Raw genomic sequence first — 144,179 nt, 5'->3', positions numbered from 1 at the left:
TCAACCCCAAACACTGAACTTACTCAATACGCAAGTATGCCATAGACGTAAGCATGAGGTCATATGATGTGATCGCTAACTGGCAATGGGATGAATCCAAGCAACCTCGTCGCCGATGAATGGAATCGAAAAAACTCAACGAGGAAGAAGTCTAGCTGACCAGTAAAGAGGAGACGGGTTGGGATTCACCCTTGATCACCAGAGGATGAAACGGAGAAGAAGGAGATGGTGCTAATTGTTCGCCATCAATTGATTTACCCTCTACACTAAGAACCCATCCCCGATCTCTGCGATCAATTGAAAAACCATGCACCAAAATATTGTCAAGTAGATCAAAATATCCTGCAACACCCATCCACTGTCTATGATCCACGCCTACATTATATACACACACATACATATATTTAAAAGACCTAAATTTATATTTTTGTTAGTTCATATAATAATGATGGATCTTAAGTTTTGTATTGTCTCTAATAAATGCAGATGTAGGACCTATTTTTATTACAAATGTGGAGAAAAGATTAAGGGTTAATTCCACCTACACTCCCTAACCTTTGACCATATCCCACTTACACCCCCTCTTGGTTTCAATATTCCACCTACACCCCCTTGTATGTGACACCGTCTATTTTTTTAACGAAGCTGTGTGATTTTACAATTTTACCCTCAATTATATATTAATATTCATAAATAAATTATATATGAAACTAAAAGACTAAACTACCCTTAATTTTTTATTAACTAATTGTTCCATCTGTGAGCAAGCCACCAAGTATACTGAAGCATCTATTAGGGGTTCCTATTATCTGTCCTTGACTTGCCTTAGCCGTGAACTGTGACTAGCAAAAACAGTTGAGCTTAGATCTGAAAAGAATTTGGATCATAAAGGAAGGGAATGGAAGCAACAATTAATGCCAACACTGACAAATGCTCTCAGATGAACCACAATCTAATAGAGAAAAACAGTGAATTTGTTAATGGGGTTGAGTTGTATCCGGTGCGCGGTGTAGAAGCATGCACAGATGACGGCGGACTGATCACGACTAGTGAGCGAACAAGAATTCCCGGGGGGTGGGGGGGTGATGCTTGGTGACTGTTCCAGTAATGGGTTTGTTGTCCGAGGCCAACCACGCGAATGTGACACAAAGTTCTCGGCGAGGAAACTGGTCTGGATTTCTTGGCGATGGGCAAGAAAGAAATAACCTATGACGAGCAACGATCTCCTCCCATCGCCGCTGCCACCTCTTTCTCCACCACCACCTCCTATCGTCGCCACCTCCTATCGTCGCCGTCACCATCCACTGTTTCCTCTTCTCACCATATTTATCTCATCTCTCCTTTCCCTATCAATTTTATTGATACATCCGCATGTGTATATATATTTATATATGGATTAAAGTTTTACATATGGTATATATGTAGATATATATGACATCAACTATCCTTTTGGGGAAATTTCAAAAAAAAAAAAAACCATCCTTTTGGTAATGAAGGAAATTTTGCATATAGGGATTGTTGTGAGGGGCCTTAGATGATTTCAGTGGGTGGAGTTTGTTGGGTTTAGAGTTTGGGAAGGATATCTTTGATTGTTAGAGAGAAAGAAATGTAATATTTTCAGGATTTATTATTTAATTTTTTTAAAAAATTAATTAGCACAAAAATTGAAAATGTATTGGATTGAACAGAATCAACAATTTATTGGATTGAACAAAATCAGAGAGAGAATCATGTTGGAGGATGACGATGAATATAATTAATATATATATATGTTTAAGTGAAATGAAGGAGTTTATAAATTAAGGGTAGTTTTGTAATTCTGTATTGGTCAACGAGGTTAAAGATGTCATTTTAGACATTAGAAGGATAAAATTGACATTTTAACAAATTTCTTATGCTGACATCAGCACACACTGTTAGTTATTTAACTGTAGGGGGTAACTTGTAACATATGATCAAAGGTTAGGGGGTGTGCGTGGAACATTAAAACCTAGAGGGGGTGTTAGTGGGATATGGTCGAAGTTCAGGGGGTGTAGGTGGAATTAACCCAAAGATTAAAGGATACATTTGTTCCAATTGTGGTTACAAGTCGCAAAGGGAGATTTATCACAAGATTAAAGGATGCTTTTTTCACAATTGCTGTCAAAAGCCACGCACAAGGGTTAAGGGTCTTTCAGTGGACCTGTATGTTGCCTTCCCTAGTACAAGTTTTTCCTTTATTTTTTATTTGAATTGGAATTGCGAATGGTGTAATATCATTGGTTTATTAAGCATTTGTTTTACAATTTTACGATAAGATTACTTTCAATTTGTGAAATTAAATTATAATGATTGTTATTAATTGAATTTAGAAACAATAATGAAGGATATATCTATATCTATATCTATACCTACATCTATATCTATCTATCTATATATATAGAGGTTAAAATTTTTCATGGAATCACTATATCGTCTCTCATAATCATATGAAAATATATATAACTATTTTGACATGATTTCTTAAGATCCAACATTTATTGTTCACCAAAACTTTTAGCTACTATATTGTCCACAAGGATCTTTTTGTTTGTAGGAAAATTCTTATTGGCGGAAAAACATATCTTGAAATTAGAAAAAATGAAAATGACAATGAAAACATATTCGATTATCAGAAGAATGGTGTCACCTTGTACAGAAGTATCCTATTACCTCTTTAAGCAAGTTGGTATTTTACAAGTTTAACCAAACTCCAAAACAAAAGGATATAATAAATAATGAAAATAAACCACATAGTCAAGACATTAAATTTACAAAAAAGCCTCATTCAATGAATTCAACATAACCCCGTTCTATTTAATGGTATCACACCTGCTAAGAAATGTAAAAGAACATTGACATGTAACGTTAATTTGTTGAAAATGATGAGAGAGGTCTCATAAGAACTATTAAGAAAAAAATAGAAATTAAACTATGAAGAAAAATGAACATTTCAAGATAATATTAGCACGCGAAGGTTTTTCATGAAATCACTATATTATTTTTCATATTTGTATGAAACAAAATTATCTAATTTGACATGATTTCTTAAGATTCAAACAATTATGGGCATTGCATCATGTTCATGAAATTTCATTGTATTGTTCACAAGGATCTCTTTGTTTGTGGGAAAATTCATATTGGAAATACTTCTTTCGAAATTTGAAATTCTACAATGGTTTAATTAAGGAAGACATTAACTAAATTCTTATGCAAAGCTTTTTCATATTATGACAAATTAGGAAAAATAAAAATGATAATAAAACATGCTGATTATCAGAAGAAGAAACCTTTTACCTCTTTAAGCAAGTTAGTATTTTACACGTTAATTAACCAAACTCCAAAACCCAAAAGATATAACACAATTAGGACATTAAATTTAACCAAACTCCAAAACCCAGAAAATGACAAGGTACAAAGGCAAAAATCCCATTAGTAGACAACAAAATGTTTTCGTTGTGTGCTGGGAAAAATAAATAAATAAAAATGCTTTGGGGGGAGATACTGCATCACCAATCGAGTCACAAGTTTCTAATATATTCGTACTTAATGATTTTATACTGAGTGAGGTGACCAATCGTTTAATTTATGTTATGAAATATGCTTTTTACCCATCTTTCATAATGAAATTCATTTTTGTAAGCCGGGGAAAAAAAAATGAAGTAAAAAATGAGAAAAGAAAGTTTTAAAGTGCAAGGAAAACATAACTTGCAAAACTCGCCAGAATATAAGGATTATACCTGTAAAGCTATTTCCAGAAAGATAAAGCTCTTGCAAAGAAGTGATATTAAAGATGGAAGATGGAATGAGACCAGTGAGACCTGCATCAGACATTGCTAATATCTCCAAATGAAGAAGGTTACTCATCTCTTGCGGAATTTCACCTACAAAAGAATTTAACAATTTACCATCCATATGAAGCTTTTAATTGTTAATCATATAAACATACCTTATTAAAGTTAGTATATAACAATACCTTTGAAGTTGTTACCGCTAAGACTTAAAACCTCAAGCACAGTTGAGTTCCAAGTCCCTCTAGGAATGGGTCCATTGAAATTGTTAAATGACAGTGACAAAATCTGAAGTTTTGAGCACTCATATAAATTGGATGGAATTTGGCCTTGTAGGTCGTTGCTAGATAGATAAAGCCCTTGGAGATTTGAAAGACCATAGCACATATCCGTTGGAAGATTACCAGATATGCCATTCATTGAGAAAGCAATAATTTGCAGTGACGACATGTTGAAGATGGTGAGTGGCAGGGGGCCTATAAGCTGGTTATTTTCCACGTCCAAAATCTTCAAGTTCAGAAGATTTCCAATCTCTTGCGGAATCATTCCCTGTATAAAATTGGAATATAAACGCAAGCTTTCTAGCTTCGACATGTTAGAGAAGGAAGGTGGGATAGTACCTACAAAACTATTGTTACGAAGAAATAACTCTTGCAGTTTAGTTAAGCCACCCAACCATGATGGAAGCTGTCCACTAAATTTGTTAAAACTCAAATTCATGAATTTCAATCGACGCAGATGAACTAATTCATTAGGCAAATGACCACTGAACGAGTTGTTACTGAGGTCGAGGGAAACAAGAAATGAGACGTTACCCAGGTTTGGAGGAACCGTACCTTCAAGAGCCATGTCAGAAAGGTCCAATGATGTCACTCGTCGGTGGCGAACACCACAAGTGACTCCAACCCAGTTACAAACGAATGTTGATGTGGACCAGTTGTTGGCCAAGACACCATGAGGGTCAAAAGTGATATGGGCTTTCAGAGCAAGAAGAGAAGATTGGTCACTGGTAATGTTGGGTACACTCCTAGCTAAACAAGCCACAACACAATGCACTAACAACACTGCATGCAAAAGAGAGAACCAAGTAATTTTCTCCATGAGTGTGTGTGAATAATTTGGAATACCGACTCAGTTTGCAAGATATATAAACAATGAAAATCTATATGTATAACGGAATATATAAATTTCCTAAATATCTTCTTATTGTTGTGATGAGAACAGAAATGAATGTGAAGTCAATGTTAAATTCTATATGATGTATCTAGAATGATCAAGCAGCCGGTGACTTGAAAACATTTTTTTTTTGGTAAACAAGGACTTGGCAGCCTTGAGTAATGGCAGGTTTTTAGGAGAAAATAGGGCACGAAACAAAGACTACCAATTCATAGTCAGTCAATTTCATGAATCATGTGGAGGTCAATTCATAAAAATGGAAATGGAATTTTGCGGGTCCCACGCCTAATGATGCTAATGGGTGTGAATTGGTTTGTTTGATATATATATATATATATATATATGTAGCATCTTGCATCTAGAAAAGGGAAGCAGGTGCCGAAAATTTGAAAGAAGGAAAGAAAGGAATTTTGATTGCTTTAGCGGAACCCACGAAGAATGAATATTTAAGGAGTTGTCGTTTATTATATATATATAGTTTTTTTTGGCGAAAGGAGGTGAGCACATGGCAACCGAATTTAGTGGGAAAAGTAGTGAAATTGTGATGATATATTGGCGGGTTACACTTGAATAATGAGTAATGGGTTGTTTGGTTTAATTTCATTTATTTATCTCTCTCTCTCGTCTGATGGATGACTAAGGGAACTGCCGAAATTAGTGGGAGAAAGGAATAAAAACGGTGGCGGGACCCAGGTTGACTATTTTGTTCTAAGGTGATGATTTTGTCTGATGGAGGCGTGACGGTGAGCATTGAGTTAACATACAATAATAAACATTTCAGCTGTTGTTGACCTCAGACCACACAGGTCTGAGGTCGTAAGCCATGATCTCATGTTCAACACATTGTATATAGAATTGTGTCGGTAGATTTGCCTTTATTTATTCCATCTGTTTGTCTAAATATTGGTGAGGACTTAATGAAGGGAGTGAGACGGAGGGGAAGACTGAGCAGAGAGCGAACTACAGGAGAGAAAGAGATTTGAATTTTCATTCTTAAAACAGTGAGATTTTGGGAGGGTCCGAGAGCAACAATTGCTCTTTTAGGCATTTTCTACGTGCCTGCGGTGTGTAGATTCGAATTTCGTCTACAATTTGTGAGATAGGGGTGTACTAATTCTTTTAACCCATACTTAACGATTTTCCTCTAAAATTATATTTTTGTATATATGAAATTGATGCATTGTATATGTCTTGCTTACAAATGGAATTTGCGAATTTTATTTAAGTTAATGTGAAAGCGTAAAAATGAATTGAGTTTGGTGGTAAAGGAAGCTTTATTAAAAGGTTGATGTAAGTTGTACCCTAAGAGCAAGAAGAGCCTGGAGCCCTTGGGTGAAAATCCCTAAACTTGGCCTAGTGGTGTTGAACCCCATCGGATTAGTAGCCCGTAAATTCGACAGTTGTGATACGGGGCTTGCTAGCAAGCAAGCGAACGGCAGAACGGACAATATCTGAATAACTTGGATAGTGAGCGAAATCTTGTAAATTAAATTATGGTTTATGATTCGGAATGGTTTTTAAATAATTATGTTTTGCATGAGGCATTTTATTAATTATTGGTTACGTTTATTAGTGCACCATCTACTGGGCTTTTGCTCACCCCAATATTTTTCAGATGAAGGTGACGTTATTGGAGACAATTAACTTATTTGGAGAGAACTACCTTGGGTTGCTTGCTTCGGAGAAGTGCATTATGTTGGGTTGTTTGTTTTGAGATTATGTAATAATTTTAATTCTATTTGACTTGTAGAATTAAAATCTATCATGTTTTATATTTTTAATTATTTTTTTATTGTGATTGTAATTGGAGTAGGTAATTTTCTATCAGATTTACAGACTATTTTATTTCAATAACTTGTGATCATTTGTGTAAGTGTGTGTATATATATATATATATATATATATATATATATATATATATATATATAGCAACATTTTGACATTCTAAATGCACAGTAGACAACCTATATGATACTTATTATAATATTAATTCTATAACTGGTTTCAACTATCGGTAGGCTTTACTTAGGGTAATTTACACAAACCTCTCTTATGGTTTGTCATAATTACAGGCGGCACCCTTTCTGTTACGGAAATTACGCAAACCTCCTCTACTTTTTAAAATATCCAACACGGACCTCCCTTCCGTTACAGTCAACGCTAATCAACGACGGAAATTGATGACGTCAGCTACTATTTTATTAAAATTCCTAAAATACCCTTGTCTATATAATTAAATAAATATTATATTTAAAAGATATATATATATATATACACACACACACACACACTTGATATTATATATATAGCCTTCATCTGGTTTAGTCAGTGGTGATGGCGGCGAGGATCTGTGACGGCGACGGGTTGTGGTGGTGGGTTTGAGACGGTGAGGCTGTGAGATGGCAACGGCAAGGCTGTGAGATAACGACGGTGAGGATCTGTGACGGCGAGGCTGTGAGAAGGCGACGGCAAGGCTGTGAGACAATCTGATTTTCCTTCTGGGTTTTTCCTCCTTACACTCGTCTGCTGTGAGACAATCTATTTTATTGTGGAATTATGATTCAATATATTTCACACTTTAGTGGTTTTTAATATACGTGTTCGAGTGATTGCATAAAACTTTCCCAGGTCTCGACTTCTGTTTTTGGGTATCCATTAACTCGATCTCTATGCATCCCCTTCAAAACATTTGCATAAATATATAATTGATCTTGCGCCAATTGAATTCCAGCCTGTAGAATCCTTCATTGAACACCATTGTTACACATACAACCATTCCTCTCCAGTTCTGCCTACTTTTACCCAACATAACTTCAATGCCCAAACTCTCCGTTACCTCAACTTTCTTTGACTCTCAATTTTACAAAATTAAAGTTGATAATCATGATATATATATATATATATATATATATATATACATATATATACATATATACATATATACTGAACATACTGTGAATTTACCATCATTTGCTCCCTTACATCTTTGAAGGGAAGAGTTCCATATGATCCAAGCTAGTCATGGCAGAGTTTGGTGGTAGTTAATGATGCGATGGAGAATTAGGGGTGGATTTTGATTTTGCCCATTACAATGACAGAGGATATGGTCTCTGTCAACTAGTATGATCTATTACACATATTCATCCTAACCTTGATGTCAAAAATTTATGGAATTAGGATTGAAAAGTATGAAGGTGCAAGTTTTTTAAACTTTATTAAAATAAGGGTAGGAAAAAAAAAAAAAAAAATCCTCCACTGATTTATTACTGTATTGCAAACATCAGAGATAAAAAAAAAAAAAAGCAAAAAAAAAAAAAAAAAAACTCCACTGATCTATTGTTGTATTGCAAACATAAAAAATAGCACCATACTGGGTCAAGCTCTACGACTCCGACTCGATGGTTCTCATCGCCATCGCTGGCTCCGGCGTCCTTGTAGTTACTGCCGGTATACTACTGCGTAGACCCAGAACCCTTCCAAATCCACCGGCATAGCTAATAGCTTCATAAAAAAGCACAACCTCACCCCTCTATCATCTCATCGCCTGAAATCATCGAACTAGGATAATTTAGATATGGAACAGTTTGTGGATGCTATAAATTCCGTTCCGGTACAATCGTCAACGCCGCTGTCAATGGTGGCGCCGCCGAACCATATGGACTTCCTGTTTGTGGATGCTCTGAATCAGATCCAGGATTTACAGAGGTTGCAAATTGAAGGGTGGATTTTGTAGAGTGAAAGTCCTGTACGCCATCAACGGTGGTGATTATAATCACAATTGGTCCTATTAGACATAGTCGATCCTCAAACCTTACCCTAATCGTAACTCCAACCCCAGCTCGATGCGTACTCGCAGGCGAATGCGAATTCGTCCTGTGAGGTTTCAAGAGAACGGCCGTGATCAGACGAACAATTTTCTGGCCAAAAATATGGTCATCGAACAGGTGAAGATCTTGAAACGAGAAGAGGATTTTTAACTGGAAAATAATATATATATATATATATATATATATATATATATATATAAAAGCTTATGGGTATTTTAGTAATTTAAGGTAACAATGTGAGGGTATTTTAGTAATTTTGACAGTTCCGTTAGTGGATTTAACTGTCCGTTACAGATAAGGGAGGTCCGTGTAGGATATTTTAAAAAGTAGGGGAGGTTCGCGTAATTTCTGGAACAGGAAGGGTACCGCCTGTAATTATGATAAACCATAGAGGAAGTCTGTGTAAATTACCCCTTTACTTATAGGGATAATTCCATAAAAATAAAATTTTGAGGTCAAAAGGACAAAAGAATGAAGTCAAAATTAAATTTTCTAAATTGATGAAATTTTCTCAAAGTCTGAGGTGGATATAAAAATTTACTATACATCTTAATTTGTTGCCTAAAATAACCTTCAGTCATTGTCTTTTTCTCTCTCTAACCTCTGCAACAGATCAAATGGGTCTCTCTTCTCTGTTTCCTTCTCCCACCACCTCCATCCTCTCCAACCAACCAGCCACCACCATCATCACATCATCAAATAAATTACAACACCCAAATATATGCAAATATAACAATACAAAACGAATTCAACAATCCGCTTCAGAATGCACCAAATTCAAAACCCAAAATTCGGGTGGCTGTTCAAATATATATATATATATTTTAAGATTAAGAGGATTCTTCTAGTTGAAATTGTTTCAAATTAAACGAATTATCTTTTGCAGTTGACAATGTTTAAACAAATTACAACTTTTGGAACTAGAGACACATTGCCACATTGGTTCAATTTTAATCTTTAATAAGTTACATACCCTTTGGAACTTAGATGTATTGTCCTGAAAGTGAATAATGTGACGAATTGTTGAATTTTGGGTTTTGAATTTAGTGCATTCTGAAGCGGATTGTTGAATTCATTTTGTATTGTTATGTTTGCATATATTTGGGTGTTGTAATTTATTTGGTGATGTGATGATGGTGGTGGTGGCTGGCTGGAGAGGATGGAGGTGGTGGGCGAAGGAAACAGAGAAGAGAGAACCATTTGATATGTTGCAGAGGTTGGGGAGAGAAAAAGACAATGAATGAAGGTTATTTTAGGTAACAAGTTAAGATGTATAATAAATTTCCATGTCTACATCAAATTTTGAAAAAATTTCTTTAATTTGGAAAATTTAATTTTGACTCCATTCTTTTATCCTTTTATCCCTAAAGCTCCATTTTTACAAAATTATTCCTACTTATAAATATATTTTTTTTAAACTACTTTTCTCTTAAAATGATGACCACTAAGTGTTGTTTCCAAGGCTACACATTACTTACTAAAATATATGTGCTACCTTACTGTTTTCAAACTTGACCCACGTTTTTTATTAAATGGTCACCAAGAGTTTATACTTAATTGTTTTGTGTTACTTTGATTTCCTTTCTTTGTCATTATAATATATATATCAATTTCAAGATGTCAACTTTGGTGTTATTATACACACACACATATGTAGTGTATTTATTCCTCTAATTGTTGTCAATTGATGTTGTTGGATACAATATATATATTTTTTTGTAAGGTTTGATACAATATGTTGCATGAACATTAGATTCTCGAAGTAAATATGTCACATAAGTGTGTGAAGCGATATTGCATAGGTCTTATAATCTTGATATTGTATTAGGTTCTAAATATATAGGATTAGAATGGATTCAGAATTCATAATGAATCAAAAACACGTTACGCCACAGTGTTAATATAAAATTATATATAACTAAAACCATGTAGATATGGTAATATATATATATATATATATATATATATATATATATATATATATATAAAATTTTATAACTAAAACCATGTAGAAATAGTAATATATATTTATACATGGTTTTACATGGTTTTAGTTATTGAATAAAACCATGTAGAAATAGTAATATATATTTATACATGGTTTTACATGGTTTTAGTTATTGAAGAATTGAGATTACCATATATATATATATATATATATATATATATATTGTTTATAATTTGTCTTTTTTAAAGGCTTATTCTAACTATTTGCAAATATTATCCTGTTTTGGTTGTTTACTAGGTATTTTTCAACAAACCACGTGAATAACAAATTGGTCCCGGTTCAATCTTAAAATTGTTTCAGAATTTTCCTTTTTTTTTTAATAACTTTATAGAGACATGCATTGATTATAAATTATACTACAAGCACCCTTGAACTTTTTAGACTTGACCTACATAGCAAAAATGATGACTTTTACAACCAAATTTGTTCCCATATATATATATATATATATATATATATATATAGTAAAAATGATTACTTTTACAACAAAAGTTTGTTCCCAATATAGCAGAAATGATGACTTTTACAACAAAAGTTTGTTCCCAAAAATGATGACTTTTACAACAAAATTTGTTCCCCTATATGGTAAAACATCGAATGCAAAAAAATGTATTGAGGACACGTGTTTATGAAATTACAAATTCACTTAAAATAGAAAGTGAAATTCATGCAAATTGAGTTGTACAAATGAAAAGTGACCATATCATTGAACACAGCCCAATTAAATTCTTGTATAGAAAAGTTCCAAAATTGAACATGAGACATGGTACCTTTTTTTCTATTTTAATCCACACGGCCTCAGAGATAGTACTCGAACAAGTTCTATGTAAAAGTTAAAAAAAAACGTCAATGAAATGTGGTACTTTCTAACTTAACCCACACATCACGCCAAGAGGACTTGATCAAAGGTTTAATATTCATACCATTTACTTTCTAACTTAACCCACACATCACGCCAAGAGGACTTGATCAAAGGTTTAACATTCATACCATTTCGTTCACTGTTTACGTTCATACTGGTTTAGACTAGACTCAACGGTCAAAAAAACAAAAGCTAACCTTTTGGGCACTTGGACTTGCTTTAGCCAACCAAACTATGTACCCTAAAAATAAAAGTGTAACATAAGCGTTTGCTATATGTGTGGCAAGTAGACTCACAACTTCGGTATGTTGTAGAGGACGGAGAGTAAGGGTGCACACGGTCCAGTTTGGATTGGATTGAGAGTTTTTTAGGACCAAACTATTTATAACGGTTCCATTATTTTTGAAACCAGACCGAACTATAATGTCCATGAAACCAAACCAAATCAAACCAAACCAAACCAAACCGCGAAAAACCGGTTTGGTTCAGTTCAGTTTGTCGGTTTAAGTTGATTTCCTTTTCATTTTATTTTTTAAAAACAAAATTTCATATTTTTCCCTGTATATAATACATCAGAAAATCGACAATGACCAGATGACAATCACATATGCATTGTCAATAATATCGGATACCAGTGGAAGAAATAAACAGACAGTGACCAGATGATCACCACAAGGGAAAAAATACAGCATTCCCTGTGTACCATTTACGAGGTATTGGGGGAAAAAAAAAAAATTAACTCAAAATTTCAAAAAACAAGAGAGATCAAGTACAAAATAGCTAATGTTTGAAGTCCTAAACTATCATAATTATTTCTTGGGGGTAATTACACTTACCTCCCCTGGGGTTAGGGGTAATTACAGGCGGTACCCTTTACGTTTAAAAAATTACACTGCCCTCCCTCAAGGTTTGTTCTGTCGTAACACTTAGCCCCTTCCGGTGAAAGTCAATGCCGGTCAATGATAATTTCTGATGACATCAGTTATTTTTAACTTTGTAATACCACATTTGCCCTAACTATATTTGTAAAGACATTTTAACCCTTACTTTTGAATTAACAATTACTCATATATCCTCAATCAATGGAAAAACAATCACCCTTTATTTTTATGTCAATGGGAAGACAATCTCAATCAACGTGATCGCGCGGAAATCCATGGAGGGCCCATGTCGCCAGAATCCATGGATCCACATAGTCGTCGATGACGATGACAACATTGAATAAGTGAAGGTTATGTTACCGACAAACCCATGTATATATCCAAAACCACCTATTTTCAAAATAACGGGATAAAAAAACAAACACACTGGTGTTTGTTAACTCATTGAATTGGAAGTAAGTACAATTAGAACTTGGTTAACTCATTGAAGGATTTATACCCACCACGAACCATATATATGTGCAAGGATTTTTATTGTCTGTAATTAGGCCTTGTCTGTAATTAGGCCTCACCTGGAGGGTTTTTACTGTAGAGCATCTTCTCTCAATCTACCCTCTCTTTAACCTCTTTACCAGATTTATCAATGTACAATCTCCATCATAATTGATTACATATACATTTAATTATTATTATTATTTTTTAAACCCTGGCAAAGAGATTACATACACATTTAATTGATTACAATTACAATATCGACAACGGTCATTATCCATAAAATGCAATAGCAGACCTCACCACTGAACAACCACTATGCGATTCCATCAACGATATAGTTGTCCATGAAAAGTCAGTACTTAATTCTCACCTCAGTGTCAATTGAACCAAATTGCGAAGTGACTGACATTATGTGACTGCAATATCAAGGTTATAACATGATATCACTTGAATTAGAATCACCAAAACCAGTACAACACACAAACCTCGCAAGCATGGATTCGAATTCAGAACTCAAAGATTGGGGATTCAGAAAAAAAATGTCATCCATCATCGCTGTTGTTTTCTCCGCCGCCGGCTTGCAAACGAGATTCAGAAAATCATCGCATCCCTATCACAATTTATTTTTCTCTTTGAAATTTTGTATAAGGCACCTCTTACAGTTACAGACACGTCTATGTCTCTATATAATATACTCCGTATATATATATATATATACACACACGATTTATATACATATATACTGGTCCATCTCTAGATGATTAGACCTATATGCATCACTGCAAATCGTCGCACCGATCGATTCAATCAGAACAATCTGTCGAGCCAAACCCACACAGAGAGCATCACTTTCCCCGAACTCTCCATCGCTTCAAGAACCGCCTCTCCAGTTGCTCCGACGACTCCACCGAGCTCATCGATCTCCGAAAAGAGAGAGAAATCGAGCAGAAGCGCCACCTTACTTGCTGGGACCTGATCTGGCATGGATTCGTCAACGTCGTCGGCTCTGTCATCTTCCCCTCACCTGAAAAGAAGCTCACAACGCTGCCGGACTCCTTCATCATGCTCTTGTACGCCGCATCTGGCATCTCTGCGCTGTTATCCCTATTCTGTTAGGATAAAAAAGTAATTTACTACCACATTATCATTAGTAATATAATATAGAGGGTATATTAGTATATTCACACAAATTTCTAACACAACTCCCTGGCGATCACATTGGAGGGAGGTCAGTGTAATTTTTGAAACGTAAAGGATACCGCCTGTAATTACGCTTAATCTCAAGGGAGGTAAGTGAAATTATCTCTTATTTTTTGCCATAACTAAAAGTATATAGACTTAGTTAACTAATCATTAGCCCAAATCGCTCAGTTTAGTTCAGTTCAATCCGGTCCGGTCTAATTTTTCGGTTTACTGAATTTTTTGAACACCCCTAACGGAGAGTTCGTTGAAGGAGGTGGTTGGATAAAATAATTGGAAGTGGTGGTCCAAGGGGAAGAAAGAATAATAGATTGGTAAAGTAAGAGAGAGATGAGATGGTAAGGGTAATTGGGTAAGTCTCAAAAGGCGTTTAGGGGTATTTTTATGTATCTATGAATAGTGAAAATTGACATTTTAATAATTATTTTTGCTTAAGTTGGTTTTTATTGAATAATTTTTGAATATTTACATTATGATAATTATAGCTTCCTAAGGTTTTTAAAATTAAATTAACCCTAATAAATTTTTGACTCGTTTAACATAATAACAATGAAATTAGTAGTAATTTTCCATTGATGGTACATACCAAGTAACAACATTGGTGATAAGAACTTGTTTACTATTCTAAAGTCTAAGGTTCTAAAGTCTAAAGATGCCTTTCATAACTGTAAAATAATTATCCATTTCGGATATGGCCCAACGGTTTACTCGTTGGACTTTGAAGCTTAGTAAGCCCAAGATCTGGGGTTCAAGTTTCGTTAGGTGTTCTGTGTGGCTAGCCTCCGCTACCTCTGCAGTGACTTACCCGACTCGGGTGGGGAGGTACTCTTCCGACTTCTCGGGGATTAGTCGGGTTGTTGAGGGGCCCTAAGAGTTCGTGCCATCCTGGACGTCCCGAATTAGCTCAAAAAAAAAAAAAAAAATTTAAAATAATAATATATAATAATATTAATCACAGTCAAAAAAGAAAATTATTTAAATGAAAGACACCTTTTAATCAAATTTCTTGACAATCCACTCTAGTCACGCTATTAGCTTAGCTAGTATAACTTTTTCACCGTCACATTGGTGGTGCTACGTTCGAAAGGAAGTTTTAAATTATCACATCACCATTCATAAATATTTAATAAATTTCATAAATAAAGTAAGGAATGGATTTAATGGTAAAAACAACTTAACAATTTATTTTTCCTTTTATCTTACTGATCAAATTAAATTGTCAGTTTTTTCCATTCTCTTCTATCCAACCGAACAAAAAGAGGGAAACGCTTAATCTCTTCCCTATGGAGATGTCTCAATCATCATTTTTTTCCTCCCTTCCGTTCAATTTTTTTCCTTGTTACCAAACGAAGCATAATCATCAAATAAGTTGTATATAATTTCATACAGCTATACACAGGACTATATATAGGTACCGCCAATAAAATTGAATCATTGATTCAATAGAAGAAGAAATTGAATTTATGTGCCTGGCTCTTTGAGGTACCCAAAAAGATTCACAATTTTTTTTTTTTCTTTTTGGGTAATTAAAAATTGGAAATTGGAATTGCACCAGCCGGAAATAGATTCACATTGACTAACTATACATACATATACTTGTATATAAAGAGAGAACTAAAGGAGCTTTTGAGGTTAAACGCACAGCAATGCCCATCCAGAAAGTAGGATTAGATATTGGAATCCCTGTGCTCTCTCTAGTTCCACGAGGCGTGTTGATAAATAGTGGTTATTTTTTATTTTTTAAAGATGGAATATGATTATATATATATATATATAAGACAAAACAACAAATTAAAGTGAAATTAATCGTATGCATAATAAAATTTCAAATTAGTAAAATTAGTGAGGGTATAATGGTAAAAATAATTTAAAATTCTTTTTCCATTCTCTCCTAACAAACAAAGTAAGTTGTCCAGCTTTTTTTCTTCTCTTCCATTCAATTTTCTTCCTTCCTACCAAACGTTAGGGGTGGCTACGGATCGGATCGGATCGGATCGAATTAGGCATTAATCCTAATCCAATTCGCTTCCAACGGATTATAAATTTTTTAATCCGCCACCGATCCGTTATCTTACGGATCGAATAGGGTCTGATCGGATCTATATAATAACGGATCGGATCGGATCGGATTGAATCCGCGGATTAAATTTTATCTAAATTATTTATTTTTATTTTTATAAGTAATATTAATTATTATTTATTTATCTTTTAACCCTAACCCAATACATAAAATTTTAATTTATTAATATTAATTCATATATTTAAATAATTATTAACTAATACATCCTTAGAATACATTAAATTATCATTAACTAATTAAATTAACTAATATATTTTTTGAATATATATATATATTTCATGGATTGGATCGGATTGGATTTCTAACAGCCCAATCCGTGATCCGATCCATGAGTTCAATTCGGATTTGGTTTTTTTGAATTCGCCACTGATTCGTAGGTGTAGTAATCCAATCTGATCCGCATGGATCGGACCAGATCGGATCAGATTCGCGGATTCATAGATTATTTGTCCACCCCTACCGAACGGAGCATTAACGAAGAATATATATTCAAGGGCGGAGCCAGTATATGCCCCGGACATGTTCCCCTAGCATGGCCCCGCCCACTATAATAAGTAGATTATTATTTTTAATTCTTACCTATATATGAACATTTGTATATATTGTGTTTATAAATTTATTTATTTCTAAAATTATCTCCTAGCTTTTTCTTTTTTACTTTTTAAATTCCGTTAATTTTCTTTAAAAAAAGAAGAAGTTAAATTTCGACCTTTAATCACGCTTTAATTATTTCTTTTCAAAATTGTGTCATTTTTATTTCCTTTTTCATCACCCTCTTTAACTTTTCCTTCTGCTTCTTAAAATAATAATATATATATATTTTTTAATGCTCCGCCTCTGAATATATCATATATATGGGGATGGGTTTTTATCACAAGTTTTATTGGATGATCAAGATGTTTATATATACAGGGGCCGAGCTAGCATTTCCGGCCAGTATTAAGAATATATATATAAAGAAATAGAAGGGAAAAAAAAAAAAGAAAAATGATAGAAAAGGAAAAACAAAATAGAGTTTAATTTAACAATAAAACTTTAACTTTGTTTAGGGCCCGTTTGGCATGCGTTTTGTTTTTGGCTAAAATAGAAACAGTGTTTTTGCTCTAGGAGCGTTTTGGGAATGGAAATGTTAAAAACAGAAACATACAAAACATGTTTGGTAGGTCATGCGTTTCAAGAACTTTGAAAAAAAAACATGTTTGGTTACTCCAACTGTTGCCAAAAAAAAAAAAAAAAACAAAAAAAAAAAACCATGTTTGATTATCATTGTTTTTAATTTGTTTTTATAACCTATTTACAATAACCTATTTACAAGTTGTTTGCAATAATCTGTTTCAATTTTGTTACCTGAATATATTTTTAATGTATTTTTAACCCAACAATAGTGTTTTTAGTACTAGAGCTTTTATGCAATCACGAGAAGTCAAGTTTAATTCAATTCAGGATATGTCATTGTGTGTTTGGCCCAAAGTTTGAAAATTACTATTTAAATGATATAAACTAATCCAAAACACCAAAAAAAAAAAAATTACAATAATCTGAAAAATACATTGTACTAGTTATTTGAACTGCTTTCTGAAAAATAAATTTACAACATTGTCGGCATATTGTGCACTAATCTGAACTTTACATTGCCACTGATCTGAAACACATCCATCAATACACAGTTTACACATTGTACTAGTTATTTGAACTACTTTCTAAAATAACAAGGCACTGATAACAACATGTTGGCAATGGGAAGTACAAGTCACAATTCACAAGTCCAATTCACTCCAAACAAGGATCAATGAACCTAGTTGTAAATTTGAGAAAATGACCCCAAGCTCAAGCTCAAGCTCAATCCCAGTACACAGCAGCAACCAAACACATGCACAGCCAAGCACACGAAGAAGATTAGACAAAGCAATTGTAGTACACAGCAGCAAGGTCAGGCAATTAGACAATGCTAGCTAGAAATACAATCCTCTGCACATGTGATGAAATACGGTTATTTCAAAGCTAAAACAATGGCATTACCTTGTTCCAAAAGTATGTAAATCCCAAGCACTCAATTTTCTAGAACAACTCCATATTAAAAAATTATGCGCCTTCAAATTCCATGGAAACAGAATAAAATAATCCCATCACTATTGGTCATCCAAAGTCCCGGACACACATCAAATGTACCTTTTATTTGTCATTACTACAAACAACATCATCAACTTCCATCCGAATATAGTGAATAATACCTAATCAAACATGGTATTTATTCTCAACCCGTGACTTTAACTCCACAACAAAATCTGTTCCTTTCTATTTCTATAGCATTTTAGGTAATGCTATATAGTTTGAACTAAGCATCATGATGGAGATAAGATGGAGTCATCACCAAAACAAATGAACCAAACAATTATTAGTTTGTGACAATTCAGAAAAGTATGATGACGCATCAGATAATGTAAAATGCAATGAAATATACAACCTAACATAATTCTCAAACAATGATAACTCCTGCTTCAACCTAAATTAGGGTAAAACTCATTAAATCTAAAGTAAAGTTTTGGATTGACAAGTGCAATAATATGGGTTCTAGTGTGAGAGCAGCCACTTTGTGCAAAAGTAATACCAAAATTTATCTGTCTCCAATCTTCTACTCCAAGAACCTGCATACACTTGATCAGAAATGGATAATAGTAAAAAACATTAATTTTTTTAGTCATGTTACCAAAATTTTCCATCCACACCAACTCAAGTTTTCATGACATTTTCTCCTGAATTTTATATATTTCAGATGCCAATTAGATCCTAAAGCCAAATTTACAATGTCGTAGTATTAGATCAACAAAGAAATAACAAGCACAACAATCATTCAACTGAGAAGGAAAGAACTAAAGCTTTTTACCTTTGATATGTAAAAACTAATGCTACAATTCTTCACATATTAGGCGCAATCACCATGTTAGCAATATGTCCTATCATTAAATTTTATACTCAATGTTAGAACATAATAAGTGCATCAAATAAATGCTCAACTTTTACTCAATCACACACTAAACAATCTAAAACCCAGTATTTGAAGCAATTTTTTTTCTAAAAATTATAAGACAAAATGAAACTAGGAGCTAGTACCTGCAAGTAATGCTTATTAAAGTTTTTTAATAGCAACCACAAGAGGTTCACCTTGACCATTTGGAGGCTCACAAGATTTTGCAGCCTGATTCCAAGGTTCTGCAACATTACTTTGATTTTTCAATTCGGTAGCCAATTTCGCCTTCGAGACTTGCACTTGGACTTGTCCTTGAATATGTAAAAACACTTAATTATTAAAGTTAAATGCTCAGGACTCAAAATTTAATTTTGTAGCAATGATATAAATATTTGGGTACAGATTAATACATCCCCAAAATGGTATTTATCAAATCAATGGCTTCCGTAATTGAATTCCTGATTAATTCATGAATTCATGGAGAGAAATAGAAGTTAAAAATAAATGGAGAAATTGAAATCTGGGTTGAACAAATCCAAATTCAACTAAAACCCAGAAATGGAGAAATTGAAAAATAAAAATAAAAAATCAACATCGCCATGAAAGAAAGTGCAAACTGGATAATATTTTAAGAAAGTGAAAGATTGAGCCTACAATCTAACGTTAAAAAACTAGGGCATCGTCTTCATTTTGAGAGGGAGAGAACAGAGTGAAAGATTGGGCCTTCCTTCTAACGCTGAATACAGAGACAGAAAACTAATCGCCTCTCAAATCGCCTCACACAACTGCAAAAGAGAAAACTAATTGCCTCCCCTCGTAATCTATTATAGAATGTTTTAGGGCTTCAAAGGACTTACACTCTTCAATATCGCGAGGTACGTTTGGGTCGCCTCCCAAATCGCCAGACTCTAGGGTTTTAGAGGAGAGAAAATTTCGCGTCGATTGTTGCAAGTCGCTTTTACAGTTGTTTCATCCGCTACAGTGATTGGCCTAACTTACTTCCTCCGCTACAGTGCTTTTATTGGGCCAACAGTATTGAAACAAGAAGAAACATCATTTTGGTGTTTCACTTTTTGGCCCAAATTTTGACAATGTTTTAGTACTGTTTAAAGCAAAACAATAGCTACCAAACATGTTTTTGGGCCTGAAATAAAGCCCTACAACAAAAACACCAAAACAAAACAGCTACCAAACAAGCCCTTAAGGAATTTAAAGAGTAAAAATTAAAAAATTAAGAGATAATATTAGAAATATATATATATATATATATATATATATATATATAAAGAAATAGAAGGGAAAAAAAAAAAAGAAAAATGACAAAAGAAAAGAAAAATGATAGAAAAGGAAAAACAAAATAGAGTTTAATTTAACAATAAAACTTTAACTTTGTTTAAGGAATTTAAAGAGTAAAAATTAAAAAATTAAGAGATAATATTAGAAACTAATAATTTTAGGGGGACATTAAACAATCATATATGTAATATATATAAATACCATATATATGGCTCGGCAGCTGTATATAATAACCTACAATACCAAAGAGAACCATACCTGGCTATGTGAAAGAAACCCTAGAAGCCATGGGAAACATCCAGCAAAAAATGAGAGCAAACAATTAAGGATGAAAAGATAAATAAAAAAATTGTTTAGGGAGCTTGCCAAGGAGATGATGTGGCGCAGATGTCCTCGATGTAAATACTACGTTGAGCCTCGTGGTGAGGGATGCAGTAATATGACATGCAGCTTCTCTCTCTCTGGGTGGTTTAGTGTACCTTGTTTTTTTATATCGAGGGGTGGTTTAGTGTAACTTGTTTTTTTTTTTTATAGAAAATAAAAAATAAAACAAAATAATATGCAAGCTAAGGGAGTACTAGAAAAACTTGACTACTATAACGATCAAAATACGATTTGGAAATATTTTCATTCAATACAATCACAATTGTCTTCCACGGATCTATTTATATATATTGAGTTCATAAAATTACAATACTAAATTTAAATAAGAAAAAAAGAAAGAGTAATATACATCATACATAGGTTATTTATCCACAACAAATAAGTGGATGGTTCTATTTTCTTATTTGCTGTATAACTGGACCAAATAAAAACCGCAATAAATCGGGGCAAAAATTATTTTCATCGTTGATCTTAAGTTTTGTATTGTTTCTAATAAATGTAGATGTAGAACCTATTTTTGGTACAAATGTGGAGAAAAGATTAAAGGATACATTTGTTCCGATTGTGGTTACCAGTCACAAAGGAACAAGCCACACAAGTTTAAAGGATGTGTTTCTCGCAATTGTTGTTAAAAGCCACACACAAGGGTTCACGTAGGTCTTTCACTGGACCTGTATGTTGCCTTCCCTAGTACAAGTTTTTTCTTTATTTTTGTTGGACAATTTATTTGAAATAGAATTGGGAATGGTGTAATATCATTGGTTTATTAAGCATTTGTTTTACAACTTTACAATAAGGTTGCTTTCAATTTTTGAAATTAAATTATAATATTGTTATTAATTGAATTTAGAAACAATAATGAAGGATATATCTATATCTATATCTATATCTATCTATACTATTCTAAAAGTGCAGAGAATTTCTTAACAATTTTGATTTTTTTTTTTCAGTGTATGTACATTTAAACCACTTTAATAACACTTTAAATGCATAAAAAATATTATTCTAAAAGTGATTTAGAACACATAATGATTCATACATAATTTATTATTATCTTCTATATACTATTCTAAAAGTGTAGATAATTTTTTAACAATTTTGATTTATATATATATTTTAACGTATATACATTTAAACTACTTTAATATATAGCACTTTAATGGCATAAAAAATATTATTCTAAAAGTGAATCAGAACACATAATGATTCATACATAATTTATTATTATAAATAAAAAACAAGAAAAAAATAATAAAACAAACGCAAGGCACACATATATCACATATATGTACTATTAATAGTATTGATAAGAATAAATAAATGTATATATGAGATGATATTAATGGCAAAAAAATATTCATAACAAAAAATTCAATATTCTATTATTTTTATTTTGATACTTGAAATCTCCAACCAAGGTATTTCTTAACTCTTTTTTTTTTTTTTTTTTTTTTTTTTTTCACTTTACATTAAATTCAATTTCATTAAAAATGTTTAATACAAAACTTTTGTAACTCTTGAAATTTCCAATCTTTAATAGTATTTGACGTCTCTTAAAATTTTGAAAATAACATAAAGGCCGGTCTATTATATAAATAGAGGTAAAAATTACAAGATCAAGCTCCAATATTGAGGGAGCAGCAAGATTAGAGCTCAAAAAGAGCATTACAAGTATAGATCACAAGAAGAAGTAGTATCAATGAGCATTTTTCATCAATTAACGTTGGTAGTGAGGATGAGAATTCATGTGCAACAAATCAGGAGCATCAATTAGCTTGGTTAAGTTATTTGCTTGTTTTGAATCCTCTACTCAGTTTAACTCATAGTGATAAATTCATATTAAATTGTTTTAATATCAGGCGTAGTGATGATCAAAGGATTGTTCGGTTTCATTCAACAAATTAATAAACTCATGTTGAAGTACCTATTTGAGTTTGAGTATTTTGTTGTCTTCTTCCTTTGGATTACATGTACGTTCTTTTCTTTTCTTTTTCCTAATGAGGACTTGAGTTTGGCTAGCTAATCTTGTTATCCAGATCCTTCAATTGTTTTAGTTTTCATTTGATTTGCATTTGTCAATTCAATTTTTAAAATATTTTTGCTTAATCTTCTTTATTCTCGTTTATTGGAAAATTTATATGGTATTTGTATGTCAACTTATGTATGTGAGTTTTGAAATGCTATTTTTTTCTTGTTTCTTTCTCCAGTCTATTTATTTTTTGAAAGTTCGTTTATCTTGAGAAATATGAGTCCATGAAAGGAAAGTCTTAACAAAAAATGTTATAATGCTATAGAAAAAAAAAAGTGGCTTCTTTCTTACAATGCAAAATGCTGGAAGGTTATTCTTTTGTACTTGATCCACGTGGATTACAAAATGATAATTATATATATATTTGATTAGAATCTATATTTTAGAATATATTTTAATATACATGGGTCATAGGTTTGAGTTTAAAGGCCAAGAAGCAAAATAAGATATCTTTTCGCTTGGTATGATGATCATTTAAAATATTTGAACGTGAAAATATATGAGAATTACACTACTAAGATATCGAGAAATTTCTACATAGAATATATAATTATGGATAGAAGTGTGATAAAACTAAAAAAATATTTAATCCAAGTAACAAAAACGCAAATTAAAAATAGAAGCTCATTTATGATATAGATGACATATGAAGATATATTTTCATATTCCTTGCTTCACATTGAAAAGCATCAAATCAAATAAATTACAGTTTATCAAAGTTTTCTAAACCACTAATCAAATAATTTTTTTATTTATTTATAATTTATTATAATCTCATTAATCACTTGAATTTACACCAAGTGCTAGTTATTTTAAAAGTGTGAGCTCATTTATTTATTTATTAATATTTTTTATTTTTTTCATAAAAAGTCTCATTATAGCACTTGTTGTAGAAATATTTCTTTATTTTTTTAATTTGTTTTCATAAAAAGTTTCATTAAAGCACTTACATTTGATATATACGGAGTAACTCTTGAAATTTCCAACCTTTAATACTATTTGTCGTCTCTTAAAATTTTGAACAATAACATAAAGGTCTATTATATAAATAGAGGTAAAAATTACAAGATTAAGCTCCAATATTGAGGAAGTAACAAGATTAGAGGTCAACAAGAGCATTACAAGTAAGGATCACAAGAAGAAGTAGTATCAAGGAGTATTTTTCATCAATTAGCTTTGGTAATGAGGATGCAGAATTCATGTGCAACAAATCAGGGGCATCAATTAGCTTGATTAAGTTATTTGCTTGTTTTGAATCCTCTACTCAGTTTAACTCATAGTGATGAATTCATATTAAATTGTTTTAATATTAGGCGTTGTGATCATGATCAAAGGATTGTTAGGTTTCATTTAACAAATTAACAAACTCATGTTGAAGTACCTATTTGAATATGAGTATTTTGTTTAATTCTTCCTTTGGATTACATGTACCTTTTTCTTCTTCTTTTTTTTCCTAATGAGGACTTGAGTTTGGCTCTTCCAGTTATTCAGATCCTTCAATTGTTTTGGTTTTCATTTGATTTGCATTTGTCAATTCAAATTTTAAAATATTTTTGCTTAATTTTTCTTGTTCTCGTTTCTTGGAAATTTTATATGGTATTTGTATGTCAACTTGTGTATGTGAGTTTTGGATTGCTATTTTTTTTTTTTTTTTTCTTTTTTTCTTTCTTCAGTGTATTTATTTTTTGAAAGTTAGTTTATCTCGAGAAACTTGAGTCCATGAAAGGAAAGTCTTAACAAAAAATGTTATAATGCTATAGAAAGAAAAAAGTTTCTTCTTTCTTACAATACAAAATGCTGGAAGGTTATTCCTTTTGTGTTTGATCCACATGGATTACCAAATGATAATTATATATATATTCATTTGATTAGAATCTATATTTTAGAATATATCTTAATATAAATGGGTTTGAGTTTAAAGCCCAAGAAGTGAAATAAGATATCTTTTCGCTTGGCTTGCATGATGATCACTTAAAATATTTGAACGTTAAAATATATGAGAATTGCTCTACTAAGATATCCAGAGATTTCTACATAGAATATATGATTATGGATAGATGTGTGATAAAATTAAAAAAATATTTAATTCAAGTAACAAAAACGTAAATTAAAAATAGAAGCTCATTTGTGATATAGATGACATATGAAGATATATTTACATATTCCTTGCCTCATATTGAAAAATATATCAAATAAATTACATTCTATTAAATTTTCTTAACCACTAATCAAATAATTTTTTTTTTTATAATTTATTATAATCTTATTAATCACTTGGATTTACACCAAGTGCATTTGCAGGTGGATTTACACCGCGAGTTGCACGTACTCTTTTGCTAGTTATTTTAAAAGTGTGAACTCATTTATTTATTTATTAATATTTATTATTTTTTTTCATAAAAAGTCTAATTAAAGCACTTAGTTTACTTATCAAAAAAAAAAAAAAAACACTTAAAGTTGTATAATCATTTCTTTATTTTTTAATTTTTTTTTTTTCATAAAATGTTTCATTAAAGCACTTAATATTGCAGAACCAATTTTTTTTTTTTTTGACACCATAACCATTTGATATATACAGAGTATACTTTATTTCATTCATTAATATACACAAATACAATTATTATGTAGCTCATAGCTCCTATTTACACGCCATGTGACCATAGTGACCATATATTTTCAGTAATTTCTTAGAGAGTAAATACAATTTAAAAATAAAATTTCTTTATAAATAATTTTCTGTCTAATCTCAACGCTGGAGGGTTTCACTTCTGTTTCCGCATATCAATTAATCACATGATTGATCTTGTTTTGGTGCATTTTCTGTTGAATTTTTATTTATCATTTGATTGATTTTCTTCTTTTGGAATTTGTGGTTCCCACTTCTCTGTTTAGGTACTGTGATTTGAAATTTATCAATTCTAATATGTTATGTTTTAGTTCTCTAGTGAGGTTCAATTCTTGTTCTCTATGTACTCTCTCCTCTTTATCTCTATGTTTCTAGAAATTGGTTAATCCTATTATTGATATTGTTTTGATGCCTGATCTATTGGATATTGGGTTGGACTTTTGTTTCAGTTATTTGTTTAGGATTGTAATTTGAAAGTAAATGCTCCTTACAAATAATTTTCTTTAATTTTAATTTTAAAAAGGGTTAAGTACGGAAAACACCCTTATAATATTTTTATAATGCGTATCACATCTTTCATGTGCAAAAAATACCCATAAACAATCTAGTGCAAATAAGTTCCTCCTGACACATTTAATTTATATTTAGATTAAATCGCCCTTTTATACACATTTTACATATCATTTTATTAAATGACAAAAATGATCATGTAATACAGTTATGATACGCACTGTAAACATATTATATGAGTGTTTTTTTTGTACTTTATAAACTATTATTGCTTTGAATCTTTTGATCTTAACGGTAGTTTTATCACGATTTGAATAATATGATGATGGTAGGAGATTGAACATCCATTTGTTGGTTTTTTTTTTTTTTTTTTTTTTTTTTTTTTTTTTTTTTTTTTAATAAAAATTGATTACCAACATCCATTTGTGAAAATTTTATTGCAAATTTTAAAGTTTAAAAAATGAAATGTATATTGTTTAATATAATGAATAAGTATCTTTAATTTAATTTTTTAATTATATATTTAATAAAAACTGATAACTATATTAAAATTTAATTGGGAATATATTTTTTTCTTTTTTATAATTATAAAAGGAACATAAGTTTTCATACCATATAATATATTGTACATTATTCTGACAATTGTGACAACAATATATATATATATATAGTAAAAGAGAGAATCATACACCCTTAACGAAATATATAGAGAGAATTTTTTTTTCCAAAAAGGTGAGTGAAAATCTTTAAAAGTGGGTTAAATATAATTAATGTGCACATGACACCATATACCATTATACCATGAGATTATTAGTATACATAACCCCTTGAATATTTTTGAAAGAGTAAAAGGACAAAACGAGTATTATAATATTATTTTATATCAAATTTTTGATTAAAGTGTATTTTCACACAATTTTAAAAGAACAGAAGTATTTTTTGCATAACAAACGCGTCGCAAAGTGTGTTCTATACACTTGACTCATTTGAAAATGGGTTAGAAGAAAATTTTAAATAAAATTAAAGAAAATGGGCCCAAGGGAAATTAGTTTGGGCCACTTTGGGCCGAACTAAAACGTCTCCGATTTCTTACAGCGTTGGAATCCAAAAACAGCTTTGGAAGACTGAAATAGTTTTAATACAGGGTTTACAAAACAAAATAAATAAATAAAAATAAACTAGGGTTTATTAGAACAAAACCAGAGAGAAGTCGATGTCCATTTTTTGAAGCGATTAATTTTTCTGTAAGGAGTAATTCGTGGTTTTTGTTTCGTCTCCCGCACCTTAATTGTTCCTTTTACTTCGTACTCTTCGAGATTTTTTTTTTTTTTTTTTGCACAATATTATTTATATATTCACGGTCGTTCTTAATTATAAATAAATATTATGTGTGCAGTGGAAAGAGAAATGCTCAAGATTGAATGAGCAACGTAAAGCTCTTAGACAAGCTGTGAGCATTTATGAGCAACAACTTGAAAAATCTGAAGCTGAGAATCGCAATCTGAAGAAAGGTAAGAATGAATGTAATTATATTTGTTGTAAACTTGTAGCCATTTTTTAGCAAGAGTTAGAATTAAACCCCTAAGCCTACTCTATTAAAGCTCCCTACTTGAAGTTAACCACGGTTCCTACTCTACCTTAATCTTGTCATTTTTATAGCTTTTTTGTTTAGCTTTCTCATCTGGCAGAAATTTTAACAGATGAGAAAGCAAAAGAGTTGGCTATTCAAGTTTCTATGGAGAATGAGATTCTTTTGTAGCAGCAAAAAGCGTGCAATAATGCTTCTTCAAACGCGTGCTTCAGAAGGGGAAACAGAAATAAATCAACTCAAGGAGGTTCTTGCGAAAGAGAGAACAAGGGCAGATTCTGAGAGGAAGAAAGCTGAGGCAGCGAAGAAGAAAGCTAATGAAGCACAGAAAAAGTGTAAAGGAAGAGAAAAGTAGGGCTGATGAGGAAAAGAGATTTGCCAATATCGAAAGAGAAAAGGCTGAGGAAAACAGACTTCGGTTGGAGACGTTAAATGGTGAAGCCGATGAAATGAGTTCAAAATTGGTTCTGGAGACACGTAAGTCTGAAGAGGCAAGGAAGAAGCTTGTGGTAGAAAGACAAAAGACAATCAAAGAGAAAAAACATGCAGATTTGGAGATGGCCAAGGCAGAAGAGCAAAGGAAGCTTGCAGAAATGAATAGGAAGATGGAAATGGATGAAAAATGTCATGCTGATAAGTTGTGTCAGCAGTTGGAAGAGCATAAACGAGAAACTACAGAAGGAGATATATGAACTTGTATCCTTCAGAAAATTGGTTGAAGCTGCTGCTTGCTTACCTGATAAACAGACGAGTGTTGATACTGAAAAGGCAAGCAAAATGCTTGGGAAAGAAAAGCAGATTGCAGCCTCTCTAATACGCAAAGCTTAAATTTGAAGAAGAAATCTTTTGCTGTAGAACCATGTCAAATGAAACATTGTGTTGAAAATGAGATTGTAAAGTCTAGTTGCAGAAAAGTAGATGCCTCTGTCAAGGAAAACCGTAGAATGTGCTGCACCATTTCTGGAGGGACCTGTAGTCAATCCATCTCAGCTACTGATTCTAAATTGGAGCCACTGCTTGGAGGTTCTAACAAAAAATTCTTACAGAGTTCCGCCATAAATTCCAGCATGGCATCTTTTTCTGATAGGCCGTTGATGGGCTCACAGGAAAGATGGAGTTCTTCTCTCACTACATCAGCTAATTATTCTGAAGAGAAATCAAATTTACAGCCATCTATTTCCAGTATATCTGGTGACGTTATAGATGGAGCTGAGGTACAATGGAAATCTTGCAATGGTGGTTGAAAATAGTGTTGGAAGCCCCAGTAACATAGATTCTGCTGGGAGGAAGGTTGGCCAAGGTAAGAAGAGAAAGATAATCCTTGATGCAGTTGAATCTGTTGAACATATGTATTCTGAGCCTAAGAAGTTGCATCTGCAGAAAGAAGAAGAGAAATGTTCTGTGTTGAATAGTCAAATGGATAGGTTCTTGGTAAGACTTTGTGCCACTTGAGTGATATCCTGTCCCTAGTTGAGCTGGTAGCATGGAAGATGGTACGAGTTTAAACTTTTCTGGGTGTACATTCTGATTAGCAGTTATTATGTTGGGTAAATGCGCATTGGATGATGCCTTTTCTGGCTTGATTTGGCGGCCCTGCAATCAGGGTGTTATTTTCCAATGAAATTTTCCCGGAATTGGATTTTCTTTTAAAATTCTAATTTTCCTGGGAATTTTATAATTTTTTTGGTGTTCCTTGTTTTAAAACATTCAGTTGGGTTTTGAGTCTAACAGGGAAAGCAAGGTGAAAAATGAAATGCTTGGTAGCTGTAACTTGTAAAGTTAATTAAAATGTTTTATTTTCACTTCAAGGAAAAATATATTTAACATATGGCAAAATATCTGATATAAGGGGTCATTAGGTGGAGAATTAATATAGGATCAATCCTCATATTACAATTTGGCCTTTTCACAAGTATTATTTTCAATAGCGACTGCAACTCTTTAATTTGGTTCTTATTTTCATTTCGTGTTCTTGTACAACGTATTCTAGGAGAATTGTTCTGACCTATTACCTACCTTTTTCTATTTCTTGCTATGCAGAGCTGGGATTGGACAAGCAACAACATCGTTTCTTTGCTGTTAAAAAAGTTGGAATCATGCATCCCAAAAAATTGTTCAGCTGCTATTTTAATTCTTCTTGGTCATCTGGGAAGGTATTCTAATAATTGTAGGCTTGCATCAAGAATCTGAGTTGAGTATTTGCGCTTTTGCATTACTTATTGATGGGCTTAGTAGGCATGTTGTTGTTGTGTATGTTGTTAGCTGGTGACATAGTTTTAATTGGTGAACGTAGTGGGTATGGGAACTTCATTTTGGAATCTCAAGGTTTAGCCATGTACAGTATAGTCCAACTTATGCAACAACATAGAAGAGTGATTTGGTCCAAGCAGAAGGTGTCAAGAAAGACATGCTGAAGGCCAAAAAGATCATTGATAAGGTTGTGAGAAATGACATGATTGTTTTGGATTTAATTGAGATTACGTCTTTACAAAAGTCAATTGGAGATGGCGTATCCATGCAACTGACCTAAATAGTTAGGATTAATGCTTGTTGAGCTGAGCGATAGTTGGGCTTATGTATTAGGAAAGTTGGGTGGTTATGAGGTGTCGATATAAAGAATCGTAATTACTTGCTTTTGAGAAAAGAGAATTAAATCCAATCCTCCTTGTCAAAAAAAAAAAAATCCAATTATTAGTAGACTAATTACCCTCATGGCGGTTTGGGTGGATGATTGCTAACCCAAGTAACAAAATATCTATCTTGTTTCAATTTTTTTTAATACTTTTCCTATAACGCCCCTTTCGGGTCGTGGTTCTATTTGGTATCTAAGCATCTTCCTTGTGACTGCAACAATTTGGGCGGGGTGTTGTTCTCAATACTTAGAAACTTTGAGAAGATCAAAGCCGCTACATGGCTAAGTGAGAAGAAAATCACAAATTTAGGAAGATTTTAGCAAGCTTATCAAATTTGTAATATATTAGAAGTCTAGTACTGTGTATGTGTCCCACCTATGTGGGCTTTTAGGAGGTGAAAACTAGAGAGAGACCTGACATTTGGCTTAATTTCTGTGATGTTGTGGCCGGAATTTGGTGTCAGGTCGCATTTCAACCCGCTTTTGACTTGTTGGATGAGCTTTGTGTGGGCCGAAGCCCTTCAAAGCTTTGGTGGTTTGGGGGTTTGCCCCGAGGAAATTTTTTACCCGCTTTTGCTTGTGGGTTGTGGACCGTAATTAGTACTCTCTTATAACCCGATATATGAGGGCGTTTAGGGTTTGGAGTGGGTAGAGCAAGAGACATTGAAAATCGTGTAGAAAGAGAGTGAGGGGCTGAAACTTATAATCTCCGATATTACACGGTGAAGACTTTCGCCGGATCTCCACCATGGATGTAGGTTTTGCTGAATCACATATAAATCTTTGTGTTCTTAGTGTGTGGAGTGTTTACTTTTCTGTCGTGTTTCGTGATTGTTGCTTGGGTTCATTGCGTTTGTCATAACAATTTTGTACAAAGTGGCTGCTTTAAGACTTATTATAGACACATCCTCATGTTTATCACTTATCGGGCAACGCTGGAATTATTTGGTTGTATCCTTCATGATTTTGTTTAAAATGCAATTTTATTTAGAAAAGAAGTGAACTATAGCCTAGTGTAAATTATTGAGATTCATGGCTTTATACCCAATGTTCCATATTTCAAAGTGAGATGCCAATAAATAAATAAATAAAAGGGAAAAAGGAAAATAAAAAATAGGAAAAAGAAAGCAAATTGAATTATGCAGAAGTTTTAGGTCTTCATGCTTCATAAAGAATTGTCTTAACATACTCATCTAAAAAAAAAAAAAAATTATATAACGATGGAAGAAAGCTTATGATGAATGGACTTTGGATGTGATTTTGGAGTATTGGATGGTTGACTTGTATCTTGTCAGATTGATGGGTAAATTTTAGATCAAAGTTGTGGACTGTTGTAGATGGCTAGCAGCCTTGTTTCCCAGCATAGAATTTTGGGAATTTAAGAAAAAGTTTGTTCATAATTTAGTGTTGTTGGAACGATTATTGTGAGTTATATTATTACGTGGGCAAGATTCAGTTGAGATCTATGTCCGTGTTTACTATAAAGACCAATAAATAAATAGGGAGTAATATTGGAAGATGATCCCACTAGCCCATATTGTTGTTAGGTTTAAGAATTACCACAAAGATGCATCTGAGGAAGCCAGGAAGGACATGTTGACTTATATTTGATGAAATCATCGTCTTAGAGATGCTGTGGTCCTTGTTACTCAGTTGATTCTCGTCACTTTCAATGAACAAGGTGGGGGGCCCAACTCTGATAGATGTTGTCCATTGGGTTACTGATTCTCCAAGCTAAAAATAGATTGTGAAAGAGTGGTGGAGCATAAAAAAGGGGCAAGGGGGAATGGCAAGGAGGGAGCTTATTCGTATCTGGAACTGCCCTTCGGGGGAGGGAAGTGTTTTTTAAGAGAAAAGTCAATACATATGCTCAAAGTGTTGATACCTTGTTTCTTTGGTAAAATCTTTGTACTTCTTTCCAATGGATGAGAATGCAATCTCATTCTTGATTCAATGGAGAAACACACCAGCTCATGCAAGAATGCTCTCATCATATCCTCTTTCTTTCAATTTGTGATGTAAGTTGAAGCCTTGCTGAATTAACACTTTGTATGAAGAGTTCTAAAAAGAAATTACATACGATATCAAAGCTTTCGGCTTCCCAGACACTGAGTTACAACATTTGTGTACATTTCTGAAAAAAAATAAATAACAATTACACTGCCATATTCCTAGCCGATTCTCTATCGTGCTTGTCGAGTAATTTACCCATGAACCTGTACACTCTGATCTAAAGCATATGTTACGTGCAACGATGTCATATACCTTATTTTGTTGTTGCTGCGTCATCGTTTTGATATCATGAAGCAGCTGAGCTACCACGCTTGCATTTCCATAATTCCTGCAAAAGTACTCTCTATTAGAACGTAAAATGATAGAATAAAACTTTTTCACTCCTATGGATATAGCAATGTCAAAGAACTAGAAATTAGTCACTAGTTGCACCTTGTAAGATAGAAGCATCAATTATCATACAAATTCAATCCTCATTCAGTGCGTCTAGTTACTACTGTCTCAACTTGCTCACCTGCATGGAATTCAATATTCTAAGTTATTCTGTAACTTGGAATAGCAAAAACTAGAATTAGAATAGATACATACTTTCATGTTTCAACTCACTCACAGTTTTTGATAAATTGAAGTTTGATCTTCTTGAGTGCTACTAGAGCATCTTTCATGTTGATCCTCTCCTGGGGTGATTCGGCAGAGCAATTCAAAGCCAATTCCATGATGGATGATACACACTTCACCTTTGCAGTGTAGTGTTCTTCCTCTGGCCTGAGCAAGTTGGAATCTACAACCTGAATAATTGCATCGGGTAGTGACTGATTTACCCAACCCTTGAGGCTTAGATCCTCAACAAATAAATCATCAATGGGTTTTCGTCTTGTAAATGTTTCCATCAACATAATACCATAACTGTAAACGTCACACCTTGTTGATACTAATCCTTCCAATCCGTACTCTACATCAAACATTATAATTAATCAAACCAGTTGGATGTGTTTTGATGAAAGTGAAATTTTGAGAAACTAATAAATTGAAATTTTGTTATGAGGAAAAAAAAAAAAAAACCCAAAACTAACATTGAACAAAAATTGAAAGCTAAAAGCTTCACCTGGTGCAATATACCCAATTGTGGCTAGAGTCTTGGTTAGTGCAATGCTATCCCCTTGTTCTAAGAACTTTGCGATGCCAAAGTCACTCACGTGTGCAACCATCTCTTCATCTAGTAGGACATTGCAGGGTTTGAGGTCACAGTGAACCACACGTGTAGAGTAACCATGGTGGAGATAGTCTAATGCACACGCCACGTCTATCAGTATGTCTAATCTTTGCAAGATATCCAACAAGTAATTGTGTGAATACAACCACTTTTCAAGGTTCCCATTAGGCATGTACTCCAGTATCAAGGCCCTGAAATCAAGGTTAGAGCAACTGCTAATTACTTTGGTGAGATTCCGGTGGCGAATGTTGCGTAATATTTCGCATTCTGTGTCAAAACTCTTGAAAGCAGTTTCTTGTTGCAGATTGAAGACCTTTGCAGCCAAAACCGTCCCATCTGTTAGTGTACCTTGGTAAACTGAACCATAACTCCCCGTTCCAAGTAAATTGCTTTCGCTAAACCCATTTGTTGCTCGTACAAGTTCATGGTGTGCAATTCTTTCAAGCGTAACTGCGGCTATCGATTCAGGTTGAATTGGATTTTTATTTCTCCTCCATCGACTTTTTAGGCACATTAATAATAGAATTGCTGAGGCAAGAACTATTAATGCGATTGGCAACAAAATATATAACATTTTGTTTACCTTCGATTTGTGAAGAGACTTATTATCACATAGCCGGACTTGGAACCGAGGAGCACCACACAATGCTTCATTCGACATAAAAGATTGACTCGTGAAATTCACAAAAGGTCCACCAGTCGGAATTTCTCCTCTTAGTCTATTGAAAGACGCATTGAAATGTTTAAGATACAAGAGTGACTCCAACGATTCAGGAATCGGACCGGATAGGTTGTTTTGGGATATATCCAAGGATTCCAAGCTTACCAAGTTTCCAAATGCCTCAGGAATTGATCCTTGCAGCCTATTATGTGCAAGGGAAAGACTAATCAAGTCTTTCAAACCACCAATGGTTGTAGGAATATCACCAGTGAATTTATTCATTGACAGATCAATTTCTGTTGCTACTTTTAAACCTCCAATCTCTTGGGGTAGATTCCCACTCAAAGAATTAGAGGACAGATTGAACTGCAAAAGATCTTTGAGTTTCCAAATGGTTGTAGGTATGCCGGAATTAAATCCGTTGGAGTCCAAATATAGGTATCTCAAGGAAGTAATATTTACTAAGCATTCCGGTATCGTTCCAAACAATCTATTTTCACTCAAACGTAGCTCACCCAAGTTCAGTAAATGGCAGAGCTCCTCAGGAATGGTTCCATCTATTCTGTTGTCATAAAAATGCAGTTGTTGTAGCTTGCTCAACCCTTTGATGGTCGTTGGAATACGCCCGGTTAAGTTGTTGCCACTTAGAAACAACGACAACAGGCTGCTTAAATTACCAATCTCACTCGGAATATTGCCCTTTATTCCACAATCATCTAAACGAAATATTTCCAGAGAATCAGAGAGAGAACCAATGGAGACCGGAAGAATTCTGTTTAGAGGATTTTCACTTAGTCGCAATGCTTTTAAATGTTTGCAGTTGGTTAAAGAAGTGAGGAAACTCAATTCTAGAGATGATGATTCAGCAATGAAGTTGTTTCCCCTGAGATTCAAAAATATGAGTCGTCCTAAATTACCAAGGGAGCTGGGAATAGGACTGGTGAACCTATTGTTGGCAACATCTATAGTAGTGAGTTTCGAAGCATTTGAGATAGAATCAAGGATAGTTCCAGTGAAGGTATTACTTGCAAGAAAAAGTCCTTCAAGATTGGGTAGAGTCTGGCCTATGCTTGATGGTACATTGCCTGAAAAGTGATTGCCAGCAAGTGAGATCCCACGTAGTGTTGAGATGTTGAACATCATTGCTGGGACTCGTCCTCTTAAGCTATTAAAATTCAATGATATTATCTCCAACTTATGAAGGTTGCCAATCTCTTTCGGTATCACACCTGCTTAGCCATGTAAAAAGATTAATTTCATTGGAAATGATGAGAGAGTGGTCGTTAGAACTATTAACAGAAAATAGAAACTAAAAGTTGAAGGAAAATGACAATTTCAAGATGATATATATAGATGTTGAAGTTTTTCATGGAATCACTGTATCGTCTCTCATAATCATATGAAAATATATATAACTAATTTGACATTTATTGTTCACCAAAACTTTTAGCTACTATATTGTTCACAAGGATCTTTTTGTTTGTAGGAAAATTCTTATTGGCGGAAAAATATATCTTGAAATTAGAAAAAATAAAAATGACAATGAAAACATATTCGATTATCACAAGAATGGTGTCACCTTGTACGGAAGTATCCTATGACCTCTTTAAGCAAGTTGGTATTTTACAAGTTTAACCAAACTCCAAAACCAAAAGAGATAATAAATAATAAAAATAAACCACATAGTCAAGACATTAAATTTATAAAAAAACCTCATTCAATGAATTCAACATAAACCCGTTCTATTTATTGGCATCAGACCTGCTAAGAAATGTAAAAGAACATTGAAATATAATGTTAATTCATGGAAAATGATTAGAGAGGGCTCATAAGAACTATTAAGAAAAAAATTGAAAATAAACGATGAAGAAAAATGAACATTTCAAGATAATATTAGCATGCGAAAGTTTTTCATGAAATCACTATATTATTTCTCATATTTATATGAAAAAAATTTAACTAATTTGACATGATTTCTTAAGATCCAAACAATTATGGGCATCTCTGTTTGTGGGAATATCCATATTGAAAATACTTCTTTCGAAATTTGAAATTCTAGGATGGTTTAGTTAAGGAAGACATTAACTAAATTCTTATGAAAAGCTTTTTCATATTATGACAAATTAGGAAAAAAAAAAATGATAATAAAACATGCTGATTATCAGAAGAAGAAACCTCTTACCTCTTTAAAGAAGTTGGTATTTTACAAGTTAATTAACCAAACTCCAAAACCCAAAAGATATAACACAATTAGGACATTAAATTTAAACAAACTCCAAAACCCATAAAATCACAAGGTGCAAAGGTGAAAATCTCATTAGTAGACAACAAAATGTTTTTGTTGTGTGTCGGGGAAAAAAAAAAAAATGCTTTTAGGGGGAGATACTGTTTCACCAATCGAGTCACATATTTCTAATATATTCATACCTAATGATTTTATACTGAGTGAGGTGACCAACCACTTAATTTATGTTATGAAATATGCTTTTTACCCTTGTATTTAAACACTTCATAATGAATTTCATTTTTGTAAGCCGGGGGAAAATAAATGAAGTAGAAAATGAGAGAAGAAAGTTTTAAAGTGCAAGGAAAACATAACTTGCAAAACTTGCCAGAATATAAGGATTATACCTGAAAATCTATTTCCAGAAAGATAAAGCCCTTGCAAAGAAGTGATATTAAAGATGGAAGATGGAATGAGACCAGTGAAACCTACATCCTCCGTTACTAATATCTCCAAATGAAGAAGGTTACTCATCTCTTGTGGAATTTCACCTACAAATTAAAGAATTTACCATCTGCATAAAAAGGGGCATAAATAAATGACTCATGATAGTCCTATTAATCAAGTGTTCTCAAATCCAACTTTAACATTATATTAAAACCTACTTCCTCACACTTAACAATTTACCATCCATATGAAGCTTTTAATTGTTAATCATATAAACATACCATATTGCGCAAACACTGGAATCTAGCTTCCTTCCATTTTTTTCCTTATACGTGATCAAAGTTCATATAAATTTGAGTAGAAAGCTATTAACCACTACAATGTGATAGTTTTTAAATACAGGAAAAGTCTTTTAATTTTATAATAAGTTAGTTAATCCAATGGTCAACAAAGAAGGCTCATTCATGAATCTTGTCATATAATGGCTCTCATATAGAAACCTTCACTTTGGATTTTTATAGAATTATATTTTAGTAAATGCTTAAAAAAAAAAAAAAAAAAAAAAAAAAAAAAAAAAAAGTTCATGTCAAGATCAATGTTCATGAATCTGATTTAAGAAGTGTTGAATCTGTATTTGAATTTAAGAATTTTTCATTTAAATTATGAACATGTCCATGACAAGTTGAACATGTCCCAAAGTCCGAGAGTGTTGGAGTAGTGTCATTCACTGGGATGACTATTTTATGCCTTTTAGTTGTTCAACTTTGCTTAATTAGGAATCCTTATTTATTTTTCTTTTTTTCTTTAATATGCTTGACAAGGTTATTAATTTCTCCTAAATAAAAAATAAAATAAAATAAAAAAGTTTCACCAAATGAGCACAATACCCCAGATGATATAAAAGGCAAGTAACTCCTAATCTGGTTCCTAAATGCAGCTTGACACATCTCTCAACAGAGTATCTATCTTTCTTTTTTGTTATTTTATTTTATGCCTTATCTTTTTGAAGGTCTATTCCCTCGTTGCAAATTTTATGTCATACAGATGAGGATAAATATCAATTGAAAATAGATAGAGATGCTGTAAACATATGACATGAAGTACTGTGCAAAAATCATTTCCTATTAGATTTTGTTTAGCATGAAAAGAAAACTTATTTATGATGTTGTATAATATCACTTTATCTTTGTCACTCTGTAGGCACATTAATTTAACAGAGGGTGAAAGTGGTTAAGGTTCTCCTGTGTTTCCTTTCTTTCATTTTTTTGTTAGTCAGTTCATTTTAGTTTTGTTTACCTCTTTTTGCTAGGATTTTTATTTCGGTAAATAAAACTGAAATTTTAGTTGCACCAGCCGGGAAACGAAATGACAAGCAAAAAGGCTCTTTTTGCTAGCTTTCATAGCAATTTACTTTGCCTTTTACTCAAATGTGCCATTAGATTTGTATAGATTAGAAGTCAAAATAAAATTTAACAAGCATAATATGTGAAACAATGAGTTAGCACTATGGCCTAGAGAATAATTTTGAAAAAAATAAATAAATAACAAAAATGTTGAAGGTGTGGTACTGCAGTTTGAAATTAATTACTGTGAACATAACTCGGATTGAAAAAAAAAGTAGTTGTTTTATGAGAGATGGAATAAATCATATTACATCTCCACCAACTCTCGCTATATATATAATCTTGGGTTTGGTCCATAATAAAAGATGCCATGTCTGACGCAAAGTGAAGAAAATGAAACTAGTAATGAAATAAGAATATGTGCAATTAAATAAATTATGTTTGGTTAGCGGATTTAGGTATGCCATTCATGATAGGGTATCAACATAGATAATTTACACTTTACCAGAAGCCATAAATGCAACAACTAGGGCAAAGGCCTTTTTGGAGAAAAGCGAAAGCACCGACTGGCTTTAGGAATTACTTTGATTCGACTGATTCAGTGACGAACAAAGCAAAATAACCTATGTATTCTCAACCTTCCATTCCAACAATACCTAATTCGGCTAGCACCAGGACTTAGCCAAAGAATACAAGAATAACTCCCATAGTAAGTCGTGATACATCCAAAAATAATTTCGATAGTCATCCAGACCCCATTAAGTGTTATCGATGTGGGAAGCCAGGACATCGATCTAATGAATGTTCTTAAAGGCACTCAGTCAATTTAATAGAACCAAGGGTGAGGAGGATCAAGATAGAAAAGATGACGAAGGGTTTCCTTTATACAATGAGGAAGAGATGATCAGAGAAGATGAGGGGGATCTACTCTCACATTCTCTAGTTGTACGAAGGTTGTTACTTGCCTCGAAAACGAAAGAGCATCCATAGAGGCACAATATATTCCGGACACGATGCACTGTCAATAAGAAAGTCTATGATATTATTATTGATAGTGGTAGCAGCGAGAATATTGTGTCAAGGGTGATGGTCCAGAAGTTATGGTTGAAAATAAAGAAGCATCCCAGTCCCTACAAAATTAGTTGGATTAAAAAAAGGGGCAGAAACAAGGGTTACAGATATCTGCCGGGTTTCCTTTTCTATTGGGAATAAGTATATTGATGAGGCGTTGTGCAATGTTGTTGATATAGATGCTTGCTACTTGATTCTGAGTAGAACATGACAGTTTGGCGTCAATGCCACTCATAAGGGAGATAATGTTTACATGTTTGATAAAAGAGGGCAGAAGATTATGCTGGGTCTTATGAAAAAAAGGGATTTTTCCAAGGATTCACAAGCCAAAGGAAAGTCGGTTCTTTTAATCGGCAGTGAGCAACAGTTTTTGGAGGAGGCCAAGGAATGTGGACAATTTTTGGCACTGGTAGTTGGAGAAGAGGTGTCTAATACTCCTTCTGCAATTCCAACAGTGTTACAACCCATGTTTGAAGAGTTTCGGAAGATTATTCCAGATGAGTTAAGAAGCGGCTACCACCAGATTTAGCACCACATAGATTTTGTGCCTGGTGCTAGTCTGCCTCATTTATTGCACTGTCGCATGAGTCCAAAGGAGTGTTAGATTTTGTAGGACCAAGTTACGGAGTTGGTTTAGAAGGGTATGGTGAGGGAGAGTATGAGTCCGTGTGCTATTCCAGCTTTGTTAATACCAAAGAAGGATGGTAGTTGGCGTATGTGTATCGATAACAGAGCCATCAATAAGATCACCATTAAGCACAAATTTCCTATTCCATGGTGAGATGATATGTTGGATGTGTTGGCTGGTTCAAAACTCTTTTCCAAGATTGATTTGAGAAGCGACTACGACCAGATTCGTATTAGACCAGGGGACGAATGGAAGACTGCTTTCAAGACTAAAGAGGGTGTGCATGAGTGGTCAGTGATGCCATTTGGAATGTCTAATGCTCTAAGCACTTTTATGAAGCTTATGAATTAGGTATCGAAACCTTTTATCGGCAGATTTACTGTTCTCTATTTTTATGATATCCTAATTTATAGTCAGTTAGATATGGAGCATCAATCACACTTGAGGGAGGTACTGACAGTTTTGCAGGCAAACAAGTTGTACATCAATCTGAAGAAGTGCCCTTTTATGAGCAACAGTTTACTGTTTCTGGGTTTTGTGGTGAGTGCTGAAGGCATTTGGGTTAATGAGGAAAAAGTTCAAGAAATTTGAGAATGGCCCACGCCAAAAACAATAGGCGATGTGTGGAGTTTTCATGGTTTAACAACATTTTATCGGAGATTTATCAAAAATTTCAACAATATTGTTGCTCTTATTACAGAATGCATAAAGAAAGGAAAATTTAAATGCGGTGAAGAGGCAAAACAGAGCTTTGTGTTGATCAAAGAAAAATTATCCAATGCACCTATTCTAACATTGCCAAGTTTTGAGAAATTGTTCGAGGTTGAGTGTAATGCCTCAGTCATTGGAGTTGGTGCTATTCTTTCCCAAGAGGGCAAACCAGTTGCGTTCCATAGTGAGAAGCTTAGTGATACAAGGAAGAAGTAGACTACCGATAAGTTTGAGTTATAATCAATGGTACGTGCCTTGAAAGTTTGGGAACATTATCTAGTGCAGAGAGAGTTCGTTATTTACACTGATCATCAGGCTTTGAAGTTCATCAACAATTAGAATAATATTAACAGGATACACGCCAAATGGGTTTCTTTTCTACTACAATTTACCTTCTCCTTAAGGTATAAATCAGGCCAGCAGAACAGAGTTGTTGATGCACTTAGCCGAAGAGCAGCACTCCTGATGACTTTGTGAATTGAAGTTGTGGGTTTTGATTGTTTGAAGGAGTTGTACGGGGAAGATGACGACTTCAAGGAATTTTGGGCTAAGTGTTAGATTGGATAGGTTGCTGAGAGTATGCACATAGATGAGGGATTTCTTTTTCGTGGTAATCAGCTTTGTGTTCTGAGGAGTTCCCTTCATGAGCAGATTATTCAAGAATTACATGGTGGCGGTCTAGGTGGACATCTTGGTCAAGATATAAGACTATAGATTTGATCGAAAAGCGGTATTATTGACCACAACTCAAGAAGGATGTTGGCAACCATGTGTGACGGTGTCCAATCTGTCAATCTGCTAAAGGTCAATCTCAAAACACTGGTCTTTATATCCCTCTACCTACACTAGATTGTCCTTGGGAGGATTTGTCCATGGACTTTATCCTAGGACTTCCACGCACTCAACGAGGGGTAGATTCAGTTTTTGTAGTTGTTGATCGTTATTTTAAGATGGCTCACTTCATAGCTTGCAAGAAGACTTCTGATGCTACACATCTTGTAAATCTGTTCTTCAACGAAGTTGTTCGTCTTCATGGAGTTCCTAAGTCCATCACTTCTGATAGGGACACCAAATTCTTATCCCATTTTTAGAGGACTTTATTGAGGCGTTTTGATGCATCTTTGAATTTCAGCAGCATTAGTCATCCGCAATCTGATGGTCAAACAGAGGTGGTCAATCAGACTTTGGGCTATCTGATTTATTGTATTTCTAGTGAGAAACCAAAACAATGGGATCTTGCATTATCATAAGCAGAATTCACATACAACAGCATGGTCAATCGGTCAACAGGCGAGTCACCTTTTGTTATTGTTTACTATCATCCGCCGAAACATGCATTGGATTTGGTCCACTTCCGAAGCTGCCTGGAAAGAGTGTTGCTGCAGAACGTGTGGCAGATCGCATCTAAGCCATTCAGGATGGAGTTCGAATGTATCTTGAACAAGCTAATGCGAAATACAAGGAATCAACAAGCAAGAAGATGTGGAAGAAAGTATTTCAAGAAGGAGATTTCGTTATGGTGTTTCTACACAAGGAGAGATTTCCTGTTAGTACCTACAACAAATTAAAGAACAAGAAATATAGGCCTTATCAAATTCTGAAGAAGATTAATAATAATGCTTATGTTGTTGAGCTTCCCGAAGACATGACTATTTCTCCTACATTTAATGTTACAGATCTATTTGAGTATATTTCGCTAGATGAGACGCGCTCTTTCAGTCGTCAATCAGGGGAGACTGATGTAGAACTGATTGCTGAAGCCTTTTTGGCCCGTTTAAACTACCTGGGCCAAATGGGTATATTGATAGATTTTTTGGGCTAATCCCGAAGTGTGCATTTTTTATCCAACAGGAGAGTTTTTTTTTTTATAAAAAAAATGGCCCAACGAACAAGACTCACTACTACGCCGTGACGTAACATGCTTTTTGGAGAAATATTATCGTTTAGGGCCTCAAAATAGGGTTTTTCGGTCCGAAAGAAGCCAGTCGAATATTTTTTCGATTTTTGTTCGTTGTCTAAATAAACTCGGATTGTATTCATATTTTATATTTATTAGTTTTATTTTATTAGGTTTTTTTCTTTATTTTTTCAGAATTTTTAGAGAATCTTTATTTTTAGGCTTATTTTTTATATTAGGTTTCCTTATGTTATAAGGATTCCAGTTGCAGTTAGTTTCCTTATGGTTAATGGTTTTCTTTCATTATAAATATATATAATAAAGAAATCAGAATTATTCATTCAATTATCAATACAAATATCAGATTTATCTGAAATTATCCTTTATTTTGTGAATTCAAAACACACATCTTGTGGATTCAAGGTAATATATTCCTCGTGAATAAATTTATTGCTTCCGCTTACGTTAGTTGGTATTATAGCTTTGTCTGATGACAGATGAACGTGGTGACGGCAACCTTGCTGGCGACGAAGATCAACAGAGAGGGGCTCTTTTGAGGGCCAAATTCTAGGACTTTTGACAGACAACTAAATAGGCGTTGCAAAAAATTCAAGCCCTTACTGGGCTCGCGTTGGGTCCAAATCAAAATCGTGATTATAACAAGGGGCGAAACGTTGACGAAGATTGCGCTCGTCTTTTGTGGAATCGCAACGCCATCCGCGTTGGGTCCAAATCAAAATCGTGATTATAACAAGGGGCGAAACGTTGACGAAGATTGCGCTCGTCTTTTGTGGAATCGCAACGCCATCCTGCCACGGTTGTTTTATACCTTTTGTGTAAAAATATGTCCCCCCAATAACAACTAACCATTTTTTTTTTCCTAATTGGGACTCACACACACTGCCTCCACTGAGATTCGAACCCCTGACCTCCCTTTGGAAAGTAGGAGCCTTGTACCACTAGGCCACAGGCCTGTTGGTTATAATAACAACTAACCATTGTCATGTCCCTCACATAATTTTTACAAACCTGCTTAATATAGGTTGATTTGTTAATGGAATGAGAAAGAGGGAACAAAAAAGAAATATACTGATGTGACTGTGTAAAAATTTTGCGTAAAATATACAACAATTTTACACATTGGTGACGTAGTGGTGTATCTTAACAGGAGATAAAAAAAAAAAAATTACACATCATACGTGGCAATGTATATTTTACACAAAAGAATGTTTTAACATATACATAAAAGAGTATTTTAACAGACCGCTGGAGATGCTCTTAGGCCAGTTAGGCAGTCACCTAAAGCCCCAACCACTAAAAGCCCCAAAAAATTTTGCATCCTTATATATTTTGACTTCTCCAAAATATTTATTTACTTATATCATTAGAGCATCTCCAGCCGTCTGTTAAAATATCCTTTTGTATGAAATATACACGGACATGTATGATGTGCAAATTTAATCAATTTTTTATTGTTTATTTTTTATTTTTTTTTATCTCTATCAGTCTGTTAACATACACTACAATGTCACCAATGTTTAAAATTGTTGTATATTTTACACTGCCAACATATTTTCTTTCTCTTCCCTCTTTCTCATTCTATTAAAGAATCAACCCTATATTAAGTAGGTTTGTAAAAGTTATGTGGGTCCTGGCATGACACGTACGTATTTGATTGTTATTATGGGATATATTTTTATACAATAATTATAAACCAAGCAAAAAATAAATAATCCAAAATTAGTGTGTAAATCATCATGACACATCAAATTTACACAATATATATATATATATATATATATATATATATATATATATATATATACACAATTGTTGGAGATGTTCTTAGACTCCAACCAATACTAGAAGCCCCCAAAATTTTAATTTTCTTGTATTATTACCTTTTTAAAATTTTATTTCCTTATATTCTTATATCATAACCAGAAGGCCTCGATTTTTTTTTTTTTTATTATTATTATTGTATTTCCTTATATTATTACCTTCATAAAAAATTTATTTCCTTATTAAACTCCAACCAATAGAAGAGATTTCAAGATAATATTAGCATGTGAAGGTTTTTTATGGAATCACTATATTATTTCTCATATTTACATGAATAAAATTAACTAATTTGACATGATTTCTTAAGATGCAGAAAATTATGGGCATCTCATGCTCATGAACTTTCATTGTATGAAATCAACCGCCAAAACGTCTAGCTAGTATTGTTCACAAGGATCTCTCTGTTTGTGAGAAAATCCATATTGGAAATACTTCTCTCGAAATTTGAAATTCTACGATGGTTTAGTTAAGGAAGACTAAATTCTTATGAAAAGCTTTTTCTTCTGCCGATTATCAGAAGAAGAAACCTCTTACCTCTTTAAGGAAGTTGGTATTTTACAAGTTAATTAACCAAACTCAAAAACCCAAAAGATATGACACAATTAGGACATTAAATTTAACCAAACTCCAAAACTTAGAAAATGACAAGGTACAAAGGCGAAAATCCCATTAGTAGACAACAAAATGTTTTCGTTGTGTGCCGGGAAAAATAAATAAATAAAAATGCTTTGGGGGGAGACACTGTATCACCAATCGAGTCACAAGTTTCTAATATATTCATACTTAATGATTTTATACTGAGTGAGGTGACCAATCGTTTAATTTATGTTATGAAATATGCTTTTTACCCATCTTAATGAAATTCATTTTTGTAAGCAGGGGAAAAAGAAAATGAAGTGGAAAATGAGAGAAGAAAGTTTTAAAGTGCAAGGAAAACATAACTGGCAAAACTTGCCAGAATATAAGGATTATACCTGTAAAGCTATTTCCAGAAAGATAAAGCTTTTGCAAAGAAGTGATATTAAAGATGGAAGATGGAATGAGACCAGTGAGACCTACATCCTCCATTGATAACAACTCCAAATGAAGAAGGTTACTCGTCTCTTGCAGAATTTCACCTACAAAAGAATTTACCATTTGCATAAAAAGGGGCATAAATAAATGACTCATGATCCAATTTAGTCCCTATTAATAAAGTGTTCTCAAATCTAACTTTAACATTATAAATATTAAAACCTACTTCCTCACACTTAACAATTTACCATCCATATGAAGCTTTTAATTGTTAATCATATAAACATACCTTATTAAAGTTAGTATATAACAATACCTTTGAAGTTGTTTTCGCCAAGAGTTAAAACCTCAAGCACAGTCGAGTTCCAAGTCCCTCTAGGAATGGGTCCATTGAAATTGTTAATCGACAGTGACAAAATCTGAAGTTTTGAGCACTCATATAAATTGGATGGAATTTGGCCTTGTAGGTCGTTGCTAGATAGATAAAGCCCTTGGAGATTTGAAAGACCATAGCACATATCGGCTGGAAGATTACCAGATATGCCATTCCTTGTGAAAGCAATAAATTGCAGTGAAGACATGTTGAAGATGGTGAGTGGCAGGGGGCCTATAAGCCGGTTATATTGCAAGTCCAACATCTTCAAGTTCCGAAGATTTCCAATCTCTTGCGGAATCATTCCCTGTATAAAATTGGAAGACAAACGCAAGCTTTCTAGCTTCGACATGTTAGAGAAGGAAGGTGGGATAGTACCTATAAAACTATTGCTACAAAGAAATAACTTTTGCAGTTCAGTCAAGGCACCTAACCATGACGGAAGTTGTCCACTAAATTTGTTATATCTCAAATTCATGAGTTTCAATCGACGCAGATGAACTAATTCATTAGGCAAATGACCACTGAACGAGTTGTTACTGAGGTCGAGGGAAACAAGAAATGAGACGTTACCCAGGTTTGGAGGAACCGTACCTTCAAGAGCCATGTCAGAAAGGTCCAATGATGTCACTCGTCGGTGGCGAACACCACAAGTGACTCCAACCCAGTTACAAACGAATGTTGATGTGGACCAGTTGTTAGCCAAGACACCATGAGCGGCAAAAGTGATACGGGCTTTCAAGGCAAAGAGAAGATTGGTCACTGGTAATGTTGGGTACACTCCTAGCTAAACAAGCCACAACACAATGCACTAACAACACTGCATGCAAAAGAGAAAACCAAGTAATTTTCTCCATGAGTGTGTGTGAATAATTTGGACTACCGACTCAGTTTGCAAGATATATAAACAATGAAAATCTATATGTATAACGGTATATATAAATTTCCTAAATATCTTCTTATATATTGTTGTGATGAGTACAGAAATGAATGTTAAGTTTATGTTAAATTCTATATGACGTATCTAGAATAATCAAGCAGCCGGCCCTTGAAAACATTTTTTTTTTTTGGTAAACAAGGACTTGGCAGCCTTGAGTAATGGCAGGCCGGTTTTAGGAGAAAATATAGGACACGAAACAAAGACTACCAATTCATATATATTCAGTCAATTCATGCTGACAAATACTGAAACACCACTAGGCACTAGACAAAGATTGGAAGAGCAAAACCATCCTTCTGATCCTAAAATGTATATGAATCCAACACTTCATGTAGCATTCTTCCTTGTCTCCATAAAAAAATGATCTTGTATATACTGACCAGGTCATGATCCAAGAGTATACATTAAATAAAAGAAAAAATACATCTAAGATAAGGATGCTTTTATTGACCTAACCAAGAGAATTTTGGACTTCTGTCAAGCACACTAGCTAATGGACTCCTCTTTAATGAATTTATCCTCCCTTAAATTTTCTCAATGCAGTACTATTTAGGTAACACCTGATACCAAGTGATAACACTTCCAATCCAGTTGGCATAAGTTGTCCGGTTTGACCCGGTTATTGCAGCTAAGCAAGCTCCGCGGCAGTTGTGGTTGTGGGTGTGGGTGAAGTTCATCACTACCAAAGTCAAGTTAAATTTACTGTAACTTTTCCAAATAAAAATAAAAATGTTTTAATTAGTTACCTTTAAAAAAAATATAAAAAATAAAGTTATAATTTGGTAACCATTATAGTTATCAAAGTTATAATTAGTAACCTTTCAAAAAAAAAAAAAATTTATAATTAGTTGTGACGAACTCCTCCCACAGAACCATGAAAAAAATTCGCGGCAACATACTCATACAGAAGTGAGTTTTATAGTTTTACCTTTCATCAGGAAATTGACTAGAACCGATAGGATGGAAACCCAAATCTGGTATAAAAAAATAATAATAATAAAATAAAATAATAAAAAAATAAAATAAAAAAATCAAGTATTAAAAGTTTCCATAGAAGATTGACGTACTACCAATTCAAGTCTTCAGGGTATATTCACACATCTTTGAAGTCATCGTTGGCAAACTGGTCTTCAGGGTATAAAAAATTAAGTTTCCATCTCGGCTTGACGGGAGGACAGTCCAGGCTGACTTGAAGTTTGAATTTTTATTGGGCTGACTTCGTAAATTGGGTTAATTTAAAACAATTTAACGAACCCATACATATTCAACAAAATATATCATGAAAAAATAACTAGAATAAAAGTAATTATCAATATATCAATTTCAACACACACACACACACACTCTCTCTCTCTCTCTCTCTCTACATACATTTTTCTCTTTACCTTCCCCATGTATAGCTACCTTGTCGGACAAACTCTTTCTGCGATTTCTTGTTAGAAAATATATATGTTATGTGACATTTAAAATATACCAAATTTTATACGTACTAATATGTTATGAGATAATTAACAATCTGCTAAGAAATGATTAATTAAATTTACAATTCTATATTTAATTAAATATGCAAAATAAAGCAATAAATTAATAAATAATAAATGAAGAACCTAGATCGAGGTTGTTTTTTTTTTTTTTTTAAAGGTAAGCTTAATAAAGAGGAAAAAAGAAGAATGAATGTACATGTGAGAGCACTTGGAGCAAACAATTTACGCCCCGTATGGTGTTGACGGACTCTATGGCGCTTCTCTCCCATGATACAACGATGAACATCCATTAGTAGCAGCACTACAAATTTGTGGATATGGCGAATCTCCTCTATGTAATACTTTGCCTGGCTCAAAAACGCATCTATACTATAAAAATGATGAAATTTGTGCAACTCAAACCAGATGGCTTGGACTAATTTTAATATGGCACATCTATATTGTTCTTGGGTCTAAGTGGCTTGGACCACTTGACCTGTGGCTTAAATCTACATCCACTTCGGTTAAGTTCATGTTGAGAGAGGGAGAGAAGAATGAAAAATGAATGAATGAATTACACAGCCAAGTAGGGTACTTATAGATGTAGAAGTGCCTTTTTGGATTGGATGTGTCTCTTCATCATTAGACACAACCATTTATATGTGTCTGTTCATCACCAAACACACCAACTCCAATAGGTTGCAACGGTTCACATAGTGTCTGTTCACCACTAGATACATCCACTCCAATAGGTTGCAATGGTTCATATTCAATAGGTTATGTCTGTTCGATTGTACCTTTTCAACCAACACACCCATTCACGTATGTATTGTAATCCAATGCATCATAGCTTTCATTTTATTAACTGTATTCACGTATGTATTGGAATTGCTCATATGTCCTTCAGCGTCAAAGATGGATGTAGTGACACCAAAGTCAACTCAAGCGTGGATGATCATCATTCTGAAGTTACTGTGGTAGCTTCTCAAGGGATTGCTAATGAATCAAGTGAAGCTGTACAAGATAAAAAGGCTGAAACAGTAGAAGAAAGGAATGCTGATGTTTCAGACTTAAGTATGAGTAAATCAACTGATGTTCATTTGAATATCCGGTTGCCCGATGGTTCTAGCCTACAAGAGAAGTTCTCCTTAACGAGCACTTTGAGAATGGTCAAAGTCTATGTAGATGAAAACCAAGCAAGTGGCATTGGCTCTTATGATTTAGCTGTTCCTTATCCTCGCAAAGTATTCAATGATCAAGGTATGAATATCGGGCACTCTACTTGCCTACTTGTTTTGAATTAACTAATTTGCTTGATTGGTATGATCATGTTATTTTTTACTTAAGAGAATGGTTTTCTTGCTATTTCATTTCATTGCCTCCTTGCACCAATTTCTGCCATATATTATTTATATATTATGGGTAATTGGTTTGATGAAAAAGTTACATAGCCCACATTGAGGGTTATACTTGGGGAAGATGAAGATTAAGGTTAACGTGGGTAGAGTTAGTAAAGGAAGATATGATAGCATGTGGATTGACTGAGGTTATGGCCTTAAATAGAACGGAATGGAAATATAGATTCATGTAGCCGACCCCAAGTAATTGGGAAAAGGCTTGGTGGTGGTTGTTGTGGGCAATTGGTTTGATGACCATTTGAGCAAAGTGGTGCTGTAATGCTCGTGGTATGGGAGATGAGGCTGGATAAAAAGTGGGATGGCTCTTCTGAAATTCTTTGCTAATTTGTCTAATTCTTTTACTCTAATTCATAATTTTGGTGTGAAGCAAAATGGGAGCAAAGGAAAGAGAGAAGTGAGAACAAAATGATGATGCCTACAAGCTTTACAGAAAAATCTGATCTGTTCAGTTAGCAAGGAACCAAATTGTTTTTGGTTGACATCTTTGCTTCTTCTTTCAAGGTAACCCGAGCATTTAGAATTCTAGGATGGGTTACTGATTCTCCAAGCTAAAAATAGATCGTGAGAGAGTGGTGGAGCAAAAAAAGGGGCAAGGGAGAATTGCAAGGAGGGAGCTTATTCGTAACTAGAACTATAATTTTTTTCAATTTTTTATTGTCCTTTCTGTTCCAGAAACTGCCCTCTTGGGGGGAGGGAAGTGTTTTTTAAGAGAAAAGCCAGTACATTTGATTATTTGTATGGATTAAATTTAAGAAGGTAAATATGCACAAAGTTTTGATAACACATCTCCTTCGACCTTGTTTCTTTGGTAAAATCTTTGTACTTCTTCTCTCATTTCGTGTTATCAATCTGATCAGTTTAAGTACTCACACACACAGCCCATACCGGGGTTTGAACCCCTCCCCTCCTCTTTGACAGGTAGGGAGATTATACCAGTGGTTAGCAAATATCCCCTTAAGCTATCAAAATTTTACAATTAAGGCATTTATAAAAATAAAAAAAATAATTTGCAATTAAGGCCTACGTGTTAAATATCTTGAGTAAGCATGCAAAATTACTGAATTTATCAACTCTATTGCAATTTGTCTATCCTCTTTTGAAAATAAATAAATAAAAAACTTCGACCAAAGCCACTTCAACAAACTAACACCGTCATACTACATTACTTTGGGCTTCATTACTTTCTCCCTTTACCACCACACCATCATGGCATCCATAATTCCTTAACCCAGATTATAGTGGTTGTAATTAATCTGATTCAGAATCATCACTTGATTTATCCATAGTTTCCATCTTCATCCCCATAGATTACAAGACTTGTCCTGACATTTGCATACATAAGACATAATTAATGTAACGTGCTCATATGTTATATTAAGAGAAGGGATGGCTGTTGGGTCACAGCTTCAGTTCCAAAATGGGTAATTCTTGCGGATCAAGTATGCTCCAATAACATAGGGTACAATAAAAAGGGTATAATAGTGATAAATAACATTATATTTGTCATGTGTATTGCATGTGATTGGATTTATGTTCCCTTTCTAATGGCAAAGCAACATCCGGGGCAGAGGGAGGAAGGGTCGAGGTTATTCAGGGTTTTCATCAATACTGAAGGGGAGAGAGAGACAGACGGGGGCTCATGCAACATTTTTGGAAGCATTAGGGTTTTTTTTTTTTTTTTTTTTTTTTTTTTTTTGCCAAATTAATAATACAAGGGGTTTATTTAAAAATAATAATAATGTTCAGGAAAGTTCAGGGTTTTTCTTTCCATGTTCCCCTAAATTTTATGTAAATCCGTAGTCTAATTCTGTTTACCATTATTCTTTTTTTAAGCCATATTGTGCAATGTTGTTTGTCAGTCACGTAGTTGGGAGTGAGGAAGTGTCAGCCTAGCTATTATATAATTCTTGCTTAGAGTGTTCAATATTCTTAGGACTCATGTAACTATCAGCAATGCTCCATAATCACTCTAGATTTGTATAATGTCTAGATGAAGAGCATAGAAAGTACGTTTTAATACCGGGAACTGCATTCATCTATTGGGGTTGCTTTGGAATGACAATTCAACATGAATTTTTGCTTATTTTTGTTATATGTTTCCTTTCATCTTCAACAATATAGGCTGAACTCTACTTGTTTTCACTTCTAAGTTGGAGACAGAATTCTGCTTTTAGAAGTCAAGAGTTACCAATCAGCAGAATTTCATCCTCCTTGATCTTTGGCAAAGTTCTTTCATTCTCTTGAGTTTCTCTTTTTATTTCCATCCTCACCTCTTTCTCTCCCTATCTCTATTTTTTTATATCCCAAGTCTATATATTTAAATTGAAAAATGTTAAATGGATCAAGGAGCATTATGTTTCAAATGAATCCATGCATGTTTGGCCAACTAAGAGAGCCAAATGTGATCCTCAAATACCTTAAATGGTGGTGGTTGGAGAATAATATTGTTTCTGAAATTTATGTTTTGTCGAGCTACATGAATTTTTAGAGAAGCTTTCGGCTTATATTACAAAGTGAAGGTAATTGATATACCGATACAGATGCTCCCTCTCGCTCTCTCATATATATATATATATATATATATATATATATATATATATAGACAAATTAAAAAGAATCTTATTCCATAAACATGTTTGATCCTAAATTACTTGCATTTCATAATATATATATATATATATATTTATATATATATATACAAATTAAAAAGAATCTTATTCCATAAACATGATTGATCCTAAATTACTTGCATGTCATAATATATATATATATATATATATATATATATATATATATATTATGACATGCAAGTAATTTAGGATCAAACATGTTTATGGAATAAGATTCTTTTTAATTTGTTGCGTTGTATCTAAATCTTCAGAGTATTTTTTTGGAGGACAATAGTATATCTCAAGGATATTTGTACATTTTGATCTGTATGTTTATGTAAAGAATATATTTCAACTGTTATTTATTTTTTTATATTTTATTTTCCTTTAAATTTGATATGGGTGCAGAGTTGAACCAAACATTGTCGGAGCTGGGTCTTTTCAACAGGCAAGCATTGATAGTGGTTCCCCGTGGCCGATCTACTTTTCATTATGGAGGAGGATCTTCCTCTCGTAATCAATCAAATTACAACACTCTAGTTGATTCTTCAAGTGGAAGCAATGAAGGATATTTTACATTCGTAAAAAGGATTATATCTTACATGAATCCTTTCTCCTATCTTGGTGGTGGTGCCAGCTCATCAAATTCTATGCAGGAATCACAGACCAGCACGTGGCAATATGGTGAGTTTCTATACCTACAGTGAACGATGTCACTTAATTTGGTTTTTTGGTTCTTTTGCTCTTTTTTCTTTTTGAATCAAACATGTATGGGGCTAAGCTCTAGGTTGAAATGGTTGGTTAATTGTTTTTTCCTGGACTCATTGCAAACTTCAGTTAGTTACATTTGTAGTGAATAGATAGAGATCCCAAAACAAGTTTTATCTTTCTCTGCAGTTGCTTACAGAAAACTTTGGTATAATCCTTGCAAAAAAAATCCAGTCTTTCATGCATCTCCAATATGCTCTCTCTCTCTCTCTCTCACACACACACACACACACACATACACATATCCATGGGGGGTCTCCCAGTGTGTAGAAACTTTCATGTGTATAATGATCATGAAACTGATGCTATGTTAGTTTGCATGGAACTGGCGCCTTAGAATTGGAATTGGAAAAAAATTAAATATGATCTCTGTTTTTCTTGTTTTTGACATGCAATGTTGGATTAAATATGTATGTTTTTAATAAGAACCTTCCTTATTTCTAGTATATGATTCCCTTCTTTCTTTTTCTTTTTGTTGTTTGAAAGGGAGTATTCAAATGTTGGTACTTCCATTCAAATATTTTTTGGTTTTCTTTGATGAGAGCATGGCAGTTGGTGGTTTCTTAAAATTATGTATTTATTTTCTACAGAGAACAAAGGGATATGTTATCTGCTTTCTGGGAAATTCAGGTCCAAATCCTACGCTGCAGAATAACCTAGGGGGCACGGGAAGACCCTATACTCTCCAGTCATCAACCCAAAACAATCCTGGGACCAGCAGAAATAACAGCAAGAGCAAGCAACAAAACCCGTCTCGTTTTGGAAGCAATATTCACACACTAAAACATGATGGAGATGATAGCCGTGACAGAAATGCCTTCTGGAATGGGAATTCAACCGAGTATGGTGGTAACAAAGATGATAAATAAGATCACAAGAATGCCCTTTTAACAAAATGCAGGTTTCTGATCTTTGATTTTGGGTTAAACTCGGAAAAAACAAGTAGAAGAATATCTTACCAAGAAATTAACTCCTTGCAATATATCATTATGTCTGTCAAGTATTTCATTATTTGTGTAAATATACTCTTTTTAGGTCATGTGGTCGAAACATGGATTGCATATATCATTCCCAGAATTTGATTTCAGCGGTAAAATGCTGTCGAGTCTTGCTATGCTCCTGTTTTGGATGAGGCAAGTAGTTCAAAGTTGGTTCAAACCCAAGTTCAACATTTGAATTGCCTATTTTAGTATATGAACCATGGCACTCCGTCAATAGGAGACTTGAATCTACACTGGTCTCTCCAACTTCCATAACATTCTTGGTTTTAGAAACTGGGGATGCTTTAAGTTGAAGATGCCGCTTGGAGAAGGAGGGTCAAGGGCATCAAGTTACTGGGGGTAAGGGCTTATTCAGGTCTTGTAGAAAGCTAGTTATATATTGAATGATCATCCTTTCCATGGATTGTTAATGTAGAAAATTTAGCCGTCTTTTCGAGTTGTTTTCCCACCCATGGATTGAGCCAGAGTTCATCTTCCTAGCCATTTCTTGACTATCTACCAAAAAAGTCATGCCTAAATAAAGAGAATTTCTCTCATTCAAATGCCACATCCAAGAGATCTGTGTGTCATTATAGAAATGGATAGGTATTCTCGATGGGAGTTCACGTCTTGACGTTCTCATCTGTTGATTGAAGTTTGTATCTCGTGTTCATGATTCAATGGATGAGAATGCAATCTCATGTCTTGATTCAATGGAGAAACACACAAGCTCATGCGAGAATGCTCTCATCATATCCTCATTCTTTCAATTTGTGACGAAGCCTTGCTGAATTAACACTTGGTATGAATAGTTCTAATAAGAAATTACAAACGTTATCAAAGCTTTCAGCTTCCCATCGTTACAACATTTGTCGTACATTTCTGAACAAAAATAACAATTACACTGCCAAATTCCCGACCTATTCTCTGTCGTGTTTGTCGAGTAATTTACCTATGAACCGGGAGACTTTGATCTAAACCATATGTTATGTGCAACGAGTAGCAATGCACCTTAATTGTATGTCATAACCCTTATTTTGTTGTCGCTGCATCATCGTTTTGATATCATGAAGCAGCTGAGCTACCACCATCTCCATAATTCCTGCAAAAGTACTCTCTATCAGAACGTAAAATGATGAATAAAACATTTTCACTTCTATGGACATAGCAATGTCAAAGAATTCAAAATTAGTCACTACTTGCACCTTGTAAGATAGGAGCATCATCACACAAATTCAGTCCTCATTGAGTGCGTCTAGTTACTACTGTCTCAACTTGCTCACCTGCATGGAATTCAAGATTCTAAGTTATTCTGTAACTTGGAATAGCAAAAACTAGAATTAGAATAGATAGATACTTTCATGTTTCAACTCAACTTACAATTTTTGATAAATTGAAGTTTGATCTTCTTGAGTGCTACTAGAGCATCTTTCATGTTGATCCTCTCCTGGGGTGATTCGGCAGAGCAATACAAAGCCAATTCCATGACGGATGATACGCATTGCACCTTTGCAGTGTAGTGTTCTTCCTTTGGCCTGAGCAAGTTGGAATCGACAACCTGAATAATTGCGTCAGGTAGTGACTGATTTACCCAACCCTTGAGGCTTAGATCCCCAACAAATAAATCATCAGTGGGTTTTCGTCTTGTAAATGTTTCCATTAACATAATACCATAACTGTAAACGTCACACCTTGTTGATACTAATCCTTCCAATCCGTATTCTACATCAAATATTATAATTAATCAAACCAGTTGGATGTGTTTTGATGAAAGTGAAATTTTGAGAAACTAATAAATTGAAATTTTGTTATGACTAAAAAAAAAAAAAAAAAAAAAAAAAAAAAAATTCCCAAAACTAACATTGAACAACAATTGAAAGCTAAAAGCTTCACCTGGTGCAATATAACCAATTGTGGCTAGAGTCTTGGTTAGTGCAATGCTATCCCCTTGTTCTAAGAACTTTGCGATGCCAAAGTCACTCACGTATGCAACCATCTCTTCATCTAGTAGGACATTGCTGGGTTTGAGGTCACAGTGAACCACACGTGTAGAGTAACCATGGTGGAGATAGTCTAATGCACACGCCACATCTATCATTATGTCTAATCTCTGCAAGATATCCAACAAGTAATTGTGTGAATACAACCACTTTTCAAGGCTCCCATTAGGCATGTACTCGAGTATCAAAGCCCTGAAATCAAGGTTAGAGCAACTGCTAATGACTTTGGTGAGATTCCGGTGACGAATGTTGCGTAATATTTCGCATTCTGTGTCGAAACTCTTGAAAGCAGTTTCTTGTTGCAGATTGAATACCTTTGCAGCCAAAAGTGTCCCGTCTGTTAGTGTACCTTTGTAAACTGAACCATAACTCCCCGTTCCAAGTAAATTGCTTTCGCCAAACCCATCTGTTGCTCGGACAAGTTCATGGTATGCAATTCTTTCACGTGTAACTGCAGCTATTGATTCAAGTTGAATTGGATTTTTATTTCTCCTCCATCGACTTTTTAGGCACATTAATAGAATTGCTAAGGCAAGAAGTATTAATGCGATTGGCAACAAAATATATAACATTCTGTTTACCTTCGATTTGGGAAGAGAATTATTATCACATGGCCGGACTTGGAACCGAGGAGCACCACACAATGCTTCATTCGACGTAAAAGATTGACTCGTGAAATTCACAAAAGGTCCACCAGTCGGAATTTCTCCTCTTAGTCTATTGAAAGACGCATTGAAATGTTTAAGATACAAGAGTGACTCCAATGATTTAGGAATCGGACCAGATAGGTTGTTTTGGGATATATCCAAGGATTCCAAGCTTACCAAGTTTTCAAATGCCTCAGGAATTGATCCTTGCAGCCTATTATGTGCAAGGGAAAGACTAATCAAGTCTTTCAAACCGCCAATGGTTGTAGGAATATCACCAGTGAATTTATTCATTGACAGATCAATTTCTATTGCTACTTTTAAACTTCCAATCTCTTGGGGTAGATTCCCACTCAAAGAATTAGAGGACAGATTGAACCGCAAAAGATCTTTGAGTTTCCAAATGGTTGTAGGTATGCCGGAATTAAATCTGTTGGAGTCCAAATATAGATATCTCAAGGAAGTAATATTCACCAAGCATGCCGGTATCGTTCCAAACAATCTATTTTCACTCAAACGTAGCTCACCCATGTTCAGTAAATGGCAGAGCTCCTCAGGAATGGTTCCATCTATTCTGTTGTCATGAAATTGCAGTCGTTGTAGCTTGCTCAACCCTTTGATGGTCGCTGGAATACGACCGGTTAAGTTGTTGGCACTTAGAATCAACGACAACAGGCTACTTAAATTACCAATCTCACTCGGAATATTGCCCTTTATTCCACAACTCTCTAAACCAAACAGTTCGAGGGAATCAGAGAGATCACCGATGGAGATGGGAAGAATTCCATGCAGTGGATTTCCAGCAATTTGTAATATCCTTAAATATGTGCAATTTGTTAAAGAAGTGAGGAAACTCAATTCTAAAGATGATGATTCAGCAATGAAGTTGTTTACCGCGAGGTTCAAAAATAGGAGTCGTCCTAAATTACCAAGGGAGCTGGGAATAGGACCAGTGAACCTATTGTCGGAAACATCTAGAATAGTGAGTTTCGAAGCATTTGAGATAGAATCAAGGATAGTTCCAGTGAAGTTATTTCCTCCAAGATAAAGTTCATCAAGATTGGGTAGAGTCTGGCCTATGCTTGATGGTACATTGCCTGAAAAGTGATTGGCAACAAGTGAAATCCTTTGTAGTGTTGAGATGTTGAACATCGTTGCTGGGACTCGTCCTCTTAAGCTATTCAAATTCAATGATATTATCTCCAACTTCTGAAGGTTGCCAATCTCTTCCGGTATCAAACCTGCTTAGCCATGTAAAAAGACATTGAAATCTAACGTTAATTTCTTCGGAAATGATGAGAGAGGGGTTGTTAGAACTCTTAACAGAAAATAGAAACTAAAAGTTGAAGGAAAATCACAATTTCAGGATGATATATATACAGAGGTTAAAGTTTTTCATGGAATCATTATATCGTCTCTCATAATCATATGAAAATATATATTAACTAATTTGACATGATTTCTAAACATCCAACATTTATTGTTCACCAAAACTTTTAGCTACTATCTTGTTCACAAGGATCTTTTTTGTTTGTAGGAAAATTCTTATTGGCGGAAAAACGTATCTTAAAATTAGAAAAAATAAAAATGAAAATGAAAACATATTCGATTATCAGAAGAATGGTGTCATCTTGTACGGAAGTATCCTATTACCTCTTTAAGCAAGTTGGTATTTTACAAGTTTAACCAAACTCCAAAACAAAAGGATATAATAAATAATAAAAATAAACCACATAGTCAAGACATTAAATTTACAAAAAAGCCTCATTCAATGAATTCAACATAACCCTGTTCTATTTAATGGTATCACACCTGCTAAGAAATGTAAAAGAACATTGAAATGTAACGTTAATTCGTGAAAAATGATGAGAGAGGTCTCATAAGAACTATTAAGAAAAAAATAGAAAACAAACGATGAAGAAAAATGAACATTTCAAGATAATATTAGCATGCGAAGGATTTTCATGGAATCACTATATTATTTCTCATATTTATATGAAACAAAATTATCTAATTAGACATGATTTCTTAAGATTCAAACAATTATGGGCATTGCATCATGTTCATGAAATTTCATTGTATTGTTCACAAGGATCTCTTTGTTTGTGGGAAAATTCATATTGGAAATACTTCTTTCGAAATTTGAAATTCTACGATGGTTTAATTAAGGAAGACATTAACTAAATTCTTATGAAAAGCTTTTTCATATTATGACAAATTAGGAAAAATAAAAATGATAATAAAACATGCTGATTATCAGAAGAAGAAACCTCTTACCTCTTTAAGCAAGTTAGTATTTTACAAGTTAATTAACCAAACTCCAAAACCCAAAAGATATAACACAATTAGGACATTAAATTTAACCAAACTCCAAAACCCAGAAAATGACAAGGTACAAAGGCAAAAATCCCATTAGTAGACAACAAAATGTTTTCGTTGTGTGCTGGGAAAAATAAATAAATAAAAATGCTTTGGGGGGAGATACTGCATCACCAATCGAGTCACATGTTTCTAATATATTCATACTTAATGATTTTATACTGAGTGAGGTGACCAATCGTTTAATTTATGTTATGAAATATGCTTTTTACCCATCTCTCATAATGAAATTCATTTTTGTAAGCCGGGGAAAAAAAAAAATGAAGTAAAAAATGAGAGAAGAAAGTTTTAAGTGCAAGGAAAACATAACTTGCAAAACTCGCCAGAATATAAGGATTATACCTGTAAAGCTATTTCCAGAAAGATAAAGCTTTTGCAAAGAAGTGATATTAAAGATGGAAGATGGAATGAGACCAGTGAGACCTGCATCAGACATTGCTAATATCTCCAAATGAAGAAGGTTACTCATCTCTTGCGGAATTTCACCTACAAAAGAATTTAACAATTTACCATCCATATGAAGCTTTTAATTGTTAATCATATAAACATACCATATTAAAGTTAGTATATAACAATACCTTTGAAGTTGTTACCGCCTAGTCTTAAAACCTCAAGCACAGTTGAGTTCCAAGTCCCTCTAGGAATGGGTCCATTGAAATTGTTAGACGAGACTGACAAAATCTGAAGTTTTGAGCACTCATATAAATTGGATGGAATTTGGCCTTGTAGGTCGTTGCTAGATAGATAAAGCCCTTGGAGATTTGAAAGACCATAGCACATATCCGTTGGAAGATTACCAGATATGCCATTCATTGTGAAAGCAATAATTTGCAGTGACGACATGTTGAAGATGGTGAGTGGCAGGGGGCCTATAAGCTGGTTATTTTCCACGTCCAAAATCTTCAAGTTCAGAAGATTTCCAATCTCTTGCGGAATCATTCCCTGTATAAAATTGGAATATAAACGCAAGCTTTCTAGCTTCGACATGTTAGAGAAGGAAGGTGGGATAGTACCTACAAAACTATTGTTACGAAGAAATAACTCTTGCAGTTTAGTTAAGCCACCCAACCATGATGGAAGCTGTCCACTAAATTTGTTAAAACTCAAATTCATGAATTTCAATCGACGCAGATGAACTAATTCATTAGGCAAATGACCACTGAACGAGTTGTTACTGAGGTCGAGGGAAACAAGAAATGAGAGGTTACCCAGGTTTGGAGGAACCGTACCTTCAAGAGCCATGTCAGAAAGGTCCAATGATGTCACTCGTCGGTGGCGAACACCACAAGTGACTCCAACCCAGTTACAAACGAATGTTGATGTGGACCAGTTGTTATCCAAGACACCATGAGGGTCAAAAGTGATATGGGCTTTCAAGGCAAGAAGAGAAGATTGGTCACTGGTAATGTTGGGTACACTCCTAGCTAAACAAGCCACAACACAATGCACTAACAACACTGCATGCAAAAGAGAAAACCAAGTAATTTTCTCCATGAGTGTGTGTGAATAATTTGGAATACCGACTCAGTTTGCAAGATATATAAACAATGAAAATCTATATGTATAACGGTATATATAAATTTCCTAAATATCTTCTTATATATTGTTGTGATGAGTACAGAAATGAATGTGAAGTTTATGTTAAATTCTATATGATGTATCTAGAATGATCAAGCAGCCGGCCCTTGAAAACATTTTTTTTTTTTGGTAAACAAGGACTTGGCAGCCTTGAGTAATGGCAGGCCGGTTTTAGGAGAAAATATAGGACACGAAACAAAGACTACCAATTCAATATATTCAGTCAATTCATGCTGACAAATACTGAAACACCACTAGGCACTAGACAAAGATTGGAAGACCAAAACCATCCTTCTGATCCTAAAATGTATATGAATCCAACACTTCGTGTAGCATTCTTCCTTGTCTCCATAAAAAAATGATCTTGTATATACTGACCAGGTCATGATCCAAGAGTATACATTAAATAAAAGAAAAAATACATCTAAGATAAGGATGCTTTTATTGACTTAACCAAGAGAATTTTGGACTTCTGTCAAGCACACTAGCTAATGGACTCCTCTTTAATGAATTTATCCTCCCTTAAATTTTCTCAATGCAGTACTATTTAGGTAACACCTGATACCAAGTGATAACACTTCCAATCCAGTTGGCATAAGTTGTCCGGATTGACCCGGTTATTGCAGCTAAGCAAGCTCCGCGGCAGTTGTGGTTGTGGGTGTGGGTGAAGTTCATCACTACCAAAGTCAAGTTAAATTCACTGTAACTTTTCCAAAAAAAAAATAAATAAATAAAGTTATAATTTGGTAACCATTATAGTTATCAAAGTTATAATTAGTAACCTTTCAAAAAAAAAAAAAAATTTTTAATTAGTTGTGACGAACTCCTCCCACAGAACCATGAAAAAATTCGCGGCAACATACTACCAATCAAGTGGAAACCCAAATCTGGTATAAAAAAATAATAATAATAAAATAAAATAATAAAAAAATAAAATAAAAAAAATCAAGTATTAAAAGTTTCCATAGAAGATTGACGTACTACCAATTCAAGTCTTCAGGGTATATTCACACATCTTTGAAGTCATCGTTGGCAAACTGGTCTTCAGGGTATAAAAAATTAAGTTTCCATCTCGGCTTGACGAGAGGACCGCCCTGGCTGACTTGAAGTTTGAATTTTTATTGGGCTGACTTCGTAAATTGGGTTAATTTAAGGAAAAATTACATATAAATGGAGTCAAAGTTTCATATTTACTTAGAGGCTGAGTCAAAGTTCCATATTTCTCTAAAATGGATTGCTGAGGTGGCACATGGTTTTTTACTGTTTAGAAAATTGTGGTACCTAAAATGCCCTTCCCTAACAAAAAAGTAGTACCTTCAGTGCAAAAAAGTAGTACCTTCAGTTCAAAAAAGTAGTACCTTCGGAGAAAAAGTAGTACCTTCGCGGGTGTTTAAAAACATGGTACCTGGACGTCAAAAAGTAGTACCTTCAGTTCAAAAAAGTAGCACCTTCGAAGAAAAAGTAGTACCTTCGCAGAAGGGTATTTTAGGCACCACAATTTCTAAACAGTAAAAAACCATGTGCCACCTCAGCAATCCATTTTAGAGAAATATGGAACTTTGACTCAGCCTCTAAGTAAATATGAAACTTTGACTCCATTTATATGTAATTTTCCCTTAATTTAAAACAATTTAACGAACCCATACATATTCAACAAAATATATCATGAAAAAATAACTAGAATAAAAGTAATTATCAATATATCAATTTCAACACACACACACACACTCTCTCTCTCTCTCTACATACAATTTTCTCTTTACCTTCCCCATGTATAGCTACCTTGTCGGACCAACTCTTTCGGCGATTTCTTGTTAGAAAATATATATTTTATGTGACATTTAAGATATATCAAATTTTATACGTACTAATATGTTATGAGATAATTTACAATCTGCTAAGAAATGATTAATTAAATATACAATTCTATATTTAATTAAATATGCAAAATAAAGCAATAAATTAATAAATAATAAATGAAGAACCTAGATCGAGGTTTTTTTTTTTTTTTTTTTTTTTTTTTTTTTTTTTAAGGTAAGCTTAATAAAGAGGAAAAAAAGAAGAATGAATGTACATGTGAGAGCACTTGGAGCAAACAATTTACGCCCCGTACGGTGTTGACGGACTCTATGGCGCTTCTCTCCCATGATACAACGATGTACATCCATTAGTAGCAGCACTACAAATTTGTGAATATGGCGAATCTCCTCTATGTATTAATTTGCCTGGCTCAAAAACGCATCTATACTATAAAAATGATGAAATTTGTGCAACTCAAACCAGATGGCTCGGACTAATTTTAATATGGCACATCTATATTGTTCTTGGGTCTAAGTGGCTTGGACCACTTGACCTGTGGCTTGAACCTACATCCACTTCGGTTAAGTTCGTGTTGAGAGAGGGAGAGAAGAATGAAAAATGAATGAATGAATTACACAGCCAAGTGGGGTATTTATAGATGTAGAAGTGCCTTTTTGGATTGGATGTGTCTCTTCATCATTGGACACAACTATTTATATGTGTCTGTTCATCACCAAACACACCAACTCCAATAGATTGCAACGGTTCACATAGTGTCTGTTCACCACTAGATACATCCACTCCAATAGGTTGCAATGGTTCATATTCAATAGGTTATGTTTGTTCGATTGTACCTTTTCAACCAATACACCTATTCACGTATGTATTGTAATCCAATGCATCATAGCTTTCATTTTATTAACTGTTTCTAACCAATCCTTAACCACATTAAACATTAAGAATATGTTAAAGAATCGGTAGAGGTTATGTTAAATAAACTGAATTTTGGACTTTGCATGGAACCTTTACATTAAGATATTCATGTTGTAGTCTAACCTATAAATTAGTTACAGGTAAATTTCATTCGCACTGGAAACACTAGTTGTCATAACTAATTTCCAACAATTCATCTAACCACCTCTTTAGGCGACCTCCCCAACATACATTTTTTTTTTTTTTTTTTTAAGATGTAGGGGTGTGTGTGTTTTGTAAATTTTAAATTTTTTATGGGTTTGTGTGTGTGTGTGTGTATATTTGTTTGTTAATGAATCATTGTGCACACGTATAGTGCATTCAGAAAAGAATGTAGATTGTGGATGTCATGTTGTTTTCAATGTCTATTATGTATTTCAAATACAATGTGCAAAATTTTCGGCCAAAGAATTTGCCAAAATTTTTAGTACAGTAAAAAATGTTTGTGACACACTCCTATACTGATTTGTTATAAAAAATAATAATATTGTAAAGGTAAAACATTCACTACACTAATATAAACTTTTATAATATTAGACTAATAATATTGTAAAATGTCAAACTTAAAAATATTTCAAAGTGTAGATGATATATATACTTTGTTTTTAAAAACATTTTAGTTATCTCTTTGGTAAACTTGAGAAATTTTACATGGGTGCATTCTTATACTGATTTGTTAAAATAAAGTAGAAAATTTTATTTTAATATTTTAAAATGTAAACGGTTCACTACACTAGTGTAAAACATTCAATACACTAATATAAATTGTTTGTTGTGCTTAATGTAAAATGATGAGAGATTTAACTTATGTTCGTTCGACTGATAGAGCATAGCAATGAGAGATTGGAGATTGGAAGAGAGAGCCTTAGGTTAATATATATTTATTGATTGGCATCTCTTCAAATCCATAAAAACTAAAAATATATAAAACACACACCCACATCTTATAAAACCAAGTGAAAAAAAAAAAAAAAAAAAATTGTATGGTGGAGAGGACCCGGAGAGTTGGTTGAAGGAGGTGGTTGGATGAAATCATTGGAAGAGGTGGTCCGAGGGAAAGAAAGAATAAGAGATTGGTAAAGTAAGAGAGAGATGAGAGATGGTAAGGGCAATTGGGTAAGTCTCAAAAGGTGTTTAGAGGTATTTTTATGTATCTATGAATAGTGAAAATTGACATTTTGATAATTACTTTTGCTTAAGTTGTTTTTTATTCAATAATTTTTGAATATTTATATTATGATAATTATAGCTTCCTAAGGTTTTTAAAATTAAATTAACCTTAGTAAATTTTTGACTCAATTAACATAATGACAATGAATTAGTAGTAATCTTCCATTGATGGTACATACCAAGTAACTACATTAATATCATAATTTAATTTAAAAAACCAGTAACAACAACAGCAAACAATGAGAGCAAACAATTTAGTAACAAGTAACAACAACAATAGCAAAACAAAGTACAGACCAAGTAACAACAACAATAGTAAAAAATGAGAGCAAACAATGAGAGCAAAGTACATACCAAGTAACAACAACAATAGCAAACAATTAAGTACCAAGTAACAACAACAATAGCAAAACAAAGTACATACCAAGTAACAACAATAGCAAACAATGAGAGCAAACAAAGTGCATACCAGGTAACAACAACAATAGCAAAAAATGAGAGCAAACAATTAAGGATGAACAGATAAATAAAAAATTGTTTAGGGAGCTTGCCAAGGAGATGTTGTGGTGCAGATGTCCTGGATGCAGGTTCTCTCTCTCTCTCTCTCTCTCTCTCTCTCTCTCTCTACATTATATACTTTTTTTTTGTTTTTTTTGGCAACCGAAGATAGCATTAACAAACTGAACAAGTATATCATGAAAAACACCCACAAACAAAAGTGAAAATCATTGAAGCTCTCCAAGATAACTTCCTAATCAATGCTAGCTGAACAAGACTTGGAGCCTTCACACCGGATGAAGGGCAATATTCGGAGTAATCTTTAAAGAACCTGACAGAGTAGGAGATCATCCCATCATCCAAACAAACACCCACATGCATATCAGCATCCACATTTGAGATATCTTGGTCTGTAAAGGTAACAAGTAGCACCGAAAGAACCTAGATATATCACATAATCTGTAAAAACATGACTACTCGAAAGCTTAATAATAGCATTAACCAAGTATTAACCACCTCATAGACCGGCCTACAATTAGGTTGAAACCAATACGAGGGGAGTACCCAGGGGCAGCTCGAGCCTCAGGTGAGTTAGGCGGCCGCCTAAGGCCCCAGTCAATAAAAAGGTCTCAAAATATTATAGTTACCTTGTGTATGATATATTATAATTGTTTCCTTATTGAACACTAATTCTAAAAAATTTATCACCTAATATAACTCTTCTTTTTTTGTCTTTTCATTAAATTTTAACCAAGAGAGAAATTATTTATCTCCTGAAATATCTTATTTATTTATTTTTTTATCTCCTAAAATATCTCATTAATATTTTATTTCTTTGTCTATCTTATAGACGTTTTTTTTTTTACACCAGCACTATATATATTTAATATTTAGCCATTGTATGGGGAAGGAAGAAACTTTCCATATTCTCTTTTTCTAGATTTTTTATTTATTTATATATTTTTTCTTATTCCTAATCCTCTGATTTCTCTTCTCTCTCAGCAAACTCAACAAATTACTTACAAGTTACAAGTCATGATTTCCCTTCTCAGTCCTCTCTCTTTACAACTTTATAATTTTCTTTCGTCTCGATTCAATATTCATTAGTCTGAAATCTCAATTTGAACGCACTTTTCTTTTATTGAAGAATTTGCAGCAGCATTGAATTGAGGCTTTCTAAATCAGGTTATAGTATTCTTTTTCTTTAATTATTTTTTAGTTTTACTAACTTTTGTTATTATAAATTTGTATATATCTATATTTTTCATATATTTGTTTGTGAGTTGTGAGACTTGTGACTATTTTTACCCATATTTTTTAATATGTTTGTTAGAAAGTACGAATTAGAATTTGAAAAACTTAAAAAAAAAGAAAAAAAAAAAGAAAAAAAAGAAAAAAAAAGAAAAGAAGAATAGATAAACTAATTCAATCTCAAAAGGGAGCTATTGATAAATTTGTTACAACTAATTAATAATTAAACCTAACAAAAAATTTAAGTAAAAGTTCAGCAAATGAACAATCAAATCATCTAAAAGAATTAGAGGATTATACAATAGTGAAAGAAAAAAATACTAGTGACTTGCTTCACAATAATAATCAAGAACAACAACAAGAATTGGAAGAAAGTGAAACAAGTAATTAAAAATCATATTCTAAGACTATTCCCACAAATATATATGATCCTCGAAAAAATATTTATTAGTAGAAAATGGTTCAATTAGATTTAATCACACTTAAATATAAGAATTTAATTAGTAAGTTTGCATCTCAAAAAGTAAGAAGGATGATTTTTAATTAATTATTATTTACTAATTAATATATTGCATATTATGATATGAAAATGCCACTTTTTATTTTTCACCTAAGGCCCCCAGTTACATCGAGCCGCCCCGGGAGTACCTGGAATACCATACATAAATTAAACCTAAAAGAAAGGAACTTTGGCTGGAAATTCTACAGGATATCAACCAGGGCAGAGCCAAGATTTGAAAGTAGGGGGCCTAAAAAAAATTTCAAACAAAGAAGATGATAATGATAACAACAACAATATCGATGAACATTTAAATAATGGTAAATTGAGGCAGCATATGAAAAATCCCTAATTGTAACTAATTTTAGTTAATGACTCAAGTTTTATGTAAAACACTAGTATCAATACGGTGTCCGAGTCTGCACTGGTGAATTTGAATTGGGTACAAAAGACATGTATCAATAAATCAAATGTCCGCTAAGAGTAGACTCGGACACTGTATTCAAATTCACTAGTGCAATAGCTATCCTAAGATACCTATTTTTGGTGTCATTAAACAAAACTAGAAGTGGCATCATCAAGTTTTGAACTAAGAAGCAAATGAATCAAAACGCAATAAGATCTAACAGTGAATCTAAACCCATAAGAATCAGAAGCAAAATGAAAGAAACTCAAAACAGTTTTTGGGTTCACTGATAAGTGAACGTCAAAGAGAATGCTATCAAATTGGGAAGGTGACAAATGGGCTACAATATCTTTACATTTAGAGGAATATAGAAATAGGTTGTCTTTATTTCAACTGAAATGAATGGACGCAATTCATCCATGTGTTGGTCTGTAATGATTGGTCCAACCTAATGGATTTGGCCTTGTTTGGGCTTAGTTTTCGGCCTGGACTCTATTTTTCATTTATGTTTTATTATGAATTGGGCAACTTAGGCTGGGTTATGACTGATAGGAAATAATAATACTAATTTTTATTTTTATTTTTGGACCTAGGCAGGTCAGCCCACAGATGGTTCTGCCTCTAATATCAACACAACATGTCACCTTGACCAAGATAGCTGCAATACCAACCTTCACAAGAGAGCCTTGAGAGACCCGAACAACGACTCCAATGCTTCCTACAAGTGTGGCAACCAAAGAAGATGCATCCCTAGTACATCTAAGCGCGCTGGAATCAAGAAGAACCATCAGAGATCCGCTGATCGACAAAAAGAGAGCATTAAGTAACCTACTGGAGGCCCTTGAAGGGCAGCTACCTCCATCACCATATTTGCTGAAAAAGAACCACTTATACCCATTGGTTGGTACTGATCCATAATTCTCCCCAGGAGGGCACCGACACAGGATCTATGACACAAGAAGACACCATATTTACACAAGCCATTGTGCTAGTCATTGATCAACTGTGGGCATAAGACTTGTCTCATCTGATCAACAAGCCCATATGATAGCCCCACCGACCTAACCAAAACATTGTGTAGACGTGGCACCTTAAGGAACACACAAACTTTGACTAAAATACTATTGTAATATGACTGCTTTCCTTGGAAAAAATGAAGCCAGTTGGCTAAGGCCCAACTAAAGTTGTACAGAGCCTTTAGGCATAGCCTAACACAACCATTGCGTATTCGGTTAGGATTCAACCACTACACTGTCAAATCATCTAGAAGATTCAACCCCAAACACTGAACTTGCTCAATACGCAAGTATGCCATAGACGTAAGCATGAGGTCCTATGATGTGATCGCTAGCTGGCAATGGGATGAATCCAAGCAACCTCGTCGCCGATGAATGGAATCGAAAAAACTCAACGAGGAAGAAGTCTAGCTGACCAGTAAATAGGAGGCGGGCTTGATCACCGGAGGATGAAACAGAGAGGAAGGAGATGGTGCCAATTATTCGCCATCAACTGATTTACCATCTGCACTAAGAACCCATCCCCGATCTCTGCGATCAATTGAAAAACCATGCACCAAAATATTGTCAAGCAGATCAAAATATCCTGCAACACACATCCACTGTTTATGATCCACGCCTACATTATATACACACACATACATATATTTAAAAGAGCTAAATTTATATTTTTGTTGGTTCATATAATAATTATGGATTTTAAGTTTTGTATTGTCTCTAATAAATGCAAATGTAGGACCTATTTTTATTACAAATGTGGAGAAAAGATTAAGGGTTAGTTCCACCTACACCCCCTGATCTTTGACCATATCCCACTTACACGCCCTCTTGGTTTCAATATTCCACCTACACCCCCTTGTATGTGACACCGTCTATTTTATTAACGAAGCTGTGTGATTTTACAATTTTACCCTCAATTATATATTAATATTCATAAATAAATTATATATGAAACTAAAAGACTAAACTACCCTTAATTTTTTATTACCTAATTGTTCCATCTGTGAGCAAGCCACCAAGTATACTGAAGCATCTATTAGGGGTTCCTATTATCTGTCCTTGACTTGCCTTAGCCGTGAACTGTGACTAGCAAAAACAGTTGAGCTTAGATCTGAAAAGAATTTGGATCATAAAGGAAGGGAATGGAAGCAACAATTAATGCCAACACTGACAAATGCTCTCAGATGAACCACAATCTAATAAAGAAAAACAATAAATTTGTTAATGGGGTTGAGTTGTATCCGACGCGCGGTGTAGAAGCACGCACAGATGACGGCGGACTGATCACGACTAGTGGGCGAACAAGAATTCCGAGGGGGGGGGGGGTGATGCTTGGTGACTGTTCCGGTTATGGGTTTGTTGTCCGAGGCCAACCACGCGAATGTGACACAAAGGTCTCGGTGAGGAAACTGGTCTGGATTTCCAGGCGATGAGCAAGAAAGAAATAACCCATGACGAGCAAGGATCTCCTCCCATCGCCGCCGCCACCTCTTTTTCCACCACCACCTCCTATCGTCGCCTTCACCATCCACTGTTTCCTCTTCTCACCATATTTATCTCATCTCTCCTTTCCCTATCAATTTTATTGATACATCCGCATGTTTATATATATTTATATATGGATTGAAGTTTTACATATGGTATATATGTAGATATATATGACATCAACTATCCTTTTGGGGAAATTTCAAAAAAAAAAAACTATCCTTTTGGTAATAAAGGAAATTTTGCATATAGGGATTGTTGTGAGGGGCCTTAGATGATTTCAGTGGGTGGAGTTTGTTGGATTTAGAGTTTGGGAAGGATATATTTGATTGTTAGAGAGAAAGAAATGTAATATTTTCAGGATTTATTATTTAATTTTTTTAAAAAATTAATTAGCACAAAAATTGAAAATTTATTGGATTGAATAGAATCAACAATTTATTGGATTGAACAAAATCAGAGAGAGAATCATGTTGGAGGATGACGATGAATATATATATATATATATATATATATATATATATATGTGTGTGTGTGTGTGCGTGTGTGAAATGAAGGAGTTAATAAATTAAGTAGTTTTGTAATTCTGTATTGGTCAACGAGGTTAAAGATGTCATTTTAGACATTAGAAGGATAAAATTGACATTTTAACAAATTTCTTATGCTGACGTCAGCACACAGTGTTAGTTGTTTAACAGTAGGGGGTAACTTGTAACATATGATCAAAGGTTAGGGGGTGTGCGTGGAATATTGAAACCTAAAGGAGGTGTTAATGGGATATGGTCGAAATTCAGGGGGTGTAGATGGAATTAACCCAAAGATTAAAGGATACATTTGTTCCAATTGTGGTTACAAGTCGCAAAGGGAGATTTATCACAAGATTAAAGGATGCGTTTTTCACAATTGTTGTCAAAAGCCACGCATAAGGGTTAAGGGTCTTTCAGTGGACCTGTGTGTTGCCTTCCCTAGTACAAGTTTTTCCTTTATTTTTTATTTGAATTGGAATTGCGAATGGTGTAATATCATTGGTTTATTAAGCATTTGTTTTGCAATTTTACAATAAGATTACTTTCAATTTGTGAAATTAAATTATAATGATTGTTATTAATTGAATTTAGAAACAATAATGAAGGATCTATCTATATCTATCTATCTATACCTATATCTATACTATTCTAAAAGTGTAGAGAATTTCTTAACAATTTTGATTTTTTTTTTTAATATACATTTAAACCACTTTAATAGCACTTTAATTAATGGCATAAAAAATATTATTCTAAAAGTGATTCAGAATTCATATATTATTTATTATTATAAATAAAAAACAAGAAAAAAAATTAAAACAAATGCAAGGCACACATATATCACATATATGTACTATTAATAGTATAAATAAGAATATATAAATATATATATGAGAATCATGATTGAGATGATATTAATGGGAAAAAATATATATATTCATAACAAAAAAGTTCAATGATCACTTTTAAATTTTATTAAAACTGTATTATTCTTATTTTGATACTTGAAATCTCCAACCAAGGTATTTCTTAACTCTCTTTTTTTCACTTTACATTAAATCTAATTTCATTAAAATGTATTAGTGGACAATGGAAAAAAAAAATATTCATAACAAAAAAGTTCAATGATCACTTTTAAATTTTATTAAAACTGTATTATTTTTATTTTGATACTTGAAATCTCCAATCAAGGTATTTCTTAACACTTTTTTTTTTTTTTTTCACTTTACATTAAATCTAATTTCATTAAAATGTATTAGTGGACAATGGAAAAAAAAAATATTCATAACAAAAAAATTCAATTAATTTTAAATTTTATTAAAAGTGTACTATTTTTATTTTGATATTTGAAATCTCCAACCAATGTATTTTTTAACTCTTTTTTTTTTTATTTCACTTTACATTAAATCCAATTTCATTAAAAAGTATTAGTGGACATTAATTACTTGAATTTCATTTTATTTTTGTAATGGTTGATAACCTTTGGGATTTTCAACCTAAAAAAATGTCATTAAAAGTGGACTACAAAATGTGTATAGCCTCCTTGGAATTTTCAACCTTAAATTTCATTAAAAGTTTATTATTTTCATGTTTAATACAAAACTTTTGTAACTCTTGAAGTTTTCAACTTTTAATAGTATTTGACGTCTCTTAAAATTTTGAACAATAGCATAACGGCCGATCTATTATATAAATAAAGGTAAAAATTACAAGATCAAGCTCCACTATTGAGGGAGCAGTCAACAAGAGCATTACAAGTAGGGATCACAACAAGAAGTAGTATCAAGGAGTATTTTTCATCTATTAGTTTTGGTAGTGAGGATGAGAATTCACGTGCAACAAATCAGGAGCATCAATTTGCTTATTCTGAATCCTCTACTCAGTTTAACTCATAGTAATGAATTCATATTAAATTGTTTTAATATTAGGCATAGTGATAATCAAAGGATTGTTAGGTTTTATTCAACAAATTAACAAATTCATGTTGAAGTACCTATTTGAATATGAGCATTTTATTGTATTCTTCCTTTGGAATACATGTACCTTTTATTTTATTTTTTTTCCTAATGAGGACTTGAGTTTAGATGTTCTTGTTATCCAAATCCTTCAATTTTTTTTGGTTTTTATTTGATTTGCATTTTTCAATTCAATTTTTATATATTTTTTGCTTAATCTTCCTTGATCTCGTTTCTTGAAAAATTTGGATGGTATATTTGTATGTCAACTTGTGTCTGTGAGTTTTGGATTGCTATTTTTTTTCTTTTTCCTTTCTCTAGTGTATTTATTTTTTTTAAAGTTCGTTCATCTCGAGAAACTTGAGTCCATGAAAAGAAAGTCTTAACAAAAAAATGTTATAATGCTATAGAGAGAAGAAGTATCTTCTTTCTTACAATACAAAATGTTGGAAGGTACGTTATTCCCTTTATGCTTGATCCATGCATGTGGATTACAAAATGATAATTATATATATATTTGATTAGAATCTATATTTTAGAATATATCTTAATATACATAGGTTCGAGTTTAAAGCCAAAGAAACGAAATAAGATATCTTTTTGCTTGACATGATGATCACTAAAAATATTTGAACGTTAGAATATATGATTATTTATGGATAGAAGTCTGATAAAACTAAAAAAATATTTAATCCAAGTACCAAAAACGCAAATTAAAAATAGAACCTCATTTGTGATATAGATGACATATGAAGATATTGGATGAAACACAACTCTGATTGAGGAATAAATGGCCGGCAAACAACCAACAGCCTCATGTCCACGAATCAACATAACATAGGTCTTGAAACACCAGATCGGATGAAGCATAGACATCTCCCTTGCAAGATTGAAGAACTTCAACAGCCAGATGTATCCAAAAAGCCACGGATGATGAGCAAGGAAACGCCGCCGACACCAATACAGTAAAAGCAAATCTGACCTCGCCAACAAAAAACACAAAACAAACATGAGAATTAAACAGTAAACAATACCAACAGGCCTGTGGCCTAACGGTACAAAACTCCTACTTTCCAAAGAGAGGTCAGGGGTTCGAACCTCAGTGAAGGCAGTGTGTGTGAGTTTCCCAACTAGGAAAAAAAAAAAAAAAATTAAACAGTAAACAAAAGAAAAAAGATCAATACCTGGATCAAAAGGAAATATCGGTATAAATCGGGTATCGATTCTTCCAAGGCACAAAAACCCCAAATTGACAAGCCTCCACTTGTTCTGCCGTCTAGACAACGTACACAAGCGATGGACATGAGAAGAGAGGGAAGCCATCACTGAGAAACCACATCGTAGTGGGGACAACCCCAAACTCTGATTAACAGAGGACCTCAACATAGCGAGGAACATGCTAAAACTCGGTTCAACATCTCTCACGAAACCTCCTTGGCTCTTTGAAAACATGGAATCGCTAGAGCGCTGAAGCTTGATGTTGATGAGAGAGACTCGCCGTCGAAACCACACTTGCTGATGGGAAATAGGAAAGGCGGCGCGCAAAACCCTAGCAGAAAGGGGGAAGAGGCGAGAGAGGGGGAAGAGAAAAAGAATTTTTGGGAATTTGATATCTCATCTCACATAATTGATCTTGTGTTAGTGCATTTTCTATTGAATTTTTATCTATCAATCGATTGATTTTCTTCTTTTGGAATTTGTGGTTCACACTTCTCTGTTTAGGTATTATGATTTGAAATTGATCAATTCTAATATGTTATGTTTTAGTTCTCTAGTGATGTTCAATTCTTGTTCTCTATGTATTCTTTCCTCTTTATCTCTATGTTTTTGGACATTGGTTAATTTGAAAAAGGGTTAAGTGCATAAAACACCTCTATAGTATGTTTATAGTGCGTATCACATCCTTTATGTGCAAAAAACACCAATAAACAATGTGGTGCAAATAGTTTCTTCTTAACACATTTAATTTATATTTTGATTAAATCGCCATTATATACACATTTTACATATTATTTAAAAATATATCATTTTATGAAATGACAAAAATGGTGATGTAATACACGAGGGGTTGTGACACGCACTGTAAATATATTATATGAGTGTTTTCTGCACTTTATAAACTATTATTATTTTGAATCTTTTAATCTTAATGGTAGTTTTATCGCGATTTGAATAGTCTGATAATAGTAGGCAATTGAACATCTATTTGTTGGATTTTTTTTTTTTAATAAATAAAAATTGAATACTCATTTGTTGTTATGTAAAGAATTATATATATATATATATATATATATATATATATATATATATATATATATATATATGTGTGTGTGTGTGTGTGTGTGTGTGTGAAAATTTATTGCAAATTCTAAAGTTTAAAAAATGAAATATATATTGTTCAAATATAATGAATAATTATCTTTAAGTTAATTTTTTTAATTATATATTTAATGAAAACTGATAACTATATTAAAATTTAATTAGGAATATATATTTTTTCTTTTTTACAATTATAAAAGGAACAGAAGTTTTTATTTCATATGACATATTGTACTTTATTTTGACAATTGTGACAACAATATATATATATAAAGCGAGAATCATACACTGTTAGCGAAAATATATGGAGGGAATTTTTTTTCAAAAAAGGCAAGTGAAATTCTTTAAAAGTGGGTTACAGTGTACATGACACCATATGCTATGAGATTATTAGTATACACAACCTCTTGGAATGAAAAACATGTATTATAATATTATTTTATGTCACCTTTCCTATTAAAGAGTGTTTTCGAACCATTTTAAAATAATAGAAGTATTTTTAGCAAACGTGAAAGTGCTACGCAAAGTATGTTTTATGCACTTGACGCAATTGAAAATTGGTTAGAATAAAATTTTAAATAAAATTAAAGAAAATGGGCCCAAGGGAAATTAGTTTGGGCCACTTTGGGCCGAACTAAAATGTCTCCGATTTCTTACAGCGTTGGAATCCAAAACGCTTCTATGCTTTGGAAGATTGAATTTGTTCATAAACAGGGTTTACAGAAAAGAAAAAAAAAAAGAAGAAAAAAAAAACTAGGGTTTAGGAGCAGGAAAACAGAGAGATGACAATGTACATTTTTTGAAGTGATTAATTTTTCTGTAAGGAGTAATTTGTGGTTTGATTCTATTTACTTGTTATTGTTTCGTCTCCCGTACCCTAACTGTTCCTTTTACTTCGTATTCTTGCAGCGATGGCCGCAAATGTACTGCTGAAAGACGAATCCGTGGATTTCTGCTGTGCGGTGGTATGTTCTTCGTTTTTTTTTTTTGTCACACAATATTATTTATATATTCACGGTTGTTCTTAATTATAAATAAATATTATGTGTGCAGTGGAAAGAGAAATGCTCAAGATTGAATGAGCAACGTAAAGCTCTTAGGCAAGCTGTGAGCATTTATGAGCAACAACTTGAAAAATCTGAAGATGAGAATCGCAATCTGAAGAAAGGTAAGAATGAATGTAATTATATTTGTTGTAAAATGTAGCCATTTTTGTAAGCAAGAGTTAAAATTAAACCCCTAAGCCTACTCTATTAAAGCTCCTTACTTGAATTTAACCACTGTTCCTAGTTCCTACTCTACCTTAATCTTGTCATTTTTATAGATTTTTTAAAATTTTTTAATATTTTTAGTTTTCTGTTTTAGAGTTTAACTAGCTAACATGTATTTGATGGGAAATAAGAAGTTGGTATGGAAGAGAAAAAATAATGCGAAAATTGTAGGCAAGTACATGTAGAGGACCCCTAGAAGCAAAATGCAAATTATTTTTCTTAAGGGAAAAAAAATACGGAAATAGAATAATGCATTTAAGTAGAAGGGCTGGTCAAACAAAGTTCGAATAGTAGCCATTTCAGTCAGATGGTCCACCTCAGATTCATCATTCTAGGTTTCTCTTTGTGAGACTGTGTTAGTGCCTCGTTGAATTATGATTCTCCATTCAGAGGGTGAAATCTCCACTGTACTTGGGATGATCACTTGCTTGCAAACCACTATTGAGTTGATACTTGATATAATTCTTCCCCAAAAGGGAGAACCTCTATTTATAGCTTCCTGATGGTTCCATGGCAACCCTGGAAGATCTTCTTATATATATATATATATATATATATATATATATATATATATATATATATATATATATATATATATATCATACATAATATATAGCTTGATATGAATTTGATAAGAATGCACATGCATTCAGATGGGTGTGCATCCCTAGCAAAGGCTTCTGCTGGAGTACCTCGTTGAGACCATTTATTTTTTGGTTGAATTTCACTTCAATGATTCAATCTAGACATGTTTGGCTTTTTATTTCAAGTTGCGTGTTTGTTTTTTATTTATTTTTCATATATAAACACACACACAGAAATATATTTATACAAATAGATGAATAAGTGAATAACATCATTGTTTTTTTTAATTATATTTCATTTACCAGTGACAGAAGAAGAAAGACTTCTTGCAGAAATTTTAACAGATGAGAAAGCAAAAGAATCGGCTATTCGAGTTTCTGTGGAGAATGGGATTTCTGCTCTGAAGTCTGAGATTCTTTTATTGCAGCAAAAAGCCGGCCCACAAGGTCAAGATATGGAAAGGGAAATAATGCTTCTTCAAACGCGTGTTTCAGAAGGGGAAACAGAAATAAATCAACTCAAGGAGGTTCTTGCGAAAGAGAGAACGAGGGCAGATTCTGAGAGGAAGAAAGCTGAGGCAGCGAAGAAGAAAGCCAATGAAGCACAGAAAAGTGTAAAGGAAGAGAAAAGTAGGGCTGATGAGGAAAAGAGATTTGCCAATATCGAAAGAGAAAAGGCTGAGGAAAACAGACTTCGGTCGGAGACATTAAATGGTGAAGCCGATGAAATGAGATCAAAATTGGTTCTGGAGACACGTAAGTCTGAAGAGGCAAGGAAGAAGCTTGAGGTAGAAAGACAAAAGACAATGAAAGAGAAAAAATGTGCAGATTTGGAGATGGCCAAGGCAGAAGAGCAAAGGAAGCTTGCAGAAATGAATAGGAAGATGGAAATGGATGAAAAATGTCATGCTGATAAGTTGTCTCAGCAGTTGGAAGAGCATAAACGAGAGATTGAGAAACTACAGAAGGAGATTTATGAACTTGTATCCTCAAGAAAATTGGTTGAAGCTGCTGCTTGCTTACCTGATAAACAGACGAGTGTTGATACTGAAAAGGCTAGCAAAATGCTTGGGAAAGAAAAGCAGATTGCAACTAGAGAGAAAAAACATGAGGGTTCAGAGATGAGCAACGCAGAAAAGCAGAGAAAGGTTGCAGAGGAGTATAGAAAGAAGGCCATGGAAGAAAAGCATCGTGCTGATCAGTTAGCTCTACAGTTAGAAGATAATGAAAGAAGGATAAAGGAACTGCAGAAGGAGATATTTGAATTTCAGTCTTCTAAAACATTGGCTGAGGCTCCTGTCGAACCACCTGATAGAATTGTGAACGCTGAAACTGCTAAAAGGAAGCTGCTGAAAAAGCAATTGAGGTTTGAAAAGATGCTAGTAAAGTATGGCAAACAAGTGGCGAAACTGGAAATGGGTTGTAATAATATTCTACGACAAGAACTGAGCTGCTTAAAGCAGGAATTAGTTCAATTTTCACTTCGTCTGGAGATACTAGATAAGAGCTGCTTGCACAGTGATGAAGGTATAGATGATCTGGCAAAGGTTAGTCTCCCTATTTCTTATTATTTTTTTAAAGCTCTTATGTATTTTTTGTGAATTGGAATATTATTGATTAGTTTGGTGTTTTGGTGATGGCATTTTTCTATGAAAAAAGAGCATACAGGTTTCTGATGTTTGTTATTACAATCTATACTGGTTGATTTTTACTCAGAAGCAAGTTTTGCTGTAAGTACACTTTAACTTAGGTATTCTCCTGATGGCTGTTTTGTTTAATAACCCGGTGGGTGATAAAAGCCTGTTAGAGCTAACACTACTAGATTGCATCATAGATCATTTCTTTGTTTCATTTTTTTTTTTTTTTTTCTTAGTTAGTACTCACACACACATGCCTCCACTGAGGCTTGAACCCCTAACCTACCTTTGGTAAGTAGGGGTCTGGTACTGCTAGGTCACTGGCTTGTTGGTTAGATCATTTCTTATGTGTAATGCAAAGCATAGACAATCTCCTTTAATGATTTGTTTGCTGAAAATTTTGTGTTATTTGCAGACTGGCAGCCTCTCTAATACGCAAAGCTTAAATTTGAAGAAATCTTTTGCTGTAGAACCATGTCAGATGAAACATTGCTTTGAAAATGAGATTGTAAAGTCTAGTTGCAGAAAAGTAGATGCCTCTGTCAAGGAAACCGTAGAATATGCTGCACCATTGCTCCCTATTTCTGGAGGGACCTGTAGTCAATCCATCTCAGGTACTGATTCTAAATTGGAGCCTTTGCTTAGAGGTTCTAACAAAAAATTCTTACAGAGTTCTGCCATAAATTCCAGCATGGCATCTTTTTCTGATAGGCCGTTGATGGGCTCACAGGAAAGATGGAGTTTTTCTCTCAATACATCAGCTAATTATTCTGAAGAGAAATCAAGTTTACAGCCATCTATTTCCAATATATCTGGTGACGTTATCGAGCTGAAGTACAATGGAAATCTTGCAATGGTGGTAGAAAATAGTGTTGGAAGCCCCAGTAACATAGATTCTGCTGGGAGGAATGTTGGCCAAGGTAAGAAGAGAATGATAATCCTTGATGCAGTTGAATCTGTTGAACATGTGTATTCTGAGCCTAAGAAGTTGCATCTGCAGAAAGAAGAAGAGAAATGTCCTGTGTTGAAATGTATGTTAAATAGTCAAATGGATAGAGCCTTGGAAGAGGAAAGGTTCTTGGTAGCTAACCCACAAGGCAATTTATATGCTAAGGACATTTCTTACAAGAAGAGAAAGGCATCTTCTGGCAAGGAATTAAATATGCATTATTTGCATGAATCAGATGGGCAAAAGGATGGCACTGAAGATGGTAATATTTGTGCCGAAGCTTCCCCATGCTCCAATAAGTTAACAGGAGGTGCTCAGACATGCATGGATGGTTTACTTGATAATGCTGATAACAATCAGGAAATATGGGGAAATTTTGAGAATGTTGCTAATGGTGACTATATGAAATTGCTCGACTTGGATAGTGCTGTTGACGAAGAATGTTACCGTGTAGCAACTGAAATTCCTTTATCACCTACTCTTCCCGAAATTGAATTTAAAAGTAATGAGGCATTTGTAGTTGACAACTCTATGTGGTCAGTAGATGGCAGTTCGTATGGGGGATTTTCTGGTGAAAAGGACAATCTGGTGCCTTCTTGCGGCTTTGATGTCATTAATGTGGAGATTGATTCCAATAAGTTCAAATCTAATGGTACCTGTGGGACTAAGCCATTATTGCATAGGAGTGATGGTTTCGATAATTCTTTTGAGAGCTCAGAGAATTGTGATAATTGTAAACATAACATTCTGTATGTGGGCGATGCTTCTGTTTGCCAGATTTGGGACTCAGGTGCTGAGTTGGGGATGTCAAATGCATCTATGTCTGAAAATAAGGAGCCAAAGATTTCACATGAAAGTGAACTTAGATTTGCACGTGATAATCTTCCCAAATTTTATGTTGTGGTTTCAGATATCAAGGACAGTTGCAGCATTTCTAGGATATTTTGTGCCACCAGAACGTGTATGGTTCAGTGCTCTATGGTATCACAGTCAGCTCAGGTGGTCCAAAAGATTTTGTCTGCTCTTCTTGAGATTAAAGATCTTTTACCCAGGTAGGTGATTCATTCAAATTCTAGTAGGTAAACCAGTTATCTTGTGGAGTTATTATCTATTTTGTAGACTTCAGTGCTATTGTGACTGTTACTTGATATTGATTTTCTACTGTGGTTGTGTTAGTTGGTGAAACAATTACCATATAAATATTGTGCTCTAGAGGATGATGGTAGTAGGTGCTAATTGATTTTGTTTCTTTATTGGTTTTGTTTTCTGTTAATCGTTTCCAGGGAGAAGGTTTGTGTTTTCTTTTCACTGCTTTTGAACAATTTCTCTGGGATTGCTTTGGGGAACCTTGGAAACTTTCTAAAGAGTGGTTCTGTCCTCTTCGTAGATTCTTTTGCTGAAGAAATTAGAGCAGGTTTGTTCGGTTATTGGATGGTTGTTAATTTTTGTAATATTTTATCCGGATAATTAAGCTTTCATTATTTTCACTTGAATTTATAATGCTCTCGATGTGCAGTGATGTCTGATGTGGAGAAAAGAAGCATGTTTGCAGAATTATGCCACTTGGACGATCTGCTTACACTCATTGAGGATTTTCTTATAGATCAAAAAGTTCTTGTGTATAGTGATGTGGATTCTGATTTATCAGTTGTTTGTAATTCAAAAGTCAGCATCCTTCTGAATGGTACGGATATAGTCTTGTCCTCTGAAACGGCTTCGACTCACCAGTTGGTTGCTGGGGGCATTGTATTGGCATCAATATGTGCAGCAGTTGACCACATAGGTTTTATATGTGAGGCTTCATACAACATTTTGAGGATGCAGAAGTTTGATTCTTCGTTGATGCTGACTGTTCTTCATGTTTTTGCTCATATCTGTGGATCTAAGTATTTTAGTCTTGACAACTACAGTTTATTAATGACTGTGTTGAAATCTTTAGTTATGCTTTTTGAGAGAGCAACTTTATCGAGTGATTCTGCTTGTGGTCTTCCATCTCTTACGGAGGTCCGGGCTGGATTTCCTTCTTGTACCAAATGCCCTTTTTCTGAGGGTGCAGTTTCCATGGATACTGTTGTTTCTTTGCTCTTGGAAAAATTTCAGAACTTCACCTTTTCCGGTTCCATGCATCAAGATCCGATGAAATCAGTCAATTTTTCAAAATCTGAAGCCATTTCCATCGAGGAGAAAGCTGGACAAAATTCAGGTCATAAAGAAGTCCGTTCTGACCTTTATATGAACTGCAACTTATGCTGTTGTCTAAATAAATCTGGGATGCTCACTACTCAATCAAATTCTGTCTTTGGTGAGACTTTGTGCCACTTGAGTGATATCCTGTCCCTAGTTGAGCTGGTAGCATGCAAGATGGTATGAGTTTAAACTTTTCTGGATGTACATTATGCTTTGTAATGTTTCATTCTGATTAGCATTTATTATGTTGGGTAAATGCGCATTGGATGACGCCTTTTCTGACTTGATTTGGCGGCCCTGTAATCAGGGTGTTATTTTCCAATGAAATTTCCCCGAAATTGGATTTTATTTTTAAATTCTAATTTTCCTGGGAATTTTATAATTTTTTTGGTGTTCCTGGTTTTAAAACTTTCAGTTGGGTTTTGAGTCTCACAGGGAAAGCTAGGTGAAAAATGAAATGCTTGGTAGCTGTAACTCGTAAAGTTAATTAAAATGATTTATTTTCACTTCAAGGAAAAATATATTTAACGTGTGGCAAAATATCTGATATAATGGGTCATTAGGTGAAGAATTAATACTGGATCAATCCTCATATTACAATTTGGCCTTTTCACAAGTATTATTTTCAATAGCAACTACAACTCTTTAATTTGGTTCTTATTTTCATTTCGCGTTTTTGTACAACGTATTCTAGGAGAATTATTCTGACCTATTACCTACTTTTTTTCTATTTCTTGCCACGCAGAGCTGGGATTGGACATGCAACAACATCGTTTCTCCGCTGTTAAAAAAGTTGGAATCATGCATCCCAGAAAATTATTTAGCTGCTTTTTTAATTCTTCTTGGTCATCTGGGAAGGTAAAAAATTTGTTATTGCTTTATTGAAATTTAATAAATGAATGATATTGTTTGTCCTGAAATAATTTAACATCTCTTTCACAAATTAATTATGTTATTGCTTTATTGCAATATAAGCAATGAATGATATTGTTTGGAACATATTATTGTTATCTGCTTAAGGAACATGGTCAACTTGGCATTCTAGTTTGGGGCTGATATATGTTCCTGAAATAATTTGTTCTCTCCTTCACAAATTATTATTATTATTATTATTTTTTTGGGAATTCCAACTTTTTAAGGGGATATGCATTTCGTGCATTGTCTCTTTCCAATTCCAAGTTAATATTATTGATGTGGTGAAGTTTTTAGAACCTAAGCATAATTTAGTAAAATTATTTGTGCATTAATTATGAAAAAGGGAGACTGTGAAGAGGCACTCATTTGGTGATGGGTTGGTAATGGTTCTATGTACTTTGTTATTATGGCTTATTTAGGATTTTGTCCCACTAAATGTGATTGATCATATGCGGGATTCATTTACTAAGGTGATTGATAAAAAAATATAGAGCACACTGAAAAAGGACCTGCTCAGTGCATTTGTTAACTTATGAAAAGCACATGATGTGGTCCTAAGTGATGTAAGAATGTGTGTATCAAGTAGATATAGTTGATTTAAATCAAGAACACCTGTTGTGGAGATGTAACTAGTTGAGAATTGTGGGAGGAATCAGTGAAATTTCTAATAATAGTAGGCTTGCATCAAGAATCTGAGTTGAGTAGTTACGCTTTTGGATTACTTATTGATGGGCTTAGTAGGCATGTTGTTGTTGTGTATGTTGTTAGCTGGTGACATAGGTTTAATTGGTGAATCTGGTGGGTATGGGAACTTCATTTTGGCATGTACAGTATAGTCCAACTTATGCAACAACGTAGAAGAGTGATTTGGTCCAAGCAGAAGGTGCCAAAAAAGGACATGCGGAAGGCCAAAAAGATCATTGATAAGGTTGTGAGAAATGACATGATTGTTTTGGATTTAATTGAGATTATGTCTTTACAAAAGTCAATTGGAGATATGCAACTGACCTAAATAGTTAGGATTAATGCTTGTTGAGCTGAGCGATAGTGGGGCTTATGTATTAGGAAAGTTGTGAGGTGTTGATATAAAGAATCGTAATTACTTGCTTTTGACAAAGGAGGATTAAATCCAATCCTCCTTGTCAAAAAAAAATCCAATTATTAGTAGACTTATTACCCTCATGGTGGTTTGGGATTACTCACCCAAGTAACAAAATATCTTTCTTGTTTCAATTTTTTTTATACTTTTCCTATAACGCCCCTTTCGGGTGGTGGTTCTACTTGGTATCTAAGCATCTTCCTTGTGACTGCAACAGTTTGGGCAGGGTGTTGTTCTCAATACTTAGGAACTTTGTGAAGATCAAAGTCGCTACATGGCTAAGTGATACAAGGAAGATTTTAACAAGCTTATCAAATTTTTAATATATTAGAAGTCTAGTACTGTGGATGTGTCCTACCTAGGTGGGCTTTTAGGAGGTGAAAACTATAGAGAGACCTGACATTTGGCTTAATTTCTTTGATGTTGTGTGGTGCTAGGTCGCATTTCAGCCCGCTTTTGACCTGTTGGATGAGCTTTGTGTGGGCCCAAGCCCTTCAAAGCTTTGGTGGTTCGGGGGGTTCGCCCTGAGGAAATTTTTTACCCGTTTTTGCTTGTGGGTCGTGGACTTAATTAGTAATCTCTTGTAGCCCGATATATGAGGGCATTTAGGGTTTGGAGTGGGTAGAGCAAGAGACATTGAAAATCGTGTAGAAAGAGAGTGGGGCTGAAACTTGTAATCTCCAATATTACACAGTGAAGACTTTCGCCGGATCTCCACCGTGGACGTAGGTTTTGCCGAACCACGTATAAATCGTTGTGTTCTTAGTGTGTGGTGTGTTTACTTTTCTGTCGTGTTTCGTGATTGTTGCTTGGGTTCGCTGCGTTTGTCGTAACAATTTTGTACAAACTGGCTGCTTTAAGACTTATTATGTACACATCCTCATGTTTATCACTTATCAGGCAATGCTGGAATTATTTGGTTGAGATTCATGGCTTTATACCCAATGTTCATATTTCAAAATGAGATGCCAAAAAATAAATAAATAAAAGGGAAAAAGGAAAACAAATTTTTTTTAATAAAAACAGAAAAAAGAAAGCAAATTGAATTATGCAGAAGTTTTAGGTCTTCATGCTTCATAAAAAATTGTCTTAACATACTCATCTAAAAAAATAACCAAAAAAAAAAAAAAAAATTAAATAAAGATGGAAGAAAATGCTTATGATGAATGGACTTAGGCTGTGATTTTGGAGTATTGGATGGTATGGGTAAATTTTAGATCAAAGTTGTGGACTACTGTAGAGGGCTAGCAGCCTTGTTTTCCAGCATAGAATTTTGGGAATTTAAGAAAAAGTTGTTCATAATTGAGTGTAGTTGGAACGATTATTGTGAATTGGATTGTTACGTGGGCAAGATTCAGTTGAGATCTATGTCCGTGTTTAATATAAAGACCAATAAATAAATAGGGAGTTATATTGGAAGATGATCCCACTGGCCCATATTGTTGTTAGGTTGAAGAATTACCACACAGGTGCATCTGAGGCAGCCAGGAAGGACATGTTGACTTATATTTGATGAAACCATTGTCTTAGAGATGCTGTGGTCCTTGTTACTTAGTTGATTCCCATCACTTTCAATGAACAAGGTGGGGGGCTCAACTCTGATAGAGGTAGTCCATTGGAAAAGAATGTATATTATCTACGTGGTACTAGATGGAGGAAAATATAGTAAGATTGATCGAGTTTAGCTGCACTTAAATGGTCTAGACTAAGCTTTCAATTTTTTGATGTTCTATCTGTTTAGCCTTGTCATTTTTACATATTCCTCTCACTCGCTATCATGTGCTCTATATCTTGTGGATGTAAACATAATTATGTATTTTCCTTGCAGGCTTGGAGCTGATGCTAATGGATATGATGACATTGGAGTTGGAAACCTGAGATCTTGGTTGTCTTCTTTTTTATGTCAGAACCCTACAAGAAAATTGGGTTTTTCCAGCCGAATTGCTGCCATAACTGCTTTACTCGAGTTTCTTCCTGTCAACTTTGAAGACCTCGTGAAGAGTAATATCGAGTTTCCAGCAATTGTCAGTAAATCTCTTCCCCTTGATTGTATAAGGGAGTGGTTTTCTTTGTTGAGCAATGAGCAACAGCCCTTGTTATTTGGCCTTCTTCAATCTGCCGGCATGACCTATTGTGGAACTGGATAGTTTACTATGATGTGTGCTCTGGCCCAAGTTTGAATGCGACACTTCATTCCTTAAAGCCCGCCCAATTGCCACCCCACTGTACATGCCATCATCACATTGATCTCCGCCTTGGCCACCGAATGGCACATCATCTCACCAGTCCGGTAGTATGCACCGATTGAATCAAGCCGATAACCGGAGCTTCCATAGAGTCCAATAATATTGTTGGCAGCTGGTGAGGGATCAAACATGAAATAATTCCCTATTTCAGTGCCGAAAGGTCCATATGATTTTTTACTACTGCTATGAAATGTGAGTGATCGACCAGAGGCTTCCACGGAATCCTAGAATTTTGTCATTTATGAATGGAAATTTGAAATATTTTCCCTTCTGTGTTCCAAATGGTCCATATACATGTTATATTGCTTTCAAATGTGAGAGATTGAACTGAGTGAATTGCAGAATCTGAACAATAGTAGCCCCAGATTGAAAGGACATTCCATATATCATCCCATGGATCTCCTCCGTGATCTCCAAAGGGACGCAATTGTTTGCATGAGAAAGCTACATGGAAGGTTTATATATATTTGTGTGTGTGTGTGTGTGTGTGTGAGAGAGAGAGAGAGAGAGAGAGAGATAGAGAGAGAAGTGATTTTTTGTTTTCCGCGAAGGAAGAAAATTCTTCCACAAAAAGATAAAAGTAAAAATTTTGAAATCATGTCTCAGATTTTTGTTTTCTTTGAAAAAATAATAATTAATGTCAGAAAATTGCATTTATGACTTGATATTAAAGTTGACATTTTCCATGAATGTGAAAAAGAAATTAAAAATTACACATACAAAACATTGACTCAAAAATGGTAAAAAAAAATAAAAATAAAATAAAATATCTATTTTAATTCCTTAAATGCATGCTGTTTAAAAATTGTAAGTTAAAAATTTCTTTTACCCTTTTGTCACAAATTGTCTCCTCTTCCATATTAATTTTGTTTTTTTAATTTTTTTAATTCAAATACAGACCTAGTCCAAGCCCATATAGATATAGTCAAAGCCCATATAGTACAAAACTTACCAGACCCAATCCCAACCCATTGAACTATTTCCAGACCAATATAGATCTAGTCCAAGCCCAAATAGAACAAAACTTACCATACCCAATCCCAACCCGTTGAACTGTTCACAGACCAATATAGATCTAGTCCAAACCCATATATAACAAAACTACCCGACCCAATTCCAACCCATTGAACTGTTTCCAGACCAATTTAGATATATTCCAAGTCCATATAGAACAAAACTTACCAGACCCAATTGCAACCCCTGAACTGGTTCCTGATCAATTTGGATCTAGTCCAAGCCCATTTAGAACAAAACTTACCAGACCCAATCCCAACCTAATGGGTAAGGCCTCCATTAAACTTTTTCTAGACCAAACTAGATCTAGTCGAAGCGCATATAGAAAAAAATTTACAACCCATAGTACTTTTCTCTAGATGGATTGGGCCAACCCAAAATTTTAAGCTCAAAACAATATGATACAGGAAAGATTATTATGTGCAGAGAATCAAAAGGTAATTCAAAACCTCTCTCTATATATATATATTCTATTTTTGTCAAACCAAAAGATTATTATATAAAAGAAATATCCAAGTTTAACTATAAAGTTTTTATCTTTTAATAGACAATGACATTTATATTTAGTGCGGATGATAGTGTAACATGAGGGTTATAAAAGACTAATATGTTTTTTCTTTTTCTTTAAAAAATTATTTATGATTGTAAGAGTACAAAAACTTAAAAATCAATTATTAGATAGTATTTAGTCAATAAGGGAATATCATTTTCTTTTTGTTCCAATTTGGAATGGTTTTTTAAATGATGATTTAAATATGAAAAATAATATGTAGTCCAATTAGTCTGACTATTTAATGTGAGTGAATGTTGACATAATGATGATATCTACTATGAGTATGAGAGGAGACAGTCTTGAACAACAACAATTTGGCTGAATGTCAAACATTAAGTGATTGATGCAATTTAATCTATTTTTTCCTTACCCCTTGGCAATGTTGACTTTAGTATTAAGTGATTGATGCAATTTTTTAACAATTTTTTTTTTTTTTATTCGAAGAAAACATAAATTTCGTTTAGTGGTGAGATGTGATTTTTAGAGAACTATTATTATTATTTTTATTTTTTTGTTGTACTTACTTTTTATTGTTGAAATTAGTGATATTAATAAATATTAAATTTAAAAATAGAAATAGTGATAGCGACTTTGTATTAAAAGAAAAGTATATAGATGAATTTTGAATGGGGCTATTAAATTTCATATAATGATTGTTCATAGGAGGAGCGGAAGCTTCATGTTCGGCTCAAATTCATTCATCCTTGAAGTTTGCATGGAAGCAAACCTTTGTATTTTCTTTGTTTTCTCTTCCTCTTCATACTCTCACGCAATACTCTCTCTCTCTCTCTCTCAAAGTCTCACAGTCACACTTTCCACTTCACTCACCTAACTAATCACACTTAAAAAACCTTCACTCACAAAATAATCCATCTCTGGATCACACTTTGAGAACCACTCGTCTAATCTTTCTTCACCCTTTCGTGCAATCCATTTGTTCTCTCTATAAAAGGAACCCACCCACACATTCATCACTTCAAAAACACAAACACTTCCTCCGTTAATTCTAAACAGGAATTCTCTCTTCAATTCAGACCCCCCATTTTACTACCACCATTAACTTGGCGACATTATTAGCAGGCAAGGTGTCCTGAGTTCGTGCTCGTGTCCATTGCCACAAAATCAGGCAGGAACGACTTCAACAACCAGCAACCACTTGCATGTCCACAACCAAACACGCACAATAGTGGAGACATCATGTATGCCTCCATCAGAATATGAACTTTTCCGCGGAAAGGTGTCCTTCAGTCAATAGTGTTGTCGTTTCCTGGAATGGCACACCAGCTGCAATGGTCTCCAAGATCACATCCATCGATGATTAGAGGCAAACAGGTGGCTCGATCACCTATAGAAACATTTACAAAATTAGAGCGTAAAGGGGAACGACTTCCCCCAACGACTCCAACTAGTTTTGCATTTAAATATGCAAACCTAGCTAACGAGTGCTCTAAGTCGGCACTAAAGTTAGAGATGAATGAATTATCATAGCCGGCTTCGCTTATGAAAGCAGTATGGTTGAGACCAAAGTCACACAAATATTCCTTCTCAATGGTTGCTGCTCTTACGCTCTCTTTACCACGTAGAATACTAAAGTTGGAGACGAATGAATCATCACGATGGACGGCTTCGCCTATGCAAGTAATATGGTTGAAATTTAAGTCGCACAATCTGTCCCAATGGGTGCCGTTCTCACACTCCGCGCACGTTTTCGCTCTCTTTTTCACTTTGTGTGACTTAGATTTTGTCGTTTTCGCGCTATGCTCTCGCTCCCACCGTGTAACTTAGGTACAACCATAACAAACGCTAGGAATATTTGCATATTGACTGAAGAGATGGGGATGCAGAGTTGGAATGAACGGTAAAACAATGTTTCTTAGGTTGTCAATGCTGATTATACGATGTACCACAAACTTTGCATGAGCATGTTAGCTATGCTGGAGCTGAACAATACCTTTTAAGCTTGTTTTATCAGGATTCATTTTACTACCAAATCATATGTATAAGTCAGTCTTTGAAGTAATTTTTTTTTTTGTGAGGTGAAAAAAAAAAAAAAAATCCCTATTGTCAAATATAAAATAGAATTGTCTCAGTAAAGGCAATAACATGAAGAGAGATTATTAGAACTTTTCCTCTCTCTTAAGGTGTGGGCTGTTTGGCTCTTTAATCAACTGTAGATAAAACTAAACCATCCACAAATGAAATGACTGATCTTGAATTCTCTATAGTCATAAGTTTTCTATACAATTTCACCATACTTCGTAATTATACAACATTGAAAGATTACTAACTCAGTCCAGTCATTCATCTCACCATGCACCATGCTAGCTCCTTTTTATTTATTTATTTATTTATTTTTGAAGGGTAAATGTTAGGGGTTGGTTGGTGCCGATCCTCGAACACATGCGCTCCAAGGCATTGGTATAAATATTGCGATATAAACCAAGGCATTCTTTCACAACCATCAAACCAAATCTATTCCATTCATATATACAAATGAAGCCTAAGTCCAACCCCAATAAGGACGTTACAAGAATATTAAGAGTATGCAGCACAGTGTGTGCTGCATACTCTATGACAGAACTGTTTTCGGTATCTCACTGCAACTGAAAAAACCACCCTTTATCTTCCTGATTTCAAGATTTAACCAAAACTACAACAGTTGACTAAAGTTTGGAAGGTCAAGGTACAATCAACAGTGCCATGTTGAATTTGAAACATTCTTTCCTGTTCGAACCCTATTTAATTTCCATATTTGGAATTGCCACCTGCCAACGGATGTAACATAGGTGCTATGAATTTGAATATCAGAATGTGTGTGTATATATATATATATATATATATATATATGTAAAAAAATACTATATATAGAGTGGGCCGGGCAAGGACAGGGTCGCAGGGGCATCCACTGGCTCGGCCGCTGTATATAATAACCTACAATACCATTAATTACCTGGCTAAGAAACCCTAGAAGCCATGGGAAACATCCAGCAAAAAGTGAGAGCAAATAAGGTTGAAAAGAAGAATGAAAAATTGTTTATGGAGCTTGCCAAGGAGAGAATGTGGGTCAGATGTCCTGGATGTAACATTCACCAATATTACTTGCAGGTTCTCTCTAGTTTCTACCCCTCTCTATATTATATATATATATATATATATATATATACTATTATTAAATGTGCAAAGAGTTTCAGTGTTTCAGTATTTTAGTATTTATATATTAATATATAAAAAAAGTTTTTATAAACAACAAATTACTTAAAAATTATTTAAAGAGTTTAATTCAAATTAAAAATTACCTAATAAAATTTATAAAAATTAATTTAAAGAGTTTAATTCAAATTACAAATTATCTAATAAAATTAATTTTTTTTGTCCCACATTGGTTTTAAGTAAAAAGGATTACATGGAAGCCTCTTGTCAAACTATAGACATTTTGGCTAAGATCAAGTGTATTACTAAATTTTTTTGGGTCGGCCTTTTGGCTAACCTTTCTTGGTCTTTTGGTTAAGATCAAGTGTAGTATTACTTTCTCGGCCTTTTGGCTTTCAGTATTTATTTATTAATTTAAAAAAAGAGTTTTTGTAAACAAAAAATTACCTAAAAATTATTTAAAGAGTTTAATTCAAATTACAAATTACCTAATAAAATTTATAAAAATTAATTTAAAGAGTTTAATTCAAATTACAAATTACCTATTAAAATTTATTTTTCTTGTCCTACATTGGTTTTAACTAAAAAGGTTTGCATGGAAGCCTCTTGTAAAACTATAAACCTAAAGAAATAATAATCACATATTTCTCGGCCTTTTTGCTAAGATCAAGTGTAGTACTAAATTTTTTTGGGTCGGCCTTTTAGCTTACTTTTCTTAGTCTTTTGTCTAAGATTAAGTGTAGTACTACTTTCTCGGCCTTTTGGCTTTCAATATTTATTTATTAATATAAAAAAAGAGTTTTTATAAACAAAAAATTACCTAAAAATTATTTAAAGAGTTTAATTTAAATTACAAATTACCTAATAAAATTTATAAAAATTAATTTAAAGAGTTTAATTCAAATTACAAATTACCTAATTAAATTCATTTTTCTTGTCCTACATTGGTTTTAAGTAAAAAGGATTACATGGAAGCCTCTTATAAAATTATAGACCTAAAGAAATAATAATCACACCTTTCTCGACCTTTTAGCTAAGATCAAGTGTAATACTAATTTTTTTTGGATCGGCCTTTTAGCTAACCTTTTTTGGTCTTTTAGCTAAGATCAAGTGTAGTACTACTTTCACTACAAGAAATGGTACTATTAGGGACAAAAAAAACTGTCCCTATAGGTGCCCAAACTGTCCCTAATACCTTTTTTGGACGAATGATGCAACTGTCTCTATATGCAGCGTCCTAAAAGGGCTTTAGGGACGGACTAATTGGGACGGAATAAAACTCCGTCCCAATTGAGCATTAGGGACTGAATTTGTTTATCCGTCCCAATTGAGCATTAGGGACGGAATTAAATTCCGTCCCAATTGAGCATTAGGGACGGACTTAAATTCTGTCCCAATTGAGCATTAAGGACGGACTTAAATTCTGTCCCAATTGAGCATTAGGGACAAAGTTTTATTCTGTCCCAATTGAGCATTAGGGACGGACTTAAATTCTGTCCCAATTGAGCATTAGGGACCGAGCTTTATTATGTCCCAATTGAGCATTAGGGACAGAATTAAATTGATGTATTTTTTTTTTTTTTTGGCGCTTCGGACTCTTTCACATCTATTCTTATTTCCCATCCGCTGTTGACAACCTGAAACTCCTCTACCTTTGATCAGTGATTTGATTCATATCTTCATCCATTCATAATCTGCATTCATAATCTGCCTGCTATATATATTCATAATCTGCTTCTACACAAACTAAAGTTAATGTCAACCATTAATTAAAATATATATAGGTTGTTTAAATTACACTTCTAGCAATTCTGAAAACTGTACCAAAAAAACATCATATGTAATCCCAAAAAATTAGTTTCTAATCAAAAACTTTCTTGGCCTTGCACTTGACTTTCTTATACTGCCTTTTGGAAGAGGTGCAGCAGATGCCACCTATTTGTGTGCCTAGCTATTAGGAAATGCTATCAAAAACTTAGTTTCTAAACTTCAATGTCTGAAATCATTGATCATGTATTGCAGGCTCGGATTGAAATGGTTGGTACGGATGACCAAATGCCCCAAACATTGGTGGTTGAGGACTATTCAATAGACAGCCAAATGGTCCATAAGTTGAAGGCTGTTGCTGCTGCTGTGGGCTACCAAACGAAGGTCGATGCGTGCCAAATTGTGTGAACATAAGCTGAGAAGACATTCTGTTTTGATTCTCCGCAAGACTAGCCACAGTTGCCTTCAAATCATTTATGGAATCTTCAGCTCTATCAGCCCTCCTCCTCTCAGCTTCTAATTCTGCCACCAATTCTGCAATATTGGCATTCCTCTTACGTCCTCGTGGAGCCTTCTTTCCATGACCAAACCCGCGGAAATAAGTACCTTTTCCTTTTCCAAGACAATTCTCTAATATCTGCTCATCCACTGGAATTGGACTACTAGCATCCACATTAATAAATTCCTTTGATTGGGCAACCATATTATCCTGTATTTTGAAATATCAATGAAGTAATTTAATAGAGAAATTGATGCAACCTAGATAAGTAATAATTTATATTGCTTTCATCAGGAAAACCAACTTTATTTTGGAATTAAGGCAAAACTGAAGCACTCTTAACTTTAAGGATGATGAGAATTTTAGTTCAAATAATTGAAAAGAGTGATAAGTTTGCTATGCAATGGTAAAAATTCCTCCAGTAACAACATCACTAACACAAAAACAGAGTTACACAAACACAAAGAGGTCAATCATGGCAAAAAAATTAAAGGCCTAAGTCACTGTTTATTTGATTCATGGGTTGTGTCTTTACTAAATATAATATGCAAGGTTCTGCCAAACTGTAGGCTACATCTATACCCACTAGTAAACATATTTAAGAGAAAAAAGACCTAAATAAATCAAATAGGTAAGCATACCATTATTTGAGAAAATAAAGAATACCATATTCAATTACTTAAATGTTATAAAAAAGAGAATTACAAATAGCAGGACCTAAAGATAAATGGACATAGGACGACATTTTTCATATCTATACAACAAGATGAGAAGAAGACTTTAGAGCATCAAAATTTAAAGCATTATCTCTAAAAGTGAATCAATATTTTTCAATATAATTCCCTCCACATTTTCCAAGTCAGAAATCATTTAGTAATAGCAATTTTCAACTACAACAACTGCAAAAGAAAAAACCTTTTGTTAAGTCTTCCATACAGTTATTAGGCAAGTAAAGCCATTGGTTTCATGGAAAAAAAAAAAATTGTGTAAATAATATTATTGCATTTTCCTTTTTTAAGAAGAATGGATGAATCAATTATAATTAAAGATAAAAACAATATTAGAATCTTTTTATATCAAGCATTGCCAAAGCCCCACATTCAAAACAACCTTGACAATTTCCAAAAGAGCTAAGATCTCAGCCTAAATAGCAATTTGGTGTCATCCAGCATAGAGAACCCAAGTATCTAATTTATCAAAGTGAAAGCTAATTAACAGTCTTGCATTATCTTGAGCTAGAGTATACAGTATATACATATTTGTTGTAAAATGTGAGTGCACTAGAAGACAAGAATGTGTGATGTGTCAATGGGTATTGAGGTCCCTCTATATGCTGGAAAATGTCAGGATAATACTTTCTCTAATGCTATTGGTGGATCTAGCCATCCTTATCCGCTATACTAGGGTTTTTCAGTGTGACAAAAAGTTGGTATAAAGCATCCTTATAGTAGCCTGCAAAAAAGAGAGCCAAGAGAGGAATATTGAGCTGAAATAGGCTGCATTGCAAAAGGGGCTCGAAGCTGAATATAGTGAGTGTTTAATGGGTGATTTCAGGTTTATCTAAGTCTATTTTATTCACTGAAATCCTCAGAAAGAAGCTGTAGATGTGTTGAACAGAAAGGAGGGCTTCTGTTGCTGATTTTCTGGTGTAAAAGAGTGATTCAGAGCCTCAACATCTATGAAGGACAGCTCAGAGGTTTGTACAGGTTAAGGCAAGTATATTCTATCTATTTAAAGCTGCAGAAAACCTGTTCTTAAGCATATAAGTGCTGTAGCTAAATTTGAGGTCTCATTGTTCTTTATTGTTGCTGATTTTTGGTTTAAGTAACAGAACTGAGTTATATATATACAAATCATGGTGTGAGTTGATTTTGTACCTTTGGAACATGATTGTGTTGATGATTATAAGCTGTTGAAGTTGGTTTATTTCCTAAAAAGTGGTCAGTGCTTGTTTTGACATCTTAAACCTCATAAGTAAGGGTTTTAAGCTTAATACACTAAGATCACAAAATTAAAATTAAAGTGTTATGCCTCAGTTAGTGTGTTCTACATCAGAGCATATGTGTAATGATGGTTCTAGTTTGTGAGAACTCAATTCAGGCCTGAGATTATACGAAATTCCAGAAATACACTTTAGTCAAGCAATTCTGCAGAAACTGTAGCTGAGGACAGTTTGTGAGCTATTTCTTGAATATTAATTGCTGTGTTCGTGTGGTGGTTAATCTGAGCAAGTGTAAGGTGAGGAAACAGAGCCGTGGACCTAAGCTTTCAGAGGTGTCTAGGCATAATACCAGTTTTACCCCTTCATATTAATGTTAATTCAATGCTGTTGTTTTGAGCTTGCTATGAGTTTTTCAGTTCTGTTTGTGAGCTGCAAATTGATTTACCTTGCTGCTTTAAGAATTTTTTATGCACCAGCAAGTGTATTTTATGAAGACAAAGCTGTGACAACTGTTGGTGGTACAGGACTGAAATTGAATTAGTGATATACGCACACAAAACCCTAAAAGCTAGGGTTAGTTGAGTTCAAGCCATTTGAGTGCTGTGATTTACATAAAATTGTTTCTCCCTATGTTGATTTTGTTTTCCCAAGCCCTCTATAATTTTGGGACTGAGACTTAAAAGGCTAACAAAGAGTCTGCAACTTTGACCCTTAAAGTTTAAATAATATTAGTGTCAACAATGCTCTGAAAAATGTGTGCAAGAGAGAGAGAGAGAGAGAGAGAGAGTTTTTTACTGGACCCCTTCAACATGAGGGTATATTCTTCCCAGAGAGTTGGTGTATAAAATGATTAGATATGAATTTTTGACACTTGGACTTAATGGTTTCTATCTTTATCTGAAGTGAGCCCTTTTCAAGGGAAGAGACTAAAAAGGCACTAAACTAGCTTGGAAAGTGGGGGATAGGGTAGAGGGATGAGGCTATGAATAGACTGATGGAATGATGGCTTTTCACTTTGATTAAATGAAAGAGGCTTTTACATATTCTCCCTTGCAAGTTGAGAAAGTATTTTATTAAAAGAAGCAACACACAACTAGCCAAGCTTGAAACAATAATTCAGAAAAGCTATACACAAAACAATTAATTTATAATTAATTAAATTTAAGTCAAGTCAAATTTAAAAGTATAGAGAATCAAATAGGAACAAATAATACAAAACATTAAGAACAGAATCAAAACAGATTCACAACTACTTGTATTCATAAAGTTTGCCAGCAAAGCAAGTGGAAGCAAATTTACCAACAAGGGAAGTTAATTCAAACCAATACTAGATATTGTGTATGCCCAAATGCATTACCGACAAGCAAATTTACAGTTAATCTCCACATCCAAACGCAAATAATCTATGTCCAGTACACTGAAAAAGTAACACATGATATAACTTGCTATCTAGTTAACTCTTTCAGTTATCATTTATGACTGGAGATGGTCAAAATAATTCTCGAAATAGTACAAATTAGGGACAAAGAAATATGCAGTCATAACATAACCACAATATGTTCTTTGGGGAAAAAGTCAATGCAATTTTTATCTAAGCCAATGTTCAAATTATATAACCAGTCTAGTGATTCTATACACAACTTCAAAGTTGTACACTAAACACCTACTAAGCCAATGTTCAAATTATATAACCAGACCAATGCTTTTCAAATGAAGCAAGTACCCTTGTTTGTTGATCATATTGGATCACTTACCCAAAAAAAAATATTTATAGAAAAACAAAAATCATTCCTATATTTCCCAGCCACTTCTAAGTTTTAACAACAGAGAAGATTTCTAGGGATAAGGGGTGACACGGAGATTAATATTAAAATGTCCCACCTAGATTTATGAAAAAAAAAAATCAAAACTCCTAATCATTATTATATATATGTGTATGCAGAGAGATAGAGACATAGAGAAGACCATGAAAATTGGCGAATCTTCATGTTAAGTTAGATGATTTAACTTCTATGAAAAAAAAAAAAAAAAAAAAAAAATTTCATTACTTACATATGCTTTGCGAGCATCATCATTAGTCCATCCAGTCCCTTCCTTGAAATGTGCATTCTTGTACATTTTGATGGCAGGTCTTACGATACGATCTCATTCTCTTCATCATTATCTTCATCATTTAAAGTAGCTTCCTTTTGTTTCTTCATTAATTATTTTTATATATTATAAGGTAAGGTTGTTGAAAGAAAAGAAAATAAAGAAATCTAAGTATAGTGTTAGATATTACATACCTCTTCATAATGCATTTTGGCAAACGACTTTGACCCAGCATAATGTATCACATCATTCTTTGACCTGTTTTCTTTGTTCTGGGCACTAATTTCCTACAAAATAATTGAAAAATGATACAACAAATGAATGAAAGAATGAAACGTCGAAATCTTTGGAAAACGATATAAATAGAAAAAAATGTAGTAAACTTAACTTGAAATTTTTTTGACATCCACCTATTGCACAAGATCTGCCAGTCCTCGTAAGTTACTTCAGGATGTGTGTTGCGGCGTGCACTTTCTTCTATTTCGAATTGGTTAAAATGTTCTTTCAAACGGTACCTATACTTCCTATGAGCAATGGCTAATGCGTTATCTGCGCATTCCTTAGCTTTTGAATCCTTTTCACAATCAACTCCGAATTCTTCCTGTAGTTTTTCACATGAATAAGCCATAAATAAATATCATTTTAAAGAAGGAAAAATAACAGAATCCTGATTTTGGAAAGCTAAAAAAGGAAAAATTACAAATTATTTTTCATATCATCTAAATATACAAAGAAATCCCACACAAAGATATGCATTAATTAAGACAAACCTTTGTTTTACAATATAAGAACTGTTTATGAGATTTCGGAATCTTCAGCCAATTGTTATAGCATAGTGGAATGTAATCACGAGCAATGATCCCAAGCTCTCTCTCCCATAAATCTGAATGTTCCTCCACCGGTTTTGAATAATCGTCGTTAAACTTAATCGGAATGATACCCCCATTGTAATTTTTGATTTTATATTTTTTTTGTTTACAGCTTTTCCACTCTTCGGGAATTCTCTTGAAGAACCTGAAAAATAAAAGACATGAAAGTAACTTGTAAAAGTATTTTGAGACCTACTTTTAGTAAATTCAAAGACCAAGTGTAGTAAATGTAAAGATTAGAAAATATCACCTTCCACTATTGGTTGTGGCTGGGACGATGCAGGAGCATTTTGGGTGAGTTCATTGTTAGATCTCAAAGAGCGACGAGGTTCATTGGATGCCATGGTATATTACAGCAAAAGGCGAATAAAATCTTTATAACAAATCAAAAAATCGATAGATTAGAGAGTAACAATTAAGTAAAAGGGAGAAGTATTAAAATAACAAGACAATAGAAAATTAATATAAAGAAAAATAATAGATAATGTGAATGTAAAAAAAGAAGTAATAATAAGACAAAAAGATAAAAACAATACATATTCTAAAACTTAATGTTCAAGTACTGAAGACAATTTAACTTCAAATTTGCATGTGTTCAACAAAAAATGAATAAAAATAAAACTCATCACATGTCATCCAAATCAGTATCATCTTCACTAAGCAATTCTTCTTCCTCGTCTGAATTGTCTTCAATGGAGATTTCATCATTGTCTTCAAGAAAGTCAAATTCATAACGTGATTCTTGACTAGTTTTAAGAATTATTTCAGCATCAATACTTTCAACCTCCAAGCCATCCCTATTCAAAGGGAGTGGATCCATGTCAAAGTCCGCCGCCTCAACAACCCTATCCACAATACATGGTTCATCCTCTTGATATGCTGCAGTACACATTTCAGCTGTAAGTTTGCTATCATCCTCCATTTCAGGAACATCATAGAAGCTTCTATGTGTTATATCTTGAATGACCTCCCACGTCCCTCGTAATTTGCTGTCTTTGACGAAGAAGGCTTGTTTAGCTTGATTAGCCAACACAAAAGGCTCATCTTTGTACCATTTACGGGCTATGTTTACGCTCCTAAAATAAGTATCACTCTTAATACCAGTCTTTGTGTTGAACCAATCGCATTTAAATAGGACAACCCGCCTTTTCAAAGGGTATTGTAACTCAATGATATCTGTCAAGACGCCATAGTAATCAAGGTCCTCTGTTTTGACTAACACACCACTATTTTGTGTTCTTCGATTTCTCTCCCTTTCCTTTGTATGGAACCTAACTCCGTTTACAATGCAACCAGAATATCGATGTATCCGAGATTCAGGTCCACACGTTAATGAATAAAGGTCATCATTAATTGTTGACTTGTTATGATAACGCTCTTCCTTTATCTATGAAAAATTTGTAGAGTGTTAAACTAATGCACAAGGACACAACATCTAAAAGAAATGGTAGGTATGTCAAGCACATTATAGACTTACCAGTGTTTCCAACCATCTGGGAAATTCTTTTGCGTGTCTGGATTGTACATTAACCGTATTTTCTTGCTTAAGTGTAGCCTTGTGTGCACTAAATAATTATGTGATATTAATATATGCATTTTATAATTTACAAGTAGATAATTGAAAAAAAAAAAAATACAATATATAACTTACAGTGCGTATGACTCAATTTCTGGACAATTATTTAACACGTAGAATCGAGCCTTTTGTATGCTTGCAATGTCAAGTATTTCTAAACTTCCAGACCCTAAAGGACAAACCACTTGCCTTAGCTGTGAAAAAGTGGACCAATTGGTACGATAGTCGCCCTCGTGATTTCTTTCTTCTCGATTAAATCGTGTCTCAATCCCTTGAAGAAACCTTGAGCAAAATGTAACACATTCGTTGTCTACATAAGCTTCGGCAATGGACCCTTCAGGACGTGCCTTATTACGCACATAAGACTTAAGAGTATGTAAAAACCTGCATACACATCAAAATACTTATACATAATTAAATATCATGTAATGCCCCCAAAACATTTTATGTATTAGAAATATACATCACCTTTCAATGGGATACATCCACCGATATTGGGCAGGTCGTGCGATGATAGCCTCACGTGGCAAATGCATAGCTAAGTGCACCATTATGTCAAAAAATGATGGAGGAAATATCATCTCTAACTTGCATATTATAACAGCAATGTCCCTTTCTAATGCCTCTAAGACATCCATTTTAAGGGTCCGACAACACATCTCCTTAAAGAATAAACCAAGCTCTGCTATCGCATTACAAATATCAACGGGTAACAATCCCCGTATAGCTAGAGGGAGGAGACGCTATAAAAGAACATGTGAATCATGACTTTTCAATCCAGATATCTTACATTCATTGACATTCACACAACGGCTTATGTTCGACGCATAACCATCTGGGAATTTCACCGACTTTAACCAATCACACAATTGCCTTTTTTCATCCTTTGACAATGTGTAACGCGCAGGTGGCATCTCAAATTTCTCACCATTACGCCTAAGATGAAGTTTTTTTCTAATACCCATTTCTTCTAAATCCATCCGACTTTTGAATGTATCTTTCGTCTTTCCTTCAATGTTCATTAATGTCCCCAATACGTTATCACATATGTTTTTCTCTATGTGCATAACATCCAAGTTGTGCCGCAACAAAAGCGTTCTCCAATAAGGCAATTCAAAGAATATACTCTTTTTTGTCCAATTAAGTTCCTCCTTCCCATGAGTCCGCTTCTTATTGTTTGGTCCTTTTCCGAATCTAACCTCGGGTATGAGATTAAGTTGTTCTAGAATATCATCACCAGTCAACTGCTTTGGTGGCTGTCTTTCTTCCTTCTCACCATTAAATTGCTTATAACGCTTCCTATAAGCGTGTTCGGATGACAAAAAAATACGAGCTCCCAAGTAACATATCTTCTTTCCATGACTCAAATAACAAGAACATGTGTGTTTGTTACAATTTGGACATGCCATATAACCCTTTGTCATCCATCCGGATGTCATCGCATAGGCGGGAAAATCATGTATAGTCCAAATCAACCCCGCATGCATGTTAAAGTGAGATTTGCTATAGGCATCATATGTCATCACACCATCTATCCACAATTCTTTCAACTCATCGATCAACGGTCGCAGGTACACATCAATGTCATTACCAGGTGATTTAGGACCAGGAAGAAGCAATGACATAAACATATATGGTTCCTTCATACATATCCAAGGTGGTAAATTGTAAGGCACAATAATTACAAGCCACATACTATAAGCATTGCTCATGTTACCAAATGGATTAAAACCATCACATGCTAACCCGAGACGAATATTACGAGGATCGGCAGCAAACCAACTATGCTTATTGTCAAATTCCTCCCAAGCTTTTGAATCAGCTGGATGTCTCAACACATTTGTCTCTTTGACGCGTTTCTCCTTGTGCCACCGCATGTCTACGGTTGTATCCCTTGACATAAACAATTGTTGAAGCTTGTGTTTCAAAGGAAAGTATCGTAGAACTTTTTGAGGAATTTTCTTACCTTTACCTTCGCGAGATTTATACCTTGACTCACCACACTGTGGACAACATTCTTTACCTTCATTCTCCTTCCAGAATAGAGCACAATCATTTTTACATGCATGGATGGAATCGTATCTGAGACCCAAGTCACGTAACAAGCTTTTAGTCTCGTAATATGACTTTGGCAACGTGTTGTCATCAGGAAGCAACTCCTCTTTTAGCAACTTAAGCAACATGCCAAAACTTTTGTTGGTCATTCGGCCTACAACTTTCATATGGAACAACTTTAATATTGCTGACAACTTAGAGTTTTTCTGACAACCTGGCCACAATTCACATTATGCGTCATTTAGCAATTTCTTAAATCTTTCGTTTCCCACATCAACTTCAAGTGGATCTTCTGCTTGTTCTGCATTAGTGAATGTTCCCATTCGTACATTATCCAGCAGTTCAAATACATTGTCTTCGTTTCCACGTCCCTCATCGGCATTATCCCCATTGTCGGTATTAACATCATATTCTGTATTAACAGTACTAGTGATGTTAATAATACCCTCCCCGTGCCATATCCAATTAGTATACGACTTGTACATCCCACACTGAAATAGATGTTTTTTAACCTCCTTAATTGGCTTATACACAGTATTTTTGCGCAAACGACACGGACATCTGATCCTACCTTGCCCATCTTTATGTCTGTTAGCCAACTTTATGAAGTTTCTTATGCCTCTATTGTACCCTTCACTACCCCTAGCATGATGATGAATCCAAGACTTATCCATGTAACTGGTTCATCAAAAACAAAATCAATTATGGATACAATAGAATTGATGCATGTTGAATATATATGTGTATGTATAACTCTTTCAATTTCCTCATCCATGGTCCTATCCCATTAAATAGAAACATGAATAATGAATTAAAATAGATGCAATTGTGTGGAAATACATTTATTAATTTTTAACACATTATTTTGTTTTTCAATTATGTCGAAATGTGTTATAAACATATATATATGTAAGGAACAACTTTATTTTGAACACATTATGTACAAGTATGTTCAGGACAAAAAATGTTATAGCCTCCCAAACAACCAAAAAATGAAGGAACATAATAATTATTATTTTTCCTAAATATAATATCTACCCGGATTAAATTCAAACATATTTATAAGAGAACCTTTCATTTAAACAAATTAAATTGAAGAAAACAATGAAGCTTAAAAATAACATCAATCAAAACATGAACAAACAATTCCGTATAAAATACAAAACAGAATCATATAGTTCTGTCCACAGATTCAACTATTTATCACAATGTTAAGACGAAGCCAAAACCTAAGAGATCAAAAACAAAAGCCTCATTTCCTAGCACTTCATTATCTAGATGTGAACTAATTTCTAATGAAAAATAATCTGAACCAAAAGGAGGATAAAACAACACTATTTAGTTCAAATCCAAAGCCAAACAAAACCACATGTATATAGAAACAAGATATTCAAAAAAAAAAAAAAAGAAGTAGACTTAAAATCTAATCAAAACACATGGAGACAAATTTACCGAAACAAATAGAACAGGAAATTAAGAAATCATAAGACATTGAAAATTGGACTGTTTAATTACAAAATCACAAGATCACCTAATTTACATCCCATGTGGGACAGAACACATCTACGCAACATAAAAAATGGTGTCTTTGGGTTTGCTTTTTTACTTCTAAATTTTGGTATGAATTCTGATCAGTATACTCGTAGTCTAGTATAAAAGTAAATTTTGGAAATTGAGCAAAGGTGATCTATGTACCCGCTCTAGGTCAATTTCATATTGGAGAATCCAATTATGTATAAAGCCTTGAAACTTCCAATAGTTGAAAGAATTAACATGACTACAATTGTGTCCAGGAATATAAAAATAAAAATAAAAAAATCTGTTATAGCCTCCCAAACAACCAGAAAATGAAGGAACATAATAATTATTTTTTTTCCTAAAGATAATTTTTTCCCAGATTTAATTCAAACAAGTTTTTATTTTTGGGCAACACATGAATAGATCTGTATAGAATACAAAACAGAATCATAGAGTTTTGTCCATAACTTCAACTATATAACACAATGTTAGACGAAACCAAAACCTACGAGATCAGAAACAAAAGCCCCATTTCCTAGTACTTCATTATCTAGATGTGAACTAATACAAATACTCACACACACATACATTTATGTATATATAAGGCCATAAAAAACATGTGTGTTAAATCTATTGAACTGGTTTCTTTTACTTTTTGAACAAAGCACGTTGAGTTAGATATAAAAATACTCAACAAATTACACCATACACACAAAACAATAAATAAAGAGATAACTCTAGCCTCACCAAGCCAAAAAGCAAATATACAAATCTAAAAAGCAACGGGAAAAAAAAATTAAATATAGAAAATAAAAAACACTTACAACACCCGTAGAAGAGTAAGTAGTGACACTGAACTTCTAGTCGCTCTGGTAATCCTTATAGAGAAGATCTACGGCACGAAACAAAGAAGCAAATGATAGAAAACATTCCAAGCTATCAATCCAATCAACTGAGACAAATGGATGGGGTATTCCAAAAATATAAAGGATGGGCACTTTATGCGTTCAACTAAACATTTTGAGCTAATGCAAAATTTACAAATCCATTGAATTGATAACATTTTTGGCTGCTCAAGTGGATCAATAATGCTGGGGATTAGAGATTTTCTTAAATACACAATACACAAGTGTTGCATTCTATAACAATTGGTTACCAAAAAATTGTTAAAATAGCTCAGTAATCTTTTGAAAAATAAAGCTTGAATTTGGTATTTTTAAAACTGTAAGATTAGCAATACAAAATAATAGGGATCATCGAGTCACTTGTTGAATTTAAAGTATTATAGGAAAAAAAATCCCCAAGAAACAATTTAGTGACAAATAACAATTTAATAAATAGCTAGTGAGTCAAGCATAATTAGGGAAAAAGTCCCAGATATTGGATCAATTTGGGGTGACCTGGGAGGCACTCTCCTAGTTGGTGTGACTTTCAGCACCACTCTAACCAATTCGTGCGCACCAAGATGGGGCGTGACATATTCTCCTTGTCAGATAAATATATATATATATACATATATTTTTTATATAATACTAACTAAAAAATGAAAGAAGAAAAAAAAAAACAAAAACAAACAAACAAAACAAAACCCTCTCTTAAACATCTTGTGAAGCTAGAACCAAGTCTGCAGAACTGGAAAAGGCAAAGTGATGGATTAAGCTATACAGTTTCAAAATAACATTTGTCCTTGGACACATACTCTGCACTTCTTCTTATCTACATGATACACTCTAGTTATCAAAAAAAAAAAAAAAATTGTTTTGTTTTGTTGGCTATAGTTATCAATTAATTAGCTTTACAGCTAACTTGCACTCTACTTGTGGATAAGAAGATCAATGGGATATAAAGTCTTGTTTATACATTTTGTTTTCTTGTCCAATAAAACTTTTTTAAAATTTAGTTCCAAAAGAATATGGATACAACTCAGGCCAATAATTTATAATACTACTAAATTTAGTTTGTTATGATTTTTTTTTTTTTTTTTCCAAAAAAAAAAAAAACGTTAAAACCCATTAGTACCATTTAGGTTAATGCAAAATTAAAATATTTCCAAAGCCATAAGAAGAATATTCAAAAATGAAAAAGTTGGGTTTGTGAGAAGATGACGGACCTGTTGGAGGGAGTGTCTAGAGTAGGAAAGTGGGTGAGATCAGAATACAAAGAAGGAAGAAGAAGCTTTGTCCACCATTGATGGACTGACTTTGCTGCCTCCCAATTAAAATGAATTAGATGTTCACCCAATTAGACAAAGAAGAAGCCAATAAATTGCAAATTATATATTACTAAGATCAATCAACAAAACCCACAAAAAAGGATCGACTTTCCAGCAAGAAAATTAAATTAATGAAGTAGCTTAGTTTATAGATTGTGCAAAGAATCTACTCTTATACGAATTATGAAATTTTATATTATTCTCAAAGTACGCGAGATATCAGGTTCCTCAATGGATTAAAAAGAAAAAGAAGTGAAGACAATTGTCTATTTTACTTCATAATAGCAATATATAGCATAACTCCTTCAAAATATATATATAAGAAAATTTATTCCGTTTTATTTTATATTTTATTTTATTTAATAATTTTTTTTAATAGAAACTCACTCTTACATTCCACTTTTTCTTTTAAGGGATTTAAACCTAGATCTTCTATTTTGAAAGGTAAAAAAGTGCCACTATTTTAAAAGTAAAGTTTATGTTTTGCATTACAATCATATGTTTGAGAAAATTTAGAAAACTTAATTGCAGAAGGAAAGCAGAAGGAATATATATTTTTAGCCTGGCAATTGGTTGAAGTTTGATTAGAAGTTAGAGGGTAGGTAGGCGACTCTAACAGAAGCTCACACACCAACTGTAGGGCTTCCCACCAACTGGGACATAAAGCACGTCTACCATAAGGAAATTCCTAATGTAATACCATAAGAAAATTGAAAATTGAAGTCCAAATTAATGCGCTTAATGTACAATTTGGAAGGATGAGCGCGACAAGAACTTATCTTCTGATTTCAAGTTTTAAAAATCTTCTCCAGCATTCCACAATTCTAAATCAAAATAAAAATTCAAAGAAGACCTTTAAAATTCTTCTTTTTTAATTTTTCTGTCTCATTTTCACCAAAAATTTAATATTCAAAGTTAATCATAACTTGATCCTAATCCAAATACAGAGTTCCATGCATGACTACTTACCAAATTAAATATTGATCTTTGAACCCACCCCCCATTTTCCTTTTTGTTACATTTTTTTTTTCCTTAATTTCGTTTTGAGTACAAATATGGTTGTTAAGCAGTGAACAATAAAGCGAACACTCAAGTTTTGTGCATCTAAAACATTTATGTTAATTATATGCATGTGTATATGTGTGTATATAGTGAATGTATACGCAGTTAGGGTTCATTAATTGGGAAATAAGGGAATTGAGGAGTGAAAATTACCGGCGGTGGGATTGATGTGAAGACGGTGGAGAGTGTTAGAGGACTCGTCGATAGGAGAGCAGAGGATATCAAGAAAGATCGTTTCCGGCTGCTGTTGTTGTTGGGCTCTTCAAGACCTCCATGTTGATACCCACTTTTACGAAAGAGAAAATTAGTTGGCAATGGCTTGAATTGAAAAGAAAGAGATCGATATTGGGGAAGACCATACAAGTTTTTCAGCACTAGATGTCATGTAAAGGCAGAGGGATCATCATCGTCTGAGATAGAAGACGGAAGGAGAAGAGCTAGCTAGGGCAATCCTTCAGAAAGAGGGCAGAACAAGTTTAATATAATTGAGAGGGTTCTGCGCAAGTGTCTCCCTTGTGGGCAAAATATATATATGCTAATTGACCGAAACTACGTCGTTTTAGAAGGATAGTTTTGTAAAATTACCTAGTAAGTAATCAAGGACGGTACGTTTACCGTCCCAAAAGGCCATTTTCATAATTTTTTTATTAAAAAAAATATAAATATGGCGCTAAATTTTCGCGCTAACAAATTGGAGGGGGGGGGGGGGAATTTTTTTTTTTTTTTTTTTTTTTTTGGTATTTTAGGCTTTCTTGGGTAATTTGGGACAAACTGCCCCTTCCGTCCCAAATAAACTACCTTTTTGAGACAAATTTGAAACTGTCCCTAATTGTCCGTCCCTGTTGCCCAGAATTCTTGTAGTGTTTTTTGGCCTTTTTGCTAACCTTTCTTGGCCTTTTGGCTATGATCAGCCTAAGATCAAGTGTACTACTACTTTTTCGGCCTTTTGGCTAATCTAACCTTCTCGGCCTTTTGAATGTGCAAAGAGTTTCAATTTTTTTATTTTAGTATTTATTTATTAATATAAAAAAAGAGTTTTTATAAACAAAAATTGCCTAAAAATTATTTAAAGAGTTTAATTCAAATTACAAATTACCTAAAAAAATATATAAAAATTAATTTAAGAGTTTAATTCAAATTATAAACTACCTAATAAAATTCATTTTTCTTATCCCACATTGGTATTAAGTAAAAAAGATTACATGGAATCCTCTTATAAAGCTATAGATCTAAAGAAATAATAATCACAACTTTCTCGGCCTTTTGGCTAACCTTTTCAAATTATAGAAAGTCTAAAAATTATTACCTAATAAAATTCAAATAAAATATAAAAATTATTACCTAATAAAATTCAAATAAAATATTTATTAAAATCTAACACGAAATACATTTCAAATATAGAAGCTCTAAAAATTAATACCTAATAAAAATTAAATAAAATATTTGTTAAAACTCTAACACGAAATATATTTCAAATTATAGAAATATAAAAAAAAAAAAAGAGTTTCTATAAAACTCTAAAATTATTACCTAATAAAATTCAAATTACCTTTTTATCTATTTGTTGTTTCTAAAAAAATATGTACTCTCTCTATATATAAGTCATTTTTTGCCTTGCTACACAAAATATATTTCAAATTATAAAAAGTCTAAAAATTATTACATTATAAAATTCAAATAAAATATTTATTAAAACTCTAACACGAAATATATTTCAAATTATAGAAACTGTAAAAATTATTACCTAATAAAATTCAAATAAAATATTTATTAAAACTCTAACACGAAATATATTTCAATTTATATATTTCAAATTATAGGAACTCTAAAAATTATTACCTAATAAAATTCAAATAAAATATTTATTAAAACTCTAATACAAAATATATTTCAAATTATAGAAACTCTAAAAAAGAGTTTCTATAAAACTCTGAAAATTATTACCTAATAAAAGTTAGGTTACCTATTTTATCTATTTGTTGTTTGTAAAAAAATCTATACTCTCTATATATTAGTCTTTTTTTGCTTTCCTGTCATCACATCAGTTTTATATGTTTTTTTCCAAGGTACGTGTAATCCCCAGATTATGCATTGTTTTATCCCCCAGATTATGCATTATTTTATTATTTTTTATTTGTCTCACCCCATATCAGACATTGTTTTATTATTTTTTATTTGTCTCATACCTAAATCATGAATTGTTTTATTAATTTTTATTTGACTCATACCCAGATCATGCATTGTTTTATTATTTTTTTGAGTTATGAATTCTATAATATGTTCATGGCTTATGCCTTCCGAATAAGATGTTCTCTGTAGAATAACCCTCAGCATTTTAACTCCTGAAAAAACTGACTATTTGACCGGCCGAATTCAGAACGATAGAACTGAAGTTGTAGAATTAAAGTTTCTTAATAACACCTCAATTGAAGTTGAGGAGCTTGAAGTAGTAAGCTTAGAAACAATAAAATTTAATTTTGTGGACTTCAAAGAGCTGAACAAGTACATTGATGCAAAAGAAAATATGGGTTAGTTATCGTTTAATTCTCAACTCAACATATATATGTTCTTTCTTGTACATGTATAAAAAAAAAAAAAAATTTAAAATTAAAATTAAAATTAACATTAATATTTTATTTTATTTTATTTTATTTTTAATCTTGCTAGATGCTTTGAGAATTGTTATTGAGGTATCTCCTTTATTGAACATATGTAAAAAGAACAACAAAGACACAACCAAAAAGCGAGAAGTCATTATAATGGATATGAGATACGTCATTACTATATTACTTATACAATCATAATTATGCAAATATAATATAATGACTAAAGTAATTAATCTTTATTACAGTTCAAGAACAACTACTTTGACATTATGGGAGAATCTTGCAAGGAATGAAGGAAACTTTATCATGGAGCTAATACAGGAAAGACCTATCATCACAGTTACACATATGGCAATCAACACCTGCAAAGGTAAATTATTATACAAATTGATATTATATACGTTATATATTATTAAGTAAATCTATAATAACAAATTTTTACAAATAACAATGTATATTCCAGGTCTGTCTCTTCAAACACAAAAAGGATCTACATTGCAAATTAATACGGATATTGAAAGTGTCAAAGCATTAATATATTGATTCGTTATTTATTGTAACTTCTTTTACATTATATATACACTATTTGTATTACACTATTAATTTGTAGAAAGAGAACATGTTTTTTTTGTTTTATAATTTATATGTGGATAGGTCCAAAGAGAACATAAATAACAAAGATATAACAAGTTTGATTTCCAGTACAAAAGATCAAAAATTCAATGTCAAACTTCAAGACATAATAGGAAAATTTACAATGTCCTTTGAGGTATTAAATTTTAGTATATTTCTTAATCTTCCTTAATTGGGTGTCACATTTTTATATTCAATTTATACATTGAGAAGTTATATTTTGTTGCATAACCTGTAAAAAACAATTACTCTTTCGAAGCAACAATTGAAAATGTCGTCAATGATTGCGAACCGTGGTATAATGCGTATGAGAAATGCAACAAGAAAATTAAAGTTGAAAAAGATAGAGTATACTGTCCTCGATGCATCACAACAGACCCAAAATGCTTTCAAAAGTATTATTATATCTTACAATTAATCTTATTATTGTATTTATTTCAATGGTTTAATAATATTACAAATACATAATTCTTTGTCTTTACTCATGTGCAGATTCATGATGATAATTAAAGTGTAAAGTATGGAACATATTGGAACACTTGCAACCCTAACAGTGTTCAATGATTGCCAAACATTAATAAATTGTTTACTAGATGATTTATTACAATTACAAATTGAGGTAATTTTCCATCCTTATTCATAAAATTTTAATTAAATTAAAAAAGTATTTACTTGAATTTCTCAATAGCTCTAAATTCTCAATAGCTCTAAATTATATTTGTTCTTTTTGTAAGACATGGATGAATTCAGCAACAAAGTGACAAGCTGCAAAGGAAATTTTTTTCTTTTCTAGTGAAGATAGATAATACTCCAATAACAAGTCGTGAAAACTTATTTTGTGGTGGAAGAATTAAAAGAATTGACACTTGACAATGATTCATTTCATGAAGAAATGAAATATGCATAAAAGATAAAGATTGAGAAATAAATAATTTAGGAATACTTTATTTTTAAACAGTTATAATTTTGGATTTTCTAATATATTTTGTTTCTTTTGAGGTGAAAATTATTACAATCTAAAAATTGTTGGTACCCTTTCGAATTTTATAATATATAGAATTTTTATATAATATTTATTTATGAATATTTTGTAAATTATATAATTTTATTTTCATATATTTTTTAAACGTTTATAGTTTTCATTCATACATCAATGGAAAACCATATTTTGTTTCTTTTAAGATGACAATTATTACTCTCTAAGGCATTCTGGGCCTGAAACTGTTTTGCCTGTTTTTTTATTTATAAAACTATAAAAAAATTAAAAAATATATAAAAATATAAATTATATAAGTTAAAAAACATTCATCACGTGCATCGCACGTGCCTTTTACTAGTGTGTGTGCGTGCGTGTGTGTGTGTGTGTATATACACACACACACACATAGTTATACACAGAGGCATATGTAAGTTGTAACTAGGCTAGCATGACACTAGGAGTAGGGGTGGCAAAAATCCCCAACCCGGTGGGGAACCGCCCCGCCCCCGCCCCCACCCCCGCCCCATTTAAAGTGGGTTTGGAGAACCGTTTGCTTAAATGGGGTGGGGATGGGGATTAAAAAAAAAAACCCGGTCGGTTGTGGGGCGGGGGCGGGGGCGGGGAACTAAGATCCCCGCCCCCGCAGCCGCCCCGTTTAATATGTTAAATTATTAATTTACCCACCCATGTTAATATATTTACTAAAGTAACCTTCACTATATATATATATATATATATATATATATATATATAATGGAAACCCTACACTTCATTACTTCCACTTTGCTATTGAGGTGGCACTTACACAATTCTTCTGGTTATGCCTTGTAATACCCGTGAAAAAAAAAAAAAAAAAAAAAAAAAAAAACAAACAAACAGACATTTATCATTAGATGTGTTTATTGGAGATATTAGAGGAGATATATATATATATATATATATATATTTATATATATATATATATATATTTAACGTATCTTTTAGTTAGATAATTAACTATTATCCTATATTTTAAAAGCAAAAGAGTTCTTTATGAACTAAACCACTGGACATATATCTATCTCTCATATCTCATTAGAAATTAGGAGGCATCTGTGCATTTCGACATATACAAGCTATTTTAAGGATTTCTTTTCACTAAGATCGCAAAGTCATAATTTACTCAAGCGAATAGTGAATTTGAAAGCAAGTTAATTCTTGCTTATATTTCTTTATGTATATTTTTGGTGTGGTTATTATCATGAATGTTTATGATTTAAATATAGATCAAGTGGAAATTGATTTTAGTCTGAGCTTTGGCGATTGCATATGTAAGTGTAGAGTTAAATTGATGATAAGGAACTATATGATGTTATATACTGTTTGCAGGGTTTATTAATTTACTAGTGGATTTATACAACAGTTCAATAATGAAATGTGCAAGTGTATGGTTACGGTGTAGTTTTCAATTATATTAAGATTGTTAGTTTTATATTAAGTTTGATAGATGAACTTAGTTTTTCTTTATATAGTCATGAATTAGTGTGAGCCAATTAATCATGATTGGGAGTATATATTGGCCGGTTATACTGGTTTAGAAAGTTGTCATATATGTCATCTGAATTGCAAGATACCATACTTGGTAGGGTAGCAAAACCGATTTAGAAAATAGCTCAGTGATTATGTTAGAATGTTGTCTAGGTAAGTACTAGCCATTATTGAATGAGTCCAGATCAAGAATTGGAAGTTTCAGTAAGAAACCATAAGCTAGTAGTAGGCTTCACAACAACTAAATACTTGGGATTGATGCAAGTGAGTGCAGTAAATGGCGAAAACAGAATAAATGGTAATGATTAGTCGAGACTATTGATTTAGTTAGGCACGGTCCGGGACCTACCCATCGCGAGTGTGTTTTTATTGTTATGGTCACTTATATGTGTGTGTGTGTGTGTGTGTGTGTGTGTGTGTGTGTATATATATATATTTTTACTTATGTCAGTAGGTGCAGAAAAAGTTTAAGAAATGCAAGTGACCTATTAATTGGAGTAATGAATGAATTAAATTTAGATTAAGGATGAAGGTGGTGTTGGCAGTAAATGGGTTATGAGGTTTTGCATGTCATGAATTAATACAGTCATTGATATATATATAATTTTTCTTTAAGCCCATAGTTACTGGTACATTTTGGAGCCATTAGAATTAGATATTTAAGGTTGGCTTTATGTTGATGACACACCTTAAATTTGTTGGTATAGCAGGTAGTATACAAATTTAATGGTATTGAGGTTGAAATTTAGAGTATAGGTTACAACCTAATGTAATTAGGGCTATTAGTTGGTATGTCGGTATTTATTAATTAATAAATTAATTATTAATTATGGTGTTGGATAAACTCATAATATTATGAGTAGGAATTGTTTAAATATATTTAGTGTTTAATTGAAGTGATTAAACTAGTTGGAGCGGTAGTCTGGGACTTACCCAATGATAAGTTTGTTGAGCGCAGTCAGGGACTGTTTTCGAGAGTGAAATTACTCTTTTGTTATGGCCATTGGGTTAAAGGTGCCCTTAGTATGTGGACGTGGTCAGGGGCCATCTGGGTGAGTAGACGTACAACCCAGCCACATGTGTGTATTTGGTAGTCAGGGACTACGCAATTCACACCATTTATTTGGAGTGGAGCCAGGGGCTTATGTGAGGTATTGGCATTAGAATGCCAATTGGTTGAGGGGAGCCAGGGGCTCCTGTGAGGTAAGTGAGAATTTTAGTAATTTAAATACTAGATGGGTTACAAGCTCATAGTTTGAGTTAATGTTATAGAATGACGATGATTAGTGGATATTTCGTAGTCACTTGTATATGTATTTATATACGGATTATAAGTAAGGATTGACTTGCTGAACGATGATAGTGTTTAACAATTTCTTGCTGAGCTTGTGAGCTCACCCCTTTATTACTTTCAGGTGCACATGGATTTAGCTTGCAAAGGAGGCTCAGTGAGAGAAGGAGATTTCCGGATTTCTACATTATGATTTTATTATTGTTTCTTAGTAAACACTTTGTAATAAAATTCACTTTGTTGGTGGAATTTTAAATTAATTGGGGATGTAACAAATTTCCTTTGGATTGATGGATTTTTCAATAAAATGTTTTCTTATTGATTTTATCATGGATTATGGTGGATGAATGATATGAGTCACGTACCAAGTTTTAGTATAAGACAAGGGTTATTGTGTTAGAATTTGCGGGGCGTGACATGCCTTTTCCTCTTGACTTTCTATATTCCCCTATTCAATGATGGAGATGGAGTACTTGGGATCAGCTGAATTCTCTAACTACATGAAGAACATCTATTTGATTCACAACCGAATGATGATTTGATGATCTAAAGGTGATTCCCCGAGAGATGTCTTTCCTTGGAGTCTATTAAGAGATCCAAGAACCTGGCAGCCGTGTAACACTAAGCTCTTTCTCAAACCCATCATTGAATATATGGGTTTTGACCTTCTGATTCTTGTAAATTTTGTAGTTTGCAGTTGCAGACAGAGAGAGAGAGGGCAAGTTCAGAGTTGAGAACAAGAATAGAGATGGAGGCGATTAGGGAGGCTGAAATATATGGGTTTTGACCTTTTGATTCTTGTAGATTTTGTAGTTTGCAGTTGCTGAGAGAGAGAAAGGGCAAGTTCAGAGTTGAGAACAAGAATAGAGATGGAGGCAATTAGGGAGGCTTAATTATATGGGTTTTGACCTTCTGATTCTTGTAGATTTTGTAGTTTGCAGTTGCTCAGAGAGAGAGAGGGCAAGTTCAGAGTTGAGAACAAGAATAGAGATGGAGGCAATTAGGGAGGCTGAAATATATGGGTTTTGACCTTCTGATTCTTGTAGATTTTGTTGTTTGCAGTTGCACAGAGAGAGAGAGAAAGGGCAAGTTCAGAGTTGAGAACGAGAATAGAGTTGGAGGCAATTGGGGAGGCTGAAATATATGGGTTTTGACCTTCTGATTCTTGTAGATTTTGTAGTTTGCAGTTGCAGAGAGAGCGAGAGAGAGGGCAAGTTCAGAGCTGAATGATTTGCCCTAACCGGTTATGGGGCGGGGGCGGGGCAAGTGGGGATGGGGCGGGGGTGGTTATGGGGATTAGAGGGAAAAAGTGAACCGATTATGGGGCAGTTTTGGGGGTACCAAAATTAAACCGGGGCAGGGATGGAGAATGGGAAACCCGCCCTAAACCGCCCCATTGCCATCCCTAACTAGGAGGCTAGGAGCAGTGCCATTATTTTATTTCCCCTGGTAGATGTACTTTTTTTTTTTTTTTATAATAAAAAATAAAACAAAATAATATGCAAATTAAACTGGTCCTGGTCTCTTTCTTAATACATTCTTGTGGAGCCATTTTTTCAATCCGAGAGTTTATATTAAACTGGTTCACCCAATGTTAATGGATCAGGACCATCTAATAATTTCTCAAGGTTAAGAGTTTGAGTTATGTTAGAGATAATATGTTAAGTGTGTACCGTTGTGCAAGTAAAAATATTTATTAGAGCTAAATTTAATTATTTGTTGGTTCATATAATGATGGATCTTAGTATTTGTATTGTTTGAGTTATGTTAGAGATAATATGATAAGTGTGTGCCGTTGTGCAAGTAAAATATTTAAAAGAGCTAAATTTAATTTTTGGTTGGTTCATATAATGATGGATCATAATATTTGTATTGTTTAATAAATGCAGATGTGAAACCTGTTTTTGTTACTACTGTGAAAGAAAGATTCAAAGAAGGATTCCATTTTTTCACTCGACTGGGCTTGATTGTATGTTGGGTTCTTTCTTTATTTTGGTTGGACAGGCCTACAAAGTTGCATCCAAAATATGACAAATTGGATGTAAATATCTTTGGTATATTAAGCATTTTTTTTATTTTTTATTTTTTATAATTGTACAATTAGGTTGCTTTCAATTTGTGAAATTAAATTATAATGATTGTTATTAATTGAATTTACAAATGATAATGAATATATACATACTATGTGGGGAAGTTTGATATAAAAATAAGAGTGAATAGGTTTTATTTGCTTATTTATTTAATTTTTAAATTATTTTAATTATATCTAAATAAAACTAATTCAACAAATCACAAATTAAAAATAAAGTGCAAATAAGATAAATAAAATTTGAAAGATAACACCAGATTTTTAGCCTAAAAATTTCGGAGAAATCCACCGGTCTCGAAATAATGTAAATGAAGTTTGAAAAATGACACCACATTTTTAGCGGAAAAATTTCGAAAATTTTCACGTGAAAATTTTCATTATGTGACTTTCACGCGGTCTCGAGTGAAAAGATGTTTAACTTTGACTCATACTCGCATCCTATTGTTTTACCAAAAATCAATTATTGACAATCCCTGACCTTATGACTTAATCTATGTTACAGAAAATTTTGGTATTTCGTACCGTGCTTGCACATTGCACTTTTCTTTGTTTTCTCTTCCCATTCATACTCACGCAATACTCCCCCTCTCTCTAAGTCTCACAGTCACACTTTGCACCTCACTCACCTAACTTAATCACACAATTACTAAACCTTCACTCACGAAATAACCCATCTCACACATTCAGAACCACTCATCTAATTTTTCTTCACCCTCTTACCTCATCTTTTGTGCAATCAATTTGTTCTCTCTATAAAAGGAACCCACCCACACACTCATCACCTCAATAACACACACACTTCCTCCATTTAATTCTAAGCAAGAATTCTCTTCAGCTTCAATTCAAACCCCCCATTTTACCCCCATTAACTTGGTGACATTATTAATAGGCAAGGTGTCCTTCACGAGTTCGTGCTCGAGTCCATTGCCACAACATCAGGCAGGAACGACTTCAGCAACCACTAGGATGTCGAATTTGCAGAACCCCATTCTTATTGTCTAAGTCCACCCTGTTTTGGTGTCCACAACCAAGCACGCACAACAGTGGAGACATCAAGTATGCCTCTATCAGAATGTGAACTTTTCCGCAGCAAGGTGTCCTTCCCTCGATAGTGCTGCCCTTTCCTGGAATGGCACACCAGGTCTCTAAGATCACATCCATCGGCGATTGGAGGCAAAGAGTTGCCTCACCTGTAGAAACATTTACAAAAATGGCACAACAGCTACCATGGTCTCCGAGATCACATCGATTACAAAACATGAAAAGATAAGCGCGTGTTAATTTCTTCTAATTTCTTGGGCCACCGCGGAACCACAATGCCAATGAGAGAATGAGCGAGTGCTGTGCAGCTCGCAACATTTGGATCCTGCCTGAGCTCGGCTTCCCTTATTATTTGGTCTTTTGGTAGGTATCGCGAAAAGGCGAAGAGGAGCCTCTGGCGTTCGCGGAGCAGGTGGCTCACCTATAGAAATATTTACAAAAAATATTGTGTAATGGGAACGACTCCAACTAGTTTTGCATTTAAATACCCAAACCTAACTATCGAGTGCTCTACATCATACCGGTTGAGACTAAGTCATATAATTCTTTTCAATGGTTGCCGCTCTCACGCTCTACGCAGGTTAAGACAACCATAATAAACGCTATTGAGATGAACGGTAAAACAATGTTTCTTAGGGCATTCTTTCACAACCATTAAACCAAATCTATTCCATTCATATATACAAATGGGTGGTAGCACCTCCTTGAACTATATGCAGCACACCATGCGCTAGAATTCAGTTCAGGCTCATCGATGCCTAAAATTAAACTTCAAACTCTGACAGAGATACCTCACACCAACTGAAAAAACCTCCATGTATCAGAATGTATGGGGGAACCTTTCCACACGTTACAATAATCAATAGGTCCAGACCTGTTAAGTGGGGGCCGTATAACAGACCTGTTTGTAATAGAAATTTTTCTTCTTTTTTTGGTCCAAAATTGAATCTTTTGGACTGTTCGGTTCAATTTAGGAATATGGATTTTCACTTATTCAACAAGTCACAACAAAATTACATATAATTTATAACGGACGTAACTTGTTATTAGGAGATGGCATTACTGTATTAATTATAGGATGGTTTATGTAAATCCAAAGGAGGTCAATGTATGCAAATTTTCGAACAAGAGAATAGGTTCTATGTTATTTGTTTGATTCAATCAAAAAAGTTGGAATTAATAAAGAAGAATATGCAGGTTTTAATTCAGTTTATAAAAATTAATTAATTTCAGAGGTCTCTTGCGAGTGTTCCCTCACGCGTTGCGTAAGGGTAACCAAGGTTGTTAAATCCGGGATTCTACGCAGAATCGTTTTGGACTCCGTAAAATTGGAATCGTAAAATCGGATCGTGAATCGTAAGATTCTATCAAATTATGAAAAAACAATTGAAACTACTTATTAAACAATAAGATCTGTAAAATATAACAAAAATGAGATCAAAACACACAAATATTACATGTCCATGAGTTCACAAATCTCAAATTCGAACAATATTTCAAAGTCCGAATATAAATAAAAGAGAATGTAGCTCAAAATAATATGAGTTTACAAATCTCAAATCTTAACTCATCCATCTCCAAAGTTAAAAACTAAAATTACATAACAAAAGGAAATTTTTTTTTTTTAACTCCATGCAATTTTTTTTTTTTTTTGAAAAGTGAAGAAATAAAAGACCTTTTTGTCCACCAATCCAAGTGTTACTGTGTATGTGACCTTTTTAGTCATAAGTATGAAATTAGTCAAGAGTTAGCACAACAAAATTAATGAACCACGTGTTAACTCGATCTCACTATATTATCAGTTTAGACTACAAGATTATACCTTGGCTGGCATATCCGGCAAGTCTTTTAAGCTTTTAAATTATTTTTAATTTTTAATATATATGATAAGCCTTCAAAAAACAAAAAAAATAGTCAAATGAAAATATTGATCATGAAACCAAAATTTGCCTAAACCTATTAGTCACGAGTATACATCCTTGAGATATAATTAATCATTTTAATTTTTTATAATTAAATAGAAAAATATATTATGAAACATCGACATGCATGGTAAAAATAATTGATATATATACATATATATATTTCTTTTTCTGCCACTAATGAAAAATAATTTATATTTTATAGAATAAATATTTGACTTTGTATATTATACTTGGGCCAAGCCTCTTTTATTTTGTAGCCCAGAAGAAACCAACCAAAAACCAAAAAAAGCTCAAAAATAAAGGCCCAAACAACCAATTTTGTAGAATCGGTAGAATCATGTAGAATCGTATGATTCTACCTCTGATTCTATGATTCTACCCCCGATTCTATCAATTGAGCGATTCTGTTACGATTTGACTCGATTTTGAGTTCTGAGTCGTAAAATCATGCGATTTTACGACTCAGAATCGCGATTTTAATAACCATGAGGGTAACATTCACTTGGTAAAGTTAACTTACCTTCTTTTAGCCTCCTAATAACGGTCTAATAGCAATTACTCTTTCTACAGACAAGAGCCAACAATTACTTGGTTGTCAAGTTAAAAACACACAAACACACAAGCGAGGGCAAGATACCTGGTTTTCAAGGGAGGGCAAGAAAGAGGAAGTTTAATGCACCATTAGAAGGACATATATACTGCTAACTAGTCATGATAGATTCATGTGAGTAGGGTTGACAATCAAAAACAAGGAAGGGCTAAAGGAGATTTTTCAGAGCTCTAAAATCACAACTTAAAATAAACAATGATTGACGTTAAACAAACAATGATTTTTTCTGTCCTTTTTACTATTTCTCTCTTTGCTACCATATTCTCACATCTCGCTCTTCCAAGAGATCTATCATGTTAAACAAACAATGATTGAAGTTATTGTCAGTAAGGCTGAGTCTCTGAAGAGGGTACTGCTGGTGTTGATAATGTTGAGATTTTATCTCTCATAGTACAACTGTAGAATTGAATTATTTACTTTCTCTCTTATAGTATAGCTGTATGATTGAATTATTTACTCCTTGATTTAAGGCTAATCGGTAGGTAATTAGTTACCTATTATAGCTAATTTTGTTTTATAAATTAGATATAATACTTATCAATGAATTATCGAATATGATTTTTTAATTTTTGTATTCTTTCTCTGAATTTCAAGATGGTATCAGACCCATACATACCCATATACATACAGAAATTCAAAGACCCATACTTACCCATACACATATATAGTCATTCCTTTCACCAATCTACCAACCCAGAAATTACAAACCCAGAAATTCCCTTTCACCAATCTACCAACCCAGAGACTACAACCCAGAATCTCCCATCACAAGCCGCAGCTGCTGCCATCACAAGCCGCTGCCATCAAGAGCCACTGCCATCTCAAGCCGAATCTTCTTTATCATCGTGTCGCCAGATCAAGCTGCTCCTTACAGCGTCACGAGTCTACTCTAGCCATAACCAGCGACGACGACAAGGGAGATGGTTAACCGAACCGGATCTGCTTTCTGAAGTCACTGATCTGAACCGGATTTGGACTTGCAGCGCCGATCTCTTGCCGACCGGCCATCGCCACATTGCCGGTCGTCTTCCTCGCCCGAAGCTCACAGCCGAGCTCTACCACCGGTTTGAGATCCGCAACGCCTTCTGATTTGTTTATTTTTTTTTGTTCTTCTGATATATATCATACATATATATATATATATATATATATATATATATATATTATCATATTCATAAAATAAAATAAAATCAAAAATCAAAACCCTCTATTTGGCCACAAGTATAATCCTATTCTAGTTCAGGATTAGGTCAAAACTACACCAGTTTTGTAACCTCATTTGAAAACTGGTTCTGTGATAAACCAGTTCACAAAAAAAAAAAAAAAAAATGATTGAAAAAAATATTGAATCATCTAGAGCAGACAAGTCTACCTACAAATGCACTCATTGCAACTAGACTAGTCATACCAAAAGCCGTTGTTTCAAACTTGTGGGATATCCGGTATGGTGGGATCATCGGCGTTGGAAGAAGAATTTAACAAAGACCTCCACTGCAGCAGTTATTAAGACAACAAATACTGGTGGTAAGAATTTCAATATTTCTACACATGTTGCTAATAGTACATGGATAATTGATTCTGGTGCCACATATCATATGACATTTAATTCTAGACAGGTCTTACCTCTTAATTCATCCTCACACAAATTTGTTTCTACTGCTAATGGGACTTCGGCCCCAGTTATTGGGGAAAGATCTTTGACACTCACTGATAATCTGTATTTAAATTCTGTTTTAGTTGTTCCATCTTTAGATTCTAATCTTTTGTCCGTTTCCCAAATAACTACAGCTTTATCTTGTGTTATCATTTTTTGGCCTGATTTTTGTGTGTTTAAGGACATCCAAACAAAGTAGATGATTGATTGTGGTATTAAGCGCGGGAAACTGTATTATTTGGACTTGATGTCCAAAAGTTCCGACAAGCATTGACAGTGGATGGTTCTGAGGGGGAGAGAAAACAATCTGAAATCTGGCTATGGTATCAACGTCTGGGACATGCTTCCTTTGGTTATTTGAAAAAATTATTTCTAAGTTTGTTTGCAAACTGTGATGTTTCTAGTTTCCTCTATTATGTTTGTGAACTATTAAAGAACTACCATGTTTCGTATCCATTATGTTTGCATAAAAGTCCACTTCATTTTATGCTTATACATTCTGATGTATGGAGTCCGTCCACAGTCACTACTTTAGGTGGATCCCGTTGGTTTGTTACTTTTATTGATGATTGAACCAAGATGACCTCGTTGTGCTTGATAAAGTCCAAAGGTGAAGTGAACTTATTGTTTCAGAAGTTTCATAAAATGGTTAAAACTCAATACAATGCACATGTTTAGGTTCTCCGTAGTGACAATGGTGGAGAATATCAGAGTTTTGCCCTTCAGCAATATTTGGAAGCACATGGAGCTATTCATCAAACCACTTGTTCCAATACACCCCAGCAGAACGAGGTTGCAGAGCGAAAAAATTGACACTTGTTGGAGGTTGTTCGTGCTTCATTGATAGAAGCGCATATGCCATTATCGTCTTGGGGAGAAGCACTTACCTCTGTAACATATCTCATCAATCGAGTACCTTCTAGCTCTATTGCCTTCTAAACTCCATTGCAGGCTCTCATTGATGCAGTTATTGTCCCAACCGTCTCAAATCTACCTCCTCATGTCTTTGGTTGTGTAGTTTTTGTACATCTCCATAAGCATCAACGCAATAAGCTAACTCCTCGAGTATTATGATGTGTTTTTCTTGGATATGCTACTCATCAAAAGGGTTATCGCTGTTATCACCCTCCCACTCGACGAATGTTTATAACAATGGATGTTGTCTTTCATGAAGACTCGATGTATTTTTCCTTTGCGTCTGAACTTCAAAGGGAGTACCAGAATGAAATTCAGACTCTAGATTATGATTATCACATTTTTGAGGACGGCGATTCTAATGTTAATGACTCACAAGTTAGACCAACCAATTAGGAATCAGGAAAATTGGATTCGAGTGGTATAAGTTTGAATCAAAGTGGTGATAAACGCCCAGAAATGGAAAGTATGACGCTAACCCCATCGTCGTCCGAGTTCAAGTCCCTCGCAACTGATATATCAAACCAATCGCTTGTTGAGGATGTTCCTGATTTAGTATCTGAGCCACTCAGAAAACAATTATCATCGCGTCACACTAGAGGTATTCCTAAACCCACATATGAACCCGAACTTTCTAGTAAAGTTACGTATCCCATGAGCAATTATGTGTTGAACCATCATTTGTCAGAATCAAATTTGTCATTTATAAATCAATTATCTACTGTATCTATTCCTAACAGTATGCAGGAAGCCTTAGCTGACCCTAGGTGGAAAGTAGCTATGAACAAGGAGATAAAATCCTTGCAGAAAAATGAAACTTGGGAACTCATTGATCCTCTACCAGGAAAGAAACCAGTTAGATGTCGATGGATTTACACTATGAAGTATAAAACAGATGGTAAAGTTGAACTCTTTAAAGCAAGATTGGTGGCAAAAGGTTACACCCAAACCTACGAAATCGATTACATAGAGACGTTCGCACCTGTAGCCAAAATAAATGCAGTTCGTGTCTTGTTGTCTTTAGCTGCGAACTTAGATTGGCCATTGTAACAATTCGATGTGAAGAATGCCTTTTTGCATGGTGAATTATCTGAAGAAGTCTACATGGATCTCCCACCAGGATGCATGATACCTGAAAAGTATAATCAGAAGGTCTACAGGTTAAAAAAATCATTATATGGGTTGAAACAATCTCCAAGAGCATGGTTTAGAAGATTTACAAAGTCTATGATAGCCTTTGGCTACCGTCAGAGTAATTCAGACCACACGTTATTTCTAAAGAAATAACAGGGTAAGATCACTGCACTCATTGTATATGTAGATGACATGGTGGTTACAGGGAATGATCTTGAAAAAATGAAGGCTCTTAAGAAGTACTTGTCCAGAGAATTTGAAATGAAAAATCTAAGTTTTCTGAGATATTTTCTTGGGATTGAAGTATCTCGATCTAATAAAGGAATCTTTCTATCTCAAAAAAAATATGCCTTAGATATATTAAAAGAGACTGGCACGACAGCATGTCAACTAGCTGAGACACCAGTGGAAGAATGACTGAAGTTATGTGTTAAGTCCAACCAAGTACTTGCTAATAAAGGAAGATACCAAAGACTTATAGGAAGATTGATGTACTTAGCACACATAAGACCGGATCTGGCTTATGCATTGAGCATTGTTAGACAATTTATGCATGATCCTGAAGAGCAACATATGAATGCAGTTATGTGCATTTTGAGGTATTTGAAATCTACTCCTAGAAAAGGAATTTTGTTTACTAAACATGCTGGATATCAAAACATAGCTGCATATACTGATGCTGACTGGGCTGGAATATGCGATTTACTTCTAGTTATTTTACTTTTATAGGAGGTAATCTTGTTACATGGAGAAGCAAGAAACAAAATGTTGTGGCTCGCTCAAGTGCAAAAGTTGAATTCAGAGGGATGGCGGTTGCCCTATGTGAAACATTGTGGTTAAGACTTCTATTGCGGGATTTGGGTTATCTACTTGGGCAACCTAGTCAACTCTGTTCTGACAATAAATCAGCATGTTGAAATAGACAGATTCTTCATTAAGGAGAATTTGGATGGGAAAATTGTGGAATTGTCTAAGATTCGATCTGAGGATCAACTAGCTGACATTCTCACCAAAACAGTCTCAAATCAAGTGTTTTCAAAAATTTTAGACAAGTTGGGTATGTGTGACATCTATGCACCAACTTAAGGGGGAGTGTTAAGATTTTATCTCTTATAGTACAGCTGTTAGATTGAATTATTTACTTTATCTCTTATAGCTATAGTATAGCTATATGATTGAATTATTTACTCTTTAATTTAGGGCTAATCGGTAGGTAATAAATTGAATCGGTAGGTAATTAGTTACCTATTATAACTAATCATGTTCTATAAATTGAATGTAATACTTATCAATAAATTATCGAATATGTTTTTTAATTTGTATTCTTTCTCTGAATTTCAAGAGATAAAACCGGAGAGAAAGCTGCTACTGGGTCACTGCTACTTCCAGCTACTTGTATTCCACGATGCAACCTTTGGATAAGCCGGATGATGTATTCATGTGAGTAGGGAATGGTGCCATGATGAAAATATGGAACTTATGCTTTATCATTTCCCTAAACTAATCCCAAGGGTTGAACACATAGTTCAATATCATCACCATAAATCTCGGACAATTACCTCCTTCAACACCATGCCACATTTCACCTCCACAACAAAATCACTTCACAAAATATAAATCTTCAAATATCCTCCAAAAATATTCCAATTTGCATCCATAACAAAAACCCAAAAATTATATATATATATAGAAACCAAAACACATATAAACCAAACCACACATTGTATATATACCAAACACGACATGATTTTATTCAATTCTTCGAATTGAAAGAAGAGTCGAAATGTTTAGAACCCAAAAGCGGTAAGAAACTATAGAACATATAGAAACTATTTACTTACTGAAGAAACCACATATTTCAATGTCTTGGAACCATAACAAGCAGAAGCACAAGCCAATAACTAAATGCAGGGATTTCAGAAATCACCACCACGGAGACGAAGGACAAGGTGAAGGGTTGACTCCTTCTGTATGTTGTAATCAGCAAGAGTTCGCCCATCCTCGAGCTGCTTACCAGCAAAGATCAACCTCTGCTGATCGGGAGGAATTCCTTCCTTGTCTTGGATCTTAGCTTTCACGTTGTCGATTGTGTCTGAGCTCTCGACCTCGAGCGTGATGGTCTTACCAGTTAGGGTTTTGACGAAGATCTGCATACCTCCACGAAGCCTGAGAACCAGATGGAGAGTCGACTCCTTCTGGATGTTGTAGTCGGCGAGAGTCCGGCCGTCCTCGAGCTGTTTTCCGGCGAAAATCAGACGCTGTTGATCAGGAGGAATTCCTTCCTTGTCTTGGATCTTAGCTTTCACGTTATCGATCGTATCAGAGCTTTCTACCTCGAGCGTGATCGTCTTTCCAGTTAGGGTTTTGACGAAGATCTGCATCTGCAATTAGAAAGAAGAACAAAAAATATATAACGATTATACAACAGATCTGTAACAAAAACTTGTAATAAACAGATGCTGAAATGTAATTCAACGAATTCTCTACCTTGATAGGAGAGAGAGGGGGTTGTTTTCTTTTGAAGAAGAGAGAAAGTTTGAATCGAACGAGAGAACAAGCAAAGAATGAAGAGCAATGTATTGGCGATGTGTATTTATAGATGGGGTATAGCAATAGCGCTCCAAGTAGGAATGAGAGAGGGACGCATCCGGAAATGAGGAGAAGTTAGCGGTCAAATTAGCTAGAATTATCTGGAAGCTTCTGGACGATTCTCTTGTTTGATTGAATGAGAGCTGACGTGAAACCATTCATGAACTTGTTTTATAAGGGATTCCTAATTAAGTAGGATTGCATCCCAAATTTACACGAAAAAAAATCCTTTCGGTTACTCTCTCAATTAGATTGGTTAGTGAGGAATAAAAATGTTAATGTCTTATTTATTAAATTTTTAATATGTACATACATATTTACTAAATTTTTATTATTATTTAATGAATTAACTTTCTCAGTTGGTTGAAATTTGAATACCCTTAAAAATAATAATAATAATATTAAAGAATGAAAATTCTAAAAAAAAAAAAATAATAAGAACCCAAGAAAACGACTCAAAACAGAAGAATAACTATAGAAAAAAGATGCAGATATCTGTATACCTTATAAAAGTGTATTCAATTTTAATTTTTTATATACATTTTAAAATATATATATTTTTAATTTACAAAAATATTATACGCCACGTTTCCTTTTTACACTGTTTTTGTTTCTTCTTTTTTCCTAAAGAGTCAACATTTCCTTTTTCTAAAAGGCATCAAAAGTTAAAATGCCTTTCTACTTTTATATTTAAAAGAGAAGTTTATTATGAAAGGTTGTTTGCCGCTTATATATACTTATGAGTTATATGATCAGAAGAAAAAAAAAAATCTTTCATGTTATCTTCTTCTCTGCAAAAACTTTTTTTCATTTTCAGGCCAACATTGTAAGTGCACTATAGTTCTTAAATAAATTATATATTTATATTACAATTCTTCTCTCCTCTAAAAACTTTTTATGTCTCTCTGTCTTTTTTATATTTATTTATATTTACTTCTATATTACATTATTATTGAAATAAAAATCTAATTCTAACTAAATAGGAGAATTCTACATTGACTAGAATTGTAATCTGAATTGGATAACTTCATGCATATTGAAACTATATATAGAGGGTTGTTTACAGAGTACAGACTCTAATGTTAATGGTCTTAAGAGAGGACTAAAGGTGATCAAGGAAATTAGCAAACCTATCATGCAAGTAGTATTCTGATATTTTTTTAGCTGTAATTAGCAATTTAGCATGTTTGTAGTTAAATAAGATAAATTGATTAAGTTATAAAATCATGTTTGTAGATGTATGTATTACATGACATTATTATTTTAGTTAAAATTACCCATGAGAACTCTAAGAAGAATAATGAAAAAAAAAAAAAAAAAACTCTAAGAAGAATAGAATTGGTTATAAGGATGCAGGTACGTTGATGGCTTAATTTTATTATTAAAATTACATTTGTGATTTTGTATACATATAAGAATATATATACATGTATATTCATTTACAGACATCTACATTCATATATGTGCATATCGTGAAGCATTGCTAACAGTAATCCATGAACAGATGCTTGTAATATGTAGCAATGGTTAGTTGGGTCTTTGTAAATCACACTAATAGTAACTCTCATGTGCTATTATATATCTATATATCTATATCTATATACCGTATACAAGTGTATTCAATTTTAATTTTTTATAAACATTTTAAAATATATATTTTTTAATTTACTAAAATATTATATGCCACGTTTCCTTTTTACACACTGTTTTTGTTTTCTTTCTTTTTTTTTTTTTTTTTTCCCTAAAGAGTCAACATTTCATTTTTCTAAAAGGCATCAACAGTTAAGATGCCATTCTACTTTTGTATTTAAAAGAGACGTCTATTATGAAAGGTTGTCTGCCACTTATATATACATATGAGTAACATGATTTCATGTTATCTTCTTCTCTGCAAAAACCCTTTATACTTTTATATTTAAAAGAGACGTCTATTATGAAAGGTTGTCTGCCGCTAAATATATACCTATGAGTTATATGATCTCAAGGAAAAAAAATTCTTTCATGTTATCTTTTTCTCTGCAAAAACTTTTTTCCATTTTCAGGCCAACATTATAAGTGCACTATACTTCTTAAATAAATTATATATTTAGGTTACAATTCTTCTCTCTTCTAAAAACTTTTTATGTTTGTCTGTATTTTTTATATTTATTTATATTTTCTTTTATATCACATTATTATTGAAATATTTTAGAGTTTCTTTTACATATAACTTTTATTCAATATATTCTAATTATTACATGAAAGAGTTTCTTTATAAAACTATCTCTATCTTTCTATGTATATACATTTTTGTTGTTGCTTGTCAATAAGTTGACAACACTGCCAATAGTAGATAGAGTCAATGTTGTGATTTTTTATTTATAGATAACAATTTATGATTATGATATAATTTTAGTGTTTCTAATTATTTGTAATTTTTTATATATATATTTTTTATTTTGAAGTATCGTACAAGAAGTGTTTTAATTTAAAATGTAACTGTTCCATTTACATTATTTTCAGAGTGATAATTGTCATAAAAACACAATTAAAATAAGTGTTTCAATTGAAAAAGGTCACTAACTCATTATTTGGGTGTTCATAATTGATCAATTTTATAAACGACCTACCAAATAACAAAAAACACATATAAAATAACTAAAATTATAATTAAAACATTGATAAAATAGTCAAACACTGAATGGACTACGTAGAAAGAGAAAAAAAAAAAACTTTTGAAAATTCAATTTATTTTGTGATGAGTTGTGTATTCAATGTATGATGTTATACTAAATTTTTGAATTCATGGAATATGGTAAGGGGAGGTGGGTTCCCATTTTTCTAATTATTTTGTGATACTAATAATAATAATAATAATTTCCATCCAACTTTTTTTTTAGCTAAGTCACACTTGGTACTCATTTGTCCCAATTGACATGTTGTACATGTTCCTTGCATCATTTATGTGGTAGACCTCCGTATTAATGCATTCTTCAAACTATACATAATAAGTACTATTTATAAAAGTGGTGATACATGATAATTATACTATGCAATATTAAGATTTTACATAGTTATTGATAAACACTATTTTTAGATATGTATGTTTTCTTTAGTAATCCATTATTTCTTTATTATAATGTGTTCTGAATTTTTCTTTATTAGCTACGGTTTAGTGACATCAACACAGACAAACCAAGGAAAACTTCTTGGTTAAATAAAAAAATTTCTTCTCTTCTAAAGCTTTGGGCATTTGATATTTATATTTAAGACCTTGGAATTCATGCTATGGGCTTTTTATGATGTCTATGATCATATTTTAGATACTGAACTTTTTTCACTATAAATTTCTATGTATTTTTTTCACTATACTGATCAAAAAAAAATTATGCATTTTTTTTTTCTTTCTCATGTATCGATAATCATATACCGACTCTCTTTGTCACTTCAAAGTTTTATTTTTTAAGTTATTTATTATTGATTGTTTACATAACTTATATATATATAAAACTAAACTATTTAATGAGTTACAATCTTAACAACAAACACACCTTTTAAAAGTCATCTCCTTAATGCAAAACACTTCTAATATTTTAATAATTAGACAAAAAGATGGTTAAGACCCTCATATAAATCATGTTAATAGTTATGTGACTTTTTTAAATTCTTTATATTAATAGTTATCACTCAAAAAATTAATAATAATTCTAGTTAAATTATTTTCTATTTGTATACAATTTGATTAATTAAATATTAACTTAAATAAGTTAATAAAAAATAATTAAAGAGATTTTAAATTTACATTATTGTTATTAATAAGTTTAATCCGAAACAACACATCAATTATTGAAAGACACGAACATTCATGTAAATGATACAACCTTTTACAAAAGACTTAAAACTAAATGATCATGAAGTAAATAACAAGATTAACATAAATATCAACAAAGGAGAAATTAGAAAAAGTCGCATCACCATTCGGTAAAAATCAACCAAAAAAAATTAAATACCAATTAAAAATAATTTTTCTGCTAAAAGGAGTCATTGTGATTAAAAAATATTATTAGTTAGTCAGTATTCCATAATAAAAATATTTTCTTCTTTCATTTTTTGGTTTAGAAGATTCAAAATTAAAGTCAATTTTATTTTATTTTGAGATAAAATAATATATAAAATACAATTATTTATCTAATATAGATTTTTATTTACGTGCATTGCACGTGTCCATTTTCTAGTACATATAAATATATATATATATATACACACACACATATATATTAATTAAAGTTGTTCAATTCGATCGAATTCTACTCAACTAGTGTTCGAAATTTTCGATTTGGAGAAATTTTGAGAATCTATTGATATACTAACCCTAATAACCCATAATTAATATTATATAATTTGTTCTTCCTTATAATTTTGTTTGAGTAGCATGTTTAGTATACATATTTTATTTTTTGTTGCATTGTTTTAAAGTGAATTTATTTTGCATTTAAATTTTATTTTAATTTCAATCAAAAGGTAAAGTTAAATTGTACTATATATAATAATATACTCTTTATAATATATTATATAAAGTATAACTTATAAAGTGGTATTCGTACATATGGTAAAACAAAAGTAGCTTTTTTTTTTATTTGCTGATTTGGCGCTGACTTGGTGATGACAAGACTAATTGGAAGGTGGCGTTAATCACCACCGTTAAATACTCACTGAACGTAAACCTAATTGGATCTTTGAATGATTTTGGAACACCAGGTCTCCGAGATCACATCCATCAATGATTGGAGGCCAAGAGGTGGCTCACCTATAGAAACATTTACAAAAATGGCACACCAGCTGCCATGGTCTCCAAGATCACATCGATTACAAAACACGAAAAGATAAGTGCATGTTAATTTCTTCTAATTTCTTGGGCCACTGCGGAACCACAATGCCAATGAGAGAATGAGCAAGTGTTGTGCAACTCGCACCATTTGGAGCCTGAGCTCGGCTTCCCTTATTATTTGGTCTTTTGGTAGGTATCACCAAAGGGCGAAGAACAGCCTCCGGTGTTTGCGGAGCAGGTGGCTCACCTATAGAAATATTTACAAAAAATAGTGTGTAATGGGAACGACTCTAACTAGTTTTGCATTTAAATACGCAAACTTAGCAGTTTGCTATCGAGTGCTCTAAGTCATAATAAACACTATTGAAATGAATGGTAAAACAATGTTTCTTAGGGTATTCTTTCACAACCATCAAACCAAATATATTCCATTCATATATGGGTGGTAACACCTCCTTGAACTATATGCAGCACACCATGCACTTGCATACTCTAAATTTCAAATACCAACTACGAGAATTCAGTTCAGGCTCATCCATGCCTAAAATTAAACTACAAACTCTGATAGAGATACCTCACACCAACTGAAAAAACCTACATGTATCAGAATGTATGGGGGAACCTTTCTACACGTGACAATAATCAATAGGTCCAGAGCTGACAATGAAAACCCAATCGGGCCAATCCTCTTTCTCTGGTGAATCAAAATCTAAGATTTCTCAAACTCCCAACATTGAAATCAGCTAGGTTAAAAAACAAACATTGAAATCAGTCAAAATCCCTAATAAGTTGCTAATTAGTCGTGACAGATTCATGTAAGTAGGGTTCATAATCAAAAACAAGGAAGGGCTAAAGGAGATTTTTCAGAGGTCTAAAATCACAACTTAAAATAAAGCTGATAGAAATAACGAGACTTCTTCGCATTTTCATTTTTTTCTGTCCTTATTACTATTTCTCTCTTTGCTACCATCTTCTCACATCTCTCTCTTCCAAGCGATCTATCATGTTAAACAAACAATGATTGAAATTATTGTCAGCAAATATAAATCTCTGAAGATGAACAAGGCAGAAGAGGGTACTGCTGGTGTGGGAGAAAGTTGCTACTGAGGTCAAGTCCAATGACACGGCCAGTCACTGCTACTTGTATTCCACAATGCAACCCGGATGATGTATTCATGTGAGTAGGGAATGGTGCCATGATGAAAATATGGGACTTATGCTTTATCAGTTCCCTAAACTAATCCCAAGGGTTGAACACATAGTTCAATGTCATCACCAGACAATGTTATGGTCTCGCAAATATAAATCTTGGACAATTACCTCCTTCAACATCATGCCACATTTCACCTCCACAACAAAATCACTTCACAATCTTCAAATATCCTCCAAAAATATTCCAATTTGCATCCATAACAAAAACCCAAAAATAATATATATATATAAACCAAAACACATATAAACCAAACCACACATTATATATATCATAGTCGTTAAAGGCTTAGTGTCACGCCCCGCCTATGGAGGTTGTACCACACAGGTGACACGCAGACGCTAAGGAGGACGCTGCATGGCAACTGCATGGCAAGTGGAGTTTCTAGAGTCTTCCGGAGTAGTCTAGAGTTGTGTGGAAGATTCTAGATATGTGTAGTATATTCTAGAAGTGTGTGGAAGGTTCTAGAATTCTCCAGAATTGTGTGGAGTAGTATGGAGGGTTCTAGAATGTTGTAGATATGTATGGAGATGTGTAGAAGGTGGAAGAAGATTCTAGATAATCAATCTCCACCGTTGGTTAGAATGCATCCTAGCCATCCATTAGGGATGGGGATGCCTATAAATAGGAGTAGGACTTCATTTTGCAAACAACAAGTCCTGGAGTGAGTCTTGAGAGCCTTGTAGAGAGCTTGAGTGTTAGCCTTGTACAAAGCATTCTTTGAAGTAATAGAAGTGTTATTTCCTTGCCAACTTAAGTGCCTTAGTGTGTGTGAGTGTGCAAGCCAAGTGAGGAGAGGGCGAGGGCAACTACAACACTAGTAAGCGCACGAGGGGAGTGTGTTGGCTAAGGTGTGCACGGGAGTTAGGCTGACCAAGTACTTGCGAGAGTGAAAGCAACGTCTTGGTGCCGCACGGGAGCAGGTAGAGTGGTGCTGAAACTCTAAGCCCGTGACAGTTGGTATCAGAGCAGGTTCGTCAAGGGAGCTTTGTTGGAGTAGACATGGCTAGCGGAGGAGACCACCAAGTCCACATCTTAGAGCAGAGCTTGGAGGAGAAGCTTGCCACACACTTGGTTTACACGGAGACTAAGTTTAATAGGCTCGAGAGAAGGATGGCGGAGCTCTACGAGCTGATTGATGGCATCGCCAACAAGGCGCAAGAGAAAGAAAGGGACTTGCATGATTTGGTAGACGACTTGCGCGTGGAGATTGCCGAGTGCAAGAAGGAGTTCTCCCAGGCGCGCGAGGTCGTGGTGAAGCCAAGGAAGAAGAAGGCGCCGGAGCCCAAGGAGTACGATGGGGCAAGGAATGCGCGCCAGATTGACAACTTCTTTTGGCACATGGAGCGGTACTTCGAATGCATGGAGATCGAGGATGATGAGGAGAAGGTGCAGACAGGCACTATGTACCTCACAGACACCGCCGCTCTATGGTGGAGGCAGCGCTTCACTGGTAGAGGCGCAAGAGCAGTTGACACATGGGAGGAGTTCAAGAGGCAGCTCAAGAGGCAGTTCTACCCTGAGTGCGTTGAGGACCTGGCCATGATCAACCTAAGGCGCTTGAAGCAGAAGGGCAGCATAAGGGAGTATGTGAAGGAGTACTCCAATTTGATGCTGGAGATCCCAGAGATGCCGGAGCGGCAACGTGTGTGCTTGTTCATTGATGGGCTGCAGTCTTGGGTGGCCACGGAGCTAAGGAGGAGGGAGCCTAGAGACTTGGCATCCGCAATGGCTATAGCGGAGCGCCTCGAAAACTTTAGGCGCGATGACAAGAGGGCCACGTCTCCCAAGAGGGACCACGGCAAAGGTGGGGGAGACCGGCGCTTCAAGAAACGGGGCTCGCCCAAGTCTAGCGATGATGAGCACAGCGATGAGGAGAGACGCCCACGCCATGATAAAGGTAAGGACCATGGAGAGAGGTCTAAGGCTAGTGGCAAAGGGGAGCGCCGTGATAAGGGCAAGTGGGAGCCGAAGTGCTACTTGTGCGAAGGGCCGCACATATTGCGACACTGCCCCAACAAGAAGACCATAAGCGCCCTTGTGAAGGATAAGGGCAAGGGCAGGGTGGACGATGCGGGCAGCGATGAAGATAGATGCATGGGGGCTATGCAGATGCTGAGTAGCATAGCGCATGACACCAAGAAGAAGGGCAAGGCAAAGAAGGTAGCTGGGGTGCGCTATGTGGATGCGCAGGTTGGTGGCAAAGCCGTGCAAGCGTTGGTAGACACGGGCGCCACACACAACTTCATTACCCCAGAGGAGGCGCAACGACTTAGCTTGGAGATGCGCAAGACGGAGGGATGGATCAAGGCCGTCAACTCCGAGGAGGCACGCGTGAGTAGAGTGTGCAAAGAGGTGGAGCTATGCTTGCAAGGATGGAAGGCCAAGGCCGACTTCCAAGTTGCGGAGATGGATGACCATGACATGGTGCTGGGGCTGGAGTTCATGGACAGGAACAACGCCGCGCCACTACCATGCCTTGGTGCGTTGATGATACTTGGAGGCGAGGAAGGCAAGGCCGCATGCATGGTGCCGCTCGTGGGCAGGAAGGAGAGTCCAGAGGTAGCAGTCAACACGATGGAGTTCGTGAGGACTTCACATCTCCCGAAGGGCGCTCGTACGTTTGGGCCAAGGACATATGCGCAAGTGCTGATGACCTGCGAGAGACTGGGTCAGTTGAAGAAACCGTGACGAGGGCGTCACGGAAATGGGTGGGGGAGAATGTCACGCCCCGCCTATGGAGGTTGTACCACACAGGTGACACGCAGACGCTAAGGAGGACGCTGCATGGCAACTGCATGGCAAGTGGAGTTTCTAGAGTCTTCCGGAGTAGTCTAGAGTTGTGTGGAAGATTCTAGATATGTGTAGTATATTCTAGAAGTGTGTGGAAGGTTCTAGAATTCTCCAGAATTGTGTGGAGTAGTATGGAGGGTTCTAGAATGTTGTAGATATGTATGGAGATGTGTAGAAGGTGGAAGAAGATTCTAGATAATCAATCTCCACCGTTGGTTAGAATGCATCCTAGCCATCCATTAGGGATGGGGATGCCTATAAATAGGAGTAGGACTTCATTTTGCAAACAACAAGTCCTGGAGTGAGTCTTGAGAGCCTTGTAGAGAGCTTGAGTGTTAGCCTTGTACAAAGCATTCTTTGAAGTAATAGAAGTGTTATTTCCTTACCAACTTAAGTGCCTTAGTGTGTGTGAGTGTGCAAGCCAAGTGAGGAGAGGGCGAGGGCAACTACAACACTAGTAAGCGCACGAGGGGAGTGTGTTGGCTAAGGTGTGCACGGGAGTTAGGCTGACCAAGTACTTGCGAGAGTGAAAGCAACGTCTTGGTGCCGCACGGGAGCAGGTAGAGTGGTGCTGAAACTCTAAGCCCGTGACATTAGGCTCCAAAAAAACCCAAACTCGTCAAGACTCAACTAGAGTCTTGAGCCTCAACCTAACTTACTAGAGGCCAAACCCCTTCAATCGGGTTTAGGTCGTTACACTACCAGTGCCAGAGCTCATTCGCCAGCAAGGTCAAGGCACAGACCCGACACAAGTGCCATCTTAGAAACGATGTAGAGCATCAACCACCAGTTGATGACTAGTACTCGAATGGAGAGTTCCATCTGCACCAACTGGAGCTGAGATAGAGTTTATTTCGGCCAACCAAATGACACCTGCTGCTATTACTCTAGCCGGCATGAACTTACCCATACAGTGTGAGCAACAAACTATCATGCAGTCACCATTGGACCGAGTTCATAGGACAGACCTACTTTCACAGCATACACTGGAACCCTAAAACCCAGCGCCACAAGGAACCCAAAGGAACACCTGGAGCTCCTCACACCTTCCCACCTCGTGGCAAGGAACCTATGTTCTACTCCCCGCTTACCTACACACAAGCTAACCCTAAGGCACATCTCACTTTTCCCTCTCATTTGTACCCTGCCCCAAAGGAGGTTGTGTTTACATGATCTGAGGTACGCGACCTTTTCAAGAAGAGCACTCCAACCTCTTAGGCTCTAGTTGGACTTGTTTTAGTTGCTTAAGAGTAAAATTCAAAGTACAAACGTTTAAAAAATGCGTTCCTTGAAAAATTAATTAGGAACTCATTACCAACCGATAAAGAACGAACACTCTGGAGTAAAATCTATCTATTGGTTTTTAGAATACCACTTGGTTTTACATTGTCTAGAAGATGAATACACTTGGAGTTTGTTTAAGGGCCAAACAATAAGACAATAAAAAAAAATCTATTCGTCGAATAAATTATCTTTTTGCGAGGATTTTAAAAAAAATAAGTTGTTTCTCTAGAATAAATATCTCTTTTTAAAAGACCTCAAAAAAATATTTTAAAAAATGACTCAAAAAATAAGTTATTTCTCTTGAATAAATTATATCTTTTGGCATGATCCAAATAAATATATTAAAAAAAATAAAGAAGGTAAAAAAAGTTAAAGTGTATAGTATAAAAAGATAATTATAATATTATAAAATAATAGATGATGCATTAATGAGTTTAAGAAATTTTTGTCATTTTATTTTAAAAAAAAAACTAGTGAAGTGCAATTTGTAAATGTTGAAAAGGGGAATACGAACTGATGAAAATAATAATAATAATTTAACTCACAAACACTTTTTATTTGTAGAGTTATTTAAAATTATTTTAGAAACTAAACCAAAGAGCAAAACTTTTAAACTGCTGAAAAGTATGCCAAAGAAAAGCATTACTCGAAGAGAGTGAGGGAGAAGCATAGCTGAAATGACAAATGCATTTAAAACTACATTACATAAAATCAAGATAATCAAAGAATTAAGTCTACTATACTTAAACTTTTCAATCACAATTTTTGTAAACTTATGATTTAAAAATACTCTTAGGTTGTGTTTGGTTGCATAGAATTAGTAGAGTTTTGGAATTAGAATTTGTGGAATTGGAGAGAAGCAACTCACATAATTGAACTAATTTTTTTTTTTCAATTCCGTGTCCAATTTCAATTCCATGCAATCAAACACAGCTTTAAAGAAAAGCTAGATAATCACTATTGAGAAAAAAAACAAAGACAACTCTACCTTCTGCTTTGAAGCTTTTGGTAAATGGGGCCTAATGGAGAATAATTTCAGCTTCAAGTAAATTTTCACACTTCGCCAAAATCTTATCACATTTAGCTTTCATTGAAAGGAATAATCAGGGACCAAATGAAGCATCCTATATGAAGGTCATCGACGGTTCACTTCGTAAAATAAAAAGGTGCCTGAGGCGTGTAGTTGTGGTGGCACACTGAAAACTTACTTTAATTACAAGGAGTTTTGCATTATATATTGAGGAGCAACAGGATGGCATTATTGACCTTTATTTGTTCAACTTTTGTTGAATTCTTTTAGTTGCTTCAATTCAAGGTATATATATTAGAATTTTATAAATTATAGCTTTTAATTATTTGTTAAGCATAATTAATTTTTACTTTTACTGCTCAAGAGAATACTCGAAGAAAGCTATCGTTATAAACTAAAATTATCGTTCTTGTGGAATATGTTGGATCATACCGAATCACAGGTCCTGTGGATGTTAAGGTGGATGGGATTTATCAAAAGAAAAAAATAATAATAATAAAGTGGATGAGTGGCAAGATGAGAAATAATATTTAGTGAGAGAAGTTGGATGGCAGAACAGCACAGTGTTTATGTTAGTGCCTCTTACATGGTGTGTGACGGCTTGACTGAAGATGAAATTTGATTTAATTAAGTGGATATGTGAAACGGGATTCTTCCGGACCCTGTACAGTAGTATTGGCGAGTTAACCTGATTTATTCTTACAATCTTCTGATCTGAGGAGCAATTTGGAGGTTGCAGAAATTTATGAATTTTTGCTAAGGATTGATTTCCATGCTTTACAAACTAGTGCCTAAAAGTGCTACTTTCAAACTAATTAGACAACTAATCGACCAAAATCCCACCTATACCCAAGTTTCTAGGCACGTTTTGACCTTATTAAGTTAATATTATTTAATTATATATTTTCCATAATTTTCTCTAATTTCTTAAATATTTTTCTTGATCTTTTCCCAATTTTTATCAATTTAAAATATAAAGTGAATATTTTAATATTATAGGATGACCTGGTTGTGGGCCTATAAAATTGTGCTCAGCAAGTGGGGTCTAACAGCCCCAGCCAAGCCCCCTATAGCCCTCACGCGCCACCCAATGCGTTCATTAAGCCAATTATAAGTTCTACATATTATGAGAACATAGTAGTAACTGTAAATTAGTTAATATAGCACTTACGTAAATCATAGGTGTGTCAGTTGATTAATTGTTGAGCCCCTGTCTATTGATGCCCTTTTCTTTTCTTTTTCTCAAGCTTGTGTACTGGGATTGTTTCCCTATGTTTATTTACAAATTTATGATATATTTGGTTTTTATATTCATTATCTTCGTCGTCGTCATGCCTTTATTTCATATGAATGGAGTTGGACATATGACTTCTCTTTTTCTATTCTTTCCGATTCTATACCATGTATTGTCTTAGATTTAATTTCTTAAATCGTTTTTATTTACTTCCTCCTATGTAAGTTTTGGTCGGCCTCTTTGTCACTTATCTTCTTGGTAAACAACTCTCCATCTTCTAATTGGTGCATCATTGTGTCTACCATGAATGTGACAATGCCACCTAAGTTTACTTTCTATAATGGTATTTAATTCTTATATTCATAGTTAGAACAGTAGGCTATCCCTATTTCATTATTATGTTGTTAAATTTATGCAGTTACCCATTAAATATGATTAAATTAAGTTATAAACTTAGGAATTATTACAACTTCCTCATTGCATGGTGAAACAAATTATTTCTTTGAAGATCAATGATATAATGATACATATTCATCAATATCACACAAGAAGCATCAGAATCTATCCTATTCTAAATACTTGGTTCTATGGTTTGCCTGATTTGTTGATTGATGTAAGATTGAAGGAGCTCAAAATTTTAATTTGACAAGGCTGAACTCTCTTAATTTAAGGGAAATGATTCAGTATGAGGTTATGACCGAGTGAGCTCCAAATTAGAGCCAAATCTTTTGAGGGTTGCTTGACCCACATACTGATGTTTGGATATTAAAGTTGTAAGGGTATTCAGTAATTTTAGATACCATTTAGTTGAGTGTTAAGTTAATATCTGTTTTGGTGTTGGATTTCTTAATTTCGAATTTCTTGGTTAAAGTTGGGGGAAAATTCTGTGAATTTAGAAAGTTTTATTTACTAGAAAGTTTTCATAGCTCAAGAGTTTTAACTTTTGAGGTGGGTTAGGAATCTTTGCTTGGGCTACAGTCCATTATATGTTTAGAATCTTCAGATACTTAAGTGGAACTTGAGTCCCAATGGATTTCGACATTGATGAGGGCATTGTCGAAACCTCATGTGTGAATTAAATATTAATGCATTTAAATAAATCCCTTTAACATTAAATAAGATTAGATAATGAAAGAAGTGGTTGGTTGTTGGGTGAATTTCATGTAGGATTTAGAGTTGGTGGAACTTGGATTGTTAATTTAGATAGCTTTGTGGACAGTTGTTATTGGTTGATAAATTAGACTATTATAAGTGGGTGAGGAAGAGGTGGTTGCTCTTTTGGGATTCATCAATTCTTTGTAGAAAATATTAACTCCCTTCTCGGATCCCCTACTGTGTGTTGGGGCAAATTATTATTATTATTATTTTTTTGGGTTGGGGGGTAAGGATGTCTCTTTCAGTTTATAAATTGCTGAAGTAGTTCAGAAGTGCTATTCTTGTGGCTCATCATACCTATGATTAATTTGCCTACCAAAGGATGTAATAAAAGTAGCTCATGGAAGATGAAGGATTCTATCTTGGAACTTCATTGTAGTGTTTTTTTATTTTTATTTTTCCTTTATGTGCTTTGCCAGCATGTCATTTTGTAATGCCGGAAAACTTGCTACAATTGTTTCAATTTTGTATCTCTAGCAATAAATTATAGATACGCCATATTTTTATTAGTTTTTGAACATCCATCCACCATCAACACTTGATTTGTACTAAATACAGGTCAACATGAAATGAAAAAATATTTCTTCCATGAAGACAAGTGATTGATATCTATTCAACATATAGTTGCCTTGTTTTTCTGGTTTTGGCTTTATAAAGATAGAAGTACAAGAGATACTGGAGCTTTGCCTATGTGTGGCTGTTTCTTGTGAAATTGTGGCATTTCCTCTCCCAGAACCTCTACATTCACCAAGAAAAAAACATTTGATATGAACCTCTTTGTAGGTTGTGTAAGAAATGTTATTTTTACCCCCTCAATAATTTATTATTGGAGAAGTTATGTAAACTCTTTGGTTAGATCCACTTATTGTATCTGTTATGCACACCAGATGTGAACTTGACAACAAATAGTGTTTGATTTGCTATGGCACATTTCTCTATATAAAATTAGAGTGAAGTTCTGTTGCAGTGTCAAATATTGATCGGATCTCTTCGTAACTATTTTTTGATTTCTATGACAAATGTGAGAGGTACATTTATGCTATGTTTAGTTGGAGGGAAGGATTAAGGAGGGATGGATGAGAAGAAGGATGGATGAAGCTTTTCGTGTTTGGTTGGTGGGAAGAGAGGAGGAGGAGGAGGAGGAAGCAAGGAGGGAAGCATCCCCCTTCCATATTTTTCTATCTGCCCAATTTTGGGGGTAAGGGAGGAGAGAGAAAGTGAATAATTACCAACAAATTTACAATTTACAATTTTAACCTTTTCAAAAAAAATTAAATGACCTTTTATTATATAATACAGTGAGGGTATATTGGTAAAAAAATATAAAAACTCTCTTTTCCTTCCTTCCAACCAAACAAAAAAAAAAAAAAATATAACCCCATCCATCCTTTCTACTATCTATTCCATTCAAGTAAACAAAAAATGGAAGAGACACGTTCCCTTTCCTAGGGATTCCTCATCCCCCCCCCCCCCCCCCCAATCTTTTTCATCCATTTTTCCATCCCTCTAACCAAATGGAGCATTAATTAGATTTGCCAGGAAAAGATGAATTCTAGGGCCTTTCCCCCCAACCCCCGGGCAGCAAGGAATATGAATTCTAACTTATTGAGGTTTAAAATAATAATTTTGGAGTGTAGTGGTATTTGTTGTTGGAGCTAGCCATACCTGTTTTGGGTGGCATGGGATCCATATTGCTTAGCGCTTGATACACCCAATGCATATTATTTTGGGAGCTAGCTGGTCATATCTAAATGGAACATAGAATTGATGGTCACAAATAGGCTGGATTTTGTTTCAGTTACGGTTGTCTTAGAGTGATATAAACACAGGGCACCACAGAACAAATCTTGTGCGTGCAATATTGTGATTAGTTAGTTTAGCTCCATAAGAAATCAGGGTCCAGTGGGCTATGCCTCTTTCCATGAGGAGTGTTCTTGAGGCTTGGAGAGGTTTTCCAATGGGAGCTCAGGCTAGAGATGCTTGTGTTGGGATTATAAGCCCTACAAGCCAAGTATTTATTCGATATTTTATTAATAAATGTGATATTCATGTATTGGGCTTTACATATATTTGCATGAGATGCATTATTGTCCTCAAGTTACATTATAGGTGAATTAAGTGTGTAAATGAGATTTACACGCAGGAGAATTGGGCTCACCGGTTTCTTGCACCTTGGCATTGTTCGCAGTCAGTTATAAAAGTTGGGTACTTTTATCTGTAAGACTGTAATACACTTGACCTCTATAAGATATGATGGTTTGTCTCGACCATTGGGATAGTTGACTCTAAGGCAGTGTGTTAGTGTGCTTGGAGTACACTGAACTGGATCAACATAAGATCACACCATACAAATTACTGTTATTATTTTGGTGTGTTTCTTATCTACTAGATACATTAAGTTCTAAATCCTGAGAGGTTTAGTGGACTCAAGTTTCAATATTGATCACTTTGATTTACCAACATGTGAGATCTTTTAAGGTCAATACCATGGTATCTTGGGTGGCTAATATTGGAACTCTGAGAACACAAATGCTCAACATGGAATCCATACTCTATAAGAGTTAGAATATCCCCTTGATGCAATTTAATAAGTTTGATCACTGGAACCTGGTCAGGGCATTTTAGTAAAATGTTTACTAAATTATTTTCTATTATTTATTTAGAAAAATATTTATTTTGAAAAATTCTTTTATAAAAGAAATTCAGTGATCATAAGGATTAAATTGGTTACTCAAGGAATATAAAATATAAGTAAGCCTTAGGTGGGACGATATATATTTTCCTAGGGCTACTTATGGATATTCTGTAGTGGAGGGGTTTACATGTAATTATTTAGTAGATAGGGCCTTGTCATAATTTCTAAGTGCTAGAGTGCAATTACAATTCTATTGTGGTGCTTATTGTAATTAATTGGATAGGCTATCTAATTGGAGCTAGGATAAGGAAGTCCTTTTGGATCCTCATCTCTAGCCCTAGACTTTTAACCGACTCTCTTAAGTCATATATTTGATAATACTGCGATAAAAAATATTATTCTGTTACATGATACAAAATACAAAGAGTGAGAGAGAAGGTAAGGGTTCCACAAACCTACCATTAGTTTTCAAAGCCAAAGAAGAATATTGTTTTCGAATATGACGATTATTCAATTGTTCAAATGTATGAGATTCCTTTCCAGTGTTTATTGATTTGTTGTGGATTTGATCCTGAAAATTTTTAAATGCTTCCGTTGTGCCTTCAATTGGTATCAGAGCAACCCACGTACTTTTCATTAAATCATAGTGATGATTTGAATAATTGATTATTATCTATGCTTTTATAGATGTTATATTCATGAATTTTATTTCTTTGTTTCATGAATATATTTTTATTTATTTATTATTATTTGTCTGATTTGTTAACCATGAGATGGTGATCGAGTAACAGTTATATATATATATATATATATATCAATTCGTGCTCGCCCATGAGATGGGTGTCGCACATTGAAAGGATATATATATCAGTTCGTGCTCGCCCATCTCAATATATATATATATATATATATATCGTTAACAACCACCAGTGGTCAACACCCATGCGACTGGGTGATTAAAATCATAGGAACTATATTTGTGTGTGGCTGTACTTGTTACCATGACTTTAATGAATATAATAAAATAATATGTGTTGATGACTTTAATGAATATAATATTATATATTTAGTGTTCTATTGATTTGAAGTTTGAACATTTACAGTGACATTAGTTTCACATTTTGTACGTTTCAACCGTTAGTTTCTCAGATGCAATCAATTTTATTATAATATTTTTTATGAATATATGCATATATTTGTGTGCATATTTAAAATTTGATTGCAGGTGCAGATTAAATATTTAATCTCTCTCATGACCCGATTGAGTTTTAATTTATTATTTAATTATATGTGATATAATTAATTAATAGAGGCGGCATTTTAAAGGACTGATCCAATAAGGATTGGTTTTTCCCTAGCCGAATAAGGTAATTTTATTTTATCTTGTTTAGAATTTTTGTAAACCCTAAATTGGGTAAAGGACAAAGCCTTGTACTATATTTATTAGATTTATGGTTGAAGTTCTTGAAGAGTTTAAGAAATGATTCAAACAGGATAAGAGTCAAAGGCTTCCAATGGAGGAATTTGGAAGCACAAGGTGATCATGAGATGATATTTAACCGGCCGTGAGAGGGGGATTAGCACTATTAATGGTACAACATGATTTTTATTTGCATGCTTATATTCATGTGATGGTCTTAAATCATGAAATGCTTTAGTAGTGTTTTAGTTAATTTTAAATTAAATAAAATTGGAATTATTTATTTGGGTTGTATTGGGAAAATTAGCACTTTCCAAAATATTTTCAAAAATTTGATTTTCTGAAAATTAAATATTTTATTTTTAATTAAATTTTATGGAAAGTGTAGGATTATCCCATAGTTAAGCTCAAGAAATTAAACTAAGTTGACCCAAATGGATTAGGCTCATTGAGTCTAAAAGAATTTTTAAAATAGATTCCAATATTATTTAGATTAAAATTAATATTGTAATATGATGATATTATGCATTGGATGTATGGAATTTAGAACTCTCTAATTTCAAAAGTTAAGTGGGAGCGGGATTTAATCTTAAATTCCACAGCCTTCCATTGTCGATCTATTGTAAGGTAGAACAAGTACATCGCCACCAATCTTGGATGCTCCTCCGGAGGGTATTTGTTTCACTGGTTACAAGATATAGATTTCGCAGGATAGAACTAGCGGCAGGTGGATGGGGACGATCACCATTAGGAGACGGACCTTATTCAATTGCACTACTTCTAGACAATGGTATACACTTGACTAAGTGGGAGTACGCTCCACCTTAGGGGGTATTTTCACTTAGAGGCCAAGGATAAATCGATTGCCATATTTCATTTGGCATGAAATGCTTAGACAGTGGGATATGGTGGAAATTGTTTCCGTCTAATCAAGGTAGTGACATGATCTCTTGGTAGTGACATGTTCTTATTGCCCCCTGAGATAAACGAGTGAATATCTACATGGATTATGATTACCGATTTTTTCATTACATCAGTGGTTTAGAGAGGCTCACTGAGAGACTATATGAAAACTAAAGTTTAATTTTATTTTTGAATGTATGCCCTTTTATTTATGCATGAATGTCTATATCTTTCAGATGTCGAATATTATCAATTCGCTTGCTTCCACACTTAAGGACAACAAATTAACTAGGTCGATCTATGTTAACTGGAAGAAAAATCTTCACACTGTGCTCACTAAAGAGTGCCCTCCTGCACTTAGCCCTAATGACATTCAGAAGCACAAAGAAATTCATTCTAGTGCTGGGGTTGTCAAGGTTAAGGGCAAGAAGTAGGATAAGTCCAAAGGGAAGTGTTTCCATTGTGGCAAGGAAGGACACAAGAAAATGAATTGTCCGGTATATCTTACTAAGAAGAACTCTAAAGATATTTTTCATTCACTTGTTGCTGAGACATGTTATGTGGCAGGATCTATAGATACCTGGTGTGTAGATTCTGGAGCCATTAACCATGTTTGCAATTCATTGCAAGGGTTCCAGGAAACCAGAAAGCTAAGTGATGGGGAGATTTATCTTCAACTTGCTTCGCACACAAGGGTTGTAGCAGTATCAGTAGGAGTGGTTATTTTAAAAATAAATGGTAGGAGTTTATTATTGGAAGATTGTCTTTATGTACCAGAAAGTAAAAGAAACTTGATTTCTATTTCGGCTCTTTCAAAATCTGGTTTTTCAGTACTATTTGATTCAAAAGTTTTAATAAAGAAAAATGGAAAGTTTATCTGCTCTGGTACATTGGTGGACGGTCTATATCTAATTACTCCTACACCTCACTCATTGTATGATACTGAAATGATTGATAGATCAAGTGTCTTACCACAAAAAAGGAAGATTCCTTCAACTAATTCTACATATCTTTGCCATTTGCTTTTAGGTCAT

At 33.9% G+C, this 144,179-nt stretch overlaps 9 protein-coding genes and 1 long non-coding RNA gene across 13 annotated transcripts; 3 read left to right on the top strand and 7 right to left on the bottom strand.

Annotated features, from left to right (window-relative positions):
* Positions 1-17,846: 17,846 nt before the first annotated feature.
* On the bottom strand, positions 17,847-20,538 carry LOC132300705 (uncharacterized). Of its 2 annotated transcripts, none has more exons than XR_009480544.1 (2): positions 19,450-20,538; positions 17,847-19,292 (listed from the first exon to the last, which is right to left on the bottom strand). It is a non-coding gene; the product is annotated as an uncharacterized LOC132300705 (long non-coding RNA). The 2 variants fall into 2 exon arrangements; XR_009480545.1 differs by having other exon boundaries at positions 19,501-20,538.
* Positions 20,539-32,986: 12,448 nt separating this feature from the next.
* Positions 32,987-39,578, bottom strand: LOC132274753 (receptor kinase-like protein Xa21). Its single transcript, XM_059776090.1, has 4 exons — positions 39,449-39,578; positions 36,890-37,033; positions 33,490-35,487; positions 32,987-33,336 (listed from the first exon to the last, which is right to left on the bottom strand). The coding sequence occupies exons 1-4, from the start codon at positions 39,576-39,578 to the stop codon at positions 32,987-32,989; spliced, it is 2,622 nt and encodes an 873-aa protein (XP_059632073.1).
* A 3,655-nt stretch (positions 39,579-43,233) lies between these two features.
* Positions 43,234-48,142, bottom strand: LOC132274741 (LRR receptor-like serine/threonine-protein kinase GSO2). The gene is made up of 4 exons (XM_059776081.1): positions 48,134-48,142; positions 45,752-46,595; positions 45,396-45,539; positions 43,234-43,388 (listed from the first exon to the last, which is right to left on the bottom strand). Exons 1-4 carry the CDS (start codon positions 48,140-48,142, stop codon positions 43,234-43,236), a joined length of 1,152 nt encoding a protein of 383 aa, XP_059632064.1.
* Positions 48,143-49,100: 958 nt separating this feature from the next.
* Positions 49,101-54,102, top strand: LOC132300675 (plant UBX domain-containing protein 11-like). Its single transcript, XM_059797861.1, has 3 exons — positions 49,101-49,471; positions 52,647-52,922; positions 53,637-54,102. Exons 1-3 carry the CDS (start codon positions 49,108-49,110, stop codon positions 53,873-53,875), a joined length of 879 nt encoding a protein of 292 aa, XP_059653844.1. The 5' UTR covers positions 49,101-49,107; the 3' UTR covers positions 53,876-54,102.
* Positions 54,103-55,367: 1,265 nt separating this feature from the next.
* Positions 55,368-57,785, bottom strand: LOC132274730 (probable LRR receptor-like serine/threonine-protein kinase At3g47570). Its single transcript, XM_059776072.1, has one exon. The coding sequence runs from the start codon at positions 57,783-57,785 to the stop codon at positions 55,776-55,778; it is 2,010 nt and encodes a 669-aa protein (XP_059632055.1). The 3' UTR covers positions 55,368-55,775.
* Positions 57,786-57,810: 25 nt separating this feature from the next.
* Positions 57,811-60,506, bottom strand: LOC132274720 (receptor kinase-like protein Xa21). The gene is made up of 4 exons (XM_059776064.1): positions 60,030-60,506; positions 59,591-59,954; positions 59,336-59,498; positions 57,811-57,874 (listed from the first exon to the last, which is right to left on the bottom strand). The coding sequence occupies exons 1-4, from the start codon at positions 60,504-60,506 to the stop codon at positions 57,811-57,813; spliced, it is 1,068 nt and encodes a 355-aa protein (XP_059632047.1).
* A 14,662-nt stretch (positions 60,507-75,168) lies between these two features.
* Positions 75,169-78,530, top strand: LOC132300697 (uncharacterized). The gene is made up of 6 exons (XM_059797898.1): positions 75,169-75,304; positions 75,395-75,450; positions 75,539-75,653; positions 76,647-77,887; positions 78,000-78,070; positions 78,393-78,530. The coding sequence occupies exons 2-6, from the start codon at positions 75,397-75,399 to the stop codon at positions 78,421-78,423; spliced, it is 1,512 nt and encodes a 503-aa protein (XP_059653881.1). The 5' UTR covers positions 75,169-75,304; positions 75,395-75,396; the 3' UTR covers positions 78,424-78,530.
* LOC132300679 (uncharacterized) lies at positions 78,454-85,644 on the top strand. Of its 3 annotated transcripts, none has more exons than XM_059797882.1 (6): positions 78,454-78,591; positions 78,668-79,978; positions 80,210-80,340; positions 80,443-81,290; positions 81,859-81,971; positions 84,956-85,644. In XM_059797882.1, exons 2-6 carry the CDS (start codon positions 78,669-78,671, stop codon positions 85,272-85,274), a joined length of 2,721 nt encoding a protein of 906 aa, XP_059653865.1. In that variant the 5' UTR covers positions 78,454-78,591; position 78,668; the 3' UTR covers positions 85,275-85,644. The 3 variants fall into 3 exon arrangements, with proteins under 3 accessions (XP_059653865.1, XP_059653857.1, XP_059653870.1); XM_059797874.1 differs by having other exon boundaries at positions 78,472-78,591; positions 78,708-79,978; XM_059797887.1 differs by lacking the exon at positions 78,454-78,591 and having other exon boundaries at positions 78,742-78,897; positions 78,978-79,978.
* A 13,933-nt stretch (positions 85,645-99,577) lies between these two features.
* Positions 99,578-101,038, bottom strand: LOC132274711 (uncharacterized). Its single transcript, XM_059776052.1, has one exon. It carries the CDS (start codon positions 101,036-101,038, stop codon positions 99,578-99,580), a length of 1,461 nt encoding a protein of 486 aa, XP_059632035.1.
* A 22,739-nt stretch (positions 101,039-123,777) lies between these two features.
* LOC132300665 (polyubiquitin) lies at positions 123,778-124,656 on the bottom strand. The gene is made up of 2 exons (XM_059797847.1): positions 124,573-124,656; positions 123,778-124,466 (listed from the first exon to the last, which is right to left on the bottom strand). The coding sequence occupies exon 2, from the start codon at positions 124,464-124,466 to the stop codon at positions 124,002-124,004; it is 465 nt and encodes a 154-aa protein (XP_059653830.1). The 5' UTR covers positions 124,573-124,656; the 3' UTR covers positions 123,778-124,001.
* Positions 124,657-144,179: the final 19,523 nt, after the last annotated feature.

This window comes from Cornus florida, unplaced genomic scaffold (assembly GCF_030987335.1).
Source record: "Cornus florida cultivar Cherokee Brave unplaced genomic scaffold, ASM3098733v1 CherokeeBrave_3.0.0_Hap2_Chr01, whole genome shotgun sequence".
NCBI classification, from domain to species: Eukaryota; Viridiplantae; Streptophyta; class Magnoliopsida; order Cornales; family Cornaceae; genus Cornus; species Cornus florida.
This window is presented reverse-complemented; position numbering and strand designations above follow the sequence as displayed.

Coding starts and splice junctions, on each gene's coding strand:
- LOC132300665 (XM_059797847.1), bottom strand. CDS start 124,466: ATGCAGATCTTCGTCAAAACCCTAACTGGAAAGACGATCACGCTCGAG.
- LOC132300675 (XM_059797861.1), top strand. CDS start 49,108: ATGTCCTTCAGCGTCAAAGATGGATGTAGTGACACCAAAGTCAACTCA. Junction 49,472..52,646: donor CAAAGTATTCAATGATCAAG/GTATGAATATCG, acceptor ATATGGGTGCAG/AGTTGAACCAAACATTGTCG. Junction 52,923..53,636: donor GACCAGCACGTGGCAATATG/GTGAGTTTCTAT, acceptor TGGGAAATTCAG/GTCCAAATCCTACGCTGCAG.
- LOC132274711 (XM_059776052.1), bottom strand. CDS start 101,038: ATGACCAACAAAAGTTTTGGCATGTTGCTTAAGTTGCTAAAAGAGGAG.
- LOC132274730 (XM_059776072.1), bottom strand. CDS start 57,785: ATGTTCAACATCTCAACACTACAAAGGATTTCACTTGTTGCCAATCAC.
- LOC132300679 (XM_059797874.1), top strand. CDS start 78,538: ATGCTGCACCATTGCTCCCTATTTCTGGAGGGACCTGTAGTCAATCCA. Junction 79,979..80,209: donor ATTAAAGATCTTTTACCCAG/GTAGGTGATTCA, acceptor AATCGTTTCCAG/GGAGAAGGTTTGTGTTTTCT. Junction 81,291..81,858: donor AGCTGGTAGCATGCAAGATG/GTATGAGTTTAA, acceptor CTTGCCACGCAG/AGCTGGGATTGGACATGCAA.
- LOC132300697 (XM_059797898.1), top strand. CDS start 75,397: ATGGCCGCAAATGTACTGCTGAAAGACGAATCCGTGGATTTCTGCTGT. Junction 75,654..76,646: donor GAATCGCAATCTGAAGAAAG/GTAAGAATGAAT, acceptor TTCATTTACCAG/TGACAGAAGAAGAAAGACTT. Junction 77,888..77,999: donor GTATAGATGATCTGGCAAAG/GTTAGTCTCCCT, acceptor CTATGAAAAAAG/AGCATACAGGTTTCTGATGT.
- LOC132274720 (XM_059776064.1), bottom strand. CDS start 60,506: ATGGAGAAAATTACTTGGTTTTCTCTTTTGCATGCAGTGTTGTTAGTG. Junction 59,499..59,590: donor AGGCGGTAACAACTTCAAAG/GTATTGTTATAT, acceptor ATTCTTTTGTAG/GTGAAATTCCGCAAGAGATG. Junction 57,875..59,335: donor GGTATAATCCTTATATTCTG/GCGAGTTTTGCA, acceptor ATGGCTAAGCAG/GTTTGATACCGGAAGAGATT.
- LOC132274753 (XM_059776090.1), bottom strand. CDS start 39,578: ATGAGTGGCATTGACGCCAAACTGTCATGTTCTACTCAGAATCAAGTA. Junction 37,034..39,448: donor AGGAAACCCGGCAGATATCT/GTAACCCTTGTT, acceptor TTTAATTTGTAG/GTGAAATTCCACAAGAGATG. Junction 35,488..36,889: donor TTCTGGAAATAGATTTTCAG/GTATAATCCTTA, acceptor ATGGCTAAGCAG/GTGTGATACCGAAAGAGATT.
- LOC132274741 (XM_059776081.1), bottom strand. Junction 45,540..45,751: donor TGGCGAAAACAACTTCAAAG/GTATTGTTATAT, acceptor ATTCTTTTGTAG/GTGAAATTCTGCAAGAGACG. Junction 43,389..45,395: donor TTCTGGAAATAGCTTTACAG/GTATAATCCTTA, acceptor CAACCGTGGCAG/GATGGCGTTGCGATTCCACA.